This window comes from Trachurus trachurus, assembly GCF_905171665.1.
Source record: "Trachurus trachurus genome assembly, chromosome: 18".
Taxonomy (NCBI): domain Eukaryota; kingdom Metazoa; phylum Chordata; class Actinopteri; order Carangiformes; family Carangidae; genus Trachurus; species Trachurus trachurus.
The window spans coordinates 4309803-4453981 of record NC_139909.1 but is presented as its reverse complement, the minus strand read 5'-3'; the positions used below and the strand labels follow the sequence as shown (position 1 = coordinate 4453981).

Sequence of the window (144179 nt, the reverse complement as noted above, 5' to 3'; positions counted from 1 at the left end):
ATCCAATCCAATCGTAGAGCATATAGTTAATATAAAAATAACCTTCCATGACATGAATTTGGGGAGAAATATACAGTTCATAGTCACACACACAGTAGCCTATTCAGACAATGAAAAGAAAAAAAGCCTCTTACCACAATACAGTGACCACCTGTGTACGTGGTATATGAGTGACCCTGCACAAATGAATAGTGTCATTAGGAAAATTTTCCTGAGCCTGTTTTAAAACATGCAAAAAAAAACAAAACACAAAACCCTCTAGCCTACTGCCATCTGTCATTCTGACACAACACACTCACTCACCGGCAGTCAGTCATTGTGGAGACAGGTTCTGGATGATCAGAGCTCAAAACTGCAGGTAGGTGTGATCTGGCAACTGTTTATTACCAATTGGCCCTTTTTACCCAATAATACTGGTGTCATTAATGTTGTGTTGTTCCTTCTTCACTGTCTCTCTCTCATCGGTCAGTCATGTCAGTCAACTCAACCTCCTCCAATTCCTCCCTCCCTGATGAAGACTGCCTCATTGTCACAAGGAACTTGTTGGTCTTCACAGCCATCTTCATCGCCCACATCCTCCTCATACCGCTCTTCATCTTCGTCCTCTATGTTGGCCACCGACAGGGTCGGAAACGGCGCTCTGTTTCCACGGCAGCAACAACGAGTCACTCAGACGTCCTCATGTTCAACATGGTAGCCTTGGAGCTGATCAACGCCTTAGGAGTTTGTGTCTTCTCTCTGGGCATCTATACTAAACAGAGTCTTCTAATATTCGTGGGATTAGCCATCCTCTCCATCATCTTACCTGGACAGACTCTGTTTCACCTCCTCGCCTGCATGGAGCGCTACCTGGCCGTGGTTCACCCCATCACCTACCTGGGCCTGAGGCAGGCGGCCGTGATCAGGATCAGAAACACCACCATTGGGTGTGTTTGGATGGTTTGCTTTGTGTCACCGGGTCTAAAGGTGTGGATTAAAACAAGTTTCAGCGTCATCTATGATACTATCTTCATAGTCATCACTGGTGCCGTGGTGTCTTTCAGCAGCGCCTCTGTTGTCTGTGTTCTGATTCGTCCAGGCCCGGGGAACAGGGAGAGGGTTGACCCAATGAAGCAGAAGGCTTTCTACACTATTGTCATTCTAACAGGAGCTCTGCTGTTGAAGTTCTTCAGTAACCTGGTTTGCTTGTTAATAATAGATTCATCAGAGGGTCTTGGAGTTGATGGTTGTTTCGTGTGGTCATTCTTGTTCTGGTTCGGTCTGCCTAGTAGTCTGGTCATACCTCTGCTTTTTCTGCACCGAGCAGGAAAACTACCATGTGGATTTTGACAGAACAGCATAAACAACATTTAATTTGATTCAATTAAATCAAACTAAGATTGGAGTTCTCTTGTAGTTGAGTAGGTTCCTCTATAGAGTCATATACATTGGGCATCCAGGGTTGATTATTTAATTTCATTCCATTATGTTTTTGTTTCAGTTGCTTTATCTGCAAAATTACTTTAAGTTGAACTCTAGTTTTCCAATCCAATCGTAGAGCATATAGTTAATCCAATCCAATCGTAGAGCATATAGTTAATATAAAAATAACCTTCCATGACATGAATTTGGGGAGAAATATACAGTTCATAGTCACACACACAGTAGCCTATTCAGACAATGAAAAGAAAAAAAGCCTCTTACCACAATACAGTGACCACCTGTGTACGTGGTATATGAGTGACCCTGCACAAATGAATAGTGTCATTAGGAAAATTTTCCTGAGCCTGTTTTAAAACATGCAAAAAAAAACAAAACACAAAACCCTCTAGCCTACTGCCATCTGTCATTCTGACACAACACACTCACTCACCGGCAGTCAGTCATTGTGGAGACAGGTTCTGGATGATCAGAGCTCAAAACTGCAGGTAGGTGTGATCTGGCAACTGTTTATTACCAATTGGCCCTTTTTACCCAATAATACTGGTGTCATTAATGTTGTGTTGTTCCTTCTTCACTGTCTCTCTCTCATCGGTCAGTCATGTCAGTCAACTCAACCTCCTCCAATTCCTCCCTCCCTGATGAAGACTGCCTCATTGTCACAAGGAACTTGTTGGTCTTCACAGCCATCTTCATCGCCCACATCCTCCTCATACCGCTCTTCATCTTCGTCCTCTATGTTGGCCACCGACAGGGTCGGAAACGGCGCTCTGTTTCCACGGCAGCAACAACGAGTCACTCAGACGTCCTCATGTTCAACATGGTAGCCTTGGAGCTGATCAACGCCTTAGGAGTTTGTGTCTTCTCTCTGGGCATCTATACTAAACAGAGTCTTCTAATATTCGTGGGATTAGCCATCCTCTCCATCATCTTACCTGGACAGACTCTGTTTCACCTCCTCGCCTGCATGGAGCGCTACCTGGCCGTGGTTCACCCCATCACCTACCTGGGCCTGAGGCAGGCGGCCGTGATCAGGATCAGAAACACCACCATTGGGTGTGTTTGGATGGTTTGCTTTGTGTCACCGGGTCTAAAGGTGTGGATTAAAACAAGTTTCAGCGTCATCTATGATACTATCTTCATAGTCATCACTGGTGCCGTGGTGTCTTTCAGCAGCGCCTCTGTTGTCTGTGTTCTGATTCGTCCAGGCCCGGGGAACAGGGAGAGGGTTGACCCAATGAAGCAGAAGGCTTTCTACACTATTGTCATTCTAACAGGAGCTCTGCTGTTGAAGTTCTTCAGTAACCTGGTTTGCTTGTTAATAATAGATTCATCAGAGGGTCTTGGAGTTGATGGTTGTTTCGTGTGGTCATTCTTGTTCTGGTTCGGTCTGCCTAGTAGTCTGGTCATACCTCTGCTTTTTCTGCACCGAGCAGGAAAACTACCATGTGGATTTTGACAGAACAGCATAAACAACATTTGATTTGATTCAATTAAATCAAACTAAGATTGGAGTTCTCTTGTAGTTGAGTAGGTTCCTCTATAGAGTCATATACATTGGGCATCCAGGGTTGATTATTTAATTTCATTCCATTATGTTTTTGTTTCAGTTGCTGTATCTGCAAAATGACTTTAAGTTGAACTCTAGTTTTAGTTTTTTATGGAGGTTGTTAAATAGATTGTGGAAGTGTCATGAACAAAGAGGATTCAGACAATGGAGTCAGCTCATGGGTCAAAGAAGTTCCTAAACATGGTGAGAATTGTGCCAGAACTACCAAGTGATGAAGTCAAATTGTGCTCTAATCGCCTTCTACCTCTGGTCTGGTCTTCACCAACACTTGAGGAAAACATTGCCTTTTTATAATTCATGGTCAATAGATTGATCTCCAGCGCCTCCAGTGTCCTTGGGCAAGACACTAAACCAACACTGATGCTGATGGATGAATGTGGCAGTTGCATTGTAAAATGCTTTGAATGGTTGGTAAGACTAGAGAAGTACTGCATGTTAAAGGACAATTCCAGGCGAATTCAACTCGGGGGTGTATGTTCCTATCATTTTAGGTCTAAAAGAAGGAATCTGAAGATTTTCAGTTTAATTGCTCCTGTTTTGTGGTAGTTGCGTCTGTCCCCGCATCGCCACGGCAGCAATGAATGGGAGTGGAAGTAAGTTCCGCTGTTTAGGCTGTTTACATCCCTCAAAGCCGCAATCTTTTTCCACAGACAGCGTCAGATGGCGACTCAAACATGCACCCAGAAGTTTATTTACTTCAAGCAAGCCGACATGTTTGTAAAACTAGATCTAATTCAAAGTCTCCCGGAGTCTCGCGCTAGACCCAGTTGTCGTGCTCGGTGTGTTCACATGCAGTGGGAAAAGCTACCGTTTGTGTCATAAACACAGTACATTTGTGTCATAAACACAGGAATATCAACTCTTTACTTGCTTCAAGTAAAAAAAACTTCTCGGCGCATGTTTGAGTAGCCACCTGACGCTGTCTGTGGAAAAAGATGTACACTTCAAGCAAGTCAAGAGTTGATATTCCTGTGTTTATGACACAAACGGTAGCTCCGACTGTACCTGAACACACCAGCACTGCAACTTCGGGCTCGCGCGAGACTCCGGGAGACTTTGAATTAGATCTAGTTTTACAAACATGTCGGCTTGCTTGAAGTAAATAAACTTCTCGGTGCATGTGTGAGTAGTAGTGGGGTCAGATGCATGTGTACTTTTTCTCAGTCATTTCAAATTGGTGTTAAAGTTTGGTTTTCACTTCCAAGTTGAAGTTTAGGGTCTACAGAACAATTTGAGTCCGAGTGTCAAACACACAGATACAAAAATGGCCTCTAGGGGGCGCCGCAAAATATGTAAACTGCTACAACTTTTGATTGTGCCACCGTGCCGCCCGGTCGATGTTTTAATGTCCAGCATCCTTGGGCAAGATACTAAACCCCACATTGCTGCTGATGGATGAATGTGGAAATTGCATTTGAAGTGATTTGATTTTTCTAAGACTATAGCAGTGCTGTAGGTTAAAGTTCAACCTCTAGGTATGTGTTAAGGGTTTTATCTACTTTTAATCCTTGTAGTTAGAGGTGCTGAGATGTCTCAAACCTTGTGTCCTGTGTCCACCTTGCTGGTTGTGATCATAAACATACCTCTGCTGTTTCTGCACAAGGCAGGGAAACTATCCTGGTGCTGTTAAAACCATACGAAAAATGAGACTTCAGATTTGTGCAACAGTGATTTGCAGAAGCTTTTCTTAAAAGCTGGAATTAAATTTTGGGATGTAGGTTTGATTCAAAATTGAAATATGTTTAAATTTGTCATTCATATTATTTAAGACTGAATTTAAAACCTTTTGTGTGAAATTTCAGTGGGTGTAAAACACTAAACTGATTCCCCATTAGAAAAACCTCATTTGCCTAAGAACTCAAAATATAAATTGTGTTTACTATGTTGTTACTATAGGATTTTGAACGTTGTTATGGTTTTTTGGGGGGATAGTTGTGTTTTTCACTGGACAGTAAGTTGCTAGAGTGCTAGAGTTTTTGAGGTGGGATATAATATGTTCTGGTATATAGATGCTGGGGGGTAGTTCTTGTTTGAAACTAATAATTATTTGCCTTATAAATGTTATATCCTCAATAATCCATATGCACTGCAGATTGAAGCAGATTTCACTCTGCCAAGACGCCCTAAAGTGCAAAATGTCACCTGTATATTGATGTTGTTGTGTCTAAATAAAGTGAAAAATGTCCTGATAATCATTCTAATTGTTGTGTTTTGATTTGTGTGGTGAAATGTCCAGCATGATCTAGGTTTGCACAGCTGATTTGAAGTTATGTGAATGTATGACTGGCTGCCTCATGAATAAACAATTGACTGGCATCTCACTGTGAAGCCACAATGGACAAATACATTTGCCCCATCCAATGTCCTGGGAAAAAAGTGGTGAAGAGTAAACAAATACGTAAAAAAAAATCTAGTTTTGTAACATACAAATAAGGCCACAGTCCTGGTCTCAAACATAAAGTTAAATACTATTGATGTTGTTGAAAAGCAGTGAGATACATAAAAGAAGGAGGATCAGCAACTTTCAAGGTTGATGTTTCAGATTAACTTATCAACATGTATTTATACACATCAGAAAAGATATTTACTCATCATGGCTCTATACAACACACAATAGAAGGATACAGTTATACAGGTATAACAGTACCGTAAACATCAGCACAGTAAAACATTTTGGTAAATAGAATCACAAAGCATATCTACAATCAAATAACATTATCATGCTATATGTAAATCAGTGGAGATGACCAGTTCATAGACAGAGCCAACTGAGATACTGGTAAAGGCCACAGTGTCACTACATGAGTGACTACTGCACCGATAAATGAAAATGTTCCTACTTTGAATCACAGCCTGTGGTCGGCAAAACATATGCAAAAAAGTCTAGTCTGCTGCAATCTGTCAATCTGACACAACACACAAAACACATATAAACATACACAGCTAGCAGTCAGTCATTGTGGAGACAGATACTGGGACGATCAGTGCTTAGAACTGCAGGTACGTTTACTATTTAATTGTGGTTATCCTTTTTTAAAATAAATCAAGAGGAATTGATTATTACCAATTGCCCCTGTTTGCCTGATCATATATATTTTGATATGCAGAAGCCTGTTTTGACAAAGTTCAGATCAATGTTAATTCTCTACAAGTAAATAGCAGGTGCGCTTCTTTATCATTATTTTTTCTGAAAACAATGTTATGCTACCTATCTATAAGCTACAGAGGTCTACTAAACTAGCTACTAATGATGATGATGATGAACTGTGTAGGTATTTTTACCGTTTCTTATTTATTGTATTGTTTTTTGTGTGAATAAAGGAATCTAATCTAATTTTCCCTTTTTCTCATTTTCAGACCTTCATTAACACAACTATGTCAGGTAACTCCTCCCGCCCACTGGACTGCTTGGAGTTTGGAACTGGCATCTCGGTGCTCACCTGCTTCACCGTCGCCAACATCCTCATCATCTTCCCTCTCTCCACCTTCATCCTACACCTGGGATGCCAGCGATGGAGGCAACAGCGCTCCGTTACCGCTACGACGGCAATGAGTCACTCTGACGTCTTCACTTACCACATGGTTGCCATGGAGATAATCGCCGTCGTGGGGTGCTTCCTGTACTGCGTCGGTACATATGTCGGTCACGTTCACATGAGAGATTACAGTGTCGTCATCTTCTCCGCCATCTGGTCTGTGAAAATATTCTTCCACACTCTGACGTGTGTGGAGTGCTACCTGGCCGCCGTTCACCCCATCACCTACCGCGGTCTGAAGAACACGGCCGGCGTGAAGGTCAGAAATGTCAGCGTCGGGTGCGTTTGGTTTCTGTGCTTGGTGAGGTCGGCAGTGGATATGAGGTCGACGTTGGATGAGACAAACTACATAGTCACGATCGCTCTGTTCTATACCACAGTGGCTCTCAACATCATCGTCGTGTGTTTCTGCTGCTTGTCCGTTCTCTGCGCTCTGAGGCGTCCGGCGCCCGGCGGGGAGGCTGGGCTCAGGGAGAGGGTGGACCAATCAAAGAGGAAGGCTTTCCACACCATCGTCACCATAATGTCAGTGCTGTTGTTGTCTTCGGGTGGGATGTTGGTGTGTAATGCTCTTGCAAATTCACCAGTGCTGAGAGACACCGACCATGTGTGTTTTCTGCATGTTTCTGCAGCGTGGTTGACTGTGCCCAGCAGCCTGGTGCTGCCTCTGCTGTTTCTACAGCGAGCAGGAAAACTACCAGGCTGCAGACGCTGAGTGCACCAGAGAAGCAGCTCCATCTAGTCTAGAAATCTAGCTGCCCCCTAGCGGCAGCAAATATACTTGCTCTGTAGGTGGGTCTAGAAACGAGCCATAGGAACTTTTTAGTCTCGAACACCGTTTGTGTAGGCTCCACCAATCACAGCACTCTATCTGTTTAGAGAGTCGTTGACGACATAAATTTGAATTGGCTTGTCAGGCTAACGTCATCCTGCTCTTTGCTCTGATTGGTCGTAGCACTACCCTATTGCGAGCAGAAGCAGTTTGAAAGACAGCCTTCATCCCGCCCCCTGGATTGAGCCGAGGTCTACCGCTCGTTGTCAGACTAGACATGTTAATGAGGTAGTCTGGCTTGTCAGGCTAAACTCCATCACAATACACATGTAACTGACCTAAACTGACATCCTGGCTTGATTTGAACAATCACCCTACTATCACTGATTAACGCCTCAACTGTAAATACTAATGGTTAGTATACTGGGAGCAGTTCTACATGGTCTGTGTGGTGTAAACAGTTATTAATACGTTTAATTAGTCTCTGATGATTTCCTTTGAAACTTGTTATTGTTTTCCTTTTCTTTTCTTTTTTTGGGGGGGATAATGATTTTGAATCCAGGTGATGATCTTATTGCTCCTGAGGATCTGGCTGTTTAACTGTATCTTTGTTTGTTCACTTATTTCTTTGATGTGTTGCTCTGGTCCTGGTTTGTTTTCTTGGTGTCTTATGGCGCATTTCCACTAGCACGGCTCGGCTCGGCACGGCTCGGCTCCGTTTGGTTGTGTTTCCATTACAACTGAGTATCACTAGTGCCGCCGTGACGTCATTTACACGGCGCCGAGCAACGCTCTAAACTCTGTAAATATATAACTTTAGCAACATTTGAAACATTTTCAGGCGAGAAAGTAGTCGTTTAGATCCCCAACGTGTTGAAAATCTGACTAAATACCAGCTGTTTACAATTTTGTTTCAACGAAGTCGGCATCACTAAAGCTAGTCGTAGTGAGCAACGCACTTCCGCTTATTTTCACAAAATAAAATACCCGTTGCCTTTTATCATAAGGAAAGCCATTACGATAGAATTGGTGCTTTTACTTTGTAAACAGGAAGTGAACCTACCCTCGCTGTAGCTAGCTTTAAACCGCCGTATTGACTGCTCTCGTCCCGTTAACGGCATTTAACCGTTCAATATGCCTTACCGGAGAGTCTTGCCAGCTCTGAGATCGGCCTGGTTCATTGTAAAACATTTATTTATTGATGTAAATGTGGTGTTTTCTGTGCGTACAGACCCCAAGACAGTGCTGCTCTTGTGTCTAACCACAAACAAACTTCTGCTGCAGCCACAATTGTTAGATTTCATCAATGAGACCAACATTTATCCCCTAAAAAGAGTTTAACCAGCCGGTGGTAAACCTCTAAAAGCCATCGGGTAAGTTAATTAGCGGTCGTTTTCTGCGGGAACTGCCCATTGGTCCGACCTCCCATTGGTTCGACCTCCCGTTACTCCGACAAAATACCCTCTGGTCCGACCTGCTGTTCCTGCGTCGAGCAAGAAAAGTACCAGACAACAGGTAAAACTTCTGTCAGAGCAGAATAAATGATGTTTGATTTGATTAAATTTAATCAAACTTGTGTGACAGTTGAGGTTCCTGTCACTATGCCTCCAATTGATCATGTGCCCTGGCCACTTGGCCAAAGGGATGTCCCTTTGGGTGACTGGCAAGCGCGCATGACTCTTGCCCGGGAGGTGTGGGTTCAATCCCTGCCCGGGCCCACTTCACCTTGCCACACTTGGATCAGATTTCTCTTATTTACCTTTCAGAGTAGTTGATAAGAAATGTTGGTGAATCCCATTTTTATACAGGTATGATGGGAACTGGATCAGTGAATAAACACTCTGCTCAATGTGTCCTTTTCCATGTTCCATGTTAACACCATGATTGTAACATTATCATTTGTAGATTTATTGAGAATTTTGTGTTGAAGATGTAATGATTCATTTACTGGGGATAAAATAAAGATAAAATAAAGAGCTTGTTGATCTGTCTAAACCATGTCATCAGGTATTTATTCAACAACTTCATTCACCAGTAAGACACAACAAAGTGCAAAGAAAGGTGTATTTTAGTAAATCCAATCCAATCCAATCGTAGAGCATATAGTTAATATAAAAATAACCTTCCATGACATGAATTTGGGGAGAAATATACAGTTCATAGTCACACACACAGTAGCCTATTCAGACAATGAAAAGAAAAAAAGCCTCTTACCACAATACAGTGACCACCTGTGTACGTGGTATATGAGTGACCCTGCACAAATGAATAGTGTCATTAGGAAAATTTTCCTGAGCCTGTTTTAAAACATGCAAAAAAAAACAAAACACAAAACCCTCTAGCCTACTGCCATCTGTCATTCTGACACAACACACTCACTCACCGGCAGTCAGTCATTGTGGAGACAGGTTCTGGATGATCAGAGCTCAAAACTGCAGGTAGGTGTGATCTGGCAACTGTTTATTACCAATTGGCCCTTTTTACCCAATAATACTGGTGTCATTAAAGCAGATATCAGTGGAATGTTTTTGTTAATATAAGTCCTAAATAGTCCTATTTTCCGTCAGCAATCACTTACATGAAGTATTTCAGCCTTAACACGAGTCTCTCCGTCACTCTGCTCTGCTGTAACCCGAGGAGAAAATTTTCCTTGTGGGATACAAGTGTTATCCAATGAGGAGAGAGAACGGCATGAAGGGCTGTGTGTGCAGCCAAGGGATGCGCGTGAATGTGGTGACGTAGCACGAGGACCAATTGATGCCTGACAAGGGCGGGGGCTGCTAACTCATGGTGCGTTCAAAGAAACTCGTACTTTGTGTTTTTCCTTCCTGTGAAGTCATACCAGTTCGATCTGGTACGAGTTCACGGGTCGGAAGTTACGAGTGGCCGTTATAGGGAACTTTCACAGACAACAGGATGGTAAAAACACGAGCTACGGGTTACCTGGAACGCTACCAAGTCGTAGTTGTGACTTGAAGCTGTAACTTACGGTTTCAAAAGCCTGCCTTGAACGCAGCATTAGCCGAAACGGCCGTGAAGCTGATATCTGCTTTAATGTTGTGTTGTTCCTTCTTCACTGTCTCTCTCTCATCGGTCAGTCATGTCAGTCAACTCAACCTCCTCCAATTCCTCCCTCCCTGATGAAAACTGCCTCATTGTCACAAGGAACTTGTTGGCCTTCACAGCCATCTTCATCGCCCACATCCTCCTCATACCGCTCTTCATCTTCGTCCTCTATGTTGGCCACCGACAGGGTCGGAAACGGCGCTCTGTTTCCACGGCAGCAACAACGAGTCACTCAGACGTCCTCATGTTCAACATGGTAGCCTTGGAGCTGATCAACGCCTTAGGAGTTTGTGTCCTCTCTCTGGGCATCTATACTAAACAGAGTCTTCTAATATTCGTGGGATTAGCCATCCTCTCCATCATCTTACCTGGACAGACTCTGTTTCACCTCCTCGCCTGCATGGAGCGCTACCTGGCTGTGGTTCACCCCATCACCTACCTGGGCCTGAGGCAGGCGGCCGTGATCAGGATCAGAAACACCACCATTGGGTGTGTTTGGATGGTTTGCTTTGTGTCACTGGGTCTAAAGGTGTGGATTAAAACAAGTTTCAGCGTCATCTATGATACTATCTTCATAGTCATCACTGGTGCCGTGGTGTCTTTCAGCAGCGCCTCTGTTGTCTGTGTTCTGATTCGTCCAGGCCCGGGGAACAGGGAGAGGGTTGACCCAATGAAGCAGAGGGCTTTCTACACTATTGTCATTCTAACAGGAGCTCTGCTGTTGAAGTTCTTCAGTAACCTGGTTTGCTTGTTAATAATAGATTCATCAGAGGGTCTTGGAGTTGATGGTTGTTTGTTTCGTGTGGTCATTCTTGTTCTGGTTCGGTCTGCCTAGTAGTCTGGTCATACCTCTGCTTTTTCTGCACCAAGCAGGAAAACTACCATGTGGATTTTGACAGAACAGCATAAACAACATTTAATTTGATTAAATTAAATCAAACTAAGATTGGAGTTCTCTTGTAGTTGAGTAGGTTCCTCTATAGAGTCATATACATTGGGCATCCAGGGTTGATTATTTAATTTCATTCCATTATGTTTTTGTTTCAGTTGCTTTATCTGCAAAATTACTTTAAGTTGAACTCTAGTTTTCCAATCCAATCGTAGAGCATATAGTTAATCCAATCCAATCGTAGAGCATATAGTTAATATAAAAATAACCTTCCATGACATGAATTTGGGGAGAAATATACAGTTCATAGTCACACACACAGTAGCCTATTCAGACAATGAAAAGAAAAAAAGCCTCTTACCACAATACAGTGACCACCTGTGTACGTGGTATATGAGTGACCCTGCACAAATGAATAGTGTCATTAGGAAAATTTTCCTGAGCCTGTTTTAAAACATGCAAAAAAAAACAAAACACAAAACCCTCTAGCCTACTGCCATCTGTCATTCTGACACAACACACTCACTCACCGGCAGTCAGTCATTGTGGAGACAGGTTCTGGATGATCAGAGCTCAAAACTGCAGGTAGGTGTGATCTGGCAACTGTTTATTACCAATTGGCCCTTTTTACCCAATAATACTGGTGTCATTAATGTTGTGTTGTTCCTTCTTCACTGTCTCTCTCTCATCGGTCAGTCATGTCAGTCAACTCAACCTCCTCCAATTCCTCCCTCCCTGATGAAGACTGCCTCATTGTCACAAGGAACTTGTTGGTCTTCACAGCCATCTTCATCGCCCACATCCTCCTCATACCGCTCTTCATCTTCGTCCTCTATGTTGGCCACCGACAGGGTCGGAAACGGCGCTCTGTTTCCACGGCAGCAACAACGAGTCACTCAGACGTCCTCATGTTCAACATGGTAGCCTTGGAGCTGATCAACGCCTTAGGAGTTTGTGTCTTCTCTCTGGGCATCTATACTAAACAGAGTCTTCTAATATTCGTGGGATTGGCCATCCTCTCCATCATCTTACCTGGACAGACTCTGTTTCACATCCTTGCCTGCATGGAGCGCTACCTGGCTGTGGTTCACCCCATCACCTACCTGGGCCTGAGGCAGGCGGCCGTGATCAGGATCAGAAACACCACCATTGGGTGTGTTTGGATGGTTTGCTTTGTGTCACTGGGTCTAAAGATTAAAACAAGTTTCAGCGTCATCTATGATACTATCTTCATAGTCATCACTGGTGCCGTGGTGTCTTTCAGCAGCGCCTCTGTTGTCTGTGTTCTGATTCGTCCAGGCCCGGGGAACAGGGAGAGGGTTGACCCAATGAAGCAGAAGGCTTTCTACACTATTGTCATTCTAACAGGAGCTCTGCTGTTGAAGTTCTTCAGTAACCTGGTTTGCTTGTTAATAATAGATTCATCAGAGGATCTTGGAGTTGATAGTTGTTTCGTGTGGTCATTCTTGCTCTGGTTCGGTCTGCCTAGTAGTCTGGTCATACCTCTGCTTTTTCTGCACCGAGAAGGAAAACTACCATGTGGATTTTGACAGAACAGCATAAACAACATTTGATTTGATTCAATTAAATCAAACTAAGATTGGAGTTCTCTTGTAGTTGAGTAGGTTCCTCTATAGAGTCATATACATTGGGCATCCAGGGTTGATTATTTAATTTCATTCCATTATGTTTTTGTTTCAGTTGCTTTATCTGCAAAATGACTTTAAGTTGAACTCTAGTTTTAGTTTTTTATGGAGGTTGTTAAATAGATTGTGGAAGTGTCATGAACAAAGAGGATTCAGACAATGGAGTCAGCTCATGGGTCAAAGAAGTTCCTAAACATGGTGAGAATTGTGCCAGAACTACCAAGTGATGAAGTCAAATTGTGCTCTAATCGCCTTCTACCTCTGGTCTGGTCTTCACCAACACTTGAGGAAAACATTGCCTTTTTATAATTCATGGTCAATAGATTGATCTCCAGCGCCTCCAGTGTCCTTGGGCAAGACACTAAACCAACACTGATGCTGATGGATGAATGTGGCAGTTGCATTGTAAAATGCTTTGAATGGTTGGTAAGACTAGAGAAGTACTGCATGTTAAAGGACAATTCCAGGCGAATTCAACTCGGGGGTGTATGTTCCTATCATTTTAGGTCTAAAAGAAGGAATCTGAAGATTTTCAGTTTAATTGCTCCTGTTTTGTGGTAGTTGCGTCTGTCCCCGCATCGCCACGGCAGCAATGAATGGGAGTGGAAGTAAGTTCCGCTGTTTAGGCTGTTTACATCCCTCAAAGCCGCAATCTTTTTCCACAGACAGCGTCAGATGGCGACTCAAACATGCACCCAGAAGTTTATTTACTTCAAGCAAGCCGACATGTTTGTAAAACTAGATCTAATTCAAAGTCTCCCGGAGTCTCGCGCTAGACCCAGTTGTCGTGCTCGGTGTGTTCACATGCAGTGGGAAAAGCTACCGTTTGTGTCATAAACACAGTACATTTGTGTCATAAACACAGGAATATCAACTCTTTACTTGCTTCAAGTAAAAAAAACTTCTCGGCGCATGTTTGAGTAGCCACCTGACGCTGTCTGTGGAAAAAGATGTACACTTCAAGCAAGTCAAGAGTTGATATTCCTGTGTTTATGACACAAACGGTAGCTCCGACTGTACCTGAACACACCAGCACTGCAACTTCGGGCTCGCGCGAGACTCCGGGAGACTTTGAATTAGATCTAGTTTTACAAACATGTCGGCTTGCTTGAAGTAAATAAACTTCTCGGTGCATGTGTGAGTAGTAGTGGGGTCAGATGCATGTGTAATTTTTCTCAGTCATTTCAAATTGGTGTTAAAGTTTGGTTTTCACTTCCAAGTTGAAGTTTAGGGTCTACAGAACAATTTGAGTCCGAGTGTCAAACACACAGATACAAAAATGGCCTCTAGGGGGCGCCGCAAAATATGTAAACTGCTACAACTTTTGATTGTGCCACCGTGCCGCCCGGTCGATGTTTTAATGTCCAGCATCCTTGGGCAAGATACTAAACCCCACATTGCTGCTGATGGATGAATGTGGAAATTGCATTTGAAGTGATTTGATTTTTCTAAGACTATAGCAGTGCTGTAGGTTAAAGTTCAACCTCTAGGTATGTGTTAAGGGTTTTATCTACTTTTAATCCTTGTAGTTAGAGGTGCTGAGATGTCTCAAACCTTGTGTCCTGTGTCCACCTTGCTGGTTGTGATCATAAACATACCTCTGCTGTTTCTGCACAAGGCAGGGAAACTATCCTGGTGCTGTTAAAACCATACGAAAAATGAGACTTCAGATTTGTGCAACAGTGATTTGCAGAAGCTTTTCTTAAAAGCTGGAATTAAATTTTGGGATGTAGGTTTGATTCAAAATTGAAATATGTTTAAATTTGTCATTCATATTATTTAAGACTGAATTTAAAACCTTTTGTGTGAAATTTCAGTGGGTGTAAAACACTAAACTGATTCCCCATTAGAAAAACCTCATTTGCCTAAGAACTCAAAATATAAATTGTGTTTACTATGTTGTTACTATAGGATTTTGAACGTTGTTATGGTTTTTTGGGGGGATAGTTGTGTTTTTCACTGGACAGTAAGTTGCTAGAGTGCTAGAGTTTTTGAGGTGGGATATAATATGTTCTGGTATATAGATGCTGGGGGGTAGTTCTTGTTTGAAACTAATAATTATTTGCCTTATAAATGTTATATCCTCAATAATCCATATGCACTGCAGATTGAAGCAGATTTCACTCTGCCAAGACGCCCTAAAGTGCAAAATGTCACCTGTATATTGATGTTGTTGTGTCTAAATAAAGTGAAAAATGTCCTGATAATCATTCTAATTGTTGTGTTTTGATTTGTGTGGTGAAATGTCCAGCATGATCTAGGTTTGCACAGCTGATTTGAAGTTATGTGAATGTATGACTGGCTGCCTCATGAATAAACAATTGACTGGCATCTCACTGTGAAGCCACAATGGACAAATACATTTGCCCCATCCAATGTCCTGGGAAAAAAGTGGTGAAGAGTAAACAAATACGTAAAAAAAAATCTAGTTTTGTAACATACAAATAAGGCCACAGTCCTGGTCTCAAACATAAAGTTAAATACTATTGATGTTGTTGAAAAGCAGTGAGATACATAAAAGAAGGAGGATCAGCAACTTCCAAGGTTGGTGTTTCAGATTCTCTTATCAACATGTATTTATACACATCAGAAAAGATATTTACTCATCATGGCTCTATACAACACACAACAGAAGGATACAGTTATACAGGTATAACAGTACCGTAAACATCAGCACAGTAAAACATTTTGGTAAATAGAATCACAAAGCATATCTACAATCAAATTACATTATCATGCCATATGTAAATCAGGGGTGAGATGACCAGTTCATAGACAGAGCCAACTGAGATACTGGTAAAGGCCACAGTGTCACTACATGAGTGACTACTGCACCGATAAATGAAAATGTTCCTACTTTGAATCACAGCCTGTGATTGGCAAAACATATGCAAACAAGTCTAGTCTGCTGCAATCTGTCAATCTGACACAACACACAAAACACATATAAACATACACAGCTATAGCAGTCAGTCATTGTGGAGACAGATCACTGGGACGATCAGCGCTTAGAACTGCAGGTACGTTTACTATTTAATTGTGGTTATCCTTTTTTTTTAAATAAATCAAGAGGAATTGATTATTACCAATTGCCCCTGATCATATATATTTTGATAAGCCTGTTTTGACAAAGTTCAGTTCAATGTTAATTCTCTACAAGTAAATAGCAGGTGCGCTTCTTTATCATTATTTTTTCTGAAAACAATGTTATGCTACCTATCTATAAGCTACAGAGGTCTACTAAACTAGCTACTAATGGTGATGATGATGAACTGTGCAGGTATTTTTACCGTTTTTTATTTATTGTATTGTTTTTTGTATGAATGTCTCTCACTGTGAGCCAAATTTACCTGCGGGTACAAAGAAAGGAATCTAATCTAATCTAATCTAAACTCATTTAAAAACAGTACTATGGAATAATAAACTGGTTCGTGATTATGCGTCAGCGTTTTTTTTGCTGGTTGCCACGGTGAATCATGTTATCTTTGTTCCATTGATGAGGGCTTTTCATCTCCCCGTAACTCAGGGTCAAGTTACCTCAGAGTTGAATGAACAAACTGTTATCACCGGTTCTGAAACCCAAAACTCTGAGTTTCCTATCTCAGAGTAGATCAACTCAGAGTTCAGGATTAGACTCAGAGTTTGTTGAACCTGCTTTGTGAAACGGACCCCAGATTGGCCCCTAAAAACTCTCGGGTGGGGCTTGAGATTTACTCTGTGCTGTTTGGTCAGACTCAAAGTGGGACGCGGCGCCAAGAGAAAGCCCCGAGATGAGCGGCATTTTTAAAACCCAGCGTTATTTCAAAAAGCATTTTCACGGCCGGAGAGTCAGTAAAAGACGTATGAGAGCGACGACCAATTAAAAGCCCAGTTTTATTAGAAAGCCTCTGTACGGCCGGAAAAAAAATGAGAGCAAACAAAAATAAAACACTACACTACGACTGCATGATGATCGAAACTTACCAGGAACTCCTGCAGTGGAAAAACACTCTAACTTCTGTCTGCTGCTATTCTTAAGGCTGCCCCGATGGTGTTCTTTATTTTCATTGTACAATGGTATAGTGACAAATCCAAAAGTATTCTATTCTATTCAAAGTCTTGCTAGCTAGCCACTATTGTCTTCTAGCCTCGAAGGTCTGACAAGCTAGCCACCAATAAATCCTTATATCTCTCTATTTGCTAAGCCCTATGAGGCAAAGCTTTTAAGGTGTACCTAACTCTTAAGCTACTAAGATCTACTAAACTTATGTCTAGCTTGCTGACTCAGGCCTTCTAAGCTAGCTTCTCCAGGTTAGCCAGCTAGCAAAACTAGACTAAATTAGCAGCCAAGAACAAAAAGGACAGAACCAATAACTTGACCTAATTTTCCCTTTTTCTCATTTTCAGACCTTCATTAACACAACTATGTCAGATTTCTCCCTCGATGCTCCTCACCTCTCAGGTAACTCCTCCCTCCCACTGGACTGCTGGAAGTTTGGAACTAGCGTCCCGGTGCTCACCTGCTTCTCCATCGCCAGCATCCTCATCATCTTCCCTCTCTCCACCTTCATCCTACACCTGGGATGCCAGCGATGGAGGCAACAGCGCTCCGTTACCGCTACGACGGCAATGAGTCACTCTGACGTCTTCACTTACCACATGGTTGCCATGGAGATAATCGTCGTCGCGGGGTGCTTCCTGTACTGCGTCGGTACATATGTCGGTCACATTCACATGATAGATTACAGTGTCGTCATCTTCTCCGCCGTCTGGTCTGCGAAAATATTCTTCCACGCTCTGACGTGTGTGGAGTGCTACCTGGCCGCCGTTCACCCCATCACCTACCGCGGTCTGAAGAACACGGCCGGCGTGAAGGTCAGAAATGTCAGCGTCGCGTGCGTTTGGTTTCAGTGCTTGGTGAGGTCGGCGTTGAATGAGACAAACTACAAAGCCGCGGTCGCTCTGTATTTTACCTCAGTGGCTCTCACCATCATCGTCGTGTGTTTCTGCTGCTTGTCCGTTCTCTGCGCTCTGAGGCGTCCGGCGCCCGGCGGGGAGGCTGGGCTCAGGGAGCGGGTGGACCAATCAAAGAGGAAGGCTTTCCACACCATCGTCACCATAATGTCAGTGCTGTTGTTGTGTTCGGGTGGGATGTTGGTGTGTACTGCTCTTGCAAATTCACCAGTGCTGAGAGACACCGTCCATGCGTGTTTTCTGCATGTTTCTGCAGCGTGGTTGACTGTGCCCAGCAGCCTGGTGCTGCCTCTGCTGTTTCTACAGCGAGCAGGAAAACTACCAGGCTGCAGACGCTGAGTGCACCAGAGAAGCAGCTCCATCTAGCCTAGAAATCTAGCTGCCCCCTAGCGGCAGCAAATATACTTGCTCTGTAGGTGGGTCTAGAAACGAGCCATAGGAACTTTTTAGTCTCGAACACCGTTTGTGTAGGCTCCACCAATCACAGCGCTCTATCTGTTTAGAGAGTCGTTGGGCATTTTAACGCCATGACGACATACATTTTAATTGGCTTGTCAGGCTAACATCATCCTGCTAACTGTATCTTTGTTTGTTCACTTATTTCTTTGATGTGTTGATGACGTGCTCTGGTCCTGGTTTGTTTTCTTGGTGTCTTATAAGCCCATGCGGGCACAACACAATAACAAAACTCAATTAATGATGAATGAATGAATGAATGAATCATATTTTCTTGTTTTCTTGTAAGTAGTTGGTTCCTGGAACATTTTGTACTAAAAGATTTAATGGTGATGCAAGATAATATGGCAATGGCTCTATTTGCAGCAGTTTTTCCTCAAAAGATGGGGTGAAATTTGGGGGTGTAGCTTTTATTCAAAATGTCTATTCTGTTAAATTTCAGTGTGTTTATGATATGCCAAACAGCTGATGCCCCGTTAGAAACAAGTCACTCACTTAAGAACTTGAAATATAAATAGTTTATACTCTGTTTATTATGGTGTACTAGGCTTTTGAGTGTGGTTGCTATGATACTCTAGGGATGGTTGTTAAGATAGGTGTAAATGGAAATTATGTCATCTCTGGCTGGAGAAGTTTATCACAGGAAATAAAAAATGTTACATGTGACTCGTTTAGTTAATTTGGATGATCATAGATAACTGAACTTGTGAATTAATGGTAGGAGAAGTAATATCTCAATAGACTACATGGTCAAGGACCAACTCATGTATGATTTTGTGTTGTGTTTAGGCCTAATGTCTTTGTTGTTTTGTCTTTTTATATTTGTACACATTAAACATTAAACTAAATACTTGTGTTTCAGTGTTTCGATGATAAAAGTAAGCAAGTAAACCAATGTCTGTCTGTACTTCAAGTCACAACTATGTGACAAGTGACAAGGCAAAAATGTAGATGTGACTGATGAATCATGCAGCAAACATGAAGGTGCACTAGGGTCTGTCATCATCATCAGGTGTCTGTCTACCGGTGTCCTCCTGTCAGATGCTGCACTGATGAATTGATTTTGTGGTGTTGGTAGGGAAATTAAAGGGGGACTGTGGGTTATTTACATATTGAGATCATGCCTGCCGTTTTGGACAGCGTTGTTATTCTTCAGGGAAATTCGTCTGGTCAGTCGGGACGATCGTTTAGAGAACAGCCCGACTGTTTGTTCTTTACAGTTGATGCTGTCAGAGTGGTCATAGCATGACAGTCACCATGCTGGAAAGAAAGGGTCATTTCAACCTCTAGGGTTTTTTCTTATTTTTATTTCATAGAATAACATTACAATATCACACGTTCTACAGGAACTAGTGGATAAACACAACAGATCGACAAAAAAAGTTAATACATGCAACAATAATAAAACATGATAAAAGCAGATTTTTATGTGTAAATAAGAGAAGATTTCACACAATTTAAATACAGGAAAAATAGGTAACACTTTACAATAAGGGTCCCTTTATTTATTTACTAACTTTGAGTAGTAAACATTAATTAACTGCTTACTTATAGGCTACATTAATTAATGTGTTTCTTAATCCTAAGTAATACATAATAACGATTGTTAATAAATCTGTAAACAGTGCTGTAATTAATAATGTACTAACTAACGTTAATTAAGGGACCCTTATTGTAAAGTGTTACGGAAATATATAGTTTATCAAATAATATCCAGCAAACTAAACACGATTAGGCCTATATGTAACAGCACTGCAAACATACACAGATATGGGTATATATAACACCTCAAACATAAATTTAAAACACCCCAAATATACTGACTGGAATAATCAATAGATTAATGAAAAAAACAAACTCATGAGGTCCTCATCTGGAGTCAGTGCTCTGCCAACACCACGTCAGGTTTCTCTCTCTCTGCAGAAACAGCAGAGGGAGAACCAAGCTGCTGGGCAGAGTCAACCAGATCCCAAGGTCAAACAAATGACATTGGATCTTAATGCTAATTGACGGCATTTCGTACAAGGCATAACAAACCAGGAGTGTGACAAACTTAAGCAGCAACACTCCCACTATGGTTGAGATGATGTGGAAAGCTCTCCACTTGGATTGGTCAACCCTCCCCTTGTGCCCACTCACCTCCCCGGGGCCTGGATGAGTCAGAACGTGGAGAACCGAGAGGCAGCAGAACAATATGACAACTGTCGACACGCCAAACAACCAATACGACGCGGCGACAGGAACATCAGGGAATGTCAGCTTTGATAACCAAATCCACCCAAAGCACACGAGCCAAACGCATGCAACGCCGATGTGTCTAATCGTGACCAAGACTCTCTCTCTCTGCCGGTAGGTGATGGGGTGAACAACAGCCAGGTAGTACTCCACACAGGTGAGGCAGTGAAACAACGTCTGTCCAGGGAAAATAATGCAGTACACACAAACCCCCCATATCACCACCCCCTGCCCGTATGCATAACCCCCCAAATTGTACAGGACTGAGCCAACAACTGCCAGAATCTCAACAACGACGAGGTGGTAGGTGAAGATGTTGATATGACCCGTTGTCGTTCCAGCCGACACTGAGTGCTGACGCCTCCACCGCTGGATTCCCGTGTAGAAGACGAGTACGTAGACGGGGAGGAAGAGGACGGTGACCGCGGTGTATGCGGCGTAGATGGCTTTGCTGGAGACAGAGAGCTGGCATTTCTCGTGGAAAGAAAGGGCGGAGGAGTTGACAGACATGGCCTGGACGAGAGAGTAAGAGGACAAAAAAGACGAGTGTAGAAGGCAGAATATGGAACGATTAGAGGTGATCACATATGCAGACGATGGTGATGTTACAAAACTGGTGCAAGAAGCTTAACACCTTGACTTCTTTAAGAATTTGAGCCATTTCTCAAACTTTGGCAATTCAGAAACAAAATATCAAACATTCACTCAAACTGTGCACCTGGAGAATGGTATAAAAACATTGATACCCTGTCAAACCACTCTTAATCATATTGAATTCTACAAATGAACATCAATGTGTTTGAATTGATTAAAGGACACAGACCTTGTCCGTTGTATTTTATTTGGTTTCTTCCAAATTGATTGATCCAGATCGTGTCCTTGTCCTGCTTCTCCACAGATGGTGTGTGTGCAGCCGTCCTGTCAGAATATACATTGTTTGTACTGAGGGTCATTTGCATGTTACAAAACCATCATTGACCACCTGACCATTAAATCTCATCGCTAAGAAAAATAGTTTTTCCACTCGCTGCCTCTGAGAGACTGACAAGCACGGATTGCCTTCTTGTTGTGATTGTAGCTGGTCACACTCATTTCAATATAGATGTAAGCACAGGTGTGTATCATGAGGCTGTTCACCTGGGCTGTGGTTTCCGTTGGTCCTTGGTTCAGTCCAGAAGGTGCCTAAGGTTGGCTTCTCTTGGGCACAGGACCAACCTTTTGAAACCTTGACGATCAGAGCAAAAGAGGAGGCTAATCCCCCTCCACTTACATTGGGGAAAGGCAGTTGCGTTCCAAGCCCCGGTTTCCATAGGAGACTCCTGAATGCAGATGTCGAGCAGTTAAGCCCCAAGGTCCAGGGGCTGAGTGATCGACTCCCAACTATGAGTCTATTTCGGGTACAACGGGTGTCTGAAATCGCAAAATGCTAATATCGTTGTGCATTTTGGCAGATAACTAACAAGTTAAGTCTGAGGTCAGTTGGAAGAGTGTTGCCATCTTGGCCATAGTACAACAACACAAAATCTGTAAAAAAAAAATGTTAAAAGCAAGGAGCGCTAACGTGGACTCCCTTCTCAAAACTAGAGGTGCTCTTTGGAGAGGGATCCAAGGGATGTGGAAAAACAAAGAAAAACTCCAAAGCACTAACTCAGATACACCTAGGCCATTTGAATTATCGGTTTGACTCCCTGATGAAGACTTGATGCCGAAACGTGTCGTAGTCATTTTATGTCATTGTGACAATGCCAGATTAATTAAAGGCATTTTTACTAACTCAAGAGAGTGCCTCAGAGTTTTTCTTTGTTTTTATACAAGATCTGTACAGTATTGGCCTATGACAACGAACATGTTCGGATAAGTACAACAACAACAACGTACAGCAGGTCGGACGCCACCAAAGCGAAACTCCCTGACAACCACCTAAACCATGACCCTAACCACCCAACACACTGTCAACAGCAGATCTATTGTTGACAGCACAACACATTGGCCTTGTACTACCCAGGAAAAACAGAGCTACAGTCTGTAATACACTAGCAACTACATGTTTTTATCATATGAGCAACATAACGAAGATCAACGTACCCATAACTTTACTACAACTCGGTTAAAAATCAATCCGGCCACCTGCAGTTTTTCCAAAATGCTGCAGCTCAGATATTAACCTGTTCCAAAAGCTTCATCCACATCACTCTGGTTCTTGCATCTCTACACTGGTTGCCTGTTAATGTTAAGATGATTTTCAAATTACTTTTAAGGCCAGGCTTGGGCTGAGCTGTTCTTTCCAATCTCAGAACTTTTATCTCCTAATTATCCAGGACACAGTGAGCTCCTGTGGTAGTTTGCTAATGCCCAATCAAAGGTCTGTGCTGGGTCTTTGTCCTCGGAGCCCCTAGACTTTAAAATGTCCTGTTTGAGGGCACATTTCTAGGAAAAAACATTCATTATGTGGTGTTTTTATTAATGCATGTGATTTGTTTTGATGTTTGATGCGAAGAACTTTGTTATTCATATTGACAAGTGCTTTACAGAAAGGAATTACTATTATAACTTAGTTGGAACAAAACCCAGCCCATGCATATTGTGATGTTTAGAAAGCATTTTTACAAAGGTTATCTGAACTAATAGTTCCGCCACTAACAAGTCTCTACTCTCATCAAATCATCTGGTTTTCTCTAATTTCCTCCTTGGCTCAAGCTGCGACCAAAACACGGCAGTTTTCCTTCTCTGCAGAGAAACAGCAGACTTGGGACCAGGCTGCTGGGCAGACAGAGCCAGGCTCCGCCCGTCAACAGCAGACATTCATTCTCACCGTTTCCTTGCTCTAAGCTGAATGTCGCATTGGAAGCTCCGAGTCCAAAAGACCTCAAGATCAGCGTTCCTGTTATATTTATAATGGTATAGAAAGCCCTCTGCTTTGCTGGGTCAATCTGTTCCTTCCTCCCGCCCACTTTCCCCAACCCGAGATGATTTATAACATAGAGAACAGACAGGCTGCAGAACGAGACAACGCCTACGACAACGACCTGGAGGGAACATAACTCTGCTACAGGGAACCCGGGGTAGTAAAGAGATGCTAACGCCATTATCCCAAAGCTCAGCAGCCAAACACACCCAATGCTGATGTTTCTGAGCGTCACCCCGGCCGCCCCCCTCAGGCCGCGGTAGGTGACGGGGTGAACGACGGCCAGGTAGCGCTCCACACATGTGAGGCAGTGGAAGAAGGTCTGAGCCGGATACGTGAAAGTGATCAAATAAAACCCAGTTATCATCAACAAGTGGCTGCAGTTGTTGGTTGAACCCACGGAAAAGACCGATCCAACGGTGCTGACGAGCTCCACGGCGACCATGTTGCAGGTGAAAACGTCCGAGTGGCTGGTGGTTCCAGAGTTGGTGGAGCACTGATGGCGCCAACGCCGAGACGCTCGCCAAAGGACGAGGACATGCAGGGGGAGGAAGAGGACGCTGGTCAGGGTGAAGGTGAGGAAGATGACGGAGCTGACGGGGTGGCCGAAGCACGTCAAGGCGAATGGATAGAGAGACAGGTCTGAGAAGCAGAAGGAGGAAGAGTTGGCCGCCATGTTTGACGTCTTTAGATCCCGAGGAGGAGAAATAAAGTAAAGATGACTGCTCTCCCCAGTCCAGCTTCCTTTAACCTGAAATAAACAAGATTTAAACAGGATGTGATAAAAAAAACAACATTAAACAACACTTCCTGGTGAAAGATGACATCTGATACATGTAGTTTTATTCAACCAGAAATACATATTATCCAATAAAATAGCCCCACTGTGAAAAAAATAGTCCCACCTCTCCAGACGTTAGCTCCAAGTTAGCTCTGTATCTCGTCTTTTCCTCCGCTACTTTAGTCCATTTTTTAACATAGTAAAAACATCAACCGTCTTTGGCTACGGACTGCAACAGTCCGTTGTCATGGATACATGACAACAACTTCCATTCATACCAGTCATACGTGCTTGATGCGGAGTGATAGCTTACGCTGTGACGAGGCTTTAGAATAGTAGCCGTGGTATATGCTCATTATACCACGGCTAACAACCAATCAGATTGCCGGATTTCACCTTTCTGTTTTATAAATAGAGATAAAGCAGACAGTCAGTCATCTGTATGTCATGAAAATTAATATTAGTGCTGTCAAAGTTAATGCGTTAATTTTGGCGATTAATTTTAAACATTTAATGCGTTAAATAAAATTAACACAGAAAGGTGCCTTTTTTGTGCCAAATGGGTACTTCACAGAAGGGAAATTCTGTTCAAAGTTCAAAGGAAGCATTAAAATTTTCTTTGAATTTAAATATACCTTCTTTGTGTTTATTCTATATTGATTTGATGATTTTACATTAATAAATATTCGTGAACAGAAAATTGTACGATTAATTAGTTACATTTCTTTAATTGATTGACAGCCCTAATATTTATAGAAATGTCCCAAAGGGGAAGAGATTTAAGATATGTTGAGAATTGGTTTATTAGATAAGAAGCTACAGTCAGGGCGACTATTAGAATATGAAATTAAAAAAACTGAAGTATCATATCCTGTTCCACCGTGAGATTTTTAGAATTCAAACTAATCTAAGTTTAGAAATTTTAAAAACGACACAATGATCAAATTCAAGAAGGAAAACTGATGAATTTGAACCTGTAATCATCTTTAACAAAAATAAAGTCATACATAATACATTGGGAAAAAAAGAATACATGTTAGACTATAGTAGAGTGTATTTTGTCATTGTAACACAACATTAAAATACACACAAACATTGTCTTGATTCAACCTTAAATACATGAAAAACATAAATAAAATAGACCGACCTTGTTTCTTCGTGTCCAACAATCACTTCTCTGCTGTGAACAGGTGTTCTGTCAGAATTGTGATGATTAACTGTTGGTCTTTGTTGGTCTTTGTGTTGTGTTTGTAGGATGGAAATAGGAAGGATCTTTTGCATATTGCAAAACCCATGATGTTATCTTTACTCACTTTATCGTCCTCGAGCCAGTCGTGAGTGTTCATATTGAAAAGCTGTGCATTTATGTAAAATATGAATAGCCTATAGTCCTTTTATTTTGAACCACACATTAAACAAATCTATTGTTTAATGCCCAATGTCATGTTTTTTGAGTATAATGAGTAATGTATAGCAGCTCATAGTGGTTTAAGTAGAGTAGAGAATACTTTATTCATCCCTAGGAGGGAAATTCAAATTAGTCCAGTAGCTCACACAACAAGGACACAAAAAATAAAAGAAAGATGGAGCGGGACCACCGGATGGAGCAGGACCACCGGATGGAGTGGGACCTCTGGATGGAGCAGGACCTCTGGATGGCGCAGGACCTCTGGATGGAGCGGGACCTCTGGATGGAGCAGGGCCTCTGGATGGAGCGGGACCACCGGATGGAGCAGGACCTCTGGATGGAGCGGGACCTCTGGATGGAGCGGGACCTCTGGATGGAGCGGGACCACTGGATGGAGCGGGACCGCTGGATATAGCAGGACCTCTGGATGGAGCGGGACCTCTGGATGGAGCAGGACCACCAGGTGGAGCAGGACCTCTGGATGGAGCAGGACCACCGGATGGAGCAGGGCCTCTGGATGGAGCGGGACCACCGGATGGAGCAGGACCTCTGGATGGAGCGGGACCTCTGGATGGAGCAGGACCTCTGGATGGAGCGGGACCACCGGATGGAGCAGGACCCGCCAGGTGGAGCGGGACCACCGGATGGAGCAGGACCACCAGGTGGAGCAGGACCACCAGGTGGAGCGGGACCACCGGATGGAGCAGGACCACCAGGTGGAGCGGGACCACCGGATGGAGCAGGACCACCAGGTGGAGCGGGACCACCGGATGGAGCGGGACCACCAGGTGGAGCGGGACCACCGGATGGAGCGGGACCACCGGATGGAGCAGGACCACCGGATGGAGCGGGACCGCCAGGTGGAGCAGGACCGCTGGGTGGAGCAGAACCACCGGATGGAGCTGGACCACCAGGTGGAGCAGGACCACCAGGTGGAGCGGGACCACCGGATGGAGCAGGACCACCGGATGGAGCGGGACCGCCAGGTGGAGCAGGACCGCTGGGTGGAGCAGGATCATTGGTGGAGGGGCCAAAGGAAGGAAGCCATTAAAATTACAATCAACACACTTTAAAATAGGACCATCCTTATGGAACAATCTTCCTACATCACTGAAATCAATATCCACTCTGGCTTTGTTCAAAAAACAACAGAAAAAAATCATTTTTTAGTCAAGATCTGTAGCATTTCTGGATCTGTCAATTTTTTATTTAATTAATTTTTTTCCTTTTTCATTATGTAAACTGTTTTTTGTTTTTTTATTAATTCAGTATCTGTCATTTTTCTATGTTAACTTGTCTTTCTTTTTTCCTTGTTTTTCTTTCTTTTCTGTTTTTTATGTTGTGAATTTCTGTGTTGTCTTCCTACTCTGAAGACCACCACTGTTGTTGTTGTTTTTTCATAGGGGAGGTTTTTTTTATAGGCCTTCTTTGGCTTCTACCTCTCCTGCACAATGTTTAATTTTACTATTTTCATTGTTTATACAGGTTTTATTATGTGCAAATAAAAAAAAAAAAAAAAATCATTTTGCTTATCTGCCCCACTACTATATTCCTCCATCTTGCAGCATGGAGAGAGGAGCCGTCCACCACCGCTGCTTTCCTGGTCAGTCAAGGTGCCATGAAGTGGATGATCCAGGCCGTCCAGAATTGCCTTCTCCTTCTTCAGTGCTCTAGTGCAGGGGTTTTCAAAGTGTGAGGCGCGCCTCCCTTGGGGGGCGCCAGAGAGTTTGAGGGGGGGGGCGCGACATGAGAGTCTTCACCAATATCTCCAGCTCTTCATCACCCTTGTTGGGCAGAGAGTTAATATTTCCAATGATGACTGACCTCAGAAAGGACTGATAGGACATCTCCACCTCCAAGCCTTTAACTTTGCACCAGCAGCAGCACGACAACCACCACAAAAGCACCTCTTCATCTCATCTGGGACAGGATGGTGTCCTCCAGATCTGTCCATTTTCAATGAAAGAAGCTCATCTCTGAAGAATCTCTTCTCCCCAGAGAAGCATCCATCAGTAGATGACAAAAAACACAACAAAAATAAAGCAAATGTTGAGTAAAAACTCAAAAACTCAGAGCTACCAGACTTTGCTGCTCCCAGTTGAAGCGCATGTTCCGGAAAGTCACCACCTTTTAAAAAAAAATCATGTCATAGAAATAGTTATAAAATACAAAAAATGACGAGATCAATACAATTACTCTTTTATAATACATTATATATTATATGATACATTTTCATATTACAGCCTTGGCAGATGAGGAAACCACCGGATGGATTGTTTCTAAAATAATGGGTGATTTTGAGTTTCTGTGGGAAAAAAAACACTTTGACACAGCCATTAGATATCAACAAATCCTTTTAGAAATATACTCATGTTGTGCATTTATGTAAAAGGTAAACAGCCTTTTGGTATCAGATTTTATTTTGAACCACAAAAGAAATTTGTATTTATTTATTCATTTTCTTAAAAAAAAAAAAGAAGTTTTGTTTAAATTTTGTCACAAAAACATAAAATATCAGTATCACATTTATGTAAATGGGAAGTAATGTATGCATGGTAATATAACTGGAACACATTACATGACATTCAGTGTGCAACAGGATATAAACACAAACATCAATCAATCAATCAATCAATCAATCAATCAATCAATCAATCAATCAAATTTTATTAATATAGCACCTTTCAAAGCAAATAAATGTCGTTTAAAGTGCTTTACATTTTCACTGAAAAAGTATACGTATATGCTGTAAGAGGTGAAGAAGAATAACATGGAGACTAATGCATGAAGATTAAAAACAACAATAAAATATAGCAATAGTTTAAAAAAATTTTTTAACAACAATAACATTTAATAAAATACAATAAAATAAAATGCAGGATAGAAATATAAAAAACACTCAAAAGAAAGATAACAATAAGAGAGAAAAAAGTAATAAAATAAAAGAATGTAAAACTGAAAAATAGAATAAAATCACTATGAGACTATAACATGAAATAATGATTACAACAAAATATATGTCAATAATATCTTAAAGACAAACATTTACTCAATCAACACAATTACTCTTTTTGTTACAATATAATTAAACAATACATTATAATTTTTTTAACAACTTTATTATTGCTTTACAAAATACACAAACAGTGCATAAATTCATATGATGAGCATCATATTAATAATTGGATAACAAATAGACGTGATAATAAAATAAATACATACATAAATAGAAATAAATAATAGTAAAAAATAAAGTAAGATACACCAGGGGATATGAGCAATGGAAATTAAATTGAATTAAAGATATTAAAGTGGGAGCACAGATTTATAGTTTTGATAGCTTTCTTGTTATTAGCAGAGGAAACTGACTTGAAATACCTCCAGTTATTTCATGAAAACACAAAAAATGGGTTTTACTTTGGCAAATTTACACTTGTGGATATAAAACTTTGCAAGAATTAAAATGAGATTAATTAAAAAATATTCTTTTTTTCACTCTTTATAAATCCAAAAAGGACAACACATTATAGCCTCTCCTATCGCGGCCTTGGCAGATGACGGAACCACCGGTCGGACGGACTTTTCTGTGACGTGTTTCCTGTCGGACTGTTTTTGTGGATGGACCGGTGCACCTTGAACTTTACACAGAGAGAGAAAAGCTGTCTCTTCTTTTTCTCTCCCTCTCCTTCTTTTTTTCTCCTTTACTCCTCTCCTTCTCCTTCATTGTAAATAGTAACAACACTGAATAAAGATGTCCGCTTCTCCTCCTCTGCTGCTCCTGCTCCGCTCAGGACGAAACGTGAACTTTGTACGTTTTAATTCTTCCTCTTCCTCCTCCTGCTGCTGCTCCTCTTCCTCCTCGTTACTCGGGGACCGGCGGCGGAATCGAACCGGGTCCAGGTTCTACACCAGCAGCTCTGCCGGAACCGACCGGGTCCGGATCGGCTGCGCCTCCGGGTTCTGGGGCGACACGGCGACCTCAGGTAACGTAATAATGTAACGTAACGTAACGTAACGTAACGTAACGTAACATGGCATAACATACAGCGGGGAAAATAAGTAGCCTATTGAACACGTCAACATTTTTCTCAGAAAATATATTTCTAATAGAGCTATTGACATGAGATAAGATAAGATAAGATTACACTTTATTGTCAGATCACTCTGAAATTTGTCTTGCGTCCCATGACGTCCAAGTTTCACACAAATAATAACAAAATACAAAAAACATACATTTACAAAAAGCATAAATGTTACCCTCAAAGGTCACATTTAAAAAGAAACACAAACTACCTCCTAACTCCTAACATGAAATTTTCACCAGATGTTGGCATCAACCCAAGTAATGCACACATACAAAGAAATCCGAACATTAATGTCCATAAATAAAGTTATGTGTAATAAAGTGAAATGACACAGGGAAGAAGTATTGAACACATGAAGAAAAGGAGGGGCAAAAAGGTATGGAAAGCCAAGAAAGCAGAGTTTGTCATCCTGTCTCCTATCAGTGCAAAGTAATATCTGCTGGTTTAGTCCTGATTGCTGCCTTTTAAAAAGGTTTCTCACCACCAAGGTGTCAGACAATATTGCATGATGGGTAATAGCAAAGAGCTGTCTAAGAGCTGTCTAAAGACCTACGCAACCAAAGATTTCAGACAGAAGAGTCAAAACAATAATCAGAAGGGTTCCCTAACAGTCCAGGACACTGGTGGAGAGCTTCAGACAGACCTGGGATCAGCAGGTACAGTTGTTTCAGAGAAAACAATAAGCAATGCACTCAACCGCCATGGCCTCCATGTGCATTACTTGGGTTGATGCCGACATCTGGTGAAAATGTCATGTCAATAGCTCTATTAGAAATATATTTTCTGAGAAAAATGTTGACGTGTTCAATACTTATTTTCCCCGCTGTAACAGTTGAGTTGTTATGATTTGTCCTCCTCCCTCCCTCTTCCTCCTCTTTCTTCCTCCTCTTCGTCTTCCTCCCCCTCTCCCCCATTACTCCTTCTGTTCTTCTTCCTTTTTCTTCTCCCTCCTCCTCCTCCTCCTCCTCTCATCTTATTGACGACTGATCAGCTGATCGTCAGGTGAAGGAGGAGACACCGAGTCTCTTCTGGTTTTATCCTGAATTCACTGACGTGTGTCTCTCTCTCTATGTGTGTGTGTCTGTGTGTGTTGTTGGGCGTCCCCCCAGTGCCTCAGCTGGTCCACGGCGGCCGTCTGGACTTCCTGGTGTTCGACTACCTCAGTGAGATCACCATGTCTCTGCTCACCGCCGCCAAGGCCAAGACGCCCGTGAGTCGCTCAACTCAATGTTTCATTTCATTCATCTTTTGTCTTTTACGCTGTTGAAATTAGGAGCAGGCGACTTAAATGAATCTGTAGTCTGTCATCAAAAAAAAAGGGGGAAAAGTAAGCAAAAAAAAAAATCCGGCACAAGAAAAAAAAAAAGAGTCCAGCACAAGAAAAAAAGAAGACGTTTTTTTTGCTTGCTTTTTTCCCTTGCGCCGGATTATTTTTTTTGGGGGGCTGTTTTTTTTTTTTTTTTGGCTGGCCCTAATATTCCTTCGTAATATTTAGATAATCAGAATCAGAAATGTTTTTATTGCCAAGAACCGTAAAGGTTAGTTTAAAGGAACTTGTCACGGTGTCAGGTGCAAACACAAAAGGTACCAAAAATAGTTAAAGGGTTTGAAATCTGAATAAAATAAGATAAAATGAAATAGAATAAATTAAAATATTCTAGTGCAAAAATACGCACACATAGGTACAATTTAGGATTTATATAAAAAGAATAAAATAGAATAGAATAAAGAATTCATTCTTTAAATAAAACACAACAAACCCCGACTACAAGCTCACACAAACACAAACAGACGTGTTTCCAGGGACACAAATAGGCGTCGCACCAGGCTAAAGACTGATGCTAAGCTAAGTAACAATGATAAACTGTAGAATCATGATAATAAACCAGACAAACCGCGTTGGAGCTGCGTAGACTGTCGGGTGTTAGAAGGGAAATTATAACTTAAAACTTTTAAGGAGCATCTTATCCTATTGTGCCACCTGTTGCCATGGAAACAATGTCTTTATCGTTGTAGAACATGGGCTACGCTCCAGACTTCGTCCAGGCGGCTCTTGCTCCGTTCATCAACGACATCCACAGGAAAGGTGAGTGAGCGTTAGGACACGATGTTAGAAACCCACACATCTGGATTTTTTTTTTTTTTTTTTTTACAGTGTCAGAGCATTTTTGTTTTTATTTCTTTTCACCTGTTTGATTTTATTGTGTTTTTGTTTCCTGACGCTGTAGTTTCTTGTTTCTCCTTTGACTCGTCTTCACCACAATGAGTTTATTTAAATAAAATTGATTTCTGAACACCTTTTAAACATATTTGGTAATTCTTTAATTTACAGGCCACTAATTACGTCATAATGTCAAGAAATACTAGTCTAGAAATAACGGTGAATGTCATAGTAATGTCATGGTTTTCATAAAGGCAACAGATTACACATTTAGCTTTTCACGCTTTGAATTTTTTGGGAAGAGACCAGAATTTTTCTCCACCAAGTCCTAAGTTGCAATTGACCGTTTATTTCTGGGCTGTTTCTACGCAATTCATCGCTATTTTTTGGCGATATTTCTCGACATTACTCTGACATTGACCGTTATTTCTAGGATATTTCTAGACATTATGACGTAATTAGCTGCGTGTAAATTAAACTGTTACCGAATATTTTAAAATTTGAGTAAAACAAAACAAAACAAAACAAATTTTTTGGGCTCGTAATGCAAGTTTTACACGTTAAGGATCCTTCGTCGGACGAAAATGTACACCTATGGGTTTTTAATGTATTTTTAGGTAAAAAATTTAACTAACAGATATCACCATGAAACTTCCCAAGTCTATCACTCACATTAAGACAAACATTTTTTGTATTACAAGTTTAGTCAAATTTTATGTTTAAATATGTAAATGAGGCCATATCTAATGAAATATGCACTGCTTTGTTTACATTTTGCTTACATTTCCAGAACTGAAATGGATAAAGCCCCTTTCAAAATTCTTTTTCTATTTTGTTGACATATTTGTGTCTAAAGCTTTCACAGAGGGGATTTTGGATATCTCTTTTTATCACTCTGTAAATGAGAAAATACTAATACAGCCCTAAAAAAAAAAATATTTCGCCATATGCGTTTGGAATAAAATGTTGTATGAATGATATATCAACAATCCACTCAGAAAAAAACCTTCAGAATATAATACAGACAGGAATAAAGAATAAAATTATTATTATTTTTTTTAAATCAATGAAAATAGAGAACTCATGTGTTGTTGCTGCAACAACAACTGGCCAGGAAGAGGTTAAACATTTTTGTAACCCATGTCAAAAGTGATTTTCATGTTTAGTCAAGATCCAGCCTTATATGTATCACAAATATTTTGGGAGTAACTGATGACGTCTAAATGTCTCTTACTATAGGTTGACATTTTTGTCCAGGGGTAAAAATTGAAAAAGGCTGAAGGGTCACCAGAGGTTAAAACATTTTATTTTGAAATCTGTCTCTAAACACTGAACGTTCACTCACTTCTAGTCTGTTTTTTATTATTATTATCATTAATAACCGTGTGTGTCCTCTGTGCAGGTATCCGTGTGGTCAGCAACGCGGGCGGCGTGAACCCGCTGGCGTGCGCCGAGGCCATACAGGAAGTCATCAAGAAGGCCGGGGTCGACATGAAGGTCGCCGTGGTGACCGGCGATGACCTCATGTCCCAGGTAAGACTCAACGACTCAGTTATTACTTCGGTTATTAGGTTGTTTTTGTAGCCTATAAGTTCGTTAAAGGGATAGTTCAACATTTTGTCAAATTGGCCCACTGCCATAATCCCTATATCCCTCTCCTCTCAGAGAAAGGTCCTGTCGGAGGTGAAGGTGTCGGCCGACGGCGCCCGACGACCGCTACCGAAAACCCTGCACAGCATGAACGCCTACCTGGGGTACACACACACACACACACACACACACACACACACACTTTAAATTGTCTTTTAAAGGGATAGTTCAACATTTTGTCAAATTGGCCCATTGCCATAATCCCTATAGTCATAGCAGTAGGTTCATTACCTTTAATTGTCGGTGCAAGCTGTTTTTAGAACGGCGGAGCAGAGCCGTGAGCTGCTCAGAGCTACGCTACGGAGGCTCATTATGGGATTTCTTGGTTTCAAACTCATCAAACTCATCAAATACACAATCCAGCAACTCCACAACGCTCTGGTGGACAAGTTGTGAGCTGCACATTCACCACGCTATGAGATAATAACACAACGTTACCACACAGAGTTGTTTTAGAGGGAAATACAGAGACTGTTTGATGTAAAACTGTCCCTGAAGGCAACGTGCATCAGTGGTTTTGCATGTATTTCCCTCTAAAACAACTCTGTGTGGTAACGTTGTGTTATTATCTCATAATGTGGTGAATGTGCAGCTCACAACTTGTCCACCAGAGCGTTGTGGAGTTGTTGGATTGTGTATTTGATGAGTTTGATGAGTTTGAAACCAAGAAATCCCATAATGAGCCTCTGTAGCGTAGCTCTGAGCAGCTCACGGCTCTGCTCCGCCGTTCTAAAAACAGCTTGCACCGACAATTAAAGGTAATGAACCTACTGCTATGACTATAGCGATTATGGCAATGGGCCAGTTTGCCAAAATGTTGAACTATCCCTTTAAGTTGAATGATTCATCCATGTGTTCTTTATTTCTCATTAAACTGATCAATAATCGATCAATAATCTCTCTGTCTCTCTCTCTTCAGGGCCGGTCCGATCCGGCGCTGTCTGGACCTCGGCGCCGACATCGTGGTGACGGGACGCTGCGTGGACAGCGCCGTCGCCCTGGCGCCGCTCATGCACGCCGTACGTCTGATTCAACGGAAACTTTATTTCTCTGAAAACAAAAAACGAAACGAAAAGACATTTAAATAAAAAAAATAACCTAAAAATAAAATACACAAGAAAAAAAAGAAAAAGGAAGAAGAGCTGTGGGAGACTTGGATGTGTGTGTGTTTATTAATACAAGCTGCCTTTGATTGTGTGTGTGTGTGTGTGTGTGTGTGTGTGTGTGTGTGTGTGTGTGTGTGTGTGTGTGTGTGTGTGTGTGTGTGTGTGTGAGAGAGAGAGAGATGAACGTCCAGGAGTTCAGTCTGTCCGTGTGTTTTATCTCGTTACAGTTCGGATGGGAGAGAGATGATTACGACCGACTGGCAGCTGGGAGGTACACACACACACACACACACACACACACACACACACACACACACACACACACACACACACACACACACACACACACAGAGTTCATACGTCTTACATAAGTCTCCAGATTTATGATCTTGTTTATGATCCCTGTTGTTCGTCTCTTCGGCTCTTAAAGGGCCAGCGCAGCAAAAACCGATCGTTTCCTACTGTAGCTGCTGATAGTATTGATTTAGTGATCTATTGATTGATTGATTGATTTTATCTGTTCGAAATGTGGGAAAATAAAAGTAAGTAATATAAATATCTGTGTGTTTGCATGTGAATCAGTCTGGCCGGTCACCTGATCGAGTGTGGAGCTCAGAGCACCGGAGGGATCTTCACCGACTGGCACAAAGTCCCCGACTGGTAAAAACAACAAAAAACTTCTGTCTTTTATTTTGAAGGGCTCATCCATTAAGAAACCAAATCCTGTAAGTTGTTGGATGGTGGGTTCTTTATTCTGAAGGAGCTTTAACACAAACATCCACCTTTATTTTGAAAGAGCTTTAACACCAACAGTTACCTTTATTTTGAAAGAGCTTTAACACAAACATCTACCTTTATTTTGAAGGAGCTTTAACACAAACACCAACCTTTATTTTGAAGGAGCTTTAACATACACACCGACCTTTATTGTGAAGGAGCTTTAACACAAACATCTACCTTTATTTTGAAAGAGCTTTAACATAAACATCTACCTTTATTTTGAAGGAGCTTTAACATAAACATCTACCTTTATTTTGAAGGAGCTTTAATACAAACATCTACCTTTATTCTGAAGGAGCTTTAACAGAAACAGCTACCTTTATTGTGAAGGCGCTCTGACCCCTTCCTGTCCGTCTCCAGGGACAACATGGGTTTCCCGGTGGTGGACTGTTCCTCCGACGGCTCCTTCGTCCTCTCCAAACCCCCGGCCACCGGCGGCCTCGTCTGCTTCGGCTCCGTGGCCGAGCAGCTCGTCTACGAGATCGGAGACCCGCGGCGCTACCTGCTGCCCGACGTCAGCTGTGACTTCAGCCAGGTGGTCGTCACGGAGATCCCAGGTAAACACACAATTATACATTTTCCTGGTGCGATTATTGGAAAGGCAAGAAAAGGAGACCGCACACATCAGCTCCCTTATGTGCAGATTTATTAGCACATCAACAATAGTAACGTTTCGAGCGCATTGCTCTTCATCAGACTAACTCATACACATTAGACGCCCCATTTTTAAACCTGCCCCTGAGGGTCACATGATGAGTCACATGGTAAAGGGAATGTATAAATCAGAACACACCTTGTGCAAAACAAAAACATATAAAAATCAGTCAAAACTCCATCATAATTTAAATAGATCAACACCCATCAGGCCGACTGGCCGTCATACAGATCTAATAAATTAGAGGCGCCTCTAGTAATAGGATGGCTAATTTTCAAAATCCAAAACAAGGTTATCACATTTTTTTACATTTTATACATTTTAATCATGTTTACAGATTTAACACATTTTAAAGTTCAATTACCTATAACCTTGAACTAGATAAAGGACCAATCCAACCACAAAAAATGGAAAAGTTAACATTATATAGAAGACCAAACATGCATATAATCCAACAGTAGGACTTCCTCATGATAAGTATCAAGAAGCAAAACATGAGAAGTAACTACTACAACGATAATAGCAATGAGCTCGAAACGTTACTATTGTTGATGTGCTAATAAATCTGCACATAAGGGAGCTGATGTGTGCGGTCTCCTTTTCTTGCCTTTCCTGTCTTCAATTTTGAGGCCAGCACCTTTTGAACTGGATGTGCGCGACCGTGTCTACCCCCTGGTGCGATTATTGTCAGAGAAATAATCACGGTGTTACGATTATCACGATTATTATGCATTTATCAATTTAACAACACTATGAATGTGTAAAATCAAATATAGTCCAAATATAATTACTAGGGGTGGGAGAAAAATCCATTCACATAAATATTGCAATATCTTTTTTGACGATTTTTAAATCGATTTCTTTTTTCAAAAATCAAAAAAAAAATTTTTTTGAATTTATTTTAATATTGTGCAATGTGCATTTGTTCGCCTTTTTTACATACAGAGAGTACAGGTTTCAAGTCCCAACATGGGAGTTGATGATAACACATCAAAATACCAGATTGTCTTTGTTAAACGTACAAGATCTTAGAGTCATAATAGATGTTTGGCAAATACATATCAGAATTTTACCTCAAAAAATGATTTTTCTTTTTACTGTGGTTTCAAATCTGCCTGCGCGACAGAAAATGGCTTACTCAATTTGTGAAGCCACTGTTGAACTGCCGCTTGTCAATTAGCTCAGTGCGATAGACAACAGTGTTTGGTTCCAGAGGTTGTGGGTTCAATCCTCAACTGGTGCAGCATGAACATTACAAGGTCAACTGTCCTGTCTTCCTATTCTCCTGTTTGTTGCTCATGTAACGGATGTGCACTCTCTCACCCATAAAGGACGTTCTAACCAACTTGTCAAGCGGTTTTCAACCTCTTGGCGAAGCGGTTAGCATCGTCGCCTGCCATGCAGGAGACCAGGGTTCGAACCCCACCTAGGGCAGGCCGTGAGGAACACAACGCAGAGGGCCAGATATGAACATCGGCTACACTCAGAATTCCTAGCCTGACAAGCCAGACTACATCATTAACATGTCTAGTCTGGAAACGACCTGTAGACCTCGGCTCAGTCCAGGGGGCGGGATGAAGGCTGTCTTTCAAACTGCCTCTGCACCAATAGGGTAGCGCTACGACCAATCAGAGCAAAGAGCAGGATGACGTTAGCCTGACAAGCCAATTAAAATGTACTGTATGTCGTCATTGCGTTAAGCCGCCCAACGACTCTCTAAACAGATAGAGCGCTGTGATTGGTCAACACAAACGGTGTTCGAGACTCAAAAAGTTCCTATGGCTCGTTTCTAGACCCACCTACGGAGCAAATATATCTGCTGCCGCTAGGGAGCAGTCAAGGGGGCAGTTGTTGGTCTGAGAAGTGAAGCTCACTTCCGCGATCAAAAAACTGCAATCCCCTCGGCTTCCTCTGGGGGCTGGTGTCAGAAAGCAGCATTCTCCATAGACCCCCATGTTAAAATCGCCGATTTTACATCCTCAATAAACATGTTAAAAGCCTGGTGTCAGAACGTTTTTTGGTCTCAACCGATAGTTTCTACCCCCGCACAGACTCTGAGGGGGGGGGGATTTTTTTTAACTCTACCGTTTTACTGTTATTAGGTTAAAACTCTGGCCAATCATGGTGCAGAAACGTTGAGTGACAGGTCCGAGCAGCTCCGGAGACAGGCTGCTTCGAGGCCAGTGGGCGGGTTCTCGGCCGGCCAATCCAACATGGCGCTGTTCAGGCCGCCATATTGGAGTCACAAAAACGACTCCCCAAAACCAATGGGTGACGTCACGGACGCTACGTCCATTCTTTTTACAGTCTATGGGTGCAGCTAGATTTCTAGGCTACAGAATTTGCCTAAATTTGCCAAAAAATAGCCTGGACCCGACCCATCGCTGCGCCGCTGCAGCTATAATTAATTTTGTAATGGTGCCCTAACCCTAACCCAACAGTGACTCACGCTGTGAGGACATGACCAGCAGCTGAACCTCTTGTTTTCGTAACCCTCTAAACTCTGGTGTGGGAACTTTAAACAGCTCCGCTCCGACCCCGCTCCGACCCCGGTCCGACCCCGGCCCGACCCCGGCGGCCGGCGGCTGAACCCGCTCTCTCTCTCTCTCTCCGCTCCTTATCAGGCTGCTAGAAAAACTAAACAGGGATCCATCACCGCGGCCTGACCCCGCCGCCGCTGATAAACCACTTCACTGTTTCCTCCTCCTTCTCCTCTAATGGTTCAATGTACAGTCGTCGTCAGGGCAACGGCTGTGTGATGTATGGGATGTTTACAGCGTGAAGTACCAGGAGGAGACGAGAGAGTCTCGGTCTGACCCAGATCTGAGCTAAAGAAGAACAACTGAGTCAGACCTGGAGGAGGAGGAGGAGGAGGAGAAACACCAAGTGAAAGTGTGTGAACTCGTTCTGACCTCGGCTCCACCTCAGTGTTGGTGCTGTTGCATTGTGGGAGTTCTGGAGTTCTTGTTCATGTTGTTGAAAAATCTAAATATTTCCGTCTTAATTGAGCGCCGGCTGAACCCTTCACCCCCGATCGACCCGCCGCCGAGCGCCAAGCAGCGAGGACGTGAACCGGTCGGTCGGGTTCAGGCCGGGGTGAAGAGGAGGAGGAGGAAGGATGAGGGGGAGGAGGGGGGGTTGCTTCATCTGAACATGTTGTTAAAGGGATACATATAAAAAAAAAATGTTTTAACGTGTCTTGCCTCACTGCCGAGTCCATGACCAGCAGATAGACACCATCCTTTCGACTGTGCGTGCAGTAACAAGGGAGATAGAGGCGTATCGCCTGTAATTAGCTTAGCTCAAACACTGGAAGTGTATGGGTAGTGTTAGCCTGCCTCCTACCTAAAGTCGCTATTTAGCTTAGCTCAAACACTGGAAGTGTATAGGTAGTGTTAGCCTGCCTCCTACCTAAAGTCGCCAATTAGCTTAGCTCAAACACTGGAAGTGTATGGGTAGTGTTAGCCTGCCTCCTACCTAAAGTCGCTAATTAGCTTAGCTCAAACACTGGAAGTGTATGGGTAGTGTTAGCCTGCCTCCTACCCGAGCTGAAATCAGCAGTCAGAAGCTGATTTCATTTTAGTTCTAAACTCTGTAAATATATCACTTTATCCACATTTCAAACATGTTTAGGTGAGAAAGTAGCCGTTTAGATCAGCAGTGTGTCGTTAATTTGTCTAAATACCAGCCGTTTACAATTGTGTTCGGACGAATTTGGCGCTACTCAAGCTAGCCGTTGTGACCAACGCACTTCCGGTTACTTTCACAAAATAAAACACCCATTGCCCTTTACATACAGAAAACCATGAGGATAGAATTTGTGCTTTTACTTTGAAACAGGAAGCTAACCTACCCTCGATGTAGCTAGCTTGAACCAAAATAAACCGTCTTTGCTTGAACCCTCCGTTTTGACCGATCTCGTCCCGTTAGCGGCATTTGACCGCTCAAGATGCCTTACCGGAGAGTTTTGTCAGCTCTGAGACGAAGATCGGCCCGCCGGTTTCCGTTTAGAGTTGCTGAAGAGTTTCTCTGATGACTTTAGGTGGAGGCAGGCTAACACTACCCATACACTTCCAGTGTTTGAGCTAAGCTAATTAGCGACTTTAGGTGGAGGCAGGCTAACACTACCCATACACTTCCAGTGTTTGAGCTAAGCTAATTAGCGACTTTAGGTAGGAGGCAGGCTAACACTACCTATACACTTCCAGCGTTTGAGCTAAGCTAATTAGCGACTTTAGGTGGAGGCAGGCTAACACTACCCATACACTTCCAGTGTTTGAGCTAAGCTAATTAGCGACTTTAGGCAGGAGGCAGGCTAACACTACCTATACACTTCCAGCGTTTGAGCTAAGCTAATTACGGCGATACGGCTCTATCTCCCTTGTTATTGCACGCACAGTCGAAAGGATGGTGTCTATCTGCTGGTCATGGACTCGGGAGTGAGGCAAGACACGGAAAAAAAAAATGTTGGCGTATCACTTTAAGAGATTCTTTACTCTCTCTGTGTGTGTGTCCAGGTGTGGAGGGCGGAGCCGTCAGCGTGACCGGAGCTAAAGGCTTCGCTCCGTCACACGACTACAAGGTCAAACAGCTTCTTCTTTTTCTTCTTGTACTTGAAATAAAACTGTTTTCCACAATATTAACGACATAAACGAACATCGGCTGTCATACATCATTCTCTGTTTTTTTTTTTTTATTGTTTTTTTTTTTTAGTAGTAAACTTTTACTTTAACTTTTTTTTAATTTCTTCGTTTATTTATTTTAAAATGTCTGAAACATTTAACCTTTTATTTTCCCCAATTAATACAGTTAATGCTTCCATATTGAATTTATTTTTTCTTTTAGTTGTTAATCTTTCTAATGTAGTTGTGACATGAAGCTGTAACCCCCTCTCTGCAGGTTTGCTCCACCTACATGGACGGGTTCAGAGCCACGGCCGTCTGTCCCGTCGGAGGACCGCGGGCGGCGGAGAAGGCCCGGCGGACGGCGGACAGCATCATCACAAGGTGTGTGTGTGTGTGTCTGTTATCTGTCTGTCTGTCTCTATATGTGTGTGTGTATGAATAACAGGTGTGTGTGTGTGTGTGTGTGTGCAGGGCCAAGCGGATGTTCAAGCAGCTCGGACTGGACGACTTCGGCTCCGTCAACGTCCAAGTCCTCGGAGCCGAGGACACGTACGGCGCCAACGCTCACACCAAGGTCTCACACACACACACACACACACACACACACACACACACACACACACACACACACACACACACACACACACACACACTGAAACAGGATGAACTCTGACCTAGGGATGTCACGACAATAGATTTTTTTGGTACGATTATGGTCAGAGAAATAATCACGGTATTATGATTATCATGATTATTATGCATTAATTACTTTCACAACACTATTAATGTGTAAAAAAAATATATAGTTAAAATATACATTACTAATTATAAAATATTTTAAATATCTATTCAAATATGACCAATTATTAATCTGCCAGGGGAAATATTCAAGTCATTAATTGCCATCGATACCAAATGTTTAAATTCCTACCAATTCAATGTTAAATGGACCAGTATCTGTGCATTTACCTTTACTTTGGCGCACAACTGCCGACATGGTTCATACCTAATCTTTTTTCGAAAAGTAACGGTATTTAGGAATCTTTGCGATCAATTAATTGTGGCGTTTAATACCATGATTAATTGTGAAAACAAGTAATTGTGATGTCCCTACTCTGACCCCTGTGTGTGTGTGTGTGTGTGGTTGTGTGTGCAGGGCTCCCGGGAGGCCGTGCTCTGGATGGCCGTCCACCACAAACAGAAGAAAGCTCTGGAGCTGTTCGCCAGAGAGGTCGCCTCGGCCGGGACCGGCATGGGTGCGTTCTTTATCTGTGTGTGTGTGTGTGTCTGAGCTGTTCGGATCACAAGTCACTGAGTCGGAGTTTCGATCTGACCCATGTTGTGTTGTTGTATGGGAGGCCGTTTAGGGTGAAGACATTGAAATATGTGCACATACACACTGAAAACGTGCACACACACATTGACAATGTGCACACATTGAAATACTTGCACATACATTGACATGATGTGCAGACACGCACTGAAATTTCCACACTCTACTTCTCACACAGCGGGATATAGGCTGCTTGTGTGTGAGTGTGCGTGTAAAATGTCAGTGTGCCCGGAAGTTGTTTCAGTGTAACAGTAAGGCACCGCCATCTTGGACAGCTGCTTCTCTCTCCATAGGTTTAGGGATGTTGAACTAAATATTACTCCTAAATCTGTGAGCATGTGATTACACCGGTCAAAACCCACTACTTCCTGTCCTAATTTTCAAAATAAAATCAGGGCGAATGATTAATAAGATTTATGAGCAGCAGGTGATGTGCCTGTAGTGACAGATTGTGGATCTAGGCCCTATAACCCATATGCACAATTAACCACGTGCTCACAGATTTAGGAATAATATATATACATTGTCAATATGTGTGTGCACATTTTCATTGGGTACGTGCACATTGTCAGTGTGTATGTGCACATATTTCAATGTTTTCACCCTAAACGGCCTCCCATATTGATGTGTTGTGATGTGTGAACTGGATCTGGTGCCTTCAGGTCTCAGGGTGAGTGTAGGAAAATTATGAAACACATGCAGCACTCCCTCACTCCTACACACACACAGACACACACACACACTGTACTGCAGCGGCAGATAAGCAGGGCTGTGACCTGAGCCAGATTTGGATTTTGTTTAAAGTAACAAGTTCAACTCAAAAACACACACACACACACACACACACACACACACACACACACACACACACACACACACACACACACACACACACACACACACACGCACACACACACACACACACACACGCCCAGACACACTCAGCATGAAGTCCCTGTGACTGAGTTGACCTCTGACCTCTGCTCCTCTCGTCCCCGCAGCTCCTGGACTGACCGGCATCGTGGGCGGACGACCCCGAGTGTGAGACACAAACACATTCTCTGTGTGTGTGTGTGTGTGTGTGTGTGTGTGTGTGTGTGTGTGTGTGTGTGTGTGTGTGTGTGTGTAGTACAGAAACATCTAACTATGTGGTGTCTCTCCAGGTCTCCGGTTCTGAAGCCGTTCTTCTTCCTTCACCCGAAATCTGAGATGACGGTGAGTTTTGCCCAATTCCAATTCTATTTTTCATCCCTACCCCTACCCCTACCCCCCTAGCCCTTAACCGTTGCCCCTTGAAACGGAGCTACAAGGGGTAACTGTTGAAAGTCAGCCCCTACGAATTGGGACACCACTTCAACAATCACATACATCATCAGTCGTCTCTGCTGGCTTTCACATAAGCAGACGTGACGAGCTTTTGCCACAAATCCTGTGTTCAAAACCACGTTAACTTAATAAAATAAAATAAAATTTAATGAAGACTGATCGGTTCATTGTAAAACATTTATTTATTGATGTAAATGTGGTGATTTCTGTATGTAGGCTACAGATCCCCCAGGCAGCGCTGCTCTTCTGTCCAATACATGAAGCTTCACTTTTAATTCAAACAAATTAATGCGACTGCCACAATTGTTACATTTCATCAATGAGACCAACATTTATCTCCTAAAAAGAATGTAACTACGCGGCGGTAAACCTCTAAAAACCTGCGGGTAAGTTAATTAGCGATCGTCTTTTCTCCCCCGGGATGACGACGGAGGTTGGCCGGCTGACCAGCTCTCGAGACGTTGATCTGCTCCACAGGTCGGAGCAAACGTCTAAACAGCCTCATGTGGATAAACCGACCCAACATTGGGGATCTAAACAGCTACTTTCTCGCATGAAAAAATATTAAAACTTAACAAAGTGACGTAATAACAGCGCTACAGTGAGAAATAAAACAGCTGCCGGTTGCCGCGAGGTGCATTCTGGGAAACTTGTCATACCCCTCAGTTTGTAGTGTGCCTCTGAAAAATCTCTGTTTAAAAGGCGAAATAGCCCTGAACCAGAATCGGGACACCACCACTTCACGTGAACGTGCAAAACGAAGGGCTAGGGCTAAGAGGGAACTGGAATTCACCCTTTGAGTCACTGCTGTAAAAGAAACAAAACAAAACAAAAAGAGGAACGTGATGTCATGATGATGTCATGACCATCCGTGTCGTTTAAATGTCGAGTGACGCAGCATTTGTCAGATGTTTAGATTTAATCTCAGTTCTCAGAGTGTGATCTCACTACAACTCAAAGATCCTCTATCCACCTTTTTCCGAACGTCAAAAATGTAAGCCGGTTTTGCTCTTCCGGTGGAATTTTATGTTTATGTTTCCATGGTTTCAGTAGTCGCGGTAAATGCATGGATTTTTTTTTTTTTCTCAATGAAAATCTGTAAAACGCATGGATCATCACACCAGCTCCTAACAATGGATATCACACACATTGATCTGTGTTAAAAGCCAGCGTTAAAGCAGAAGTGAGTGGTCCGGTCGTTTTCGCTAATGCTGCGTTCCAGGCAGGCTTTTGAAATCGTAAATTACAGCTTCAAGTCACAACTTACGACTTTGTAGCGTTCCAGGCAACCCACTCGTGTTTTTCCGACCTGTTTTACCGGTGAAAGTCACTATAACGGCCACTCGTAACTTCCGACCGGTGAACTCGTACCAGATCGAACTGGTACCACTTCACGGTCGGAAAAATACGAGTTTCCTTGAACGCACCATAACAGTCCTCGTCGCTACGTCACCACATTCACGGCGTTCCTTGGCTGCACACACAGCCCTGCATGCCGTTCTCTCTCCTCATTGGATAAAAACTGTAGGATACGATAAATGTTTTCTCCTCGGCTCAGAGCAGAGCAGAGGGACTGAGAGACCCGTGTTTCAGTCCAAACACTCTATGTAAGTGATTGCTGTCGGAAGATATAACTATTTAAGACTTATATTAACACAAATATATCACTCACTTCTGCTTTAATAGATCCATGCGTTTACCGCAACTATGACAACGACTGAAAACCATGGAAACGGAAACGTACAATTCCACCAGAAATGCAAAACCGGCTTCTGGGTTTTGACCATAGATGACGTTCGGAAACTTGTGGATAGAGAAGATGCCCCATTACAGTTTTTTTCTTTTTTTTCTCTTTTTTTACTACCGGTTTCCTGAGTGGGCGTGGCCACTAGAAAGATAATCGTCATGGTGAGTTACCATGGAAACGTCATTCAAGACTTTTCTTTCTTTTTTTTTCTTTGTAAATCTGTGTGCAGGTGGACGTTCACGTGGGCGGAGAGTTGGTGGAGTCGCTGTCGGAGGCGGGACCAGAGGCATCAGAGCAGGAAGCTCCGCCCACCTCAGCAGAGGACGATCTGGACGCAGGTAACGTGTCATCGTCTGACAGCCAATCAGAGACCAGGATTCTCCAGCTACCTGAGTGGTGCTTGAGAGCTCCTGGAGTTTCATTTCTGGGGTTTTAATGCTGCGTTCATAACAACTCGGAGGTCGGGATTCCCAACTCAGAAATTCCCGACTTCCGACATCATTGCGTTCACGCTGCAGGAACTCGGGAGAAAAAAAACATGGATACCTGAAGGAAGTTTGGATACGAAAAATAAATGCAGCAGTAAATTATGTTTATTTTGGAGGAGAGGAGACGCTGCAGACGAGTGCACATATAATGTTACAGCCTAGATAACAGTTAAACCTTATTTCTGTCACATACGAGGAACACAACTTCACACCGTACAACAATCACAGCTTAATATAAACGTATTTCATATCGGCTACTGCAATAATACACAAAACTATGCATTAAAACCTCAACAAATAACTTAAAATGTCTAAATTCTAACTGTTTAAGACGAGGTCAGTTTCCCACCTGTAATTTCCGAGTTCGACGCCGTTCAATTCATTTTTTACAACTCGGAGCTCGTTTTTTTCCGACTTCCGAGTTGTCTTGAACGCAGCATAAGGTCCTTGAAGGAATTTCTTGTAGTCCTTGAGGGAGTTACTTGTGGTCCTTGAAACACCAATGGTCCTTGAGTGTCCTTGAACGTTACCTGGGAGGTTCAAGGACCTCTTGGTGCAGCTCACATGGTCCTTGAAGTGTTTCCAGGCTCCTTGAAGAGGTTTTAAAGTCCTTGAGAGAAGATTCAAGGAGTTACTAGTAGTTTTTAAGGGGGAAACCAGAATTTACAATTAATTGTCCAGCCATTGAACTGAATTGAAGAACAAAGAGACGTCATGTTGTTGCCGACGGCGACCAACAGGGGGCGACAGTCAGTCAGTCACAGACTCACTAAGAGCTCATTAACACAAGTAAGAGTGTGTGTGTGTGTGTTTTTTTATTGTGCAGGGCCATGTGAGGGAGAAGTGTTCCCAAGGACACACACACACAACGTTAATGATGTCGTTCAGTTTGAGTAAAGAAACTTGAGTTATTTACAAATCAAAGGAACAGAAATCGAATTGTGGTTCACAAAAAAGTTAAAGAAAACACACACACACACACACACACTCTGAGCCCTTCTTCACATTCCTGGCTGAACACAGGAAGTCCTCTCTCCAAATCACACAAAAAAACGAGAGAATAAAAGCTCAGAAACAAATAAAAGACGAGAGAGAGAAAAGAAGAAGCTTTTAAATGTTGATTCTCCTGCTTTTATTTTGAAAGATCGCTTTCAAAATAAAAGATTTTACTTATTTGGTCCTGGAAAAGGTCCTTGAATGGGCTCAAAAGGTCCTGGAAGAGCTCAGTAGAAGTAGACTGAGGAGGATCCAAAGGTCCTTGAATTGACGTAAATGATGCTTTATGAGGTTTACAAGGTCCTTGAAGGGACAAATGGAGTGTGTTCTTTGTCTTTAATGTGTGTGTGTGTGTGCGTGTGTGTGTGTGTGTGTGTGTGTGTGTCAGACCTGCCCAGTGGACCAAACACCTACAGACTGGAGGACTTGGCCTTCACCAGGAGTGGAGACAAAGGCGACTCAGCGAATATCGGTGAGATAGAAAAACGACGAGTCATAGAAACAGAGAGATTCCCTCTCCCCTCACTCAAATTCAAATTCAATTCAATTCAATTCAAATTATCTTTATTGACATGAATGTTACCAGAACTATGTTGCCAAAGCATCAAGAATCAATGAAACAAAACAAATACAACTCACAGAATCAAATATACACACTCTCTTATACACAGATCGGGTCATTAGGAAGTTACAAGTTGTTATATAATGAAAATATATATATATCAGTTCATATTAAATGATGATGATTATCATAATAAAAGCAACAATATTGTATCATAGCAATAATGGCTGTGATGAGCATCGTGTGTTTCTCTCATGGCAGAGTTGTTACTGTGCAGCTACTCTACAAATTATAGATCTTCTCCTAGACAGATTTTTAACAGTCTCTCTCTTTCTCTCCTCACTCTTTCTTTCTCTCCTCACCCTCTCTTTCTCTCCTCACTCTTTCTTTCTCTCCTCACCCTTTCTTTCTCTCCTCACTCTTTCTTTCTCCCCTCACCCTTTCTTTCTCTCCTCACTCTTTCTCACCCTTTCTTTCTCTCCTCACTCTTTCTCACCCTTTCTTTCTCTCCTCACTCTTTCTCTCCCTCTCTTTCTCTCCTCACTCTTTCTTTCTCTCCTCACTCTTTCCCTCTCTTTCTCTCATCTCACTCTTTCTCTCCTCCCTCGTTCTTTCTCTCCTCATTCCCCTCCCTTCTCTTCCCCCTCTCTTTCTTCACTCTTTCTCTCTCTCTTTTTTTCTCCTCACTCTCCCCCCCCCCCTCTCCCTCCAGGTGTGATCGCCCGTCATCCCCTCTTCTTCCCGTACCTGAGGAAACACCTGACGTCGTCCGCGGTCGAGGAATATTTCTCTCACCTCATCCAGCCGGGCGTCGACAACGCCGTCACACGGTGAGAGAGAGAGAGAGAGAGAGAGAGAGGCCGTGTGTGTGTTACAGTGTGTGTGTGTGTGTGTGTGTGTGTGTGTGTGTGTGTGTGTGTGTGTGTGTGTGTGTGTGTGTGCTACAGTGTGTTTGTGCGTTAGTGTGTGTAGTTGTGTGTGTGTTACAGTGTGTGTGTGTGTGTGTGTGTGTGTGTTAGTTAGTGTGTGTTTGTGTGTGTGTAGTTTTAACTCTAATCGCTGTCAGACATCGACCTTCGGCAACAAGACACAACAGAGCGACACACACTCTGCAGGAAAACAGATCTTAGTCACAACCACACACACACACACACACACACACACTGTAACACACGCACACGCACACACACACTGTAACACAACCACACACACACTGTAACACACACACACACTCACTCTGAGGTCACTGAGGTCGCTGGCTTCCTGTTTGTCGACTCGTCTTTACATCACCAGAGCGATTACTTCATTCAAGTTACATGTAACTGTGTCTGGTTGCCACGGAGACCGACGTGTTGTAACCGGTTTGTTTAAACATTTAGATTTTATTTTATTTACTGAACAATTAACGAAAACAGTCGGAGCTGCGAGTGTGTGTGTGTCTGTGTGTGTGTGTGTTGTTGCGTAACGCCATCACAGCTGTTTGTTAAATTGTTTCCAACAGGAATCTGAACTTCTCGTCGTCACAGCAAAACAGACGGAATAAAATAAAAAATATCCGTTTTTTTTCAGATATAAACGTATTATTTTCCACACAAGCGCCTGTTGTCATGGAGTTTGATTGACAGCTGCAGTAGCCAATAGCGTGGAGCCTTCGCCGTTCACCTCGCCGACCTCATAGAAGATGAAGACAATGATGATTAGAGGTGTAAGAAGAAAATACGGACACAGTGAAATATCGTGATATTTCATTTCACAAAACTGTATCGATGTTCAAAAGCTCCGTATTGGTTTATTTTAAATAACAATTTACATGCAGCGGCTCATGTTTGCGTTACATTTAAAACTCCGCTAACATTACTTAACTCAGCACAGTCAGAAAAGGAGAAAAAAACAAAAAAAACAATATACCATACATACAACTTTCTGTGACAGCACTGCAAAAACTCAAAATCTTTCCAAGAATATTTGTCTTATTTCTTATCAAAATGTCTAATTTCTAGTCAAAACTAATCTCTTTCCACCTTAAAGGTATAATATGTAGGAATTCCCCCCATCTAGCGGTGCGGTTGCATATCTGAACGTATTCTTGAATGTTGCATTCACGTGAAATCGGGCAGACGTCAGACAGACAACAGACGCTGCATGTAACAGGGTAAACAAACGACGGACCACTTGTTTACATAGAGGCTTGTTTATGCCGTTAAGTGCAGCGGCTGTCGTCCGTCTGCCGTCTGCCCGATTTCACGTGAATGCAGCATGAAAAATACCATTAGATTGGAGGAATTCCTACACAATGTCCCTTCAAAAGATAATTAGCGTTTTTTTCACAATCTGGACCTTATTTCTAGCATAAAATCCGATCATTTACTCCCTCAGATAACTTTGGTGTCATTACAAGTGGTTGTGATGAAATGAGCTCCAGCCGAGAGGCGCGTATATCCGTATAATGGAGTCTACATGGCAGCAGAATGCAGCCTCTAAATAACACATTATCTGCAGAGAAACTCCTTCATTTCACCATTATTTAGTTCTGATAGGCTAGTGCTATTCCCCTCTGAGTCCGGGGTTAGCTGTTATCAACATCCGGGGTCTGTAGGTCGACCTGCTGACCTCTGACCTGGATGATGTCATCTCTGAGCGCCGCCCGGCTCATTCTGATAATAATCATTCAGCTTCGGCATTCGGCTCCATTTTTATCTCAACTAGCCGGAGCTTTAGTGAATCCAGGTTGAGGAGAGGAAGCCTGTGGAAGCTGAACTTCATCCAGCTGCTCATTTTGTTCTGACAAGTCGGAAACACGCAGAAACGATCATCCAGGTCAGAGGTCAGTAGGTCGACCTACAGACCCCGGATGTTGATAACAGCTAACCCCGGACTCAGAGGGGAATAGCACTAGCCTATCAGAACTAAATATTGGTGAAATGAAGGAGTTTCTCTGCAGATAATGTGTTATTTAGAGGCTGCATTCTGCTGCCCTGTAGACTCCATTATACGGATATACGCGCCTCTCGGCTGGAGCTCATTTCATCACTTTAACGACTTGTAATGACACCAAAGTTATCTGGGGGAGGAAATGATCAGATTTTATGCTACAAATAAGGTCCAGATTGTAAAAAAAAAAAAAAAAAGGTAATTATCCTTTAAAGAGGAAGTAGAGATGGATGACATCAACAGTGTCGCTTCCCCCTGTGGCCACTAGTGGGCAGTTACAGTCTGGTGGAGGCGCCGTGTGTGTGTGTGTGTGTGTGTGTGTGTGTGTGTGTGTTCAGGTATGATGGGTGGGGGGTCGGACATGTTTGTGCGATGACTCAGCGTGGACGTGATGAAGACGAGGAGGAGGAAGAGGAGGAGGTTGTACCGTAGTAAAGCCGCCGACCCGCGTCTCCTCTCACACCCCGACCGCCACAGACGCTTCATTAGTGCAACCTCCGCCCTCGTTAACACAGCAGGGGACACACACACACACACACACACACACACACACACACACACTGACTGACACACACACACACACACACACACACTGACTGACACACACACACACACACACACACACACACACACACACACACACACACACAGACACACACTGACTGACACACACACACACACACACTGACACACACGTCTTGTAAATCGCATAGAAACACAGACCAAGTTTTAAAAAAAACACACAAATGCATTCACACACACATCTGGACGCACTTTCTCATCAACCTGAACACACACACACACACACACACACACACACACACACACACACACACTGACACACACTGACACACACACATCAAACAGCTCCGTCATTAACACACACACATGTACGTGTGAGTGTGGCCTATAAACGGCTCCAACCGACACATGGTGCCAGGCTGTGGCAGACCGCGCTGTGTGTGTGTGTGTGTGTGTCTGTGTGTGCATTGTGTTTAATTGTGTCTGTGGTGGTAACTAGTGTGTGTGTGTGTGTGTGTGTGTTGCAGGTTCACTCTCCCAGGGATCTACGGCCTCAACTTCGTCCTGCAGAGCTCGCTGGGCGGGGGAGGGGTGGCGTCGCTACGCAGCGACCCGCAGGTACACACACACACACACACACACACACACACACACACACACACACACACACACACACACACACACACACTAATATTCCACTCTTTCTTCACCGTGGACCTTTGTCCTCTCGTCTTCCTCTTTTTCCTCTCCGTCTTTCGTCACCTCCTCCCTCGCTCCTCGACTCCCCGCTGCAGAGGAGGAAACAACACAAACACCCTGAACGCAACAGCTGAGTTAAAGTACTAAAGAGTCGAACTGAAGTACAAAAAAGATATTTACTGTTAAGTTGAAGTATCAGAAGTTTTTAAGTTTAAAAAAAACCCACAAACAAACACAGGATATTTATTTCAAACTTTGTGTGAGTAAAGAGACGTTTGTTTCAGAGTGAAAGTGAAACTCTGAACCAGAAATATAAAAGAACTAAGTAAAGACAGAGAGACGAGTGGTGAAAATAACAAGAGACACAAACTGGTGCTGCGTTCACTTGCACCTCCGACGGGAACAAAAACAACCGTCTGACATCAGGAACCTGAACGCAACAGTTGAGTTAAAGGTACAAGTCGACCTTTTGGGACAAAACTGAAGTCAATGTCACCAGCAATTAACTGCTCTTGACTTTTCTGTATTGTTTATTTGCACGATTATAAAAGCAACAATAAAATTGAAAAAAAGACATGTGAGGTAGAAACCCACTACAGGCTCATATTTAAACCTCACCTACCAAACCCGGTACCAGAACTGGTACCAGAACCGGAACAAGTAAAAATCAGATTATTTACTGTAGTGAAGTTTTATCTTAAGTTTTTAAACGTAAAAACATCAAGTTAAAAAAAAACCAACAAAGAATATTTATTTCAAACATCGTGAGTGTAAAGTGAAGTGACGTTTGTTTCAGAGTGAAAGTGAAACTAAATAAAGTTAAAATAGATAAAAACACAAAAGGAGCTCAAAGAAAAAGAAGAAACGACAGAGAGACGAGTGGTGAAAATAACAAGAGACACAAACGCAACACGAGTGAAAAGAGACACAAAACAACAAACAAACTGGTGCTGCGTTCACTTGCAACTTGGTTTTTGGAAGTTGCTCTTCTATAGAACGAATCTCCTTGTTGACTTCCAGGTAGAAAACCAGCACGTAATCTGAATGAGAACAGTAGTAACGAACGAGAGTTTAGCTATATATCATATTTTTCACGTCCTATCACCGTTTAGACAAATCTGAAATGATTGAAGAAACATTACTATATCTGTGTGTGTGTTTTGTGTTGCTGTGTGTTGTATTTATTCAGTTTTGGGGGAATCACAGTGTCTAGAAAGCATCAGTGGCTCAGCTGACAGGGACAGCTAACGGTAGCTAAGCTAACGGTAGCTAAGCTAACAGCAGGACGTCAGCTGTTAAAACCCTCCCGTTGTGGGACACGACATGAAACTACTCCAGTTAGCTCAGTCATGTTGGAACCAGTGTTGGGTATAGTTACTTTTGAAAGTAGTTAATTAAGTTACAACGTTACCGTCAATTAAAAGTAATCAGTTACGTTACTGCGTTACTTATGAATAAAAGTAACGCGTTAGAGTACTCATGCGTTACCAAAAATTAAAAGCCTTTTGCAGCGCCTCGCACATGCTGCAACTTAACTGACAGACACACAGCCTCTTTTAAATGCACCGAGTCCTGATGAATAACATCAGTCATCCAACCAAATTAGCAGGTTTTTTTTTTTTTTTTTGATCGCAGAACTGATCAAAATTCAGGAATTGCCGTGAATCCCTCTCAGCAGCTTCACTGCTCGATCTGTCTGTCAGTTTGAACGGAGGACTCACGTGTGGAGAGGAGGGAGGCTGGCGAGACGTGAACTTCCTGCCTTGTGTGTAATAAAAGTAAAAAAAAAAAAAATGCGGTTGAATGTACTGGTATCACACTGCTGCTACGGCAGCTATGGAGTAGAGATCCGGGCTGGACCGGGGGAGAACTGGGCTGCCGCTCGCCGAGAGGGAGCTGCTGAAAGCGGGCGAGCACTGAGAGCCGAGCTGCTTGTTGCTGCTGGTGAAGCAGGTCCGTACGTGGAGCTGGTCCATGTAAATGGGCCCTTAAATTGGATGTGGATTTTTTTGCGGTCGATAGAAGCTTATCACCAACGCAGCGTGTGCATTTTACCGTTATGTTCTTGTCCTTTTCGCCGGCGAATTGAAACGCACGCGCGCACACACACACATAGGTAACGTAGGTCAGCAGGGCACAGACGCATCACAGCAGTACACCTCGGCTGACACATCCGCAGGTTGCACAGTAGTCTGTCTGACAAAAAGCAGGCTGCAGTCGGGATTTTCTTTTCCTTATCCGGCGAAAAGTAACGGATTACTTTTTTAAAAAAATAACTAAGTTACTGATTGCTCAACTCACGAAACTAACGCGTTACGTTACACGTTACACGAAAAAAGTAATTAAAGTACTCTAACGCGTTACTTTGTAACGCGTTACCCACAACACTGGTTGGAACTCAGATATCCGCTGGAGAAAATATGTTTTCATGGACCGTTTATTGAGTCACTGAATTATTAAAGTTCAACAGGTAGCTAACCGTTAGCCCGGCTAATCTATGATCAACCAATGAACCAATCATTGGTTTTATAAACTTTACAAACATCAGATTAGTCTAAACGGTGATATAGTAACATGAAAAATTATATATAGCGAAACTCTCGTCCGTCACTATTGTTCTCATGCTGGTTTTCTACCCGGAAGTAGTTGTAAACAACAAGGAGATTCGTCCTATAGATAGATGTATAAAACTCTTTCTTCCTCCTTTTCTTTTTCTTCAGTCTTTCTTCTCCTCCTGTATTTCTCTCCATCTCTTCTTCAGAGGCTCCTGTAAAGTTTTTTTTTACCGCCTCACAGGAATCCACAGCACATCAAAGACACACAACGCGCTAATCAACACACTTCACACACACCGTTAAAGCTCAAACACACACACACACACACACACACACACACACACACACACACGCACACACACACACACACACACACACACACACACACAGAGACAGAGAACGTGTGAATTCAGACACGTTAAAGGTGGAAACACACATGTTGTTCCTGAACGCAGCCTTTCTTTTCTTTTCTTTTCTTTCTCCTTCAGGGTAAAGCGTTCGGTCAGATGCTGCTGGACCTGAAGCTCCGAGGACTTCCTGACCTCAAGTCCCTGGTGGACTGAAGGAGACCGGGAGGGGCGAGAGCAAAGGAAAACAACAAGAAGAAAAAGAAGAAAAAGAAGGAAAAGAAGGAAAAAGAAACTAAAAGTGAAAGTGAGTCGACAGAAACACAGGAAAAAAAAGAAAAAAAAAAGAGAAAATCACGTCCAAACATGAGAAGATTCAGATTCAGGTCCATTTAACGGACGAAGACCAGAACCACGGAGACTTCCTCGACACGTTGGACCCACAACCCGACGACGATGACAAGCTTCAAGAAACCGACCAATAACAACACCAGAAACTGAACAAGAGAACAAGTCTTTATCTCATCGGTTTCTATCGTCGTCCTCTGTGAAGGACGTTGGACACCTCGACCTCTCCAACATGGACGCTTTCACGTTCCAACGTACAGACACACACAGACAAAAACACATGAAGCCTTTTCTGCATCAAACCCCATTTTACACTCTAATGACTACCCATAATGCAATGCTCCCTATTGATCACCATGTTTAACTGGAACATGATGCTTTAAAAAAAACAAAAAAAAAAACTAAATCAGACATCCAAAAAAAAAAAAAACCTTGTTTACAGAAAAATATAATCTTTTCCAGTTTTCCAGTGCAGTTAAAAAAAAAAAAAAAAGTCTCATCTTTTATTCTTCCAGTTGGAAACAGACACTGGAAAACATGGAGGCTGAGAATATTTACAAGTTAAAAAGAAAAACTTCCAAGACACAAAAACACACCAACGACCCATAAAAGTGTCAGGAAAGAAAAACAAAACAAAAGAAAGTAACAACAATAAAATCCACAAAGCATTAAGAATCAATAATAAAAAAATTTAAAAAACTTAAAGGGATAGTTCAACATTTTGGCAAATTGTGCCCATTGCCATAATCCCTATAGTCATAGCAGTAGGTTCGTTACCTTTAATTGTCGGTGCAAGCTATTTTTAGAACGGCGGAGCAGAGCCGCGAGCTGCTCAGAGCTACGCTACGGAGGCTCATTATGGGATTTCTTGGTTTCCCTCATCAAACTCATCAAATACACAATCCAACAACTCCACAACGCTCTGGTGGACAAGTTGTGACCTGCACATTCACCACGCTATGAGATAATAACACAACGTTACCAGACAGAGTTGTTTTAGAGGGAAATACAGAGACTGTTGATGAAAAACTGTCCCTGAAGGCAACGCGCATCAGCGGTTTTGCATGAATTTCCCTCTAAAACAACTCTGTGTGGTAACGTTGTGTTATTATCTCATAGCGTGGTGAATGTGCAGGTCACAACTTGTCCACCAGAGCGTTGTGGAGTTGTTGGATTGTGTATTTGATGAGCTTGAAGAGGGAAACCAACAAAGAAATCCCATAATGAGCCTCCGTAGCGTAGCTCTGAGCAGCTCACGGCTCTGCTCCACCGTTCTAAAAACAGCTTGCACCGACAATTAAAGGTAACGAACCTACTGCTATGACTATAGGGATTTTGGCAATGGGCCAATTTGCCAAAAATGTTGAACTATCCCTTTAACAATGATCAAAATCTGATCAAACAAATAAAATATTTGATTTAACGAAGATTAAACTTGTTTGGACACTCTAGAGACTTCCTGTCCAATTGGACGATTAATCAATGAGATCGATTCACTTTCTCTTTCTGTTTGTCCTCTAAAATTGAACAACAGCTGGTTTAAGATGGATTTGCATCGTGAAATGAAACGAAAACAGTCGCTAGTTTGAAAAAATCTGCGCTTTTTAAAATAAAGTACAACCTCAAACTTTGAATCTCAATGTTGGCAAGCGAGAGGAAGCAGCTGCCGGCTGGACTCAGAGGTGAGACGGTCTCTAATAGTTTGGGTTTTTGTGCGAATTGCAGAGTCATAGTTTGGTTCCCTGAGAGTTTCGGTGACAGAAAACACACACACACACACACACTGGAGTCTCTGTGGAGCCTGTAGCTGTGGGACATGGACGCCCGCCATCACCACCATGTCCAATACGGAGCAGAGAGGGGGGGTTTGGGTTTTTTTTTCCATCCCGGGGAAAGATGGAGGGAGCTGAATGTACAGATTTCTGTGGCCTCGACCTCTGACATCCCTAAGAAGAAGAAGAGGAGGAGGAGGAGGAGGAGGTGGTGTACGTTTCCCTCTGAGGGTAAACAAAGCCTCGGCTCCAGTCACACTGCAAAAACTCAAAATCTTTCCAAGAATATTTGTCTTATTTCTTGTCAAAATGTCTCATTTCTAGTCAAAACTAATGTCTTTCCACTTAAAATAAGACTCAACACCTAAAAATGTACTTGTTTTAGATCATTTTCACTTGTTTCAAACAAATTTTCATAAAATCTGCCAGTGAAAGGAATAATAAGCCAGTGAAAGCAAGTTTTTCTGTGCTCGTAATAAGGAAGAAAAATTTGCTCCACTATCAGATTTTTCTACTTATTTCAAGTGAAAGAAGTAAAAAGTTTCTAAAAAAACAAGCTACTTTTTAATGTGATGAGTCTTATTTTAAGTAGAATGAGATTTGTTTTGACTAGAAATTAGACAAATAGTCTTGGTAAGATTTTGAGTTTTTTTAGCAGTGCAGATATTAGGTCGACCCGGGCTCTCCGCCTGGTTTCCAGCGGCTCGTTCACCTCGACTCGACCCGGCTCCGATGTTCTCCGCCCCACAGGAATGTTCGTCTCCTTCCACCAAAACCAAGACTCTCTGGCTCTGCTCTGGCCTCCAGTCTGTTTATCTCTAATTGCAAACAGGCCCGAGCTGCGAGTCGAGTCGAGTCGAGAGTCGCTCGCTGCTCGGGCTTCTGTCGCGGCTGCAGACTCATCTTATACTCACCTCCTCTGAGTCATCGCAGCTTCTCTTCATCCCCCCCCTCCAACTCATCATGGGGGAAGGAAAGAAAGAAAGAAAGGAAGTCCCCTCGGCTTCTTTCTTTTCTTTAAAAAACAAACAAAAAAACACACATTTTCCTGGCGCTTTTCTTTCATCTGACCCGTGGAAACCATCCAGCCACCGATCCTCTGAACTTCGACATCCAAACTGGTGAAAATCATCGTGAAAACAACAAAACAAAACCAAAAAAAGAAAAACCCAATTTTGTCTAATCGAAACAAATCCAAACACAAGAAAGGAACCACATGAGTCGGCCCAACAAAACCAATAAATAAACACTGGTCGTCTAAACGGACATTCAAAAGAGTTTTCTGCACAATAAAACAATAAGTGACAACTAGACGAATCCTCCCAGACCGAGAGGGAAAACAAAGTTACAAATCAGAGGCCAATGAAAGAGGAATCACACAGGAAGAATCAAAGGAGAAAAGACGACACTCAGTTGGTCCAATAATGTGGTAAAAAAATGAGGTGTTTTTAAGTCAAAGCTGTAAATTTAAGATGATTTCTGTTTTCATAAATCCCCAAATGACAAAAAGAAACGACACCAGCGAGACGTGGGAACATCCGAACGGTCGTCTTAATGATGTAAATGAGGTTTGAAGAGCAGAACTTTTGCTTCACATCTGTCACATCTGTCCTGCATATTGATGAGTCCCGAGTCCCAACACCCAGCGATTCCCAGGAAATACTCTTGTGTTGTTTGTTTTAGAGAGAAATTCTCCGTCAACAGCTTCGTCTTACTAATCCTTTTTGTTCAAGCCAAACATGGACTGACGGACGCGGCGGCGGCTGTTTGTTTGACAAAGAGCTTGACGGAGGATTTCCAAGCAACTGTTGCTCATTCTGACGTTTTCGAGACAGAATCAGTCACGAAACGTTCATCAAACCTCAAACAGTGACTCAGATGACGAAGACGTGTTTCAAGTTTGGTTTGAAGGGTTTAAGTTGAAGTGTAAAATCACAAGTAGATGATATAAATAGACAAATATAATAATCTGTTAGTGTAATTTCAAGAATTAATTTACATGATTGTACAAATATACTTGAGTTTAATTTCCCAGTTTAAACCTCAGGCCAGTGAAGATGATTTTATAAGGTCCAAAAGAACCATGAATGTCATCGTATCCATCCAGTAGCTGAGATTTTATTTGATTAGTTATTATCAAAGAAAAGGTGAAGGTGCTCAGCTAATGATGCAGAAAGTAGGAAGTAATCCAGCCAGTAGTGGTTTTGTCTTTAGATATTTTAGTTTAGATCAGAGAGTTGTTTGAACGCTGAAAAAGCTAAAAAAAAAAAGGTCCAAGAACTGAACCCTGTGGAACGCCAGATCGTTTCTGTTGTTTCCACAGATTTACATCAACTAAGTTCACTTCAAACTCTATCACATTAATAAGCATAAACATCTGAATCTAAAACTCCGTCCTCAACATCAAGAGAAAAAAGCTGAAAATACGTGAAATCGGTCAAACATGAAACTACAAAGGTCCAAGAACTGAACCCTGTGGAACGCCAGATCGTTGCTGTTCTTTCCACAGATTTACATCAACTAATAGAAACATTTAAAAAAAAAAACAATTTATCTTTTCTTTTTGGACAGATTCCCTTCAAACTATATCATATTAATAAAATACTGTAAGCATAAACATCTGAATCTAAAACTCCGCCCTCAACATCAAGAGAAAAAGCTGAAAATATGTGAAATTGTCCAACATGAAACTACAGAGGTCCAAGAACTGAACCCTGTGGAACGCCAGATCGTTTCTGTTGTTTCCACAGATTTACATCAACTAATAGAAACATGAAGAAAAAAAAACTAATTTCACTTTTCTTTTTGGACAGATTCACTTCAAACTATATCATATTAATAAAACACCAATAAGCATAAACATCTGAATCTAAAACTCCGCCCTCAACAAAGCTGAAAATATGTGAAATTGGTCAAACATGAAACTACAACGGTCCAAGAATTGAACCCTGTGGAATGCCACATTGTTTCTGTTGATTTAAATCAAACAATAAAAACATGAAAACTGTCTTTAAATTGGACAAAAAGCTGATTCAGCTCAGACTATGTGATATTAATAACATCTAACCTTTATTCTTTAGTTATTTAAAACACTAACAACCATGAACGTCCAATCTAATCCAATCCAATCGCTGCTGAGATCTGAATGTTCTTCAACCCTGTGGATGTTTTTAAACTTGAGGTTTAAGTTCTTTTCCTCACTCTGGTTTAATGATTTCAATATTTAGAACAAACTCACACTGAAGCAAACACACAAACATTTTCTTTCTTACTTTTCTGCCAGTGCGTGACTCAAAAAGTAACACAAGTAGATTTTTTTTTAGTTTAGTTTGAAAATCGCTTCTCAGGAAAACGACAGAAACTTCTCCACATGAGGCCTTGTTGTGGAACCACATGTTCAGCAGCCTTTTGTATCTGTAGCTGACTTGATTAAAGGGAGCACCAACTTCAGTTTGAAGCTTTTCTACGTCCAGTTTGGGCAAAAAAGCAAAAAAAAAAAAAAAAAAAGCTGTTTAAACTTAAAACTCGTGCCACATGTGATTAATGACTAAAAACTCCACTCTCACTTCTGCCTTGTTTTTTGTTTTATTATCATTTTTGATTTCTCTGCTTTTATGGATGAAAAAATCACTGATGCATTGAATAGAGTTGATTTGTGTCTGATTGTGTAGATACTAAACTAAACTCAAGAGATTAAAGCTATTTTTATGAGCAAAACTCAAAGTGTTCAAAGTGGTTTTTTGTGTGTTTTGTCTCGTTAACCCGACGTCGAGTGTGTTTGTCACAGGAAGCAGAGCCGTGGAAGGTGTCGAGTCGACACAAACATTTGTCTCACAGTTTGTTTTTTAAAGACGTGGATTCAGTTCGCTTTTTCTTATTTTCTCCCGACGTTTATTGATCCGTTCAACTTTTTTGTTTTTAAGGCGAGAGACACTACAGGCAAAAACACAGCTTTTTTTTTCATGCACTGATCAATTTTGAGATTTTTGGCTATTTTTCTTCCTGAACATGTCTTCTTTCAGAAAAGTCGAAAGAAACGGTAGAAAATCCACATTACGGTTTTTATTTTACTTTGTCTTCTATCGTCAGTAGATTTCACCAAAAGTTATCTGACCCATGTCATGTCAGGTGTCATTGTAAAGCTCTCTCTCTCCTGAACAATTATAGGCTCCAAAATGTCTTTTGTATCTGCAACCAATTGTAAAAGTACGATTCACATTAACAATCTATGTAATTTTACAGTCCAAGTCTTTAAAGGCCGTTTTCTCAAAAAGAGTTTTTCAGACTCAGACTCTGAGCTCGAAATCTTCACTTACAGACACCAAACCTTCCACTTTGATCCCTTTCTATATTCTGAAGGTTTTTACAGAGGGGTTTGTTGATATATCATTCACAGCCTGATTTATACAACGTTTTATTCCTAAAAACAAGGCGAAATTAGATTTTGTTTTAGGGCTGGTGACAGTATTTTCTCATTTACAGAGTGATAAAAAGAGATATCCAAAATCCTCCTCTGTAAAAACTTCTGACTCTAATATGTCAACAAAATAAAACAAGAATTTTGAAAGTAGCTTTATCCATTGTTCAGAGGAAATGTATGCAAATTAGCACATATTTCATTAGATATTGCCTCATTTACATATTTAAACATAAAATTTGACAAAACTTGTAATACAAAAAATACTTGTCTTAATGTAAGTGATAAACTTGGGAAGTTTCATGGTGATGTCTGTTAGTTAAAATTTTTACTTTAAAACCATTGGACATTTTTGTCCATCGAAGGGTCATGGATGTTGTTAAAATGCATTACGGGTCCAAAAAATGGACTTTCATTCTGAAACTCGGGACATCCAGAGTTTACCCAAAGATAAACCTCCTTGCCAAAAATCAGGCCCCTGTGACCTTTCATTTGACCGTGGGGAGTTGGGAAAGTGTGAGAAGTGGACAAAAATGTTATTGTCATTAGATACTGCCTCATTTACATATTTAAACATAAAATTTGACAAAACTTGTAATACAAAAAATATTTGTCTTAATGTGAGTGATAAACTTGGGAAGTTTCATGGTGATATCTGTTAGTTAATTTCCCCCCCCCCCCTATTCACCTGTAGTGTCTATCTACCCAGCAGAGTTTGAGTGAACTCGTCCTTTAACGGCCTCGATTTCCCACAAACAGCGGGTTGAGCGTCAAAAGGCTGAAGAGGAGGAGGAGAGAGGATGAAAGATGTGATTAACATTCATCACATGCAGACAGCATGGGAACTGTGTGTGTGTGTGTGAGTGTGTTCATTAATCAGTGTGAGAGCTGCAGGTCGTCGCTCCGTCGTCTTTGTGGTCGAACGACATTCACACACACAGCCTCTCTCTCTCTCTCTCTCTCTCTCTGTCATGAATGAATGAATGAATGAATAAAAGGAGATAAATGACGTCTCATCCGTCACTTTTCTTTCTCTCTTGTCGTCTGTAGCCACAACAGTCATTTCTCTTCCTCCTGCAGCACAGCTGGTGACCGACTGACACATTTCCCCTCCCGCCGCTTCACAACAACTCAGATTCAAACTCTAAAACTTTATCGTCACCTTCACGGTAAAAAAAACACAAACTGATCCGTATACGAGTTTATTCTCTGTGGTCGGCAAAAGGAACAACACCTGTAGTTGTTTTTTTTGTGCAGAAGTTGTTGATAGTTCCTGGTGCGTTTGTTTTTTGTTTTGGCTTCAGCTGGGTGGAGACAGCTAGTGACCTCGAGGATTCAGTCGCCCACAAAACCAAATCAGTTGTTGTTCACTTGTTGTTGTCTGTGCTTTGCTTTCTGTACGGTGGCCCTGAAGGCTCAATGGAACTGCAGCTTTAGAAAAACACAAACGAGCTACAGAGTCAGAAAACAACTCCCAACACAACAGGAAGTGTTTCTGCAGGACACAATAAAAAATATTTTTGCTACCGCTAGGGTGCAGCTAGATTTCTAGGCTACCGTTTTCCCCAAAAAGGGTCCTATGTTCCCCGTTTTCCCCAAAAAGGGTCCTATGTTCCCTGGTCGCAATACATACTGGGGAACATAGGACCCTTTTTCAAAAAAAGAGTCCTATGTTCCCCGTTGTTGCTGGTCGATGGACTCTCTCTACTTATCTGGACTCTCTCTATCTATCTGGCCTGTCCAGCCTCTATCTGGTCTTTTTACTAAACTTAGCCAACTCCTTTCTTCATTGCCTAAACCCAACCAATGGGACAATTAGCCTCCACTTCTCACTCAAAGTCACAACTCTTCTCACTCAAAAATATGCCAAGTCACAACTCCAATTCCAGGTATGGGTAGCCTACAAAAACGGCATGTTCCCCAGGTCCTTTTGGGGAAAAGCGGGGAACATAGGACCTTTTTTCTAAAATAGGGTTGGGTCCTATGTTCCCCGTTTTCCCCAAAAAGGGTCCTATGTTCCCCGGTCCCATACAAAGTGGGGAACATCAGGATGACCCCGTCAGAAAACAACCCCCAACACAACAGGAAGTGTTTCTGCAGGACACAATAAAGGGGGGAGCCAAAGGCTAAATGCTAATGCTAAGCTAACATGATCAATACCATGTGAATCGTGTGATATTGACGTTCTAATAAACTAAACAAACTCCATCCTTCCTTCTTTCCTTCCTTTCTCCCTTCCTTCTTTCCACAATCCTTTTTTCCTTCCTTCCTTTCCTTCGTCTTCACGTCTTCTTCCTTCCTCTTTTGATCCAATTGACCCTCCATCTTTCTTTCCTTCCTTCTTTCCCTTTGTCCTTCCTTCCTTCCTTGAACGAATCTGTTCCCTCCCTCCATATTTCTGTCCTTCCTTTTCCCCTTCCTTCTTTCCACAATCCTTTTTCCCTTCCTCCCTTCCTTCCTTCCTTCCTTCCTTCCTTCCTTCCTTCCTTCCTTCCTTCCTTCCTTCCTTCCTTCCTTCCTTCCTTCCTTCCTTCCTTCCTTCTCTTCGTCTCCACTTCTTCTTCCTTCCTCTTTTGATCCAATTGACCCTCCATCTTTCTTTCCTCCCATCTTTCCCTTTGTCCTTCCCTCCTTCCTTCTTTCCAACTTTTCCTTTGTCCTTCCTTCCTTCCTTGACCCAGGTGGACAACAGGAGGGTTAAACTGCTTTTCCACTAAAGTTAGCGGGTCGACGCAGGTTTTTTGAACGCGGGCCGACCCGCACCAGGACCGCGGAGGACAGCCAGTCTGCTGCGGCCGTATGACGTACGTCCGCGGCACAAACAGACTGTCGCTTCTTTTTTTTTTGTTTTTCAATCGTTTTTGGTCAGTGTTGTTCGATCTTTTGATCAAAACCCAGTCTGGAATGCGAGCAGAGCTTTGTTTTGGTACGTGATATGAGACACGACCAACGGGTTGATCTGGGTCTGGCGTTCCCACTGCAAGCTGGTTAAAGCCCACTGCCACCAAAAGCCGATTGTTAGCCGGTGTAAACAGGTTTTTTGGCCAGTGGGAAATGGGTAATAATTGTGTCCCCAGAAACAACAAATAACAACAACAACAACAACAAATTTGTAGCTCGTTTGTGTGTTTGAGTGTTGAACTTAATTTGAGTTTTTTTTGTTTCCCCGTTTCCTTTGTTTAAGGTTCTGCAGCGTCACCGCGGACAAAGAGACTAATCAGCAGTTTTTATCTCATTAAACCTCCCTCATCTCCTCCCCACACGGCTGGAGAGCATTAGCCCCACGCTGAGACACACACACACACACACACACACACACACAGAGACACACACACACACACACACACTGAGCCGTCAGCTGTCAATCAGCTCCATTCACCTTTATGCAGCAGCTCGGTCGGGGTCACATCAACATCAACACCAACACTCAGCAGCAGCAGCGGGGGAGGTGGTGTGTGTGTGTGTGTGTGTGTGTGTGTGTGTGTGTGTGTGTGTTTGTTTCCATAATCTCGCCTTAATCCCCAAATCCTCTTCCTCCCTGGAGGAGAGAGAGAAGAAAAGAGTCGATGAATGAGTGACTGACAGAAATGAGAAGTTTCAGTCCTACACCTCCTCCTCTTTTCTCCTTTCCTCCTTCTCTTTCTCTCCCTCATCTCCCTTCTCTTTTCTCCTTCTTTCCCTCCTCCTCTTCCCCCTTCTCCTCTTCTCCCTCCTACACCTCCTCCTTTCCCCCTTCTTTTCCTCCTCCTCTTTTCTCCTTCTTTCCCTCCTCCTCTTCCCCCTTCTTTTCCTCCTCTTCTCTCTCCTCTTTCCTCCTCCTCTTTCCCCTCCTTTTCCTCCTCCTCCTCTCCCTCCTCTTTCCTCTTTCTTTTCCTCCTCTCCCTCCTACACCTCCTCCTTTTCTTCCTCCTCTCTCCTCCTTCTGTTCCTCCTCTCCCTCGCACATCTCCTCCTCTTTCCTCCTTCTCTTCCTCTTTTCTCCTTCTTTTCCTCCTCCTCTTTTCTCCTTCTTTCCCTCCTTTCCTCCTCCTCCTCCTCCTCCTCGGTGGCCTCCCTCCAGCCGTATTCAGACACTTGGAGCTGCAGGCGACCGAGGAGCTGCTGCTGGTGTGTGTGTGTGTGTGTGTTTCTCTGTCTCTCAGTGTGTGTGTGTGTCAGTGTCTCAGTGTGTGTGTCTCTTTGTGTGCAGCTTCATTGAGATTCCTGACAGGACTGAAGACGCTGCTGTTGAAGCTGTTGAAGCTGTTGAAGCCGTCGATGTTGAAACGCGGCCAAACGGCCTCAGATCAGAGATGTCGCAACATCAGTTCAGTGATGACGCATGGCGCCGTCCAGTGTTGCATCAACGACGACGACGACGCTCCAACGTCTCCAACATGAAGTTAACACAACTGATTTAACAACAACAACAAAAATAGATCAACTCATGCAGATGATCAGTTTAACTTCTAAACATTTTGCTCTTTATTTATATTTCATGTTTGTGCAAACGCTCATTAATATGACCTTCTGGACATTTTACTCCACCTCTCACACTTTCCCAACTCCCCATGGTGCAATGAAAGGTCACTGGGGTCTGGTTTTTGGCAAGGAGGTTTATCTCTGGGTAAACTCTGGATGTCCCGAGTTTCAGAATGAAAGTCCATTTTTTGGACTCGTAATGCATTTTTACAACATTCATGACCCTTCTATCCACCTCCGCCTATGGGTTTTTTAAATGTATTTTAAGGTAAAAATTTTAATGAAACTTCCCAAGTCTATCACTCACATTAAGACAAATATTTTTTGTATTACAAGTTTTGTCAAATTTTATGTTTAAATATGTAAATGAGGCAATATCTAATGAAATACGCTAATGCTAATTTCCAGAACCGAAATCTGAACAATGGATAAAGCCCCTTTCAAAATTCTTGTTTTATTTAGTTGACATATTAGAGTTAGAAGTTTTTACAGAGGAGGATTTTGGATATCTCTTTTTTATCACTCTGTAAATGAGAAAATACTGTCACCAGCCCTAAAAAAAATCTAATGTATCCCTGTTTTTAGGAACAAAACGTTGTATAAATCAGGCTGTGAATGATATATCAACAATCCCCTCTGTAAAAACCTTCAGAATATAGAAATATATCACTCTGTAAATGAGAAAATACTGTCACCAGCCCTAAACCCCATAGAGCCCAATAGAAATGTTGTGTTTTTGCAGCTAAAACAACTGGTCAGGAAGGGGTTAAACATGTTGAAACCCATTTTAAAAGTGGTTTTCATGTTTAGTCAAGACCCAGTATCACATATATTATTTATTTAGGGAGTAAAACTGATGTTAAAATTTTGTCCAGGGGTTGTGGAAGTGGTACAAATTGAAGGATCGAAGAGGGTTAAAACTGTGTCGACTCAGAAAGTTGTTGTTGTTCAGATGTTTTTCGTTTTAAAACTTGTTTCTCTGCTTCGGTCGTTTTGATCGTTTCTCAGTAACGGTCCTTTAATCATCTGAGAACGAGCTGCAGACACACAGAGCAGCCGCAGCGGTCGGTGTCGTCACCACTTTGACCAAAGAGCTGAGTCTGCACTTCACACAGCCCCGTGTGTGTGTGTGTGTGTGTGTGTGTGTGTGTGTGTGTGTCTGTGTCTGTGTGTGTGTGTGTGTGTGTGAGACATTTACTGTGGTGGAATGGAAATTATGAGTGCATTTGGTTGGCATTGAGGTAACAGACCTCTGTGTGTGTGAGTGTGTGTGTCTCGGTGTAGTTTCACGTCTCCCTCTCAGCTTCTCTCTGCAGCTCGGGTAACAACAGGTCGGTGTCGGCCAATCAGAAGAGAGAAGGAGGGTCTGAGCCTCTCTTCTGATTGGCCGACTGTTTTCTTGAGAGATGCAATTAAAAAACAGAGCAGATTTCAGAATAAAACACTCAGAGAAACTAAACAAATCCTGTAAAGTTGTTGTTGGATGGTTTGTCCAGGTGGTGAGGGGGCGGGGCTTAGTTGTGACATCACAAAGTGAAAGGAAGTCCTGACTACACATCGACATCTACCTTTATTTTGAAGGAGCTTTAACACAAACATCTACTTTTATTTTGAAGGAGCTTTAACACTTTTATTCTGAAGGAGCTTTAACACAAACATCTACCTTTATTCTGAAGGAGCTTTAATACAAACATCTACCTTTATTCTGAAGGAGCTTTAATACAAACATCTACCTTTATTCTGAAGGAGCTTTAATACAAACATCTACCTTTATTCTGAAGGAGCTTTAACACAAACATCTACCTTTATTCTGAAGGAGCTTTAACACAAACATCTACCTTTATTTTGAAGGAGCTTTAACACAAACATCTACCTTTATTCTGAAGGAGCTTTAATACAAACATCTACCTTTATTCTGAAGGAGCTTTAATACAAACATCTACCTTTATTTTGAAGGAGCTTTAACACAAACATCTACCTTTATGCAGCTTTAACATTCACTCATTATAATAACTTCTTGCTCCAGATCAAATAAAGACCTACTTGTTCATGTCTCATGTGTAACGCCACTCCCTCTCTCTCTCTCTCTCCTCCTCCTCCCTCTCTCTCCACACCTCCCTGGAGGAGGAGGAGAGAGAGGGAGGAGGAGGAGAAGAGAGGAGAGGTCTTCAGAGAGGACAGGGAGCGGGACAGACACAGACCCAGTCAGAGTGTTTCTCTCCGCAGCAGCAGCAGCAGCAACATGTTGGACACTCTGACCTTCCTCCTGGAGAAGCTCTTCCTCCTCGCGCACATCAAGCTGTCCAGTCTGCTGCCTCCTCCTCGGGGTCGCGAGCCGCTCAGCACCACCAAGCCTCCTCTTCCTCCTCCTCCTCCTCCTCCTGTGTCTCCTCTTCCTCCTCCTCCTCCTCCTCCTGTCCCCCTGCAGCGCGGGGACCTGCTGGAGGTCCCGCGGACCCTCTTCACCCACTTCGGCATCTACTTGGGCGCGGGGCGCGTGGCGCACCTCATCCCGGACGTCCTGCCCGCGCTGACCCGCGACGCGCGGCGCGTGCAGCGGATGGTGACCAACACGCGGCTGCTGCTCGGCGTGCTCTCCAAGCGCGCGAGCATCCGCGTGGACTCGGTGGAGGACTTCGCGTACGGCGCCGGGATCCTGCTCAACGCCATGGACCAGCGGGTTCGAGTCCCGAGCCCGTCGCTGTCCGGGGAGGAGGTGGCTGTGCGCGCGGAGCGGCTCGTGGGCTCCGTGTCCTACAGTCTCCTGTGGAACAACTGCGAGCACTTCGTCACCTACTGCCGCTACGGGACCGCGCAGAGTCTGCAGACCGACCAGGTGAGAGGCGCGTCTTTACGCACGGCGCTGCTTTGCTTTGATGGAGCGCAGAGGTCCTGGGGCCAGATTCACCAATATGTTCTTAAGAAATTTTCTTATTTTTCCTACTGAAGAACTTCTTAAAATTCACTAAAAATCACTGCATTGCATCTCAAAGGAGGTTAAATCGAAAGCAACTGGACTTAGTTATTTGTCTTCAAGTCCAGTTGTCTTCGATTTAACCTCCTTTGAGATACAATAACCTGGACAAATGAGAATATGCACAGGCTTACTGTCACTGCATTGCATTGCATTGCACCAAACAGCATAAAGTTTGCGTCTTAACCAACCATGGATAAGGATAAAAAGAGATGCAGAAAGTTTCAAGGCAGGAGCTTGAGGTTATTGTGGATGAAATAATGTACGAAAATAATCACCTACTCTTGGGGAAAACTAATAATATGGGAATAGGGTGGGCCAAAGTGGCTGAAGCTGTACGGCCTTAACAGTTAACTAACATGCTAACTAACAGTTAACAGGCTCTTAATTACAAAAATATATTTACTTACTATGACCTACTAGTCTAAACTTGTCTAAAATTTGTTGAAAAAGGTGATATTAGAGGCTTATCTATCCACCGTAGGAATTTTAAGACAGGTCAAGGTTGTCTTAAAGTTAAGGAAAGAGTAAAGAACAAATTTGAGAACTTTGATTTCAAGAATACCATTTATTCCTAAGTTTTTTCTTAAGAAGAAAGTTGAGAAAATACTTCAGAACTTTTTTTTGGAGAATATGACTTCTTTTTTTTCCTTCTTAAGACTGAAGTTAAGAAAAAAAATGACACTTAAGAAGATTTTTTTTCTTAATAAGGTTTTGTGAATCTGGCCCCAGGTCAGATGTTCATATGACAGGACGTTTGACACCACGGATCATCAGTTTAGTTTCACTTCTTCATATTTTGCTCTTAGTTTGTTTCGCACTCGTCCACGTTTGCGAGTCTGCAACTTCCAAGTGCACACGCAGTTTGGACCAGTTTGTTGTTGGTTAAAGTTTGTATTAAAGCTCCATACAGTATAAAGGTAGATGTTTGTGTTAAAGCTCCATACAGTATAAAGGTAGATGTCCATGTGTAGTGTGATTATAAAGCAGCTCTAGGTTCTATATTAATACTGTGAAAGTATCAAAGCCTCAGTCCACAGAGAAATGCACACAGCCTGTATTCAGAAACTGAGCCTTTAAAAACCAGCCGTCAGGACTTCCTGTCACTTTGTGATGTCACAACTAAGCCCCGCCCCCTCACCACCTGGACAACACCATCCATCCTACAACAACTTCGCAGGATTTTTAGTTTCTCTGAGTGTTTTATTCGGAAATATACTCTATTTTTTATTGGATCATTTTATAAAACAGTCAATCAATCAATCAACCAATCAACCAATCAATCAATAACAAACTTTCCCATCAATCTAAAGCGTCTCCACCTGGAACAGCTACGACTGAAGTGAAATAACGCCGAGTCATCAGTGACTCAGCGGTATTTTAATGCCTTTAATTACCAGTCCGTGTAAAAACTTAGACAAACACCAGTGTTTCGTTCTTGTGCTGGTGGAAAAAAAAGGTTAAAAACAACCAGAAGGGGCGACCGCAACGTCTTCCTCCTCCTCATCTTCATCCTCCTCCTCCTCTTCCTCCTCCTCCTGACCTGCAGCTTCACAGACTCTGTTTTTAAATGAGAGGAAAATCTGGGTCGCTGCTCGGAAAACTAGTCCGGAGAACAAGAGCTGCATTCAGACTGAAACCAGACGACTAGAAACCAAACAGCAGCAGCAGCAGAGTAGAGGTTAGGGCAGGCTGATGATGATGGTGGTGATGATGATGATGAAGATGATGAAGATGTAGGAGGCCTCCTGCTCTCCTCAGCCCACAAGGTCATTTAAAAACACTTAATTTTCCCAGAATTCCTTAGATTTACCACGGCAACAGCTTTTTCCAACCCACATTTTTCCCACTTTACAAATGGGCTGTCGTCTTTTATTTTGAAAAGTCTTCTTTTTAAACCCCTTCAGTGAGCGTCTAAGGACTTTTAATGTGAAGCAGCAGTCCAACTAGTTTGTGTCTGTGATGTTTAAATGTTGGTATTAAAGGGATAGTTCACCCAAAATTGAGTCCTCCGTGGCTTCTCTTAGTTACAGGGGGTCTTGGCGTAGCAGTGCATGTCCATACAACGGTTGCAAATGGATACCAACTGTCTTCGTAACAAAAAGACACACCAAAAAACATCCAAATACCTCCATGCTGCTCGTATGTAATGTCCGTCTTGTATTGAAAATTAAATACGTCTATATTTCAAGCTTGTTTGTAGCGGAAGCTTCTCGAAGCTCCTCTTCCCGGTTCGATTTAATTTTCAATACAAGACGGACATTACATACGAGCAGCATGGAGGTATTTGGATGTTTTTTGGTGTGTCTTTTTGTTAAGAAGACAGTTGGTATCCATTTGCAACCGTCATATGGACATGCACTGCTACGCCGAGACCCCCTGTAACTCAGAGAAGCCACGGAGGACTCTGAAACTTCTCCCAGCCCTTAGTCCACATGAGGGGGAGGAGATAGATAATGAGTGAAATTTCAATTTTGGGTGAACTATCCCTTTAAAAATGTGTGTATCATGTCAGTGTGTTCAGATTTGACTCATTGTTTTTGACACATTGCACAACAATCAGGCGCCGGTGGTGGTTCGCACCCTGTTGACACCCGACCTGAGTAACACCAAACGGTTTCAATTTCAATTTTCAATTTTGGGTGAACTATCCCTTTAAGACGTTGAATGTGAGCCCGTGTGGACGTATTGGTGGCATTATTGTCCATTCAGACTCACTATGACCCCCACCCCCCATTCCCTGATCCTGTTTCACCCCAACACCCCCTCCTCAGCAGAGACAGACTTTCCCTCCGGATCGAGTTTCACTTCCTGTAATTCCCAACCTAAACACTGACCTGGCTGCTTCCTACAGGTTCATCAAAGACAGGCAGAGTGGGGGCGGGGTGGGGGGTTAGGGGGGTTTAGGGGGGGTGGGGGTTAGGGGGGGCAACAACAGGAGCCGTCACCACCGGGGCCTCACTCAGGGGCCCCCACAGTAAAATAAACAACAGGTCAATTGTACCCAGAGGTCGGAGCAGAGAGAGTCCTGAGGGGCTGCTGCTGTTGCTGGTTGGTTAAATTGTGCTTTCATGTTTGTTGTAGGTTCATCAGTCGTCTGTTTTGGTTTTAAGACTGAAAACTCACGATAATAGAAAGAAAAACTTGGTAAACATTTCATTTATAGGCTGATAACTATGTGATAATGTCAAGAAATCACAATTAATTGTGTCATAATGTCTAGAAATAGCCTAGAAATAACGGTAAATTTCATTGCAATGTTGACAAATATCGCCAAGAAGTAACGATTGATTAAGTAGAAAAAGCTCAGAAATAAGGGTCAATTGCAACTTAGGACTGTCGTATAGGTTCATCAGTTGGCAGTTTTGGTTTTATGACTGAAAACTCACCATAATAGAGAGAAAATTTGGTAAACATTTCATTTATAGGCCGATAACTATGTGATAATGTCAAGGAATAGCCAAGAAATAACAATTAATTGTGTCATAATGTCTAGAAATAGCCTAGAAATAACGGTACATTTCATAGTAATGTTGACTAATATCGCCAAGAAGTAACGATTGATTAAGTAGAAAAAGCTCAGAAATAAGGGTCAATTGCAACTTAGGACTGTTGTATAGGTTCATCAGTTGGCAGTTTTGGTTTTAAGACTGAAAACTCTTAATAGGAAGAAAACTTGGTAAACCTTTAATTTATAGGCCGATAACTATGTGATAATGTCAAGAAATAGCCAAGAAATAACAATTAGTTGTGTCATAATGTCTAGAAATAGCCTAGAAATAACAATTAATTGTGTCATAATGTCTAGAAATAGCCTAGAAATAACGGTCAGTTTCATAGTAATGTTGACTAATATGCCAAGAAGTAACGATTGATTAAGTTGTCTAGAAAAAGCTTAGAAGTAAGGGTCAATTGCAACTTAGGACTTGGTGGTGAAAAATTCAGCTCTTTCTCAAAAAATTGAAAGCATGAAAAGCATGTGTAATCTTTTGCCTTTATGAAAAACATGACATTACTATGAAATTGACTGTTATTTCTAGGCTATTTCTAGACATTACTGCGTAATTAATTGTTATTTCTTGACATTATCACGTAATGAGCAGCCTGTAAATTAAAGGGTTCTTGAAAAATTTGTTTCAATAATTTATAATGATTGGCGATTATTGCCTCGATATCGAAAGTACAAAAATAACGATGGCTTTAATGTTGATTCTGGGTACAATGTTCGTATCATCACATTTTGTTTTGCTGCTACAATAATAGTTACCTATTTCATATATATAACCAATATTAACTCACTGAGTGCCAGCCCTTTTATAAAATGGTCAGTGCCATGTGCCAGCGTTTTGGGGCATTTTGAGTAATATTTCAAGACCCAGAGAATATTTTGTACGATGACTCTGAAAACACCAAACAGCTCAAAGGAAAGAGGAGACTCTCTATTTAACTCGGGAAAAAAACATATGTTTGTACCTTGTTCCACTCTTGATTTATCTTAAGTTGAATAGAGCCTGGTTGCACCAAAAAGACCACCTTTTTTTTCTAGAAAGCTGAGAAAAATACATTTTTGTGAAAGAGAATCTCTCAATAAAAACACTGATTTATCCGTTTTAATTTTGGCTTCAAAAACATGTAAGACATCACTCAAACGTTGGATTTTGATTGACGTCCATAGACGTAAATGGCACTCAATGAGTTAAGGTAATATTTGATATTATATCATGAAACAATATTATAAAAATATTAACTTTATTTCCCCATCTTTTCTTCCTCCTCTCGTTTTTCTCATAGTTCTGCGAGTGGTTGAAGTCGCTGATCCGGGACCAGCGTAGCGTGCTGCTGACGGCGCTGCTGGGCCTCCTGTCCATGGCGTGTTTGGGAATATCGTCCGGCACGGCGCTGCCCACGCTCCTCGTGCCCTTCACCCTGTGGATGGCCAGCTAGAGGCCAGCTAGAGGCCAGCTAGAGGCCAGCTAGAGGCCAACTAGAGGCCAACTAGAGGCCAACATGGAACAAAAACCCCATAGACAGAAAGTAGGTAGTCGTCTGCAAACAACTTCACACGCTAATGAACCTAAATCCGTACGTAGCTCTTTTACCTGCTGCACGGGAACCGTCTGGGTTTCCTGTCTCTGTTTGATTAGAAATAGAAGAAATAGAAGAAATAGTAGAAGTGAATGAATCTTTAGCTTTAGCATCATTAGCAACCAGGACTGGACAGATGCATTTAAATGGCAGAAAATACTGAAACAATTAAAATCCTGTGGTTTTCCAACTTTAGACTTCAAAACGTCAAAAGGGACCAAAGATCATTTAATCACAATTCATTTTTATTTGACTGAAGCTGCAGGTTTTGTTAAGAATGTGAACTTTTTCTTTTCTTTTCCTTTTTTTTGTTTTGTTTTTTTGTTTTAAATCAAAACCGCATGACTGCAACTTTAAGGTTTGGGTGTTTTAATTGAAATATAAAACATTCTCGGTCTCATATACAAGACGCCACTGAGCCAATTCTTCGTTCCCAAATAATCCTGAGTTTATTTGGACAAAAGAAACATTATTGTAGATGCACAGAACCCTGAAACCGAAGGAAAAACCAGATGAACTGATCCAGATGATGACAGCAACAAAAAACAATAGACTTTAATAAAAAAAGTCTTCTTTTTTTAACAGCTTGTAAGAACATTTTAGTCTTGAAAAAGCTCATAAGTTCAGGTTTTCATTTAGTTTTATTGTGACACCACTACTTTGTTTTGTTTTTTTCTTACACATTTACATGTTGTAGATCAGAACGTGTTCATTTCAGCCCCCTGAAGCTCTTCTGTAAATATCTGTAGATAAACCGTCATCACGACCTGATTGTTTTCTCTAACAGTCGCAAACTTTTGTACAGAATTTATTTTTTACGACGCTGTAACACTTTTATACTGTTTTTATGTAAATAAAAGGAAATGGAAGAAGAGTGGGACGTGTCCAAGGCTTTGATTATGTGTCCAGTGTTGTTGTTTTTTGCTAAATGGGAAATCAAAGTTCAAGATGCACCAAACTCTTATTTATCAGTGAATCAGAGCATCAGCTGCATTAAAACACTTATTGATCATGAGCTGATAACTTGATTTTAAGGTCATTTCAAGTTTCCAGTTCCTTCATACTGGATGTATTTTCTGGACCGTGTTGCCATCTACTGGTGAAACATGGGAACAGCGTGAGGCTTTAAACTGTCTGTGGTGTCCTGCAGCTAAATGAATGACTACTTTGTCATTTATTGGATATTTATTGGATTTATTGTAAAAAAAAAAAAAAAGTGTGATTAATTTGATATTGTTGGTTAAAAGCCACCCAAATAAGTCAGAGTTTCTATGCAAACACTAACATTATTGAACACATGTGGCAGTTTAATGTTTGTAATAAATCCAGTTTAATTTGTTTATTCTGTCTTTGTAGGCTATTTATAACCTTAAAACAGCTAAATTGGCCAACCTGTCACATTTGGTAGCTCACTCACTCTGATTGGTTTTCATCCAGGAAACAAAACCCTTGAACAGATCATTTTGAGGAAATTAAAGGACTTTAAATATAAACTTTAAATATCTTTTGATTAACTTCAAATGTCCATCATGACAATGTGTTGCAAAGAGACAGAATCTTTGTTTTGTTTGGATAAAAACGCCTCGTTAAAGAATAGTTCAGCTTTAAGATGTTTAATGGACTGGATTTAAAACTTTATTGGCGTCTTTTTTGGCTCATAAAAACCAAAATAGTCTGAAAAGAAAAGCTAAATCTGCTTGAAATCTTGTTTAAATCATGATTTACAGGTCAGTTTGGGAACTTAACCCACAACCTCTCCAGTGATGAGAACTTTTATATTTAACCTGATGATACATTTCTAAAATCACATCATTATGACCTCATTGTCACTTTATGGTCAGATCTTCTGTCTTTGTGTCCACATCCTGTCCTTGAATCAACATGAGATCATAAACTGATCATGTGTGTGTCCATGAGTGTGTGTTTATGAGCATGTAGCTCAGATTCTATACAGATATTGATCATGACATGAATCAACTACTGAAGACAAAGAAGATAAACGTTTGAGTCATTCTGGTGAAACTCAGAGTGAAACTGAGGTCACTTCATCATCATCTTCATCCTAACTGAGGTTTGTGTGACAGTTTGTTATTCATGTTTCTTCATATTTCAATGCCTGAGGGATTTTTAACAGATGTCACAGATTGTTGATTGATTCCTCTCTGTGTTTTATGTGTGTTCGTGGTGTTTTGTTATTGCATTATTAATTTGGTTTATAATTAAATTCTTGTGTGATTGTTGTGGAATCTTCTTCTTCTTGTCCTCTGAGCTGCTGTTTCCCACGCAGTGGAAAATATTCAACACATTTCATCCGGGATCTGTTTTTTTTTCTTTTCTTTTGTATCTTTTGGAAACGTTTCTGTGTGATAAAAAGAAATCAAAACAGACCAAATGACTCTGCAGCAGCAGCAGCACAATATCACACATGCAGCAGTTATGTGTTTGTGCACTGAAACACTGCAAATTATAAGTTATCAACTCCACTCTCAGATACGACCTATATCACTGCAAAAACTCAAACATTTCCAAGATTTTTGTCTTATTTCTTGTCAAAATGTCTAATTTCTAGTCAAAACGAATCTCTTTCCACTTAGAATAAGACTCATCACCTAAAAATTGACTTGTTTTAGATAATTTTCACTTGTTTCAAACAAATTGTCACTTGAAATAGGTAGAAAAGGTTTTTTGTGCAAAACATTGTAGAAAAACTTGCTCCACTATCAGATTTTTCTACTTATTTCAAGTGGAAATCTGCTTGAAAGAAGTAAAAAAGTGTCTAAAAACAAGCTACTTTTTATGTTATGAGTCTTATTTTAAGTAAAATGAGATTTGATTTGACTAGAAATGACATTTTGACTAGAAATAAGATAAATATTCTTGGTAAGAGTGGTAAGTTTTTGCAGCGTAGGAGCAAATCCTGACTAATGACCCCTCTACTGTTGTTGTAGTGGCGATCCTCTGGGGTAAAGCTTCAGGTTTTGCCACCACGCCAGCCTGAACCTTGACCAGCCATGGTGGCATTTCTCTAATCCCCCCCCAGTCTGCCCCAGTCCGCCCCCTCCTCCCCCTTCCAACCCAGAGAATAAAACCACCTGTGAGGTGACGGCCACAGTTTGCTCGGCAGCATGTTTCCTCTGCAGCTGCTCGCTCTGCTCTTCATCTCCACGCCGGGAGTCGAGGAGAAGGAGAAGAAGCAAGAGAAGAGGAAAGAGGAGGATGATGGACGGAGAGCGGAGGAGGAGGTGGAGGTGAAGAGTAAATACGACCAGATGTTCAGGAGGGGGGATCTTCTGGAGGTTCCCCGGACGCTGTTCACACACTTTGGGATTTACCTCGGGGCAGGAAGGTGAGTCCAGGGCCGGCCCCTGGCATAAACACATGGGGGGCCACATGATCAGAAAGGTACCGGGGTTCATCAAGTCATTTAAACATCCTGAGGTCTGCACGTGCAGCTATGAGCTTTATATGTAATGTGAAGTCAATATTCAGCTTCTTTTATCTCACATTTGAGACATTTGGTGAAAATAGAACGGCAGAATGACAACATTTGTGCTCAAAAAGCAATCTTACAAAATGTCATTTTAGACTTGTTTTCTACACTTATCTATTACTGTATTCATATCCTATTTCAAGCACCAAAAACAGTTCATTCTCATGACTGAAGGAGTGTTTTCACAAGGGATTTGAAATTTTTCTAAAAGCAGACCTCAAATTTCCAGCATTTGGCCTAAATTATTTCTTTCTACAGTGTTCTAGGACAAACTGGCCTCAGTGTGCTTACAGCGGAGGTTCTAATATTTAGACATAAAACACTTGAGTATTGTTACATCTGCAAGTATCTTAAAAAGATCAATTTAAGCCTCAGACCTCAGAGGGCATAAACACGTCTGTATTCAGTTTTAACCAGTGATTTGGTGTTTGTGCTTAGAGTGCAGGGCCACAAACAAAAATCTTGTTTAGGGGGCCACCAAAATCCTAGGGGTGAGTCTGAAGCACCACGGAGCATCAGCACGCTGTCATCTGATTGGTCAAAGAGTCTGAATCCTTGTTCCTTCTCTCCAGAGTGGCTCATTTCATCCCTGACATCATGCCCGTCGTCTCCAGCGACCAGCATCAGATCAAGCAGATGGTCACCAACAGCAGACTCATACTGGGAGTGCTGGCCAAGGTACTGCAGCGCTCCAGACTAACCTTTCTGTGGCCCTCAACATAAAAATGTTTCCAAATTCACTCCAAAAGCTCAACATTTTACCAAGAATATTTGTCTTATTTTTAGTCAAAATGTCATTTCTAGTCAAAACTAATCTCATTCTACTTAAAATAAGACTAATCACACTAAAAAGCAGCTTGTTTTTAGACACTTTTTACTTCTTTCAAGCAGATTTTCACTTGATATAAGTAGAAGAATCTGATAGTGGAGCAAGTTTTTCTTTCTTATTACAAACGAAATTGCTTTTACTGGCAGATTTTTCTACTTATTTCAATGAAAATGTGTTTGAAACACATAAAAATTTGCAAAAAACAAGTTAATTTTTAGGTGATGAGTCTTATTTTAAGTGGTAAGAGATTAGTTTTGACAAGAAATAAGACAAATATTAGAAAGATTTTGAGTTTTTGCAGTGTTCTTTTGAGTTGTCCCTTCCACGTTTCACCAGTGTTAAAGGATTAGTCCAACATTTTGGCAAATTGGCCCATTGCCATAATCCCTATAGTCATAGCAGTAGGTTCATTACCTTTAATTGTCGGTGCAAGCTATTTTTAGAACGGCGGAGCAGAGCCGTGAGCTGCTCAGAGCTACGCTACGGAGGCTCATGGGATTTCTTGGTTTCCCTCATCAAACTCATCAAATACACAATCCAACAACTCCACAACGCTCTGGTGGACAAGTTGTGACCTGCACATTCACCACGCTATGAGATAATAACACAACGTTACCAGACAGAGTTGTTTTAGAGGGAAATTCATGCAAAACCGCTGATGCGCGTTGCGTTCAGGGACAGTTTTTCGGCAACCAGTCTCTGCATTTGCCTCTAAAACAACTCTCGAACTTACTCTTTAGGAATTACGGCAATGGGCCAATTTGCCAAAATGTTGAACTATCCCATTAAATAAAAAAGAAAAAGAGAAACAAAAGAGTCAAATTTCCAAGTTGCACATGCCTCTATTTAGGGTCAGACTGTACTGAAGGACCATTAAACCCAGTTCAGCTTCATTGACGTTTGTTTGATGTGTTTCTCCTCAGTGCGGCAGCATCAGAGTGGATTCGGTCGAGGACTTCGCCTACGGCTCGGAGATCCTGATCAACACCATGGACAAGGTGACTCACATCTCATCACACCAGAACCTGCTCACCTGCACCACAGTCCCGTCTGTCACTAGTCACGTTTCCATCCAAATATATCGATATTTTTTGAGCGTATTTTGTGAAAATGCGCAAAAAGAAAATGCTAATTTATGCCCATTTCCATTCGTTATTGTTTTGCAATTACTGGGAGAAGACCTGTGGGAAAGTCATTCGGATAAACCAACCGCACTTTGGGGATCTAAACATTTACCTTCTCGCATGAAAAAATATTGAAACTTATAAAGTGACGTAATAACAACAGCGCTACAGCCTGTTTTACAGCTATATGCCGCTGCATTCTGGGAAACTTACTACGGTGTGAACAGCGTCGGTCATCGTTTATTTGCGAAACCTGTTAACTTAGCAAAAAGTTCAAATTTTTTGCTATTTTCCTGCCTTTTTTCAAATTTCTGACATTTCCATCCAAGTTTTTTTTCCCGCAAATTTTGAAAATGCGAATAAGAATAGATGGATGGCTTTTCGCAAATTTTCGCAAATCTTGTCGTAAATCGAATAAGAATAGATAGATGGTTTGTCGCACATTTTGAAAATGCGAATAAGAATAGATGGATGGCTTTTCGCAAATCTTTTCGTAAATCGAATAAGAATAGATGGATGGCTTTCCGCACATTTTGAAAATGCGAATAAGAATAGATGGATGGCTTTTCGCAAATCTTTTCGTAAATCGAATAAGAATAGATGGATGGCTTTCCGCACATTTTGAAAATGCGAATAAGAATAGATGGATGGCTTTTCGCAAATCTTTTCGTAAATCGAATAAGAATAGATGGATGGCTTTCCGCACATTTTGAAAATGCGAATAAGAATAGATGGATGGCTTTTTGCTAATTCTCGCAAATCGAATAAGAATAGATAGATGGCTTTTTGCTGATTTTCGCAAATCTCTCCGCAAATCGAATAAGAATAGATGGATGGCTTTCCGCACATTTTGAATAGCCTATGCGAATAAGAATAGATGGATGGGAAACCCCACTACTGTTATTCCACAAAACTGTGGAATAACAGACATCGGACAAGGAATAATTTGGCACATTCAGTTCTTCACCCTCCATTAATATGGAATTAATTATGGAATTAATTACCCATCTTTTATGTTCTTTTGTCATTGTTGTCTTTTTGTCATCTTTTGTTGTTTTGCATGTTAATTGTAAAGCCCGTTGGTGGATGTGTTGTTAACCTGTGTTTGTGTTGTGTGTCCAGGTGTGCAGCCGGCCGGCGCTGCGCGGCGAGGACGTGGCCGTGCGGGCGGAGCGGCTGCGAGGCCACGTGAGCTACAGTCTGCTGTGGTACAACTGTGAACACTACGTCATGTACTGTCGCTACGGCACCAACATGAGCTTCCAGACCTTCCAGGTGATAGTCCACTAGAAACCAGGACCAGAACCAGGACCAGGACTAGGACCAGGACCAGGACTAGAACTAGATCAGAACCAGGACCAGGACTAGACTGGACTAGACCAGAACCAGACCAGACCAGATCATGTACTGTCGCTACGGCACCAACATGAGCTTCCAGACCTTCCAGGTGACCGGACCACCAGAAACCAGGACTAGGACCAGACTGGACCAGACTGGACCAGAACCAGACCAGATAAGACCAGAACAAGGACCAGGACCAGACTGGACCAGACTGGACCAGAACCAGACCAGATAAGACCAGAACCAGGACCGGACTAGACCAGAACCAGAACTAGAACTAGATAAGACCAGAACCAGGACCGGACTAGACCAGAACCAGAACTAGAACTAGATAAGACCAGAACCAGAACCAGACTGGACCAGAACCAGACCAGAACCAGAACAAGACTGGACCAGAACCAGACCAGATAAGACCAGAACCAGGACCGGACTAGACCAGAACCAGAACTAGAACTAGAACTAGATAAGACCAGAACCAGGACCGGACTAGACCAGAACCAGAACCAGACCAGATAAGACCAGAACCAGAACCAGACTGGACCAGAACCACACCAGATAAGACCAGAACCAGGACCGGACTGGACCAGAAACAGAACTAGAACTAGATAAGACCAGAACCAGACCAGATCAGATCAGGTCAGAACCAGAACCAGACCAGAACCAGAACAAGACCAGACCAGAACCAAAGTGTTTCAGTGTTGTACTTTGTACAAAAATCTTAAATGTTTTCTTTAGTTCTTCTCAAATCTGCATTCAGACCTTCAGCATTGACTTCTGAATTTGTTCCTCTGCAGCTGAAGCATCTTAATCAGTGGATTTATGACTTTTAAATCGTGAGGATATACAAAGAGTTTTTACTGGCTGAAGGCCACTCAGAAGTTAATATAACGACACCAGTGACTCATTGGTGTCGTTGGGGTCTCGGCTTTATTTTCTAACAAATTAACACAGTTTATCAAGAAGCACCATTGTTTTCATCCATTTCTGTCATTTAACAGCTTGTTACACAGTTATCAAGCCACAGTCGACAATGTTGGACGCACTGTTGGTCACTGTTGTCTGACTAAGAGTTGCCCAATCAGAGCCTTGGAATTGGAAATCCATTACTCGGAAAATTACAAAAATGCTGAACTAGCTGTTAGCACTTCCTGTTTCCCATTAACCGTCTGATTGCGTAAATTCCTGTGAAGAGAAGTTAAAACCTGATAGTTCAGGTAAATCCTGCAGCATCTTCTCTTCTATAATCTCTTTACATTCAGTCATGATGAACATCAGTCGTAAGCGTGAATGCCACCCAATTTAAAAGGATAGTTCACCCAAAATTGAAATTTCTCTCATTATCTCCTCCCCCTCATGTGGACTAAGGGCTGGGAGAAGTTTCAGAGTCCTCCGTGGCTTCTCTGAGTTACAGGGGGTCTCGGCGTAGCAGTGCATGTCCATATAACGGTTGCAAATGGATACCAACTGTCTTCGTAACAAAAAGACACACCAAAAAACATCCAAATACCTCCATGCTGCTCGTATGTAATGTCCGTCTTGTATTGAAGCCCCGAAATGCGAAATTGTCCAAACCGTTAGGCCTATATGGACATGCACTGCTACGCCGAGACCCCCTGTAACTCAGAGAAGCCACGGAGGAAATTTCAATTTTGGGTGAACTATCCCTTTAAAACTGTGTGTATCATGTCAGTGTGTTCAGATTTGACTCATTGTTTTTGACACAATTGCAACAATCAGGCGCCGGTGGTGGTTCGCACCCTGTTGACACCCGACCTGAGTAACACCCAACGGTTTGTGTGTGCAAACGGCCTTAAGCCTCGAAAAGAAAGAAAGAAAGAAAGAGTCCACGACGACCAAGCAGCACCAGCAGCCAGTTCCCACCACTGTAACCAGGGTGTTTGCTCACAGTCGATCCGCCTTGTGTTGCACATTTAATAAAGGTCGGACCGGACGCACTGAGCCGCAGATTAAAAGCCCAGATCTCAGATCAGACCAGCCTCCCTCCCTCTTTAATTGGTTTAAGCCTCGCTTGCTGTTGCAGCAATGAAAGGCCGTCAATGAAAGCTGCCATTGTTTCTGTGCTATTGTTGTGTCACTGCAGACTTTGATTTGTGGCGTGTGATTATTATTATAGTGTAATTGTGAAATGAAATGACGGAGCAAACGAGACGAGCGGAGGCATCTCAACTCTCCAGAGGAACATTTTTTAAAGCTGAAAGCAGCCCAAAGAGTCAAAGAGCATCGGTTTGTTATTAGTTCATCTCACACAGACGCTGGGAAACTAATAATCATAAAAACTAATTTAAATGTTGGCCATAAGCAGATTGAGTAATTCCCATTTGTGCTCTTTAGGCCCTGTATTAAGTTTTGATTGATAACACTGATGCAGGAACTGGAGCTCCTTCATTACAGCGTCTGAATGCCAGTGGTGATTAGACAGTGTAACTGCTCCACCTAGTGGTGGTTTATGGCCATGACACTGCACCAGCTCTTACACATGTACAGGAAATACAGGGATTTATTTATTTTTACTGATAAAAACAATAATTTCGAAATGAATGCAAAGGATCAGATGATACTACTAGAGAATAGAATACAATAGGAAAAAGGTTGGTAACAGTTTTCAAATATCCTATAATGGCCTATAGTGCTTTTCTAGGCACTCAAAACCATTATTCATTCATACCACATTCACTCTGAATGTAGAACTGCACTTAGGGACAAAAAATATATAAGAATAAAGTACATGATTAAATACCTACCTACATGCAAATTAAATACATTTAATTTTGGCAATACTCAGTTATTAATATTAATTATCTGTGTTTCTACACTTCCCGCTTTAGCTTGATATTTGGACCACCTATGGATACATAGGAAAGGAGGAAAGAAGGAAAGAAAGAAAGACAGAAAGAAGGAAAGAAAGATGGAAAGAAAGACAGAAAGAAGGAAAGAAAGAAAGACAGAAAGAAGGAAAGAAAGTCAGTAGGTCAGAAAGACGGAAAGAAAGAAAGAAGGAAAGAAAGAAAGAAAGAAAGAAAGAAAGAAAGACTGTTATTAGACTGGCTAGAGTTACAGCTGTTGTCCTTCATACAGTCTAACATTACAACTGTTTATTGTGTTTTTGTTCCAGTTCTGTAAGAGTGCGAGGAAGCTGTTGCTAAGCCGCCGTGTTGCCAAGGTGACGGCGTTGCTAGGGGCGTGTCTGCTGCTCTACCTGAGAGTCGTGAACACGTACTGCGCCCTGCTGGCCATGCTGCTGCCCTTCCTCATCTGGATGGCCTCCTGAGGAGCGATCTGTGAACATGTACATGTATGACGCAAATAAAGATTGTATTTTTACCAAAAACTCGAGTTCGTAATGTTTGATTTTTTTTATTTAGCCTATATTTATTTTTTCTAAACTTTTATTCATATTCTCCATTGTATAGTTCGTTTCTGTCCGTTTCTAGGTCTCGTCAAGTATTTCTACATCTATTTTAGTGCATTTTTTAAACTTTTTAATTTCATCAGTACATTTTTATTTCATCATATTGTGTCTTATTTAGACATTTACTTAATTTCAATTTATTTCACCTCTTTTAGGTGTGTGATTATATTATATTTTATTTTTTTAATCATTTATTTAATTTATTAATTTAAGTAATACTGTTGTGTTGTTGTATAGGCTGGCTGCCAAGGGACTGCAGTTGGCTAACACTGGCACATTTACAATAATGCCAATTAACGTACACACTGCACCAGTAAAAATAAAATAAATAAATAAAACAATAAATAAATACATTTTATTTGATTACATTTTGGTGAAAACTTTAATTTATTATCTCACTCAAATTAATTAGTTTTTATTCCAGACAAGTTTTTCATTTTATCTATTAATTATTATTATTTTAAATATGTAATGAAATGTATTTTTGTACTTTCTTTTTCATTTTTGTACTATTTATATTGTTTGATTGTGATATGGACCTGTGTCTGAAATAAAGCTTATATATATATTTTAATCATTTTTCACCTGTTTAATTTCGGCGTAGTTTATTTAATTGATTATTTTTTAATTTTCCTCCTTTTTTTTATTGAGCATAACAAACATTTCGGTCCCGCCCCCAGTCCTACGTCACGTCACGTCAGGTCACGTCAGGTAACGTCACGTCACGTCACGTCACGTCAATCAAACTGTCAGACGTCGGAACTTTCTTCATCTTCTCGCAGATTCCGTCTAAAGTGGATTTTAACTCAGCAACAACTTTGTTTTTATCGGTCGCGGATCAAGTTTGTGGCGGCGCAGCGGAGCCAGTCTGCCGGCTGATGGCTGAAGACCGAGGCGGTGAGAGTTTAACTTCACACCGAAACACGTTAACTGTTCATTTAAACCGTTAGAAACCGTTAGAGCAGGTTTTTACCGTTGATGCGCCGCTAGCTTAAAGTTTAGCTGTTAGCATGTTAGCTGTTAGCCTGTTAGCCGTTAGCATGGGGGGTTTTATTTACATGTTTAGTGGTAAAAGCTGTCGGAGTGGCAGGCTGCTCAGTGGTTTTAATTAAGTTTTACAGTATATAGAAAATAAATTAACTTTATTTTATGTTTTTATTTACTTTAAATAACGTTAAATGAACTTTAGCCCCAAATAACAACAACAGTAAAGTTAGCAGCTAAACTTGAAGTCTGAAGTCTGGTAGTTTAAATGGACCAGGAGGGTTTCCACCATGGATGTCATTTATCTGGGCCCAAACTCATAAAAATAATAATAAAAATCAACGTGTTAACACACAGTTCAGAGTCAGACTAGATTATGTGGTCTAATCTGTCCTAACACAAAAGGTAAAACATGATATCAGAGTTAAAGTTGGTTTATTTTCCTTGTTTGGGATAAAATGAGTCTTAAGTAGGATTTTAATCTGTAAAATGAATCAATTTTAGTCAATTTAAAGTCTAGTCAAAGTCCAGGAAAGCGTTTTTCCCCCCCATGCAGTAAGTAAGTTGGCCTGGTGTGTTGTATTTACATATTTACTGGCAAATTAATGTTTTATACATTAATAAAATATAAAATAAAACACTAATCTGAAAGCTAACATTAGTTTAGTGTGTTGCTGCTGTTGCTGATTGGTTATTGGAGTTGGTGGCTGCTCAGTGTTTAATTAATTTGATCAAAATGATCTAGAAAACCTTGTTTTAAATGGACCGGGAGCATTTTTATTTATTTATTTATCATGCATGTCATTATCTAGAGGTTGAAAATCATCTAGTGTATGAATATAACACAGTTCAGACCTGATCATGTGGTAAAATCTGTCCTGACATGAAGGTAAAACCTAATATCAGACATAAAGCTGGTTTATTTTCCTGCTATAATGTCATTTGTTTGGAATAAAATGACTTTTAAATAGGATTTTAATATGGAAAATGAATCAATGGAAGTAGCTATATATCTAAAAAAAGAAAAAAAAGAAAAACCTGGTCAGTGCATAAGAAAATATAAAAATGAAATATTTAAAAGCAATAGAATAGAGGTAGTAGAAAATGTAAATACAATACAATAAACTTAAGTGCAAATGACTAAAGGAATAAAACAGAGAATCAATATCAATGGCAGCCGGTGTAATAAATAAATTATTATTACTCATAGTTCAATAACAACCATCATTTATAAAATATCTACATAGGAAGTTTAAATAAAAGTTTGATGTTTCAGTACAAGTGGCAGTAAGTAACACAGACTCAGTTAATTGACTTTTAATGAGTGAATTACTCAGGTCGTTTGCATGTTAATCAGCTTGTTACCGCAGCAACAGAGGAAACAACTCACATTTAACAGGGAAAGTTGATGTTTAAAAGCTTTTTTTGTGTAGTTTGGGAATTTGGGAACTTTTTTTCTTGGTCAAAAACAGTTGAACTCTTAATTTCTCATCAGTGGAAGGCAGGTTGTTTGGTTTATTGTGTCTCTATGAGTTGCGTCTCTATGTGTGTGTGTGTGTGTCCAGATGTGGACAGAGGTTCAGATCCAGATGTGGAGGTGGAGGTGGAGTCGGGGCGACTCAGCCCCCTGACGGGAGAGGAGGAGTTCAAGGCGTCGTGTGCCAAACACCTGGCTCTGGTGGCGCTGATGGACCGCACCGGCTACGACATGGTGCAGGAGAACGGCCAGAGGAAGTACGGGGGCCCGCCGCCAGGTCTGTGTCTGTGTGTGTGTGTGTGTGTGTGTGTGTGTGTGTGTTAAACTCTGGTTCATCAGTTCATACGTCGCTCCAAAAACACTTCATTCATGTTTCCACTCCTGGTTTTTGTTTATGTTGCAGTTTGTTTTTGTTTTTTTAAAGTCGCTTGGACCCGTTTTTCACGTAGTTAATGAGCACATACAGTACGTCATGTTACCATGGTGTTACGTGATCTATTTGGGAGGCAGCGCCATTTTGAACTTACAAGCTATTGGTTGCCATGGACGACAGCAGTGCGTAGAGTAGACCGAGTACAGACAGGAAAGAGTCGTTTGAATCAGGCGGCGGCGAACGCTACAGGGAAAAACTAGATGTGACAAAGATCCAAGATAGAAATTATCACCATTATTATATTAAATCATTTTACACACGTGAATGTGTAAAATCAAATATGGTCAAAATATAATTGTGTTACTAATTATATAAACAACATATTTAAAGTATCTATTAATATCAGACCAATTAGTTGTTTTTTTATCTTTTTTTTTTCTCTCACAAATGATGCGTTAACATTTAAAGTCCTATCTTCCTAATTCCTGTTGTGTAACTTTGTTTTCACTCCGTGCTTGTTGCGCTGAACTGCCGACATGGTTCTGACATCATCTTTTTTGGGAAGTGAGGGTATTTAGGAACCTTTATGACTAAATAATTGCAGCGTTTAATACAGTGATTAATTGTGTGTTTGTCAGAACAGAGCCGATCCTAAAGGCTGAACAACAGCAGCTCAAGTTGGAGACTGAAACAAAGTTGTGTCCTTTGATTTGTTGATTGAGTTTATGTAAATCCACCAATCACATCTATAGATACAGTAACATGTAGGAAACACAGTCTGGTGTTGAGGCTGTTTCAGTCACATGACCTGTAGAAAGAGCAGGGAGCTGATCAGCTGTGACTCTGGATGTTTCAGCTGCTTCACTGTAGAAACCTGTTTCTAAAGTCTAAAGTCTTCATCCTGTGAAGCTCTGAGCTGCTCTGGTTCTGAGTGTTTGATAAGATAAAGAAACAAAACACCTGCGTTTACAACTGTAAACCCAGTAAAAGTCAAATGTAGAGGATCAAAAGAAACTGCAGCACAGAGGTCCATTTATGATCAATACAGTTACTGTTGATTGTAAACCAGCAGATCTGACTCTGTACAGTGATTCAGTTTATCTCTATAGTGTTTTATAACTGAATGTGTCAGTGTTGAGGTGGATTTAGTGAACTGTGTTTGTATTTTATTGTATTTTTTGTAAGTATGTGTCTGTCAGTGTTTAGTTGAGCAGAGTGAAGTGTGTGTTTTAGGTCTGATGTTAACAGCTTTGACAAGTCTTAAAAGTGATAAAAAAAAAAACTAAAACAACGGGTCGTAGCGATTATAAAGAGCTGTAATGTGTGTGTGTTAACGTGTGTTACTGTGTGTGTTACTGTGTGTGTGTTTCAGAGTGGGAGGGGCCGCCCCCCCCGCGCGGCTGTGAGGTCTTCGTGGGTAAGATCCCCAGAGACATGTACGAGGACAAACTGGTTCCTCTGTTTGAGAGAGCTGGACACATCTACGAGTTCAGACTGATGCTGGAGTTCAGTGGAGAGAACCGCGGCTACGCCTTCGTCATGTACACCAACAGGTACACACACACACACACACACACACACACGGTAACACATGGTGCTGTAGACGTGCTGAGCAGGGACCGAAGTTGGTGAAACTGTGAAAAGGGCTCAGATTTAAAGTTCAGGAGGAAATCCATCCCATTCAGAAGCAGATGTGACCTGATCAGACTGAACCGATCAGAGGTCCATATTGATCTGAGCCCTGTGTGGTGAGTGGTGGAGCCTCCTGTGGGCTTCTGGGATTGATTGGGATTAGTTTAGGCCTGGGACCCGGAAAAAAATCAATTAATCGCACAATAAATGAAAAAAACATTCAATATATTACCATGTGCATGTGTGTTTGTTTTCCTGGTCTCTGTCCTCCAACCAGGCTGGATGACAAGAGGCTTCAGTCTGTGCATGAACACAGTGAAGCCTCTTGTCAGTCATCAGCCTCTTTGAGCCTGGTGAGGAGCAACGCAAGGTAACGTAGTAGAAATGAGGAGGGAAAAAGGATGATTGCAAAGCTAAATGCCACCGCCCCGGTGTGGGAATGTTTATGCTTCACACCAGGACGCTGAAGTTGGCTTCAATAGGGCTTCAAGGTCTCCGGCACAGGTCGTTTCATACACCGAGTCAGCAACCAAGGAATCGTCACTTCCAGTCAGAGCCGTGAGGGAAAACAAACCGATTCCCCCATAGACATATAACTGTGAAAACGCGGCATTTTAAACCTTTGTCTAACGCTTGTCCGCTGTCATGTCTTAGTCTGAATCACTTGTATCTGCTGACAAAGAGCTAGATATTAAAAAACTCTTCACGATCCGGGCCGATTGTTGTCCGTACTAGGGTTGCACGGTATACCGGTACTAGAGTGGTACCGGGGTACTAACGCATTTAAAACGGTACCATACTGCGCTTAGATGGGACCGGTACTTTCATTCTGCGCCGCCAGCAGCGGTGACGTCGCCGCGTGAAGTCGCCGCATTGTAATTTGAGCCGCGAGGAGCGAGAGAGCGAGTCACAAACGAAGCAAGGTGCCTTTTTTTCTTACCGTTACAGCGCCACCTGTCCATGTGCCTGTGTTTGTGTGTGTGTCTGTGTGTGTGCGCCAGCGCGCGCGTGAGAGAGACGGGCCGCCACAGACTCGTTAATTAATGCAAACACTGCTGGTGGGTACGTTTCGTTTCTACCGCGCACCACCACTGGCATGCTCTCTCTCTCTCTCTCTCTCTCTCTCTCTCTCTCTCTCTCTCTCTCTCTCTCTCTCTCTGTGTGAGTGAACACAGCGAAGCAGCGCTACGCAGAGATGAGGGGGGGGGGCAGAATCAATTTGGTCTGGGGAAACAATAGGTGTGTGTTTGAGTAACATGAACGTTTGTGTTTCATTCTATAAACTACTGATAACAATTTCTCCCAAATATTACAACTGGTCAAAATAACAAAAAAGATGCAGTGTTTTCAGACCTCAAATAATGCAATAATAATAATAAAGCCAATAATGACATTTTTTGTGTTCTCTTTTTATTTGGAAAAGTACCGAAAAGTACCGAAAAGTATCGAAAAACATTTTGGTACCGATACCGGTACCAAAATGTTGGTATCGTGACAACACTAGTCCGTACATTTTAAAATATTGGCTCTTTCCCAGTCAGTCACATCCGTCTGTCTATGGAGGAAGTGTTTGTCTTCCCCCACAGCTCTGACCGGAAGTGACGTTTCCTTGGTTACCGACTCGGTGTATTGTCGTAGATGTTTAATATACAGTAATTCTGTCTAGTTTAGCTGCTGCTCCTTTTCTTCCACTGCCTCTCTCTATGTAAGCTACAGCTCGGTGTCCCGCCCCAGAACCATAACAAGAACTTAGTCCCATCAATACTATAAGTTAACTCATTGGCTGCCATTGACGTCGATAGACGTCAATTGCGTTTTTCAACGGGAAGGGCTGGAGGAAGGTCTGGCGGAGCTTGTCCATCAATATCAGGCTTGTAAACTAGTGTAAAGATGTGTAGCGGCCTGTAGGGGGCAGTAGTGCCCTCTTTGGATGAGAGATCAGCATGTATTACGGTATGAGAAGAAGAAGCGAGATGACAATGCTAAAGAAACTTATGCACGGAGCCTATGTGTTCCGCACGTCGGCACATTATGTACCGTGTGTGTCGCGGTAGTTCGGAGAGGAAGAGGGTCGCGATCGTGAGAAAACGACGGAGATCATTGAAAAAGACACCGACGCTGGACACCGGCGATCAAGCCGGGCCGAGTGGTGAGAATCAGCAGCTGACGGTGCGTCACCACAGACCAGAGCCCAGCTCAACTGACGGCTCGGTGGACGTGACCCGAGCGATTCCGTCCGGATCAACCAGGAGCAGCAGAGACCCATCCCCACGCTCCAGAAAGACATGAAGGTAATAATATAATACATCAATGGTAAAAATAATAAAATAAACTAACTTGCTAGCGAGCTAACTTTTACTGCTTAGAGAAGGGCGGATCGCTTTGATCGGAAAGGTTAAAAAAAAAAAAAAAAAACTCCACATCACACTTGACTACATCTAAGAGATGTATTTTTATGGTAATTCTATATATTTCTATAATTTACAGGTGGTGGATCGAGCAGTGGTCGACCATGGGGCAGAGGTCATGTGACAGCTACAAACGTACAAAAAAGTTAATGCATTTTTACTGATATTTGTAAATAAATTATTATTTTGCCATCAAAAGTCCTTTCTCAGTGTTGTTTTTGTTGTTTTATAGAAGGAGAACACTGTTCAGATGTGTGAGGTGTCACTAAAGCAAAAAATATCAACGTCAAAGTCACTGTTCTGCTTGACATGTTTCTTTCCACAAAAAGCTTGTTTTCTCAGTGTTTTGGTCAAAAACTGCTGTTTTTGGTGAAACCAGCCTACGTTCTACTGCTGTTTACAAAAGAACGGAAAAAGGTAGAAACAAACTTTTTTTTTCCTATTGAACAAAGAGAGTCTACTTTTCTCTTGGTAGTTTCGGTGTTTATATAGTCATAGAACACAATATTCTGTGGGTCTTATAAGATCGTTCAAAATGCTCTAAAATGGCTGGCAGTATGGGGCTCTCTGATCTGAAAATGGCTGGCAGCCAATGAGTTAATTGAAAAAAAGAAAAAAAAGTCACTCCTCATGTTGTCAACACGTGGAGGCGTGTCGTCACGTGCAGACTTCCTCTAGCAGCACTAAGTTACATTAAAAAAAAGCACGGCGAAGCGCTCTCTGCTGTTTGGCTGCACGTGTACAAAAAGCCTTCACAATGTTAAAGTTATTCTTACCTTTCTGGCACAAAACTTTGAAAATCAGCAGCTCCACCTCCCTCCAAGGCCTCCCTCCTTTTCTTCAAAGTCTCCGTGTGTTTCAGACCCAGATTAGGATTTGTTTTGTAAAGAGAACTGAGTGTCTCAGTGTTGGACTGGAGCTGAGAGAGGAACAGACACACAAAAACTGCAAAAACTCAAAATCTTTCCAAGAATATTTGTCTCATTTCTAGTCAAAACTGATCTCTTTTCACTTAAAATAAGACTCATCACCTAAAAATGAACTTGTTTTTAGATCATTTTCACTTGATTCAAACAATTTGTCACTTGAAATAAGAAGAAAAATCTGCCAGTGAAAGCAAGTTTATTGTGCCACTTTCAGATTTTTCTACTTATTTCAAGTTAAAATGCTTGAAAGAAGTAAAAAGTGTCTAAAAACAAGCTACTTTTAACTTATTTTAAGTAGAATGAGATTAGTTTTGACTAGAAATGAGACAAATATTCTTGGTGACTGTTTTATTTTGAGTCTTTATCTTCACGTTTGGACATGAAACAGTTTCCAGTTTTTTCCCAATAATTCCCACGCTGGGAAAGTTTCCAATGTGGATTATTTCTAAAAGTCCCGCAGCTAAACTTCCAATAAAAACAAATCCCCTGACTGTGATTCATGAGGTATTAATTGATTGATTGATTGGTTGGTTGGTGATGTATTATGGGATGTGTGTGTGTGTGTCTCCAGGGAGGCGGCCCAGAGAGCGATCCAGATGTTGGACAACTACGAGATCCGTCCGGGGAAGTTCATCGGAGTGTGTGTGAGCGTGGACAACTGTCGCCTCTTCATCGGCTCCATCCCCACGGACAAGAGGAAGGAGGACATCATGGACGAGATGAAGACGGTAACACACGCACACACACACACACACACACACACTGATGGGTGGGAGAAAAAATCGATTCACATAAATATCGCGATATCCTTTTTGACGATTTTTAAATCGATTTTTTTTTTTTTTTTTAATTTTTTTGAAATATTGTCCAACACTGCAAAAACTCAAAACTCAACATCTTACCAAGAATATTTGTCTTATTTCTATTCAAAACAATCTTATTCTACTTAAAATAAGACTCATCACATTAAAAGTAGCTTGTTTTTAGACATTTTTTACTTCTTTTCAAGCAGATTTTCACTTGAAATAAGTAGAAAAATCTGATAGTGGAGCAAGTTTTTCTTTCTTATTACAAACACAAAAAAAACACTTTCTACTTATTTCAAGTGAAAATTAGTTTGAAACAAGTGAAAATGATCTAAAAACAAGTTCATTTTTAGGTGATGAGTCTTATTTTAAGTGGAAAGAGATTAGTTTTGACTAGAAATGAGACATTTTGACAAGAAAGAAGACAAATATTCTTGGAAAGATTTTGAGTTTTTGCAGTGAATGTGCATTTGTTCGCCTTTTTTTTACATCCAGAGAGTTTTGAAAAGGGTTTAAGTTTATAACTTTATAATGGAGTATGTTCATTTATAGGCTCCTACAGTATTTGTGTGCAGATAAATAAATTCAGACTAAAAATCATAGAGAGAATCGGCAATATCGTAGAATCGCAATTTAAATTGAATCGCCATCCAAAAAAATCGTAGAAGAATCGAATCGGGAGAAAAGCATATCATCGTCCCAGCCCTAACACACACACACACACACACACACACACACACACACACACACACACACACACACACACACACACACACACACACACAGGAGGCTGTTGAACATGTCCCTGTCTCCTAGGTGACGGACGGCGTGGTGGACGTCATCGTGTGTCCCAGCTCGTCGGAGAAAGGGAAGAACCGCGGCTTCGCCTTCGTGGAGTACGAGTCCCACAAGGCTGCCGCCATGGCCCGCAGGAAGCTGATCGCTGGTAGCCATGACGATGATGATGATGATGATGATGATGACATCACGCACACACATTCATTCACATTCAGTCCAAACACTGAGGACAGAGGTCACGATGACATCACAGATGACATCATACAACACTTTAACAGTCGCTAATCCAAGAGGGACAGACAAGTCGCTCCTCCTCTTCTTCTTCCTCCTCCTTTTCCTCCTCCTCTTTCTCCTCTTCTTCCTTCTTTGTTCTCTTCCTCTTCTTCCTCCTCTTCCTCCTTCTCTTTCCTCCTCCTCCTCTTCCTTCTTCTTCCTCCTCTTCTTCCTCCTCCTCTTATTATTCCTCCTCCTCCTTCATCTTTCTTCGTTCTCTTCCTCTTCTTCCTCCTCCTCCTCCTCCTCCTCCTCTTTCATCCTCCTCCTCCTCTTTCTCCTCTTCTTCCTCCTCCTTCATCCTCCTTCTCTTTCTCCTCTTCTTCCTCCTCCTTCATCCTCCTCTTTCTCCTCTTCTTCCTCCTCTTCTTCATTCTCCTCCTTCTTCCTCCTCCTCTTTCTCCTCTTCTTCCTCCTTCTCTTTCTCCTCTTCTTCCTCCTCCTTCATCCTCCTCTTTCTCCTCTTCTTCCTCCTCTTCTTCATTCTCCTCCTTCTTCCTCCTCCTCTTTCTCCTCCTCCTCTTCCTCCTCTTTCATCCTCCTCCTCCTCTTTCTCCTCTTCTTCCTCCTTCTTCCTCCTCCTCTTTCTCCTCCTCTTCTTTCTTCTCCTCCTCCTCCTCCTCCTCCTCCTCCTCCTCCTCCTCCTCCTCCTCCTCCTCTCCAGTATAGTGTTCAGCCTATAGTTTGCCCTCCTCCATAAAAGCAGAATTTACAGCAGTACCAAATGAAGTGACCAGCTGGTTGTTTAATGGTGGACGAGGCCGAGCGGCGCTGTGATCCAGTCCAAACCGGAACTAGAAGTTGTTCTTCTCCGTGTATCTTCGCCGCTCCGTCCCGGTGATCTGATCTACCGGCAGTTTGTGATCCACCATGAAGAGATCATTTAAAAAAGTATTTATATATATTTATATTAAACCAAGTGGATTAAAACTGAACCAGTATAAAAGACAAGAATCATTCACTTCACAATTCATTCATTTATTAAAACTGAGACGTTAATAATTAGAAGAAGAAATAACAACAATAATCAAACAGCTACAGTGTTTCACTTCTCATTGACTGCGTTTACATGCACTTCAGTACCCCGATTTCAATCGGGTTTTTTAAGTACCCCGAATTTGTGTTTGCGCATGTAAACACCATTTCCCGATTCCAGAAATCGGGATAAGCTCATATCCCGATTTTGAGAAACCCGATTTTGCTGCCCGGAGAACTCCGAAAGAAATCAGGATACTGGAGCATGTAAACACAGTACCCCGATATCTGAAAGCTGCTCAGCCAGCTGACGTAACTGTTACCATAGATACGTTACGTAACAAAATGGCGGCGACAACAAGAGCGCATTCTGGAGCGACGAGGAGACTATTACGTTTTTTTGTTCGTTTTTTTCATGCGAGAAAGTAACTGTTTAGATCCCCAATGTGCGGCCGGTTTATCCACATGACGGCTGTTTACAAGTTTGCTACGACGTTTTTCGGAGGAGTGAAGCTCCACCTGTGTGAGCTGTGACCGGGACATCACAGAGGCAGCAACCCCGTCTCCTGACGTGCTCGCCGGCCAGACTACTCCCTCACCCTGGGAGAGAAGACGGTCGTTAATTAACTTACCCGTAGGTTTTTAGATGTTTACTGCCGGCTGGTTATATTATTTTTAGGAGATAAATGCTGGTTTCATTGATGAAATCTAATAATTGTGGCAGTTGCCTTAGTTGCCCTTGTTTGAATGAAAAGTGAAGCTTCATGTGTGTATTGGAGGAGCAGCGCTGCCTGGAGGCTCTGTAGCCTAACGTGTGTACAGAAATCACCACTTTTACATCAATAAATGCATGTTTTACAATGGACCGATCAGTCTGCATTGAATTTACCTTTCTTTTATTAAGTTATATAACATGGCAGCATTTTTAATTTGTAAATTTTCGGACCTATATTTCCTAGTAGTTGCGCTTCCTGTTGTAAATAATAAACATGAATGAAACACACATACGCACGTAAGACGCAGTAATCAGAAACCGGGATACTGTATTTATCATGTATACAGGGATACTGAATAACCGGGTTTCTCTAACTTCATGTAAACACCATACCCCGAATTTGATCAATAATCGGGGTACTTAAAAAACCCGATTAAAACCGGGGTACTGAAGTGCATGTAAACGCAGTCATTGATTTTACATTAATATATAATATTATGTAAATAAAAGACATAAATAATCAGGTTTAATGAATGAGGAGCTGGTTCCTCTGTTACTACACACTGAGTCACTTCCTGTGTGTGTCCAGCAGAGGGAGCTACAGCTCCACACAGACACACACACACACACACACACACACACACACACACACACACACACACACACACACACACACACACACACACACACACACACACACACACACACAGTCACAGGTCAGTTGATCAGCTCGATGTCGATCCAGTTATTGATCGGCCAGAGGGGGCGGAGCCTGAGCAGCTCATTGATCTCTGCTGCTTCACCTCCGCTCCCTGTCATCAACAGGGTTTCCCCACAGGGGCCACGACCGACCCCCCACACACTGCTCCCCCTCCTCCTCCTCCTCCTCCTTCTCCTCCTCTTCCTCTTCTTCCCTCCTCTTCCTCTTTCTTCTCCTCCTCCTTTTCCTCTTCTTCTTCCTCCTCCTCCATCTTCCTCATCCCTCCTCTCCTTCTTTCTCCTCTTCCTCCTTTTCCTCTTCTTCTTCCTCTTCCTCCTCCTCCTCCCTCTTCGTCCTCCTCCTCCTCCCTCTTCGTCCTCCTCCTCCTCTCTCCTCCTCCTCCTCTTCTTCCTCCCTCCTCCTTCTCCTCTTCTTCCTCCTCCTCCTCCTCCTTTTTCTTCCTCCTCCTCCCGCCTCCTCCTCCTCTTCTTCCTCCTCCTCCTCCTCCTTTTTCTTCCTCCTCCTCCCGCCTCCTCCTCCTCTTCTTCCTCCTCCTCCTCCCTCTTCGTCCTCCTCCTCCTCTCTCCTCCTCCTCCTCCTCTTCTTCCTCCCTCCTCCTTCTCCTCTTCTTCCTCCTCCTCCTCCTCCTTTTTCTTCCTCCTCCTCCCGCCTCCTCCTCCTCTTCTTCCTCCTCCTTTTTCTTCCTTCTCCTCCTCCCCCTCTTCTTCTTCCTCCTCCTCTTCTCCCTCTTCCTCCCTCCTCCTCTTCCTCCTCCTCCTCCTCCTCCTCTCTAAACCAGTCTTCATTATAAAACACACAGAGACTCGTGTTGCCTTCACTGCTCCTCCGGCGTCGTAGTTTTCAGTTTCAGTTCCTCAGAGTGAATCTACTTCCTGTGTGTAGTTATACATGTGTGTGTGTATCAGTGTGTGTAGTAACAGTGTGTATCTGTGTAATGTGTGTGTGTCTAGGCACCAAGCTGTGGGGTCATCCCATCCAGGCCAACTGGGCCAAGAGGGAGAAGGACGTGGACGACGAGGTCATGCAGCGCGTCAGAGTGCTCTATGTACGTACACCGCGCGTGTGTGTCTGTGTGTGTCTGTGTGTGTGTGTGTGTGTGTGTGTGTGTGTGTGTGTCAGTAACTGTGTGTGTAGATTTGCTTCTTAACTCCAGATTCATTCAGAAGCTCAGACTCAGTCGACACGTAGTGACGACGATCATGAAGACGCTGCGGTGACCAGCTGTCAGCAGAGATCCATGAACGACCATATAAGGAGGTCGGAGCTTCCTGTTCACCTGCTGCCATGACGCAGACACGGAAGGAGAGAGAGAGAGAGAGAAAAGAGAGAGAGAAAAGAGAGAGAGATCGGCGATCGAAGTCATTCTGGGAGAAGTGGAGTCCAGAAAAAGAAAGAACTTCTCTTAGTTGGTGGTGACTGGGAGAATGAAACACCTCCTTCTTCTCTCCTTCTCTCTCTCCGTGTTTGCATCATAATGACAGGTGAACAGGAAGCTCCGACCTCCTTATATGGGTATTAATGGTCAGAGGTCCATGGTGACAGCTGGTCACCGATCCGCTCTGAGCTTCCTGCTCCGTCATCAGTCTGGAGTTAAGAAGCAGATCTACACACAGAGTTACTGACGTTTTATGAATGAGACTCACACAGTGTCACCAGATGATCAACAGCAGCTCAGTGAGGAAACACTCCTCCTCTTCTTTCTCTTCCTTTTCCCTCCTTCTCCTTTCCTTCCTCTTTCTCTCTCTCTTTTTCTTCCTCTTCCTCCTCTCTCTATTTCTCTTCATCTTCCTCTTTCCTCCTCATCTTTCTCTTCATCTTCCTCTTTCCTTCTCATCTTTCTTTTTCTCTTTCCTCCTCATCTTTCTCTTCCTCTTCCCTCCTTCTCCTTTTTTCCCTCTTTCTCCTTCTCTCTCTCTTTCTCTTCCTCTTCCCTCTTTCTTGTTTTCTTCCTCCTTCTCTTTATTTTTCTCTTCCTCTTCATCTTCCTCCTCCTCTTCCCCCTTCTCCTTTTCTTCCTCTTCCTCCTCCTCTTTCTTTTTCTCTTCCTCTTTCCTCCTCTTTCCTCCTCCTTTCTCTTCCTCCCCCTTTCTCATCCTCTTTACTCCCCCCTTTTCTCTTCATCTTCCTCTTTCCTCCTCCTCTTTCTCTTCCTCCTCCTCTTCTTCCTCCTCCGTCCTCCTCTTCATCCTCTTCCTCCTCCTCTTCTTCCTCCTTCATCCTCCTCTTCCTTCTCTCCCTTCTTCCACCTCTTCTTCCTCCTCCTCCTCTTCCTCCTTCTACTTCCTCTTCCTCCTCCTCTTCTTCCTCTTCTTCCTCCTCCTTCTTCCTCCTTCATCCTCCTTCATCATCCTCCTCTTCTTTCTCCTCCTCTTCCTCCTTTGTCTTCCTTCCTCCTCCTCCTCTTCTTCCTCTTCCTCCTTCCTAATCCTCTTCTTCCTCCCCCCTCCTCCTCTTCCTTCTCTCCCTTCTTCCACCTCTTCCTCCTTTATACTCCTCCTCTTTTTCCTTCTTCTCCTCCTCCTCCTCCTCTTTCATCCTCTCTCCTCCTTCTCTTCTTCTTCCTCCTCCTCCTCCTTCTCTCCCACCTTCCTCCTCTTTCTCTTTCATCCCCTCTCCTCCTCCTCCTCTTTTTCCTTCTTCTCTTCCTTCTCTCCCTCCTTCTGCCTCTTTCTCCTTCATCCTCTTCCTCCTTCGTCCTCCTCTTCTTCCTTTTCCTTCCTCCTCTTTTTCCTTCTTCTCCTCCTCCTCCCTTCTCCTCTTCTCCTCCTTCCTCCTTCTCATCCTCCTACTCCTCTTCCTTCTCCCCTCCTTCCTTCTCTTTCTCCTTCATCCTCCTCTTCTTCCTCCTATTTTTCCTTCTTCTCCTCCTCCTCCTCTTCATCCTCTTCCTCCTCTTCCTCCCTCAGCTTCTCTTAGAGACTCTGGTTTTATCCAGGTGAACTCAATGTGTGTGTGTGTGTTTCTCTATGTGTGTGTGTGTGTGTATCATGTGTGCCCCCTCTCTCCCTCCTCCAGGTGCGTAACCTGCTCCTCTCCACCAGCGAGGAGACTCTGCGTCGTGAGTTCTCCAGCTTCCGTCCCGGCTGCGTCGAGCGCGTCAAGAAGCTCACCGACTACGCCTTCGTGCACTACCGTTGCCGCGACGACGCCCTCACCGCGCTCACCCTCATGAACGGCGCGCACGTGGACGGAGCCGCCGTGGAGGTGATGCTCGCCAAGCCGGCCAGCATGAAGGAGGGAGGAGGAGGAGGAGGAGGAGGAGGAGGAGGAGGGGGCAGCGTGTTCGGGAGGAGGCTCAACGGCAACGGGCGGGCGTATCCTAGCAACCAGGGAGCAGGAGGAGGAGCAGGAGGAGGAGGTGGAGAGGGAGGAGGCAACAGGAGCTACCTCCTCCACAGGAACGATGGAGGGATGATGGGAGGAGGAGGAGCAGGAGGAGGAGGAGATGGCTGCTCTCCTCTCAGGCCCATGCCCCTGCTGCCGCGCCTGGGAAACCCCTTCTACTCAGCAGGAGGCGAAGGTGTGTGTGTGTGTGTGTGAAGTTTAAATCTTTAGTAGTTTATTGAACAGGAAACTTTAGTCAATAAACATGAGTCGTCAGTTTCCAGCTGTGACAGGTGAACAGAAACGATGAGTCATGATACAGTGACTCAGCTGTTTTCACTGACCTGTGTGTGTGTCGCCTCTTCCTCTTTCTCCTCTTCCTCATTCCTCTTCCTCCTCCTTCTCTTCCTCCTTCTCCTCTTCCTCATTCGTCCTCCTCTTCTTCCTCCTTCTCCTCTTCCTCATTCCTCCTCCTCTTCTTCCTCCTTCTCCTCTTCCTCATTCCTCCTCCTCTTCTTCCTCCTTCTCCTCTTCCTCATTCCTCCTCCTCTTCTTCTTCTTTCTCCTCCTCATTCCTCCTCCTCTTCTTCCTCCTTCTCCTCTTCTTCCTCATTCCTCCTCCTCTTCTTCCTCCTCCTTCTCCTCCTCTTCCTCCTTCTCCTCTTCTTCCTCATTCCTCCTCCTCTTCTTCCTCCTCCTTCTCCTCCTCTTCCTCCTTCTCCTCTTCTTCCTCATTCCTCCTCCTCTTCTTCCTCCTCCTTCTCCTCCTCTTCCTCTTCCTCATTCCTTTTTCTCCTCCTCCTCTTCCTCTTTCCTCCTCCTCCTCATTCCTCTTCTTCCTCATTCTCCTTTTCCTCCTCTTCCTCTTTCCTCCTCCTCCTTTTACTCTTTCTCATCTTCCCTCCTCTTCCTCATTCCTCCTCCTCCTCCTCCTTCTCCTCTTCCTCATTCCTCTTCCTCCTCCTCCTGTGTACCAGCTCTCTAATGAACTCCTCCTTCGTTCTGTTTTTATTCAACCTGATGGGTTTTTTTTTTCATCTCATCACTTCTCCGTCCACACACACACACACACACACACACACACACACACACACACACACACACACACACACACACACACACACACACACACACACACACTGATCAGGTCTCACTCGTCCATTGACACGGACGACGATGACAATGATGATGAAGAAGAGTAAGATATTAATCTGGTGATGAAGCAGGAACTTCCCGACGCCTCCGGTCGTCGCTCTGAAAATGAGAAAAGTTTTAAAGTTGAACTCTCCTACAAATGGACTGTGAGATATTTATGAGACAGAGAGACAGAGAGGAGGAATTAAAGATTTACTTTCAGACTCAGATGAAGGAGAAGATGGAGAGATCTGGACGAGTGTTGGACATGTTACTTAAAAAAAATAATCATTAATCATAGTTACTAGTTACTTTCCCCTCCAAAGTGACCTGTAGTTGTAATCATAAAAGTAACTAATTTCCCAGGAAAAATAAGTATTGCTGTGTTTTTTTTTTTTTTACATAAAATGCTTAAATATGTCAAATTACTTGGACTCGCCCTTTAAACCTCCCATTCATCTTGAACCAACGACTAAAAATGACTGTGTGTATAACCTACGACACTTTAACGGGTGTAATATTATTATTATTACCCATAAATGACTCATAAGTGAACTGTTCCTCTTCCGGTATTCACCATCTGGCTTCTGTCAGGAAACCTGGAGTGAGAGAACGGACAGTTTCTATCGGTTTTTATCAGATTATATTTCTACTTCTTTATCAAATCAAAATCAAAAGTGTTTCTTGTCATTTGTACGGTGGAAAGTTGAGTTTCCCTGACAATGACATTCTTACTTTGCTGTCCACATCACAAAACAAAATGCCAGCAATTACTGTATAAAAACTAGGTATAAAAATAAACTAGTGCTGTCAATCGATTAAAATATTTAATCGCAATTAATCTCATGAATGTCATAGTTAACTTGTGATTTATTGCAAATTAATCGCACATTTTTATCTATTCTAAATGTCCCTTAAGTTATCATTTTAATACTCTTATCAACATGGAAAAGTGGGTCTTTTATTGAAAACAACAATGTGTAGATTTATATTTCACACTAACATTTTCACTTTGAGCAGTTCATTCACATTTGAAACAAAATCTATCAATAGTGTGTGTGTTCATGTGTTCATCTCTCGTACTCTCTGTTTAGATAAATAAACACAAATAAGCTACAAACGAACACAGATTGGCCTCTTGTATTCGCCATTCGCTGTGTTTTATTTTGAACATTGACCGGATTCTCTCGTGTTTCTTTGTTTGAGTTCCTGCCGGGACAACAACAATGACAGAAACAGTAGTAATAAAAGAGATAAGAGAAGAGAAAAGGAGGTATGATGTGTGTCTGCAATATATATAGTATATATATTTAAGCAATATATCAGGTCCGCTTCGCGTCGGGCCGAACAACGCCCCTTAGCCGTGGTATAATGAGCATAGACCACGGCCTGTCGTGATATATTGCTTTTATAAAACGGTTACCAATAATGACAATATGAAAGAGGGATACGCATCAATTTCATGTAGTTTTATTCAACCAGAAATACATATTATTCAATAAAATAGCCTCACTGTGAAAAAAATAGTCCCACCTCTGCAGACGTTAGCTCCAAGTAGCTCTGCATCTCGTCTTTTACTCCGCTTTTTTTCAGGTGAAAGTCACTGCTCAGTCCCCTCTACCGTTGTTAACCCTCTGGAGGTGAAAGTTCACCTTAAACATGTCAATTCAACTACTTTAGTCCATTTTTTTTAACATCGTAAAAACATCAACTGTCTTCTATGGATACATGACAACAACTTCCATTCATACCAGTCATACGTTGCCTGACGCGGAGTGATAGCTTACCTGTGATAAGGTTTTAGAATAGTAACCGTGTATGCTCATTATACCACGGTTAACAACCAATCAGATCGCCGGATTTCACCTTTCTGTTTTATAAATATATAATAAATAACAAATAGTGTGCAAACTGAAAGTCTCTTATCATGTTCATGCTTTTATTTATTATGATATTTATTATTCTGATTGTATTATTTCGTAAATGCACAATGAAAACGACAATAAAACCCCTTGAATTATTTTATTGCAGGACTTTGGTGCATTTTATTTCTCATTGAGGTTCATGTCTCTCTGTCTATTTCTCTCTCTGTGTGTGTGTGTGTGTGTGTGTGTGTGTGTGTAGAGGAGCTGGAGGGCCTGGTGTTCCCTCTGTTCCCCGGGACGCCCCTGGCCCCGACCAGCCTCCTCTCCCTGAAGCAGAGTCAGATCGGCTCGGCCGTGGGCCTGCTGGAGCTCTACTGCACCAAGAACTACTGGTTCCAGCCAGAGTACCAGCTCTACTCCACACCGGGCCGCGACGGCAAGCAGCTGCTGCTCTACAAGGTCACATCTCAACTCAACTTTATTTATAAAGCACTCTAAAACAACCGTAGTTGAAAACAAAGCGCTGTACATAGAGACATGAAACAATTAAAGGCAATACAATAAATAAAACAGACAGTAGAACAGTTTTCATTTTGTTAAGAAATTAGAAACAATAAAACATAAATTTTAATATTATGTTAATTTTGTCAGAAGGTCCAATAAAGACTCCATTTGCAAAGTATTAGACATTTTTTGTCAGTTATTTGATGTTCAGGCTTTAAGGGGTTAAAAAAAACATATAAAGCCTAAACAAAACACAGCAAAACAAACAGAAACAACAGGAGAGTATTACAGCTGGACGATTAATCAAATTTTTTATCAAGATTTTCAACTTTGGATCCAAATTATCTCAAAAATCATTTTACCGGAGAAGGAAAACAGTTATTTTGTCATTTTCCTGTTTTTCCTATCAATGTTTTATTTAGAAAGACACAGAGAGAGTGGCGGCGTTTAGTCGACCAGAAAGGCAGAACCAAGTTCTCTAGTGTGGGAACATGAGGAAGGGAACATGAGGAAGGGAACATGAGGAAGGGGACATGAGGAAGGGGACCTGCTGGGCTTCTCCAGCTTTTTTCAGACTTAACAATTATGTTTAAAAGGTTTGATACTTGTTCTGTATCCTGAGGGGTTTAAAGTCTGACTTTGACACGTCATAGGTCGAGGGGAAGTTCCTTATATGGCAACTGGCCCAGTGGGCTTGTCATACCAGACCATACCAGAATTTCTCTAGTTGATACCAATACTAGTACATTTCCACACCACGATTAAAAAAAAACAAAACAAAAACAGAATCAATGTATCAATTCTAGATTCATGAGGCTACTTTATTAAAATGTTATGTTTTCATCTACCTGAGGAAAGTTTTATTGTTATTCGACTGCATCAATATTCAGATTATTGATCGACTCCACAGAAATGAAAATGTATTGATCATCACACAGCTTCCCTTCATGATGCTTCAGCTTCTCTTTCCCTTGTTTTACTTCATTTACTTCACTTGGATTCACTGAACCTTCACCTTCATTTTTAACTTTCACTTCATTTATTTCACTTTGTTTTTCTTCCGTTTACGTTGGTTCACTTCACTTAACTCCAGAAAAGATGAGGAGTAAATAAACACCTGATTATTAGTTTGTTTAAAGTCTTTGTGTGTGTGTGTTCTTTCTTTCTTTCTTTCTTTCTTTCTTTCTCTGTCTTTTTTCTTCCTTCCTTCCTTCTTTGTTTCTACCCAATTTCTCCGTCTTTTTCTTTCTTTCTTTCTTTCTTTCTTTCTTTCTTTCTTTCTTTCTTTCTTTCTTTCTTTCTTTCTTTCTTTCTCCTTTCTCTGTCTTTTTTCTTCCTTCCTTCTTTCTTTGTTTCTACCCAATTTCTCCGTCTTTTTCTTTCTTTCTTTCTTTCTTTCTTTCTTTCTTTCCCCTTTCTCTGTCTTTTTTCTTCCTTCCTTCTTTCTTTGTTTCTACCCAATTTCTCCGTCTTTTTCTTTCTTTCTTTCTTTCTTTCTTTCTTTCTTTCCCCTTTCTCTGTCTTTTTTCTTCCTTCCTTCTTTCTTTGTTTCTACCCAATTTATCTGTCTTTTTCTTTCTTTCTTTCTTTCTTTCTTTCTTTCTTTCTTTCTTTCTTTCTTTTCTTTCTTCAGCTGCTTTCAGCATTCACACGCATTTTCTTCAGGAAATGCTATGTTTTTCTAGTTTCACTTTGTTTTTCTTCCGTTTACGTTGGTTCACTTCACTTAATTCCAGAAAAGATGAGGAGTAAATAAACACCTGATTATTAGTTGTTTAAAGTTTTTGTGTGTGTGTGTGTGTGTGTGTGTGTGTGCAGGTTGTCATCCCGTCCACACAGAGCACCTACATCCCAGACAAGCTGTGTACACTGCTGGAAGACGCCAAGGAGCTGGCGGCTCAGACCGCGCTCTGGAACCTGGGTACACACACACACACACACACACACACACACACACACACACACACACACACACACACACACACACACACACAGAGACTTGGCTGTGGTTGTTGACAGACTCCATGTGAACAAACAGTCTGTTTGTCTGAGCTGCTCAACAAACTCTTGTTTCCTGCTTCAAAAACAAACAAACAAACAAACAAAACAAACCTTGTGTTGATGCGTCGATGATGTCACAGCGTCCAAACCCTGACGTCTTAATCCATTAGAATAACACTAGTTCAACTCTCCAGGTATTTAGTACATATAGATAGATAAACTTTTCAGAAGGACATTTCCATATAAAAAATGCTTAAAAAAAAAAAAAAATTGGTCTGTTAACTCATTGAGTGCCGCGCTTCTTTCCAAAGTTTTAGTCAAGTGTACCGGCAATTTAGACCATTTTTGACGATTTTTGTAGAGCCACAGTGTATTCTATATTATTGCCACCAACACATACTGTGGCTCAATTGAAAGGTTTACCTTAATGCTTCAAGTGGCCACAAACCGTTTGTTTCTACGTGCCTCCGTTCCTGAGAAAAGTCAAGCTAAACATGGCTGGGTTTCACCAAAATCCCTCCTTTTTTTCTAGAAAAGGAGATACAGCGTCTTTTATGAAAGGTGCGCTGTTTGTGTCTGTCGCTCTTCTCACACTCGCATTTCTGGATCAAAGGGCTCGTATAAGATAAATATATACAACAGTTGTTGTTCTATTCACAAAACCACCATCGGGGGCGGGGGGGGCGCCACTAAACAACAATAACACAGACGCACCGTGCCGTGTCACAGCCACTAGCCGCGGAGCGTGAGGGTCAGTCGGCCACCGCGGCTCGGGAAGACCGGTCTCGCCGGTGGTCGCGGTCCTTCTGTGGTACGGGTCGGTGATGCCGGTCTGCTTTGGTCCAGAGACCATCAGATTTTACCGCGGGAGGACTTTGGGGAGGACACGGTGTTGCTCCAGCTGAAGACCGGGCGGACTGTCGGCTGAGAGCTTCCTGTTTCTGCTCCGAGCAGCTCGAGCAGCTGGAGCAGCAGCGCGGGTGAGAGCAGAGCAGCTGCGCTGCAGCAGCTGCGCTGCATCTGCATGCAGAACTCCATTTGCAGAAGCCGAGTTATGATAAAAACTTCCAGATCATGAGCTGTCATGTGACTTTGATCGTCATCTATTTCAGTTCTCCTCGTCGTAGAGTCCCCAAATTTACATATAATGTGTATTAAAGTGTCTATTTTCATAATTTAAAAAAAAAGCAAAAAACGAAAAATCTCGTTTTTGGCACTCAACGCATGGGAACGAAAAACGAGAAATTACGTGGTTGGCACTCAATGAGTTAAGATACTGAATTTTAGGTCGTCATTAAATGTGACCCGCTCTGGTGAAATGAGTCGGAAGTTGCAATGTTCTTTTTTTAAAATATATATATATAATGAAATATAAATGTAATAATCAGCTGATAATGTGGAAAAACCAATAAAAAATATATCTTTTTTTTTTTTGGTAATGTCAAAGAAATGACATTCAAAAACAATCTCCCAAAGTTTCATCGTCCAGATAACCGAGAGGTTCGATGACGATTAAAGTTGACTTGCAGCTTTTAACCCTCTAGACGAGCACAACATGAAATAACTTCTGAACCGTTTATGACGGAGACGAGATGTAAACTGCATCTGAATCGTTAGATTCTCTGATTTCTGAAGGTCATTGAATGACCTACACTGCAAAAATTCAAAATCTTACCAAGAATATTTGTCTTAATTCTAGTCAAAATGTCATTTCTAGTCAAAATAAATCTAATTATACTTGAAATAAGACTCATCACCTAAAAATTAACTTGTTTTTAGATCATTTTCACTTGTTTCAAACTCATTTTCAATTGAAATAAGTAGAAAAATCTGCCAGTGAAAGTTTTTTGTGCTTGTAATAAGAAAGAAAAACTTGCTCCACTATCAGATTTTTCTACTTATTTCAAGTGAAAATCTGCTTGAAAGAAGTAAAAAGTGTCTAAAAACAAGCTACTTTTTAATGTGATGAGTCTTATTTTTAAGTAGAATGAGTTTTATTTTGACTAGAAATGAGACAAATATTCTTGGTAAGATGTAGAGATTTTGCAGTGCAATCGGAAAAAGAGAGTGGAAGACCATAATTCAAATGGCCACATCTTGAAAACCATCCCATGTATGACTTTGACTAAGGTATCATTTATCACATAGTTTCTCCTCTTTCCTCAATTTTGAAATGTGGGTCACTGTGACTTATTCTGCTGGATCAGGTCACAAACGTGAAGCTCTAATCATCTCAATTAAAAGAAATGCGATAAACAAAGACATGAAATGACTCATTCTGTGTGTAAAGGATCTATATCGTGTGTTAGTTTCACTTTTTGAACTGAATTACTGACATAAATCAACCTTTCTATGATATTCTAATGTATTGAGATGCACCTGTACGTGTATATGTGTGTGTGTGTCGGCCATGTTTGGCGTCTTTTTAAAGTTGCAGCACATGAAAGTGAGGACGACAGGAGCCGAGTGTTGGACCGGTGTCGCAGCACGTTGGCAGCCAATCACAGAGGGCTGCTGCTCTGTCTGTGTGTGTGTGAGTGTGTGTGTGCGCTGCAGAGTTTGTATAGTTTCTGTTGCTGCTGCAGAGCCGTTATAAAGTGTGTGTGTTGTTGGTGCAGGATGATGAAGTCAGACCTTCTGCTCACCAACAGGAAGCAGCAGATTTGTTCTCATAAAGCGTCTTCATGCATCGTCAACTCTCTAATAAAAGCAGCAGAGTCTCAAACAGACGCCGCTCTCCTACTGGACCCAGTTTCAGCCAATAAAAGTCTCAAGGTCTCGACAGGAAGATGGCCTCTTGAATTCACGTTTTTCTGGAAGTAAAGACGCTTTTATAACAATACTGGGTTTTAAAAATGTGGTTCTGATCGTCACATCATCGCGTGATGGTGTAGTTGTCTGTCCACTCATCAGACGCCTTTTACTGACTCGTTCTCTCTGTTTTCCAGTCGTGAAGATGCTTTATTAGTTTAGTTTAGTTTATTGGTTTAAATATACAGAGACAATGCACATTAATAAACATTTCTGTAAACATGCTGGTTTAGCACTACAATAATTAAAATGTATTAAAAAAGAAACAAAAAAACAAAAACAAAACAGTACTATGCCTACTTATACAATAAATAGTACATTACAATACAATATATTACAGTGCATACAATAAAATACATACATTACAGTTTCAGAGCAGATGGTCACATACTTGACCGTCTCAACCATAGTTTTAGTAACGCTGGGTTTTAAAGATGCTGCTTATTTCAGGGCTTTCTCTTGGCGTCACTTCCTGCTTTGACTATGACACAATCAGCACCGAGTAAACCTCCAGCCCCACCCGGGAGTTTTCAGGGCCGGTCTGAGATAACAGAAAACAGAAAACGATTTTCTACAAGTTCTTGTGAATGAACAAAACCAACTGAGCAGTTTCTACGCTGCTTCGTTCACTGCTGAAGATGAAAACCCGACCTCGTCCGAATCATCAATGTTGAAGCTCGGACCTGATGCTGATTAAAGTCCCCCTCCTTTTTGGTTATTTTAAAACATTCTCTGTGGTCTTTAAATTGTGATTATGAAGTTTTTAGCCAAAATCACAAAACCTGTGCCATTTCCCAGGGCTCTTCTTCTGCACAGCACCAGCAGCTCATTAGCAATGCACCTCTGAAGGGTGGGCGGAGCCTGCGCTGCTCTGTACAATTACCGATTTAGCGCGTTTAGCGTAAAACTGCACACTGGGACTAGAACATAGTCCTTGCTCACGGTGCAAGCTGCTCTACCAGGTGAGCTATACCTGTTCTACCTTGACAGCTACACCGAGCTGTGAAGCCTTTCACCTCTGAGCCAGATGCAGAGCGGGGCGGGAGCAACTGGAGCTGTGACACGTCAGCTCCAGTCTCCCTGAAACTGCCAGTTTGCGTCTGCCATTGGTTCACAGCAGTTTGAAGGCAGAAAAACTCAGAAATGCAATTTTGCACTTCCTTTTCTGCTGATATGTCCTCTAACACAAGAAAAATGCCACAGGAACATGTGAAAAGCACGAAAAACACGATTTTCATGGGAGTGGGTCTTTAAACCTGTAAATGAAGCTGCTCTGGATCCGACTCTTTAAACAGGAACAACAGAACCAGCGGAGAGGATTTCCATCTTTGTTCTAAATCAAGTAAAGGCCCAGGCGTCTATTGGAGAATTTACAGTATCTTTCTTTTTCTTCTGCTGCTGTTTGTCATTTACATATGGAAGATGAAGGAAGTTAAACGTCTCCAAACTCCCGTGGCGTCTTGAACTCCGTCCTGTGTGTGTGACGGGAGGTGCAGGACGGCGTCGGGGCCGCGGGGCCTCTGACTCTGACTGAGTCGCTGTGAGGAGAAGCTGGACTGTGACGGCGGCGTCTTGTCTTGTCTGTGACTGAGCAGCAGCAGCAGCAGCTGCAGCTGTCGCAGCCTGAACCGCTGCCACCTGGAGCTCCCTCTGAGCCAATCACGGCGCGGCTGCAGCCAAGCGCCGCCGCTCTGAGGAGCCCAGTTCTGTTCAAACGGAGATACAGAAAACAAATGTCACCTGCAGGACGGAGCAGGGGGAGGGAGGGGGGAGATAAAGAAGAAGAAGAGGAAGATTAACAGCTTTGTTATTGTAGCTTTGGATCAATCCCATCATGCATCTTGTCACTGCTGTCAATCACTCGGATCACCCTGGAAACCTGCCCAGCGCTTTGTTTTCCATCCTTCCTTCCTGTGTGGAAGTGGACAGGATCTCCCATCATGCCTTGCTGCTGTCTGAGCAGCGGAGAGAGGAAAGTGGGTCGCTCTAACGGCGCTGCGGTCCGAGGCGGCGACCACCGGCCGACCTCTAGCAATTAAAACTGTTTTTCTTTCTTGGGCGCGAGATGTTATTGTGAATCAGAGGAGGGAGCCGTCGGCGCCGCGGCAACGGCTTTGAAAAGACACTGACGGTAAAAACACTGAGTCGTTTAAGGTCGGGTTGGAAATCTCTTTCTGGAGACTCTTTTTTTTTTTTTTTTAATTCCTCTTCACACCCTGATTGCAGCCAATTAACCAACTGCTTTTTCACTGAAATTAAAAAGGTCAGACAGGGACAATCCTGTAAAAACACCATCCAATCATGTTGAACGCCACGTCCAAGTCAATTGAACCTTTGTTGGCCTTCTGATTGGTCTGCCTATCCACCAATCAGCTTCTCCCCATGTCGCAAGTTGAGCAACGTTCCAAGGTTGGACCAACCCTGGGATGAAGCCGTATGAAACCAACTAGGTAGAGAGCAATTTTTTCGGCAAAAACTACTTTTTAATTTTGCAATATAGTTAAAAGGTTTTGCCTGGGGTTCCTGCAATAGCGACTCATGATATCCGGGACGTATTCCCGTTTTTATCCCATTCCCCAAACCCAACCCAAATTATGAGAAATGTCTCAATTGGCTACGGCTCTGTGGGCGACCACATTGGCAGTTCAACGTGTCCTCCATCAACAAACATACATAGCCTATAACATATACAAATGTAACGTTACCGTTGCTAATGGCTTTTGAACTTAATGAAGTTTTACGAGGAGAAACGGGATATCGGCGGAGATTAAGCGTTAGCCTGGTAGCTAACGTTAGCTAGCTAGCTATTGTAAGTGACCAAAACAATGATTTTTCACCACTTTTCGGAAAAGTCATGTAGCTAATGCCCGTTTAATCGCTCTTTAGCCACGTCTGTCTTCTATCACGGACACCATTTTTCTGATGGATAATTTAATTCAAATTTTCCTTACAAGCAATTTAAATCTGCCTAATTTTCAATGGTTTCCTATGGGAGTTAATATCCCTTATATCCCTCATATCGGCACAATGGGTGGCCCAGAGGCTTGACTACTCCGGCTGCTATATAAAAACAATGTTTATCAATTAGAGTCAAGTATTTCATTATAAAACGTCAAACAACATATAAGGGAATATATCAAACAGCTATCAGACAATATCAGAAAACACATTATCGCATATCAAAAGGAAAGGGGGCTTGGACTTTTGACTGTTGTCCAGGATCCCCAACCCTAATCCAACCCTACCTTTAAAGGTCCAGTTTGTAGTAGTAATTGTCAAGGTTTATTAGCAAAATCTGAATATACTACCCATGAATATACTGTATTTTTATAAGTGTATAATCGCTATAAAATAAAAAAAATTCGTAGCCTTATAATTATTCTTTTATATCTACATATAACAAGGGTCTTGCTTGAGAGAGCGTCGCCATGTTTGTACGGCAGCCTGAATGGAAAAACGCTGGATATCACGGTTTTCTCCCCATGTTACACACTAAACCTTTAAAAGACGACACAATCACTGCTGATCTGAGCATTACAAAAACATTTTATAACCGTTCATGTAGAACGAGATGGACACTGATCCTGTTTCCTGTTTGTTTGTTTGTTTGTTTGTTTGTGTTGTCAGACTTGTCTCTTCTGGGCGGAGCTTCCTGTGACTCGTCCAGCAGCGACTCCCCGCCCCTCGCCGTCCCCTCCAGCAGCCCGGGGCTCCTCTCCTGTGGCAGCAGGGCCTTCCTCTCCCCGCCGCCGCCGCCGCCACCGCTACCACCTCCTCCCCCCGCCACGCCCTCCCCCTTCCCCCTCTCCCCCCTCTCCCCCCTCTCCCCTCTCTCCCCCACCGCCTCACAGACACGACGGTTTTACTTCAGCTCCCAGACGCCTTTCTACTGACGGTGAGACACACTACTGACTGTACTATACTATACTATACTATAATATACTGGACTGTACTATATATTATACTATACTGTACTGTACTATACTCTAATATATTGGACTACAATATACTATACTGCACTATACTATACTATACTGTATTATACAGGACTATACTATACTGTACTACACTGTACTGTACTATACTATAGAACTAATCTCCTTGTTTACAACTACTTCCAGGTAGAAAACCAGCATGAGAACAATAGTGACGGACGAGAGTTTCGCTATATATATCTAATTTTTCATGTCACTATATCACCGTTATATCACCGCTTATCTGATGTTTGTAAAGTCTATAAAACCAATGATTGGACACTCATTACTATTTCTGTGTGCATGTTACTGAGGTACCAACCTCCTCCATCAGCCCCGCAATAATGCTTCACATATCACAAGAGATATAGCACCCTGAATAAACGGGGGGTGTTTTTAAAATCCACATCCAAATATGAACAGTTCACAACCATGGAAGCAGGTTCACAACCTCGGAAGCAGCCTCCGACCACTTATCTGGCAAAAAAATGTTTTTTTTCATGCACATGACACCAGAAAAGACTGACAGATGCCAGCCTGTTACCATTTATCGTCAAGAACTACAATAACGACTCCGCACCATGGGAGACCGAGCCTTCTGCTCCACTGCCCCCCACATCTGGAACTCCTCCCTGAACACCTACGACAACCCCAGTCTGTCGTTACCTTTAAAAAAAAGGGCTTAAAACTTTTTTTGTTCAGACAGGCTTTCCTAGGTCGTTCCTAGATGTTTTTATTCTCTCTCTGCACTTTAATCTCCTCCTTTAGCTGTTTTATCTACTACCGATTTTCTTAGTCTTTTGTTTATTTTTGTTTCTGGTTTCTGTAGCACTTTGAGATTACTTTATCAAAAGTGCTTTATAAATAAAATGTATTATTATGTTTTTGTAATTAGTCGTGGTTATCGTAAATTGGCAGGGCTAACCGTTAGCTACCTGTTTAACTTCAATAACTCAGTGACTCAATAAACGCTCCATGAAAAAATATTTTCTCCAGCGGATATCTGAGTTACAACATGACTGAGCTAACTGGAGTAGTTTCATGTCGTGTCCCACAACGGGAGGGTTTTAACAGCTGACGTCCTGGTGTTAGCTTAGCTACCGCTGTTAGCTTAGCTTCCGCCGTTAGCTTAGCTACCATTAGCTTAGCTACTGTTAGCTGTCCCTGTCAGCTGAGCCACTGATGCTTTCTAGACACTGTGATTCCCCCAAACTGAATAAATACCACACATAGCAACACAAAACACACACACAGAAATAGTAATGTTTCTTCAATCATTTCAGATTAAGTCTAAACTTGAACTTAAACGGTGATAGGGGGTGGAAAATATGATATATAGCTAAACTCTTGTCCGTTGCTGTTCTCATTCAAATTATGTGCTGGTTTTCTACCCGGAAGTAGATGTAAACAACAAGGTGATTCGTTCTATACTGTAATGTACTGTACCATACTAATACTATACTAGACTGTACCATACTGTATAACATATTATATGATGACATATAACATGTAATCCTTGTTGACACGTTTCATCCAGTGATGTAAAGATATGTTGTTGTTGCAGGAGACTTGAGGACTGATCAGAGGAGGTGAATCTAGGAGCAGGAGGAGGAGGAGCAGAGCAGAGCAGAGCAGAGCCGAGCCGGCAGCTGACGGCAGGACTGTCTTTATTATGACTCCACCACCAAATATTTCCCGGCGCAGTGTTTTTGTAACGCGTCGCCTCTGGCTGACTCCAGATCAGACGTTCGGCGCAGACGGACGAGCAGAGAAGTGTTCACGTCTCCATCTGTTTGTTTCATCTCACTCTAGTTTACATCTTTATATCGGGCAGAGATGGAGGGAGGGAAGAGGAGGAGGAGGGAGGGATGGAGGGAAGAGGAGGAGGATAATATTTAGTTAGTGATGAGCTGCTGGGCTTCTTCTCCCAGTCGCCTCCGATAAACTCAACAATGAAAGACTCTGTTTAGATTTCACCAAAACGCACAAATCCAGCAGATAAACCGTCGTCTGTCCTCCTCTGTTAAATGTCAGCCTCCCTCTCTCCTCCTCCTCCTCTTCCTCTCTTTTTCCCTGCAGCCAGACTTCCCAGAATGCCACAGCAAGAACACGGACGTCTCATTCACACCTCTCTCTCTCTCTCTCTCTGTCTCACCTGAACAAGATTCATACTTATAAACGAAAGAAACACAATCCAGGTGTTAAGATCAATACTGTGAGATTAGTGAAAGGAGGAGGAGGTGTGAAGCAGAGTCTCTGTTGTCTTGTACATAGTTCATGTAAAACAAAACAACACCCAGAGGTTAGACATTGAGTCTCTGCAGGCGTCCGTCAACCCCACAGTGTTTAAAGGGAGATTATTTCCTCCATGTCGTGTTGATATTTATTGATTAGTTCCCACTGAGCAGCTGACCCACTCCTGTTTGCTGTTGATTCAGGCTGTTTGTTTGTTTTTATATATATATATATATGGATGTAGTGAACGTGTGTGTGGAGTTTGATCTCAGCCTGTGAATGTTTATGATCCTTTTAATCCAGTTTGTCAAACAGTAAAGTTTCACGCTCAGGCTGGAGAAAAGAAAAGAAAAAAGATAATACAAAAAATGATATTCTCTCTCTTTTTGTTAATCAAATTCTATTTTTGAGACAGAGAACTAGATTATATACGTTTTAAGGTGGAATTGTATTGTTATTTATCCCTGTTGTCATTTTTATTCTGTGAATGAACAAAACCAAACATCCACACTGCTGTGACTTTATTTCCTCCTGTTTCCAATTTGGATTTGGTTCAGTGACAGAAAGTAATCTTAAAAACATAATGATTGGAAAGAAAAATAAAATAAATCAAAACAAACTTTTAAATAATCTAATATGACAGAAGAAGAAACACAAAGTGATGAGAGTTTTAGAAACTTCACCGCTGTTGATGGATTTACAGCCAACATGTTGTTTTATCTAAAGAAATGATCAATATTTGAGTTTATCCAGCTGGTCTGGGTGTGTTTTATAGAGTTAGGGTTTTACCCAGCATCCTCTGGGGTCCAGGCCGTCGGTGTTTTCCTTAAAGCTCCAGGAGCTGAGACGACCTGCTGCTCCTGCACTTTGTTTAAAATCCACCAGGGGGCGAAGTAGACCACCTGAACATCACCCCTTAATGTCATTCCTGAACTTTATACCTGAACGTTGTACCTGAACGTTGCACCTAATCGTCCCACCTAAAAGTCTCACCTGAACCTTACAACTCAACGTCACACCACCTGAATGTCGTACCTGAACGTCACACCACGTGAATGTCGTACCTGAACGTCACACCACGTGAATATTACTCCTGAACGTCGTACCTGAATGTTGCACCTAATCGTCCCTCCTAAAAGTCTCACCTGAACATCACACCTACAAGTCGCTCCTGAACATTACACCACCTGAACATCATATCATCTGAATGTTACACTTGAACTTCACACCACCTGAACTTTACACCTGAACGTCGCACCTGAACATTGCACCTAATCGCCCCACCTAAAAGTCTCACCTGAACCTTACAATTCAACGTCACACCACCTGAACGTCACATCTGAACATTACACCTGAACATTACACCTGAACGTCACACCTGAACGTTGCACCTGAACATTACACCTGAACGTCACACCACCTGAACATTACACCTGAACGTCACACCACCTGAACGTCGCACCTGAACATTGCACCTGAACGTTACACCTAAAACTCACACCTGAACCTTACAACTCAACGTCACACCACCTGGACGTCTCACCTAAAACTTACACCTGAACGTCACACCACCTGGACGTCTCACCTGAACATCGCACCTGAACATTACACCTGAACGTCTCACCTGAACATCACACCTGAACATTACACCTGAACGTCACTCCTGAATGTCATTCCTGAACATTACACTTGAACGTCACACCACCTGAACTTTACACCTGAATGTCATACCTGAACGTTGCACCTAATCGTCCCTCCTAAAAGTCTCACCTGGACCTTACAACTCAACGTCGCATCACCTGAATATTACACCTGAACATCACACCTGAACATTACACCTGAACGTCACGTCATCTGAATGTTACACTTGAACGTTACACCACCTGAACGTCACACCACCTGAACTTTACACCTAATCGTCCCACCTAAAAGTCTCACCTGGACCTTACAACTCAACGTCGCACCACCTGAACATCACACCTGAACGTGGCACCTGAACGTTTCACTCTCTCCCCACCTACTTCAGGCTTCACAGCTTGTTTCCCTCTGTCGTCCTGTAGGAGGCGCCACAGGTGGGAAAAAAGTTTCTGTCTCATTATCTCTCTGTGAATTTGTACAACATTTGTTTTATTTGTTTTTCAGGAAACTTTTGATGCCTAAAAATCAGTAACTATTGATCAGAAGTGGGCGGGGCTTATCAATATAAAACATTAAATCACCCACTGAGCCTCCAGAACTGAAAAAACATCTCATATCCACTAAGGTGTGACGGAGGTTCACCTCACTGCTCTACGATCGATACCAGAGGCTGCCAATCAAAATGTCATCAATACAAAAACATCTTCACCAACATTAATATTCAAACACAACCATCAGTTTCTACTTTTAAAAATCATTTAAATAGTTTTGACTCCACTACTTCATCACAGTTTAACCATCTGTTCACGTGGCGTTCAAATGTTGATTACACAGCAGATGGTTCAACTGGTTCTCTAAATACTCTCTCTCTCTCTTTCCTCACCCCTAGTTTCTTCTGTTCATCTGTCTGAGCTGCAGCCTCCTTCTCCTCCTCCTCCTCCTCTTCCTCTCTGCTCAGCTCTTCTCCTGTCAGCACTCTCAGCTCAACTCCTCTGTTATAATCAGCCCTGTTGTTGCAGCTGAGTGCGTGTGCGTGATGACAGAAGTGAGTTTTCGGGTGTTTTTTCGGTCCTTGTTGCTGTTTTTGCTGCGTGATGTGTAAAGGACATCAAAGTGCTCTTTCTTTTCTTTTACCTGCTGATGGAGAGAAAAACCTGCTTTTACTGCGTGTGTGTGTTTCTGTGTGTGTGCGTGTGTGTGTGTGTGTGTGTGTGTGTGTGTGTGTCAGCTCTCGGTTGCTTAGTCTTGGGCTGCAGCCAAAGTCCTGAGATGAACAAACGACTCAGTGATGAGACGAGTAAACAAACTTCAGTCCTTCTACCTCAGCACGTCGGAGGGAACTCTTCCAATGATCAATGATTGGATTGATCTGTTGGTAGGCGTTCTGATTAATTGAAAAATAGTTGTGGTCTCTATGACGTGACCTTTATCTTCTCACACTCGATCAGTCCAGACTGTAGCTGTGTTGTAAATCTCCCCCTATCACGGATGTAGTGCACTAACTATATAGTGTGTTCACCATTTTGTAGTGTTGTTCGAATTCTCCGCGAGTAATTTCATCCACTGTGTAGTGGACGACAAAACACCCACAATGCACCGCAAAATTGAGTGAACAAGCGATGTACGCTACTTTCTACTCCCGTATCCCACAATGCAATGTGGCCGTGTTTTGCCAGAGAAGAAGAGGAAGCTAATTAGCATGTTAGCTACGATTTTCTTTAGGTTATTTACCAATAAACTCCTCAGACGTATTTGCCTTCGCTCCGTTTGCATCATCCGAGGAGCAGGAGCTGGGCAGCAGCATCCGAACAATAACAGGCAGCATTAAATCAATCTAATAAAGAATACGTAGTAAATATGAGCTAACGAGCTAAGCTAATAGCCACAGAGCCGTTATGGCGGCTAACGGTCGGGACACACAACAGTAGTTTACCAAACCAAACTTCTGATATTTCAACAGTTTATTGTCCGAGAAACACAACCACACAGAATCACATCCTCAAATGTTCCCGCAAGTGTCCGGTTTTCTTATTATATTTTTATGTGTCCGGTTTGTTTACATGATTCTCAGTGCGTCCGCTTCCGTCATAGCAATAGGCTAACACGCTAACACCTGGCGCATCTGCTGACGCAACCACGTTCAGAAAATTACCGCGTAGTGTCCGAATTCTCCTCCCGTCGTTCCCTACATCGTGTACATGATGTAGTGGAGAGGGAGTGAGTGAATGAGTGGATGATTTCGAACACAGCTTGTGAGAGCACACACCTTGAAATCCGTGAAATCTCACAGAATCTCACGGGATAAAACGTGATTTCAGAAGAAAAAAAAAACGATATCAGGCCTAAAAATCGTCCGGACTTTCCAAAAATCTGTATTTATTAACAGATGAAGATTTCAAAGAGGAGCAAAGCAGAAGGTCGGTTTATTTTCATTTTCCCATGATGCAGCAGTTTTCTGAAATGAACGCTGCTTCGCTAAACACAATTAGACTCTTGAACCTTCTCTTTTCTTCCCATTTCTTTTTCTTTTCCTCTTTTTCCCTCTTTAATTGTCCGTTCATGCTTCCACAGTCTCATTAGCAGCGTTCAATGACAAACCTGCTGAGTCAGCGTCCAACTTCTTCTTCTTCGTCTTCATGGATTTTAAAATTCAACTTCCTGCAGCAGCCCAAAGGTCAGCGCAGAGACTTTGGAAACGTTCACGCTTTTTTTTTTCCTGACTCATCGTCTTCTTCTTTCCTTCATTCATCTTCCCTTTCACTTATCCTCCCTTTTTCTTGTCTTTTTATCTCTTTTTTCCCTCCGTTTTTTAATTCTTGGTTTTCTTCCATATTTCCTCCACCGTTTTTTCTTTTTTCTCTTTCTTTCCTGTCGTTTTCTTCGACGCAAAGAGAAAACGATGGTGAAAGAAGATGGAGGCAAGAACGACAAGGAGGATGGAGAGAACAAAGGAAAAAGAAGAAGAGGAAGAAGGCTTGAACATGTGGTTAAAGGAAAATGGGAAAGAGGGGAAAGAAGCTAAATGGAGGAAGAAAGAAAGAAACCACAGAGGAGGAGAGAAAATAAGGAGGAAAGAGGAACAGATAAAGAGAGGAGGGCGGATGTCCTTCTGGGTCAAATTTCCTTCCTCCATCCTTCCTTCTTTCCACAATCCTTCCTTCCTTCCTTCCTTCCTTTAATTTAATTTTTTAAATCTCTTTCCATCTTTCTTTCCTTCCCTTTTCCTTTACTTCTTCCTTTCTTGAACTAATCTGTTCCCTCCCTCCATCTTTCTTTCCTTCCTTTTTCCCTTCCTTCTTTCCACAATCCTTTTCCCCTCCCTCCCTTCCTTCCCTTTTCCCTTCCTTCCTTCTTTCTTTCCTTCCTTCCTTCCTTCCTTCCTTCCTTCCTTCCTTCCTTCCTTCCTTCCTTCCTTCCTTCCTTCCTTCCTTCCTTCCTTCCTTCCTTCCCCTTTCCCTCCCTCCCTTCCTTCTTTCCCTTCGTCCTTACTTCTTCCTTCCTTTTTGACCCAATTGACCCAATCTGTTCCCTCCCTCCTTCTATCTTTCCTTCCTTTCTCCCTTCCTTCCTTCTTTACTCCCATCTTTCCCTTCGTCCTTCCTTTCTTCCTTGACCCAGAAGAGTAAAAATGAAGTGAAAAACTGAAGAGAAAGGGAGGAGGAGGAGGAGGAGGAGGAGGAGGAGAGAGAGAGAAACCGATCAGGAACAAAGTCGATAAACGAGGACGAGTGAATCTCAGCCTGAGGGAGGAGAGAGGGAGCGAGGGAAGAAGAAGAAGAGGATGATGGAGAGGGAGATGCAGAAGTTAAACAGATGGGATTATGGGAACAGAAACCCAGCAGGAGGAGGAGGAGGAAGTTGAACGTTGGATGTGGCTGTAATTAAGCGTGTGATGATGATGATGATGGGAGGAAACAAACAGCTGACAAGTAACAGGCTGCAGATTAATCCTCCATGTAATCCACTGCTCATTCTTCTTTTCCTCCTTTTGTTCCGATTATCTTCACACTCTGTCAGCACCACAACAATCCTGCATTCTTTTTATACTCTTCTTCCTCTTCTTGTTGTTTTTCCGCCTCGTCCGTCTTCTTTTTCTTCTTGTTTTCGTTGCGTCACGCTGCGCTGGGAGTTCATCTCTCAGTCAGCCGATCTCCCCAAACGCCCACTCTCCGTCGTCTTTTTTTTTAAATGTAGAATTAACAGACAGAATCGGAGGAGGAGGCTCAGAGGGGCCGCCTGTTTGGGTTGATACTGTATCTCTTAACACAAAACAATCCATTCAAAAAAAGAAAAGTGACGCTTTTATTCAACCTCATGCTGCATTGCAACAGAGAGCAAATAAAATACCTTTATCTTCTCCCTTGTCAAAGCTCAGCGATATTCTGCTCTCTGTTATGTTCGTAGCTCTACAGAGGATACTCTGTTTCCTTTAAAGTTCATGAACTCCATGAATCATCGGTTCTCTAAAGGAGACGCAACGTTTAAGGACCAAACCGAGCTGTTGCAACCCACAGATGTTTAATTCCACCTTAATCTTGAATGGGAACTTTAAACTTGAGGAGCTTCAAAGCTGCCTGGTCGTGTTTTATGTTTTAAATGAAGTCAAAGAAAACTCAAACGACCCGACATGTTTAGTAGAATTTTACATTTAATGGGTGGAAGAGGAAGAAAAAAAGGAGCAAGGCCGGATTTCCTCCTCTTCCTCCTCCTCCTCCTCCGTCCTGAAAGACATTTACTGTCAGGACAGAGACTAAATCCTTACATTCGTTTTTTTTTCTGGCATTTTCTCCCTTCAACCATTCTTTCATCCTGAGGCTAAAAAAAATAACCCCTCGCTGTTCCTTCCCCCCTCCACTGTGGCTCTTATTTTCTAATTTCTTCCTCAGCTTATTCTTAAGTAAGGTGTTTTTTTTTTTTTTTTTTTTTTTTAAATGTGCCTGAGCTGTAAATGAAAAATAGGCTTCACATCAGGTCTTAAGCCCTTTTCTCACAGGTCTTGTATTATGTGGAGACTCGGTGTAATTGCACCGTAACACATACACATGGGAAATTTAATGAGCCCCACAGACACGGTAGTCTAAATTTACTTTTTCAATGCTTTGAGGGTGCACCGGAAAATTCTGCCAAAACCTTCCTCTGTAGACCGCAGGTTTTAGTAAAGTAGGTGAGGAAGAAGAAGCTAAAAAAGAAAAAGAAAAACTCGTGTCACATGGGATTAGGAAATTAAACCGTCATGGGAGCTCCGTCTTCTTTTTCTCCTTGTATTTTGTGCACAAGTCTTTACTGTACAAATCAGAGGTGGCAGATTTGCACAGGCTTAAAATTGCACACGATCTTCTCCAATTACTCCCAACTGCTGGATGTCGCCGGGAGACGTCGGTCCCAGAGGAGACGGGCTTTGGTCGTCACTCTGATGTTTGGATCGAAGTGGAAGCTTTTTAAGTCAGAGGAACGCTCCATGTGTCTTTTTCTCCGAGCGCTTCCCACGGCCTCCACGCTGCCAGAACGTCCTTCCAAGGCTGGATCGCTATGTCTTCCAGGGGGAGGTCTTCTCATTTCAACATTTACTCCACCGGTCCGTGTTTTCAATCCCATCCGGACCGGAGCGTGTTGGAAGATTTTCCTGCCTGACTCTTGAAAGACTTACAGCCACAAACACCTGCAGTTTTTTGTGTTTTTAATTGGCTCCAGTGATTTGAAACATTGCTTTGCTCTGTTTGGGAACCAATTAGATGACAGAGAAAATTAAAACCAACAGAAGATCAAGACCCTGTAAAAAGCTCATTAAATGGTTTGTTGAACTGCCAGCTATGGGAAGGCACTGGCTCTGTCTCAAACCCATTTCTTAGCACACTGGGCCAATTAAAAGTAACTTATAACTATTCCTGTTTGCCTTGACAACAAACACCGGATCTATGATACTGATGAAAACCACAGAATATGATGATTCCCCCAATGGTCTTTTTCCTGTGGGGTCTCAGGCGAGTAATGGACGTTTACTCTTCATGGACATCTGATGTTCTCTGGAACTGTGAGTCAGCCCTAAGGAGCATCTGTCAGTAAAATCATTTTACAGTATCAATCTTCAACTACTTACCCACCAAAACATGAAGGTTGTATCTGGTACCAAGACGTCAGCAGCAGACCATTGAAGTCTTGGAGTGTCCCTCTTTGGACCACCACTCCCCACCGACTCCGACCCCAAACCTTACCTTCTTCAAGCTGCAACACATCGCTGCAACTTGGTTTTTGTCAGAGTCTCTCAGAGCTTAAAGGGATAGTTCACCCAAAATTCAAATTTCACTAATTATCTACTCACCCTCATGTCGACTAAGAGCTGTGAGAATTTTCAGAGTCCTCTGTGCCTTCTCGAAGTTACGGGGGGGGGTCCGCGCAGCAGTATTTGTCCATATAATGGTTGTGAATGAATACCACTTTTCGTCGTCCAAAAAGACACACCAAAAAACATCCAAATACCTCCATGCTGCTCGTCTGTAATGTCCCTCTTGTATTGAAGCCCCGACATGAGAAATTGTTCCGCCGGTCAGTGCACTGACACAGGAAGAGCAGTGAACTGAGACACTAGGAGCTTCCGCTACAAACAAGCTTAAAATATATACTTATTTAATTTTTTTCGGAACAATTTCGCATTTCGGGGCTTCAATACAAGACGGACATTACGTACGAGCAGCTTGGAGGTATTTGGATGTTTTTTGGTGTGTCTTTTTGTTACGAAGACAGTTGGTATCCATTTGCAACCATTATATGGACAAATACTGCTGCATGGAGCCCCCCGTAACTCAGAGAAGGAACGGAGGACTCTGAAACTTCTCCCAGCCTTTAGTCCACATGAGGGGGAGTAGATAATGAGTGCAATTTCAATTTTGGGTGAACTATCCCTTTAAAATCTGTTTTTTTTTTTACTCCACATCCGGTGGACATGCCCTGTTGTTCTTTGTGTGTGATCGTAATGTCTTACGACGACTCACATAAACGCTGTAGTGGAGCAGTTAAACCACGGTTTAAATTGCTGTGTCCAGACTATTGAATGCATCGCTAATGTTGTGTGCCACACCTCCTCTGTAATGTTAATGTTGTCTTGATGAGGTTGAGACTTCCAGCTGGACATGTCGCCTCTGTGTGTCTGAAAGCTGCGTGGTAGCGACATGAAGGGAGCATCCTCTGCCTCCTCTAAGTGTTTGAACCCCCAGGGGACTCCATTCATCTCAGTTTTCACTGTGTGGCTATAATAAGCAGCACTGGTTCACTTTGAAATGAGAGAAATTAGTTTTTGTCATCATTACATTTCTGGAAATCTTATGAAACAAATGTGCTCATTATAAGATCCTGTTCTTCCATTTCACAGCTCAGATTAGACTCCGCAGAGCAAAACACAAAGTAATGTACGGCTAATGCTCGTAATTCATCTCAGGGAAAAAGTTTCGTAACATTCAAAACAAAACCTGGAGGCGAAACTGTGATGGATGTGTCCTCATAAAGGCCGGCCGCATTCATCATCCCCGGTGCATCCCTGTGGACAGAGGGTAAACAATTGGTTTAGAGTCATGACCCGGAGAAGGTGGCGTTTAGTGACTGTTGGTTCTAGCTGTGCCCTGGTTTTGAGGCCACTTCCCTTGGAGGATGAAGAAAGTACCAAAGCGTGGCTTCACATGTTGTTTGGAAAAGGGGATAGTCCAGTCTACGGAGGTGTTTTCACTTTGTGTCAGCAGCTGTTTACACCTCTACTGTGTCCAAAATGCTTGTGGATGCAACTGGTGATTGGCCGGACTTATCTCAGGATGGATAGAGACCTAGTCTGGGGCCTTTGACTCGCTGTTTTGGTAGGAATTGGAACCAGGGCGAGAGACACAGGCCTTTCCGTCAAAATAAAAGCACCAAGCTAATAAAATGCGGTGAAACTCTTTAATTTAAAGGGACAACGAGGAGTTTCTATTTGGTTATTTAAAAGTCTCACGTTAATGTGGATGAATCTACGCTACCCACACGTGTTAATGGCTCCATTTTAGATAAATATATCGTTTTGTCTCTATCGTTATTTTGTTATTATTAGTGGTGGTGGAAATGCTGGTCGAGCCGACCAGCGTTTCCTTACTTTCGGTTTCGTGGCGAGTCATGAGAATAACACCGCCGAATCACCGTTTATGGTCGGAACTACGACGGTATGTGATCGTCTTCCAACCTCTGACTTTAATTCTTGATGAATGAAAACATGAGTCTGTCTTGCGCCGGTCAAAGAATTTCACGGTGCGCGCGGAGGCTCATAAATGTAGTGTGAAAACGCTTCGCTTTTCCAAAACTCCTCGTTGTCCCTTTAAGGAATATAATTTACAAGAAAGTCCCCGAGCCATTAAGTTAACATTTTGCTTTTATTGTATTACAAGTTAATGTCTATTTTATAAGTTTTATGTTGGTGAACACTTTTATTTTGGTGAATTTGGTGATTTCGGTATCCGCTACAGACGGGAACCAGAATGCAGACGAAATTTGGAGTAAACAGACACCAGACGTCACTTGTCTGAAGAGCCGGTGACGCGAGGCTAATAGAGACCTGTCCCTCTGATTGTTTGATTCAGTTTGATTGGTTTACAGACCAATGGAAACCGAGGTGTATGAATCATGTGGCTTCAAAATAGAGGCGCACATCAGATCTGTGTGGAGCGATAGAGGCTTCCTCACATTAATGCAGATCTCTGTCGTATTTTCAACACGTTTCATGATAAAAAAAAAATTAAAAAAACTGGAGGCCAAACCTGGCCGTTTAGTTTGAAGTTGCTGCAGGATTTCCGCAGCTCTTTGTCCTTGTAGATGGTTACAAACATTCCCGCAACAGCTTGGGTATGAAAAATAAATCAGAAGCACAATTGAGTGCACAAACAAACAAACAAACAAAGAGTGGAGCGATATTTCATGTTTTGGAAGCAGGTTGTCCTGGCAGATGGATGAGAGGAGGATGACCTCTGCTGAGAGGGATGGAGATGGAGGGGAGGGACCACTCTGTCTGTGTCAGCGATGCTTATCAGTGTGTGCAGGTATACAGCTCTGCAGGAACATCTATAATAACACCGCGCACCTGACTTGTTTTTTCATGCCACCTCAGTTATTTCCCAGAATGAGAAACCGGCTGTGTGGCTGAAGATGAAGACCACCTCGCTCTGTGGCTCTGTGAAATATAACAAAGCTTACCGGAGGTGGAAGTGAGAGATTCAGGAAAGGAGACTATTAGTCCAGTCATTTTATGAAAAAAGGTTGAACAAATTGCAACAGAATCACACTCAACTGATCTTGTATCCTCAACATGACCTGAATGAGGGAAAAAAAAGCCCTGAAGAATCCCATTAGGGGAAAGCTTCGAAAAAGACCCAAATATATCCCATTCATACGCCTATTAATTATTTTTCTCACGTGAATAGGGTAAAATTTTTAACCTTTAGATATCTCCACGAAAATTACTGAGTTGATTACTTACATTACGACAAACAAAAAATGTATTACAAGTTTTTTGAAATTCTTTGTTAACATGAGCACATTTGCATACATTTGCATAAATTCCACCGTTTTGACGGCACATGTGTAAAGGTGCTGTGGTGGTACCAACATGAAAACTGGAATGAGTTCCAATAAACCAATATATAAAAGAATTATAAACCTGGATAATGATCCCCACCTGTGTCACTGCTGGGAAAGAATCTGCCGCGGAGATGATCAGCGCCCCACAAACTGGGATAATTTGACACTCAAGCTTGGAAAGGCTGAGAAAGAAGAGACACGTGTTGAAAAGGAAAATGAAATGGTAATTGTTCACCGGAGCGTAGGAAGCAGAGAGAGTGAGAAGAGATTTATTGCCTGCCAGAGTCCCCGCTGTGTTCCTCCGTATGGATGAATTCATATTAGATTAGACTGACACGCTGCTGATATGATTGGCCTTTTATTAGAAGCCATATATCAGCCGTCAATGTCATTTTCCTCTCTGATTCGATCAATACCGGGATGATGAATATCCCCTCGGAGAGTTGGACTCTTTAGCGTTCGGAGCCCGACGTTCAATACTTGTCATGTAAGACGAGGTTAAAGATTTGAAAACAGGCCCGAAGTCTTTAATCAGGCCACAGGAGGCGTCTTTAATTAACTAAACAGTCGACAAGAAAAGAAGTGTTGTATTGATCGGTACGTGCATTCAGAATTGTTCAATACAAAAACACACAGAAAGTGAGAAAATGAGGGAAGCTGCTTTAGACTTAACACAAAGAGAGAGATCTCTGTATAATGTGATTTATGATGTCTACGTGTTTAAACAGGCAAAGACCTTATGTGCTAAGTTTTCATCCAAATGTAATTAAAGTTTTACCCAAAAATCTGCACAAAGAAGAAGGGGAAACGGCAGAAACTGAATATCTATCCAGAGCTGTGTGGAAATGAATTTGGTTCTGCACACAGATGTGATGTTTTCATCTCTTCAGTGGAAGCTCATTTGTGTCTTCATTTATTCACTCAGGCAGTTTCACTTTGTAGCCACAAAATATATTTTTCTCATTGGCTGAGAGAAACAGTCAAATGTAAAACGCTTAGGAAAGGAAGGAAAACATGTTCACAAAATACAATTTAGCTTCTCATTATGAACCAGAACCTCAAAGTACTTAAAGGGAAAACGAGGAGTTTGTATCTGGTTATAAAAAAAGTCTCATAATAATGTGGATGAATCTACGTTACCTACTTGTTAATGGGTCAATTTTCTATAAATATATTATTTTGTCTTTATCGTTATTTTGTTATTATTATTTAGTGGTCGACTCACCCAGCATTTCCTACTTTCGGTCTCCCGGACGCTGCCTGGGAATAACGCCGCCAGATTGCTAGTTGGCATCGTTTATGGTGGGAACTACGACGGTGTCTGATCGTCTTCCAACCTCCGACTTTCATTGAGATCAATGAAAACATTCTTTTTTATTTTTTTTATTTTACATAGTGCGATACAATACAGGTGATAAGACAACATGAAACAGGGAACAACACAAGTATAAAACAGGGGTGAAAAACAAACATACATAACAACACGAGACAAGAGGGGATGTTAAATTCTAATATGTCAAAATACGCAATGATAACTATAACCTATCAAACAAAACAACAAAAACAAATAAATAAAAAATAAATAAATAACAAAGATGATGTTCAATGAATGAAAACATTCTTGGCAAGATGTCCGTCTTGCGCCGGTCCAAGAATTTCACCGTGCGCACGGAGGCTCATGGGAAATGTAGTGTGAAAACACTTTGCTTTAGGAGTTTCTCCATCGGCAGAACGAAAAATTCTGTGACAATAAAAAAGTCTCATATTAATGTGGATGAATCTACGTTACCACTTGTTAATGGGTCCATTTTCGATAAATACATCATTTTGTCTCTATGGTTATTTTGTTATTATTAGTGGTGGTGGAAATGCTGGGCGAGCCGACCAGCGTTTCTTTACTTTCGGTTTCGTGGCGAGTCATGAGAATAACGCCGCCGAATCCCCGTTTATGGTCGGGACTACGTCGGTATGTGATCGTCTTCCAACCTCTGACTTTAATTCTTGATGAATGAAAACATGAGTCTGTCTTGCGCCGGTCAAAGAATTTCACGGTGCGTAGTGTGAAAATGCTTAGCTTTTCCAAAACTCCTTGTTGTCCCTTTAAGAAGAAAGAATGAAAAAAATTCAAGTATAAAGTGAGGTAATACTATTTTGTTTTGCTTTGAGTTTTGTTTCACCTCGCCTCCTGAGCAACATTTAGAGTCGTCGTTGTGTCCAGTACTGGAGACGGTTGGATGACGTGACCAGTCAAAGTCACTGAAGTCATCAGGGTTCATCAGATTTGAACCGTAATCTTTTAAACTAACCATCAAAGCTGCAACAAAACCTCAACGGACAGCACGGACCCTGTGGAGGGTTTCTACGATCAGCAGCCCGGTCACATCCGGCTGATGGGCGGCGCTGTGAACCGGCTCCCAGGGGAAACCGGAGCGCTTTTATCTAATGACTTGACAGTAATCAGCAGCCGGACGGGGGCCCTCAGCGGGGCGACGGGGTGAGTGCGACTCCACGGTCGGGGGTCTTTCTGACATGAATCTTGAATGAAATGGGTAGCCTTGGGGGAGTTGTCGTGGAAACCTGAAGCTGCTGCGACACCCTGCCATGATGTTGTGAAAGCAGTTGTCTGCCGCTGAGTTTGACTCTGTGGAGGACACTCAGACGCCCACAGGCGCTTTCACTCTGGAAGTTTACAGAGAAAAGTTTAAAGGACTCCTAAGGTTTCCCATCTTCCTGACAAGAAAAACACCGCCACCGTTTTCATTCTGCAGCAGCAGTGCCTTAGTTTCAAAATTGAAAAGCGTCACCAAAATGCTGATTACTCATTGTTTAATGTTGTAATTAATGACTCTGACGCAGAGAGGACTTGGACCAAAAAACAAATCTGCTTTGATCAACGTCAGGAATGACTGTAGATCACTAAGACGACTGGCTGCTGATTGGACCATTTTTGGATTTATAACGCAATCAAGTCCTAATGCACAGACATGATAGATACGTTTTTAGATTCTTTGTGACATATTCATACCTGGATTTCATTATGTATTACGTCTGTTGCAAATGAATCCATAAATCATCCGAGAAATCATAGGACAGATATTGCTCCTTTATTGCTGCAGAAACTGCCTGAAAATCTTTAAAAAATTCTTTAGTATGAAAATAATCCAGTGCTGAGTGTTCATACATCGGTGGATACAGTGCAGTTGATTCTAGTGGAGACAAACGCTCTGCAGATCATTTCAGAAAAGCTTGTGAAACAAATTTCAGGATCATTTCACAACTTTTTTTAAAATAGTTTTTTAAAAAAACATTAAAGCTCGTCCAGTTTGACTTTAAGAAAGTGTGTCTTGGGTGGCAATGTAGTGTGTAATTAAAAGTCCATTCAACAAGTCTCTTTTCATTTAGAACAAAGTAAATTCAGCCTCGAGCCATTTTCTTCTAATAAAAAAACACACTGCATTGCAGTCAATCAGCAGTGAATGTGTTTTCATTTCTATAATTGAATCTGTGCCGTTCCCCCATGTGACATCGAAACAATGAAAATGATTCAGTCGACAACAATAAAAATCTAAAGAAGTGATGGTTTAGAAAATATGTCCCTGCCGTATACGACACAAAAGGAACTGTATAGACACGGCACAACAACAGAGCCACACACAAAGAGAAGCCTTTTCTAATAATTGAATGTCACTGAACATAAAACTTTTGAAATGCGTCTTCAGGACGGTCGGTCGGAGGGGGACAAAGACGCCTTTGCACTATGATGTATTTTACATCGTTGGAGCTTTGAGGGCAGAATGACAACAAGCTTCTATTGTACAGAGCAGGACCGGAGCGACTGAAGTTCCCTCAGCCGTCGTCTTCACAGCATGAAAGACTTTTATAATGTCATACAGAGAACAGCTGAGGTCGGCTGGCGGACGGCCGAGGCAGCCCGTCGTCTCTACGTGCTTTCACCTCATCAGTAATTCATGATGATGGGCCAACGTGGACTAATGATGTATTATAAATATCTGACTTTAAACCTTGAGATGAAACTTTCATCCATCATTCCCTCAAAAGCTCCCCAACGTCGACAAACCAAGAATCTACTTCATCTTCTGACTGAAAATGTGCAACAACAACGTCTTCAAAACCCCCAAACTTTTGACAATCGTCCCAAAAGTGTGCTTCATACAAAATAGCTCTGTGAAAAGAGTCTGCGACACCAAAGTCGACATCACCATGTGTCCATCGAAACGAAAAAGACATCAATGCAACACTAGAAATCTTCTCTACAATAATCTCCCCAACACCAAAGATGTACCCCAATTTCTGTAGCTCAAAAATTGAACATTTTTGAGTTACCCAACAGAGACTCCATGTCGTACACAAACTCTTTGCCCTCTCTGTTACCCCCCACCTTCTGTCACTCACTACTATAGCGTCATTCAACCCATCCTACTGTACTGTTCATCCTGTTTCTACAACATGCTGTCCATCACCAATAGGAACAAACCGACAAAACTCACACACACCGCATCTAAAATCAGTAATCATCCCACACCCTCAACCTCACACTGCAAAAACTCAAAATCTTTCCAAGAATATTTGTCTAATTTCTTGTCAAAATGTCTCATTTCTGGTCAAAACTAATTTCTTTCACCTTAATATAAGACTCATCACCTAAAAATTAACTTGTTTTTAGATCATTTTCACTTGTTTCAAACAAATTTTCACTTGAAATAAGTAGAAAAATCTGCCAGTGAAACACACACCCTCTCCATCCACATTCACACTGCTGCCATCTGGTCGCATGCACAGGAATATGAAAGGAATAAAGGTAGAATATGATCGCCAGCCTTGTCACTGAAAACTGAGTCACATCCAGTCCAACATTTGGGGAATGAATCATCCTTCGAAGTGAAAAGAATCAACATCTAAACATCAAATATAGTAGAAATAAGGCCGAGAAAGTCTTTTAGTCATATTCATATATGACAATTTTGCATTTCGGGGCTTTTTGGTGTGTCTTTTTGTTACGAAGACAGTTGGTATCCATTTGCAACCGTCATATGGACATGCACTGCTACGCCGAGACCCCCTGTAACTCAGAGAAGCCACGGAGGACTCTGAAACTTCTCCCAGCCCTTAGTCCACATGAGGGGGAGGAGATAATGAGTGAAATTTCAATTTTGGGTGAACTATCCCTTTAACTAAAGGTTGTACAGGTTGGTAGGAATTGGAATATTTCTTGTAATCAATCCACCAACGGTTTGACTGGACGACTTGGAGAAACGGAGCCTCGGCGATAATGACTGAATTGCACATGAATCATTACCGTGTTTCTGTGGGTGGGAATAAAGACTCAGGCCTCAGGCTCATAAAGCTCTTTCACAAATCCATTTATCATAAACTTCTCAAACTGCAGCGTCATGAAAACCCATGCAGCCGCAGACTTTCAGAAGGAAGCAGCAGCAGCCACAGACTTTCAGAAGGAGAAAAATATATCCCAGAATCCAGTTTGTTGTTGTTGTTGTAGGAAACAGACCTGAAGCATCATGGGAGCGTTTCTGCGGAGACTTGACCTCGATACGTTCCCTCACGACGACGCTGAGACGTCGCCACATGAATCTTTAAAGAAGCGTCGGACTCTGGCTGATTGCCGAGCTAATCAAGCGGACTGACCCGCCTGGTCTCTCGCTCTCTCTCTTCTCTTTGTCCTCTCGCTTATTCCCTCGTTTATTCCCTCGCTCCGCTCCGCTCCGCTCCTGTGTGGCCCCTTATCATTCACCGCAGCACAAACACCGACTGAGTGACAGCGCTGGAAACGAAACGCATTAACGACAACATTAAAGAGCCAGAAACAGAGCAACCTGCTGATTTCTGTCTGTATCTGACCTGGTAACTGACAGCAGATTTGCAGGGTTTTACAGTAATAGTTAAAGGGATAGTTCACCCAAAATTTAAATTTCACTCATTATCTACTCAGAGTCCTCCGTGGCTTCTCTGAGTTACAGGGGGTCTTGGCGTAGCAGTGCATGTCCATATAACGGTTGCAAATGGATACCAACTGTCTTTGTAACAAAAAGACACACCAAAAAACATCCAAATACCTCCATGCTGCTCGTATGTAATGTCCGTCTTGTATTAAATAAGTCTATATTTCAAGCTTGTTTTGTAGCGGAAGTTTCTCGAAGCTCCTCTTCCCAGTTCGTCAAATTTGGACGAACCGGGAAGAGGAGCTTCGAGAAGCTTCCGCTACAAAACAAGCTTGAAATATCCTCCAACTCTTTCCCGTTCATCCAATCATTGTTTTCGATTATGTATTCATGTTGACCAGTGTTTTGCTGTTTGTGACAAAGTGTGAAAACAAATTTCCCCATGGGACAATGAAGGCATTCTAACATGGGGTAAGGCGATGTACCAAAAGTCCAGATTTACGCCACACCAGAAGTCCATCCATCCGTCCGTTAGCTGTACCACATATCAGGGAGAAGGAGAACCTTGAAAGAACATAAACACTTTTTGTTTACTGCTCATCACCACTCACCAAAAGTCCACTTGGCTCTAAAACTCTACTCGACACCCAAATGTTTGTGGTGGAAGCAAGAGGAGCCTCCGCTACAAAACAAGCTTGAAACATAGACTTATTTAATTTTTTTCGGGACAATTTCGCATTTCGGGGCTTCAATACAAGACGGACATTACATACGAGCAGCATGGAGGTATTTGGATGTTTTTTGGTGTGTCTTTTTGTTACGAAGACAGTTGGTATCCATTTGCAACCGTTATATGGACATGCACTGCTACGCCGAGACCCCCTGTAACTCAGAGAAGCCACGGAGGACTCTGAAAATTTCAATTTTGGATGAACTATCCCTTTAAAGAGCCAGAAACAGAGCAACCTGCTGATTTCTGTCTGTATCTGACGTGATAACTGACAGCAGATTTGCAGAGTTTTAATAGTTAATGCACAGTCACCTCTGATTTAAATGTGTTTCTGCTCTAGATTTGACTCAGCTGACTTTTCAATTTACTACCCACCCCCATGATTAAAAACCTGTAAAAATCAATCGTCTTAAATTTTTAACGAGGCTAATTAAAGTTTAACTGGACCTGAAGCGGCCGGTTTAAAACGAAGCCTGAATGTTTTTCTCCTCAGACCTTTAGAGAGACGATGAGTCAGCAGAATGAGTCCACACACTGTCACTGTGTTGAACGGTGAAGTGTCTCACAGCAGGCGGAGGATTTACACAGGTTTATTTTACTGATCCACAGGAAGAGGATGAACTGGGTCAGAAAACAGACTTTTTTTTAAAGGGATAGTTCAACATTTTTGGCAAATTGGCCCATTGCCATAATCCCTATAGTCATAGCAGTAGGTTTGTTACCTTTAATTGTCGGTGCAAGCTGTTTTTAGAACGGCGGAGCAGAGCCGCGAGCTGCTCAGAGCTACGCTACGGAGGCTAAAGGAATTTCTTGGTTTCACCTCATCAAACTCATCAAATACACAATCCAACAACTCCACAACGCTCTGGTGGACAAGTTGTGACCTGCACATTCACCACGCTATGAGATAATAACACAACGTTACCAGACAGAGTTGTTTTAGAGGTAAATACAGAGACTGCTTGATGAAAAACTGTCCCTGAAGGCAACGTGCATCAGCTGTTTTGCATGAATTTCCCTCTAAAACAACTCTGTGTGGTAACGTTGTGTTATTATCTCATAGCGTGGTGAATGTGCAGGTCACAACTTGTCCACCAGAGCGTTGTGGAGTTGTTGGATTGTGTATTTGATGAGTTTGATGAGGGAAAACCAAGAAATCCCATAATGAGCCTCCGTAGTGTAGCTCTGAGCAGCTCACGGCTCTGCTCCGCCGTTCTAAAAACACCTTGCACCGACAATTAAAGGTAACGAACCTACTGCTATGACTATAGGGATTATGGCAATGGGCCAATCTGCCAAAAATGTTGAACTATCCCTTTAAATACTTTGCTCTGACGCTGAACATGACAAATAATCATTCTCTGTATCTTCAATCAGTCAAACGCTCTCTCAGCAGCTCGGCTGTAGGTGGATTTATGACACTGATGGCGACTGAAGCGCTGAGATAAGAGTCTCTCTCTCTGCTCCGTGTGTCATAGCTCAGGTCGATAAACACCTGTATTACATCACCTCGGCGGCCTTGACACCGTCGATATCTGTCTCATTTATGTCCATTAAGAGACAGAGGAGTGTGTGTGTGTGTGTGTGTGTGTGTGTGTGTGTGTGTGTGTGTGTGTGTGTGTGTCTTGAATGAGGATGGATGCATCAGCAGTTGTGTGTTGCTCGATGTTTCCTCCATTGTCGGTGTTGAGGAGAGATGGATGAGCGAGCTTGGTTTGACTGATGGGTTGAGGAAAACGTGTTTATCTGTCGCTCCTCATTTAAATTCATAATGGAAAAAAAAATCCATGTATAATGTTAAATAAATAAATAAGAAAACTGGATGAATGATTTAAAACCAGAGTCAAATTTAATTTTCTACAAATAAAACAATAAAACCAACAACAACATGGAAAACAGTGAAAACATGTTCATGCAGATTTATTATTTATGTCCATAACAATATTCAGTGGTTTAATGAGGTGTCGTGACTCACACCAACGACCTCCACTGACCTTGTGTTGTTCAGATTGGAGTTCATCAAAGTTTAATTTTGTTGTGACTCTTTGTAAACAGATAACACAAACAAAACAAAACAAACCCGGCGACCTGAGCAGCCAGGGGCCACGCCACCGGCCGAACGAGGCCCCGCAGTAAATATACAAGATAAGAGGTCAGAGCTGCAGCAGCAAACACAGAGGAAAGAAAGTCTCTGGGTTTAGGTCTCCAGTTTGAGGACAAGACGTAAAACACTGAAGATCTTAAAGGGATAGTTCAACATTTTGGCAAATTGGCCCATTGCCATAATCCCTATAGTCATAGCAGTAGGTTCGTTACCTTTAATTGTCGGTGCAAGCTATTTTTAGAACGGAGGAGCAGAGCCGTGAGCTGCTCAGAGCTACGCTACGGAGGCTAATGGGATTTCTTGGTTTCCCTCATCAAACTCATCAAATACACAATCCAACAACTCCACAACGCTCTGGTGGACAAGTTGTGACCTGCACATTCACCACACTATGAGATAATAACACAACGTTACCACACAGAGTTGTTTTAGAGGGAAATACAGAGACAGCTTGATGAAAAACTGTCCCTGAAGGCAACGCACATCAGCGGTTTTGCATGAATTTCCCTCTAAAACAACTCTGTCTGGTAACGTTGTGTTATTATCTCATAGCGTGGTGAATGTGCAGGTCACAACTTGTCCACCAGAGCGTTGTGGAGTTGTTGGATTGTGTATTTGATGAGTTTGATGAAAGAAACCAACAAAGAAATCCCATAATGAGCCTCCGTAGCGTGGCTCTGAGCAGCTCACGGCTCTGCTCCGTCGTTCTAAAAACAGCTTGCACCGACAATTAAAGGTAACGAACCTACTGCTATGACTATAGGGATTATGGCAATGGGCCAATTTGCCAAAATGTTGAACTATCCCTTTATCCTTTTAAGGATAAAACTAATAAAACAAACCAAGTAAACTTTTCTTATTCTTGTCTGCATCTGAATTTGGACCAAACTTTCAGAAACCGTCCGTTTGTTCTGGCATCTCGTGTTCTTGTGATGACGACAGTCGACTCTGAGCTTTTGTTCAGTTTTCAGTTTATTTTTTTCTTTATCTTTTGACCTTCATCAGCTTCACGTCACAACAAGTCAACTCTTAACAAAGACGCAGTATTCAAACTGTGAAATTGATTTTATTCCTCCTTCAGTTTGAGTTGTTCTTGTGTTTCCTGTGTTGTATCTGTGAACACCTGCTGACAGAGAAAAGATATTTACTGTTTCTCCACAAAGCAAAGAGACGATGGGAAGAGGAGGCGAGAGACGATGAGCTGGACCCTGGTATTTACCTCCGAGAGACGAGGAGAATGGACCCGACTGCGGAGGTGAAGACGGTAAACATGTGTTTTAGTGGATTATATAACTCTGCTCATTGTGTTTCTGTTGTTCGCCGCTCTCGCGCTCATTTCACTCGACAATAAAAAACCACAGGAAAGGGAGAAAACATGGGCGTAAAGAGCAGAACAGGTCTGTTCCATCAGACTCAATTGACGTCATTGTGAGAAAAAAAAACATCTTGTTTCTTTTCTGAGTTTCACCAGCGAGGCTGAAGTGAAGTGAACCCACGCAGACAGAACTAGACAAGAACGTCATCATCAGACGGATCAATAATCAGGTTGGAAGTTTGAGCTGTTCACAGATTGCACTGCAAAAGCTCAAAATCTTACCAAGAATATTTGTCTTATTTCTAGTCAAAACAAATCTCATTCTACTTAAAATAAGACTTATCACATTAAAAAGCAGCTTGTTTTTAGACACTTTTTACTTCTTTCAAGCAGATTTTCACTTGAAATAAGTAGAAAAATCTGATAGTGGAGCAAGTTTTTCTTTCTTATTACAAGCACAAAAAACCTGTTTTCACTGGCAGATTTTTATACTTATTTCAAGTGAAAATTTGTTTGAAACAAGTGAAAATGATCTAAAAACAAAGTTAATTTTTAGGTGATGAGTCTTATTTTAAGTGGAAAGAGATTAGTTTTGACTAGAAATGAGACATTTTGACAAGAAATAAGACAAATATTCTTGGAAAGATTTTGTTTTTGCAGTGGTTGTTGGATCACAGGGCTGACATCTACAGATTCACATCCTAACTGTGCGTTCACACCAAAAGCTTCCAAAGAGGCAAAGTCGCCCGAGGATGCGCTTCAGACAAGACAGTTTCCAAAGCGGCAAAATATTTGTAGCCGCTTTTCACGTGACTGACGTCAAAGTTCGATAGCGCTGGTCACTGGGAAGCCGAAGGACAAAAAAGAAAAAGAAAAGCGAACCGAAGGAGCTCTCTATTCTGACAGGTTGCCACCGAACCATGTCATAGATAATTACCATGAAGTTAACCAATGGTCAACTTCAATTCAATTCAATTCAATTCAATTCAATTCAATTCAATTCAATTCAATTCAATTCAATATCTTTATTGTCAAATAATATATATAACCAACCCAAAACCCAACATTACAGCTTTCCAGGCGAAAAGTGTACATCAATTTAAAGATAGATTTACATTGTTATGACTCTACTTCCAATGAGAACAAGTGAAACAGCTCTACAGTTCAAGAGGAGCTGTTAATACTATACAAATAATAATAATAGCAACAATAGGAGATAAAGAACACAGTAATACGTGACTTGTTATTGTTCCCATTTTTAGGGGAACTGCAACAGTACAATCTTCAGGGTATCTGCGGGGTCTTGAAAAGTATTAAAAGGTGATAAATCAATCTGGGGAAAATTAAGTTTTGAAGTTAACTTCAAGATTCCTGTATATACCCTGTTCTTTCATTTTATTTTGGCCTTTTTGACGCTTTGGAAGCTTTTGTTGTGAATGTACAGTTAGAGCAGGGACGTGCACATGACTATAGAGGGGCAGGGGCTCAACATCAGAAAAGGGCAGTGTACAATTTTTTCAGGCCTTAATATCAAAATAAATAAATTAAAATAAATTACAGTTACTATTTAGTCGGTAGAGAAAGCCTGCACGCCTTCAGGACTGCAGTCAACATGCTGGACCAATTTCCCAACTTCCCGAAACAGAGTCATGACTTCTGAACTGGTGGCTAAGGCTAATATGGTATTGGGTGCACATTAACATGGCTTGCAGAAAAGAAAAAAAAAGTAGGCTAAGCCTACAGGCTACACACACAAAACCAAGAAATGACTACTGTGACTGCTACTGTGCATATTTACCAACAGCAGCAATATTTACCACAGCAAAGTCACAATTACCAGTAACTCAATATCTGGAAACTAATTCAAATAGTCAGTGAAATCAAGCTGAGTGAGTGATTCCTCCTGTTGCTGTTGTTGTTCACTACATTCAGGTGATGTTGGACAGAGGACGGGGTGGGGCTTAACTCTTAACAAGCAGTCAGCTAAACAAACACAAATGGGCGCTTTTCTTAAATATGACTCTTATCAGAGACGTTCTAATATGAAGCTCGTTGAATAAGTGGACGGCGACTTGTCAGAACCGACAAGGAAGTTATGTTGGTGGATTTATAACTCACGAGATTCGACACAAGTCGCTCCACTGTCACGTCTCATATATGTGCGGGTTATCGATGAGGCAGCAGCTTCTCTCTCTCTCTCTCTCTCTCTGGACGTGCTGGACGTGCATGTGAGGGAGCGCGCACCGCGGGGCCGCGCCCCCCGCCCCTCAGTGAGGGACAGAGGAGCAGCAGCGGACAACACACACACACCAACGTACATACACAATACCGTGTGTATTACAAGGAAATGCGTACGGTAGATAACCGTGGCATTTTTACAGCGCGGTTGTTTACATCCTCATGCACAACAGGAATGCATTTATTGAAAAAAAAAAAAAAACATAAAAAAGGGCACTTTTTAATACGAGGCAAAAAGGGCAGGGGCTCAAGCACCCTTTGGGCCCTATGTGTGCACGTGCCTGAGTTAGAGTCGCCAAACAAACCCAGAACCTTCTCACACTGAGGCGTCAACGCCATCGTGACATCGTGACTTCACAGTGTCAATTAGCCGACATTAGACGTCAACAAAACTTAATGTCCGTTCAACATTACAGTCGTTACACTGCTGTAGCGACTCTAGGAGCTCGATGTGATATTGTAGTGTTGACGGAGCTGTGATACAACACGTCGTTTCTCCTTTTTCTTTCTTTCATAGTAGAATAAAAAGGGAAACGAGGGGTTAATAACGCTGCCTCTGACTGGTCGGCATCGTCGTGTTACGTAATTAGAAAAGAGAGAAAGAGAGAAAGAGAGTGACGAGCGACTAAATACTTGTTGACATGGACCTGAGGCCTCGTTAAGACCTCGGTCCCTGAGACACTGACCGTCCTCCCCCTCCTGTTGTCTTTCTGTTCCCTTCCTCCATCCTTCCCCCATCCTTCCTTCTTTCCTTCCTTTCTCCCTTCCCTCTTTCCACAGTCATTTTTCCCTTCCTTCTTTCCTTCCTTCCTTCTTTCCTCCCTTCTTTCCCTTCTTCCTTCCTTGAACAAATCTGTTCCCTCCCTCCATCTTTCTGTCCTTCCTTTTTCCCTTCCTTCTTTCCTCCCTTCTTTCCTTTCCTTCCTTCCTAGGAAGTTCCTTCTTTCCTTCCAGCCTTCCTTCCTTCCCTTTGTCCTCACTTCTTCTTCCTTCCTCTTTTGATCAAATTGACCCTCCATCTTTCTGTCCTCCCTTTTTCCCTTCCTTCTTTCCACAATCCTTTTTCCCATCCTTCCTTCCTTCCTTCCCTTCGACCTCACTTCTTCCTTCCTCTTTTGATCCAATTGACTCTCCATCTTTCTTTTCTTTATTTCCTTCCTTTTCACTTCCTTCTTTCCTCCCTTCTTCCTTCCTTCCTTGAACGAGTCTGTTCCCTCCCTCCATCTTTCTGTCCTTCCTCCCCTGACCCAGCTGGACAACAGGAGGGTTAAGTGATCCAGATGTTCAGTCCTGACAACAACAGTCGACGCTGCTGCTCACTTCTCTTCTCTCAGACACAAACACGTGTTGTCATGGAGCTGATGAACCGCTCCGACGTTAAAAAGGTCAGAGAGAAACTGTTTCTTCGTGATTAAGACAAAACTGTAATTAAAACCCGACGGTGTTAATTCCAGACGTGCGACTCGTTAATTAAAGATAAGACTGAAACCAGACGACGATGACGGGTTTCTGTCTTGTTGTGTTTTGTGTTCAGCTCAGGAAACAGAGAGAGAGAGAGAGATTCAGAGAGAGAGAGAGAGCTGGGGGCAAGGTGAGAGTGGACAGGAAAGGAGGTGAGAATAATGTTTCCTCTGGGGGGAGGAGGGGGAGGGAGGAGGGGGGGTCAGGTGTTAAAACAGGAGTGAAGTGGAGGTACAGTGACACTGACGTGGCCTCCAGCTCTCTGACCACCCGACCGCCACTGTTTCCTCTTTTTATTTTTGTTCCTAAATAGTCCAGTCATTTAAAGCCAAAAAAAGGGGTCAATGTTGAACAAATTGCAACAGAAGCAAACTCAACTGATTTTGTATCCTCAACATGTCCTGAGTGAGGGAAAAAAAGAGCCCCAAAGAATCCCATTAGGGGAAAGTTTAGAAAAAGACCCAAATATAGTCCATTCATACGCCTATTCATTATTTTTCTGACGTGAATAGGGTAAAATTTTCAACCTTTAGATATCTCCATGGAAATGACTGAGTTGATTACTTACAATAAGACAAACAAAAAATGTATTACAAGCTTTTTTAAAATTCTTTGTTAACATGGGCAAATTTGCATGAATTTGCATAAATTCCACCGTTTTGACGACACATGTAGCCTATATATAAAGGTGCTGTGGTGGTAACGGCATGAAAATTGGAATGAGTTGACTCCATCGGTCAGCCGACAAGAAACCATTTTAAATTTCAAGATGACTGCAATTTTTCAAGATCCATCGCTGTGGGAAGCACTCGTTTTACATGGTAGCCTAAGCGCCCTAGCTCATTAAAGCTACAGTTGGTAAGCTGACGAAAGTGAAAGTAAATTATGTGACTTGGTCCGAAATTTCAAGACAATACACAGGTCCCTTTATGAACCTCAGGAGTCAACTCATTCCTATTTTCATGTTGGTACCACCACAGCACCTTTATGTATACATGTGCCGTCAAAACGGTGGAATTTATGCAAATTTATGCAGATTTGCTCATGTTAACAAAGAATTTCAAAATACTTGTAATACATTTTTTGTTTGTCTTAATGTCAGTAATCAACTCAGTAATTTTCATGGCGATATCTAAAGGTTAAAAATGTTACCCTATTCATGTGAGAAAAATAATTAATAGGCGTATGAATGGGCTATATTTGGGTCTTTTTAGAAACTTTCTCCTAATGGGATTCTTCAGGGCTTTTTTTTCCCTCACTCAGGACATGTTGAGGATACAAAATCAGTTGAGTTTGCTTCTGTTGCAATTTGTTCAACCTTTTTTCATAAAATGACTGGACTAAAAGTGAAACGTGGTCACAGGACTCAGATGTAATTAAATGTGAAACATCATGGCCGACGCCGCAGCAGCAGCAGCAGCAGCAGCAGCAGCAGCAGCAGCACCTGTAGATAAACTCCCGGTTAGATTATATAATGATGTAATTACCCAGTTTCCTGCTGTGACCTAGCTGTCTCCGGTCCAGAGCGAAGCCTCCTCCTGCTTTCCACTGGATCTGTCAGCTGTTGTGTTTTTAATCAGCTCAGTGTGAAGTGTTGTTGTGGACGACAATAAAACAGTGAGGAAACAAGAGCCAGTAAAATCTCAACAAACATCAGGTACAAACACCGCACGCACAAACTGAACTGATGTAAAATAAAAACAGAGAGTTTTTGGATACATTAGAAATTGGACTCATTGTCGTCTAGCGCATGCAATACATAGTAATACAAGTACATATACTGTAGCCACATGTTATTGTATTATCACAATACTGTATATTATTATGGATTATCCATTGTGTATGTGTTAATTCAATTCAAAAAACTTTATTGTCTATCGCAAGGATGAATTAGTTTGGGCTCCAAAACAGTCAGACATACAAACACCAACATTTTTTAAATGCAAAACATGCATAAGTCATTGAAACTCAATAGTAATATGATATGTGTTATACTTTATAGATACACAATTTTACCATCATATATCCAACAGATATATGTGATATTGAAATATCATGTTACGTTTCTACACATGTGATGATGACATCTGATTGTGCTGTTTGTTCTTCGGATTTAAGGTGGATTTAAAGGAATAGTTCAACATTTTGGCAAATTGGCCCATTGTCATAATCCCTATAGTCATAGCAGTAGGTTCGTTACCTTTAATTGTCGGTGCAAGCTGTTTTTAGAACGGCAGAGCAGAGCCGCGAGCTGCGGCTAATGAGATTTCTTGGTTCGTCAAACTCATCAAATACACAATCCAACAACTCCACAACGCTCTGGTGGACAAATTGTGAGCTGCACATTCACCACGCTATGAGATAATAACACAACGTTACCAGACAGAGTTGTTTTAGAGGTAAATACAGAGACTGCTTGATGAAAAACTGTCCCTGAACGCAACGTGCATCAGCGGTTTTGCATGAATTTCCCTCTAAAACAACTCTGTGTGGTAACGTTGTGTTATTATCTCATAGCGTGGTGAATGTGCAGCTCACAACTTGTCCACCAGAGCGTTGTGGAGTTGTTGGATTGTGTATTTGATGAATCTGATGAGTTTGAAACCAAGAAATCCCATAATGAGCCTCCGTAGCATAGCTCTGAGCAGCTCACGGCTCTGCTCCGTCGTTCTAAAAATAGCTTGCACCGACAATTAAAGGTAACAAACCTACTGCTATGACTATAGGGATTATGGCAATGGCCCAATTTGCCAAAAACGTTGAACTATCCCTTTAAGGTGGACTGTAAGGCGTCTCCTTCCTGTGGCGTGGTGACAGTGAGGTGGAGTTAAACGACAGCCGTGAGGATTTGACTCTGTTAATCGTCAGAGTTTCCCTCTCTCCATCTCTCTCTCTCTGTCTCATAAATCCTCACACACATGATCTGCCTTTTCTTTTAATCTTTAATTTTCCCGGCGCTCCGCTGCCTCATCCATCAGCGGCCGACAGACTGACACTGATGTAAAACACCGTGACGCCGGCGGCGGCTCGTGCTTACGCTGCAGTCAGTCACCTCGCCTCGCGGCTTCTTTCAACTGGAGCCAAAGTGACCGACGTCGCCGAGCCGACGCGGTGGAGGAGGACGCCGCCGTCTCTCTCGCTGCGAGGACGCCACTTGAGGCAGATGGAGTTTCCACTCGATCTGCTAGAAACTGAGCTGCTGCTAGAAACTATTAGTGTGTTTACAGGTGCAGCTTCTGTCCCGAGGTTCACCTGAACGCACCGCCAGTGTCCTCGACTCACCTCAACCTGAACCTGCACCTGCACCTGAGCAACAACCTTTTGTTTCCACTCTGATTCCCTCTGTTTTTGTGTTTACATCAGCTTGTCACTGGGTATTGATCTGAACTGTGATTTCACCATTAAAGGAAACGGCTGCAGCTCCAAAATGAGTCACACACCGATCACAGAACGGGTCCTGGTCCTGATCCAACAACATCAAGGAAATGTTCAAATCTATAAACAGAAAACCTATTTTCTCTTTCATTGAAAACCAGAGGTGAGTAGAGTAGACAAAAACTATACTCAAGTAAGAGTATTGTTACTTTAGAATAATGTTACCCAGTAACACATTACAATAAGGGTCCCAGTTAGCACATTATTAAGCATTAATATATTAACTAATGTATAATTAATGCTGAGTAATGCATACATAATGATAACTAGCTACATTATTATGCTTAATAATTTATGAACTAACTTTGAGTAGTAAACATTAATTAACTGCTACATTAATTAATGTGTTTCCTAATGCTAAGTGATACATAATAATGATTGTTAATATATTTTAAACAGTTAATTAATGCTTAATAATGTACCAACTAGCGTTAATTAAGGGACCCTTATTGTAAAGTGTTACCTTTAACTCTAGTAAAAGTAAAAAGTAGTCATCCAAATATTTACTTGAGGAAGAGTAAAAAAGTACTTGGTGAAAAAGCTACTCAAGTACTGAGTAACTGCTGAATAACCTCTGATTTGTTTGCTTAATAATCAGCGCATGAATGTAATCAAATACACAAAAATATAAAATAGCAATGAACAAATTCAGATATTTCCAAAGAACGACACTTAAAAAATTAAGTCTATATATCAAACTTGTTTGCAGAGGAAGCTCCTATTCCTCGTCCGTCCAAATCTTGCGAGATTTGCGCCGGCGTCAGTGCGATTACTGACACCGGCGCAAACATTACATATGGACAGACAAAACCGGACATTACATACGAGCAGCATGGAGGTATTTGGATGTTTTTTGGGGTGTCTTTTTGTTACGAAGACAGTTGGTATCCATTTGCAACCGTCATATGGACATGCACTGCTACGCCGAGACCCCCTGTAACTCAGAGAAGCCACGGAGGACTCTGAAACTTCTCCCAGCCCTTAGTCCACATGAGGGGGAGGAGATAATGAGTGCAATTTCATTTTTGGGTGAACTATCCCTTTAAACTTTGAATATATGGAAATATAGCTACTGCAAATGTTTAACTTATACAATACTCATGTGTATATAAAATTATATTTGAGACCTAATAGTTATGCTGTATTACGTTTCTAATATTTCTATGTCAATACATTAGCCTATGTCATATACAATGTGTTCACATATGATGAAAGTAAAGCTACATCGACAGTGTCTCAGTGAAACCAGACTGTGGTCGTCTTCGCTGCTTCTTGTGAGAAACAAACTCTCCACTTATTGAAACTGAAGATGCCTCAGCAGCTGCTTAAACCGCCTCAGTAATCCGACCCCCCGCCCCCCCCACCGCTCCGAACCGCGGGATCTCCTCGGTCTGCATGCGGCTCCTGCTGGGATCTGGATCTGCCAGACTCCCGCTGCGTCGCGCCTCAGAAATAAGTTGTTTCTTTGCTGCGGGACAAGAAGCTTCAGTGTGTTCCCGAGGATTTACTGTCAGTCCTGCTCACAGCCGCGGAGACGAGAGCCGTCACACCCTCACATCCTCCGTTCCACTGGCATCCGCTCATTGTCCCGTCCGCCGGAGCCCATTGTCGATCGGAGGAACCTCCAGCTGCATTCATCCTCCGGATTCTCGTCTTTCTAAATCCCCTTTTTGTCTTTTTGTAGAGGTTTTAATTTTAGCTTTTTAATGATTGTGTTTGGATGTGGCCTCAGGTGCAGCTCTCTGCATTTCCTCTGTGTTTGAAAGGAAAGGCACTTTAAAATGGTGCTCAGACCCATTATTCCCTCTGACGGCTGCAACGCTCCGTGAATTTAAATATTTCACATTCACACATTCAAAAAACTTCAGGCTCAACACTTGAATTTAGATGAAAGAGCTGCAGCTTGAGTTTAAAATTAAAGACCGGAGCAGAAAACTAAAAAAAGGGACCCAATGATTTCCCTGTGAAGCAAAACATCAACGTGGAAAACACGGCGGTGTTACGTAAAAGATGCAGCTGTGATGACTCTTTTCTTAATTTTGATGAAGCAAAAAAAGGTTTCTCCACAGGGTCGAGATTTTCTTTTGAGTGTCTCTCAGTCTCTTAAATTGCAGCAATTTGCACAAAACTACTTTTAACTCACAAAAGAAACTCGCAATAAAAAAAAAACAGTTTTATTGAACTTTCTGAGGCAGGAGTTCAGTTTAACTCAGCACCACTTGTTTGGTACCAGACCCAGTCTAAAACCTCCAGATCAAACGTGTTTAATATGTAAACTTGTCGCCAGCGACAAAAATAAAAGGTCCAGTGTGAACGTACCTTTAGGAGGACCATGTTGGGT

General features: G+C 42.1%; 3 protein-coding genes across 3 annotated transcripts; all 3 read left to right on the top strand.

Moving 5' to 3' along the window:
• The first annotated feature begins 29270 nt into the window (after positions 1-29270).
• Positions 29271-55251, top strand: LOC311001323 (uncharacterized protein). The gene is made up of 20 exons (XM_083992374.1): positions 29271-29619; positions 30831-30931; positions 31738-31807; positions 33285-33415; positions 33548-33636; positions 34452-34551; positions 34866-34909; positions 35221-35298; positions 35779-35975; positions 40591-40655; positions 40973-41079; positions 41170-41272; positions 41855-41954; positions 43033-43072; positions 43195-43246; positions 45334-45442; positions 46977-47060; positions 47863-47980; positions 51131-51221; positions 54346-55251. Exons 1-20 carry the CDS (start codon positions 29388-29390, stop codon positions 54418-54420), a joined length of 1986 nt encoding a protein of 661 aa, XP_083848500.1. The 5' UTR covers positions 29271-29387; the 3' UTR covers positions 54421-55251.
• LOC311001554 (lecithin retinol acyltransferase-like) lies at positions 54483-83334 on the top strand (the record flags this gene model as incomplete). The annotated part of the gene is made up of 8 exons (XM_083992638.1): positions 54483-54511; positions 67414-68038; positions 72968-73118; positions 76493-76607; positions 77324-77429; positions 78504-78578; positions 79827-79979; positions 83179-83334. The coding sequence occupies exons 2-8, from the start codon at positions 67445-67447 to the stop codon at positions 83332-83334; spliced, it is 1350 nt and encodes a 449-aa protein (XP_083848764.1). The 5' UTR covers positions 54483-54511; positions 67414-67444.
• A 1019-nt stretch (positions 83335-84353) lies between these two features.
• rbm46 (RNA binding motif protein 46) lies at positions 84354-127135 on the top strand (the record flags this gene model as incomplete). The annotated part of the gene is made up of 13 exons (XM_083992637.1): positions 84354-84372; positions 86025-86213; positions 87682-87862; positions 91847-92003; positions 92898-93027; positions 96514-96608; positions 98579-98814; positions 98887-99083; positions 102146-102345; positions 104209-104311; positions 110830-110922; positions 117621-117723; positions 126952-127135. The coding sequence occupies 13 exons, from the start codon at positions 84354-84356 to the stop codon at positions 127133-127135; spliced, it is 1887 nt and encodes a 628-aa protein (XP_083848763.1).
• Between the last annotated feature and the right edge of the window lie 17044 nt (positions 127136-144179).

Coding starts and splice junctions, on each gene's coding strand:
- LOC311001323 (XM_083992374.1), top strand. CDS start 29,388: ATGTCCGCTTCTCCTCCTCTGCTGCTCCTGCTCCGCTCAGGACGAAAC. Junction 29,620..30,830: donor GGGCGACACGGCGACCTCAG/GTAACGTAATAA, acceptor GCGTCCCCCCAG/TGCCTCAGCTGGTCCACGGC. Junction 35,976..40,590: donor GGTCGTCACGGAGATCCCAG/GTAAACACACAA, acceptor GTGTGTGTCCAG/GTGTGGAGGGCGGAGCCGTC.